General features: G+C 41.9%; 13 protein-coding genes and 1 non-coding gene across 18 annotated transcripts; 7 read left to right on the forward strand and 7 right to left on the reverse strand.

Moving 5' to 3' along the window:
- Positions 1-1,396: 1,396 nt before the first annotated feature.
- On the reverse strand, positions 1,397-4,901 carry LOC114426536 (gastrin-releasing peptide receptor-like). Its single transcript, XM_028394015.1, has 3 exons — positions 4,486-4,901; positions 3,061-3,412; positions 1,397-1,711 (listed from the first exon to the last, which is right to left on the reverse strand). The coding sequence occupies exons 1-3, from the start codon at positions 4,899-4,901 to the stop codon at positions 1,397-1,399; spliced, it is 1,083 nt and encodes a 360-aa protein (XP_028249816.1).
- A 4,729-nt stretch (positions 4,902-9,630) lies between these two features.
- Positions 9,631-13,159, forward strand: LOC114426606 (lanC-like protein 3). Its single transcript, XM_028394115.1, has 5 exons — positions 9,631-10,179; positions 10,776-10,899; positions 12,354-12,551; positions 12,634-12,841; positions 13,000-13,159. The coding sequence occupies exons 1-5, from the start codon at positions 9,640-9,642 to the stop codon at positions 13,157-13,159; spliced, it is 1,230 nt and encodes a 409-aa protein (XP_028249916.1). The 5' UTR covers positions 9,631-9,639.
- Positions 13,160-29,633: 16,474 nt separating this feature from the next.
- xk (X-linked Kx blood group (McLeod syndrome)) lies at positions 29,634-36,095 on the forward strand. Its single transcript, XM_028393607.1, has 3 exons — positions 29,634-30,027; positions 33,893-34,155; positions 34,721-36,095. The coding sequence occupies exons 1-3, from the start codon at positions 29,783-29,785 to the stop codon at positions 35,647-35,649; spliced, it is 1,437 nt and encodes a 478-aa protein (XP_028249408.1). The 5' UTR covers positions 29,634-29,782; the 3' UTR covers positions 35,650-36,095.
- Positions 36,096-36,786: 691 nt separating this feature from the next.
- dynlt3 (dynein light chain Tctex-type 3) lies at positions 36,787-38,673 on the reverse strand. Its single transcript, XM_028393662.1, has 5 exons — positions 38,545-38,673; positions 38,024-38,065; positions 37,812-37,935; positions 37,642-37,719; positions 36,787-37,563 (listed from the first exon to the last, which is right to left on the reverse strand). Exons 1-5 carry the CDS (start codon positions 38,566-38,568, stop codon positions 37,487-37,489), a joined length of 345 nt encoding a protein of 114 aa, XP_028249463.1. The 5' UTR covers positions 38,569-38,673; the 3' UTR covers positions 36,787-37,486.
- A 958-nt stretch (positions 38,674-39,631) lies between these two features.
- sytl5 (synaptotagmin-like 5) lies at positions 39,632-70,941 on the forward strand. The gene is made up of 18 exons (XM_028394143.1): positions 39,632-39,756; positions 55,707-56,003; positions 56,082-56,297; positions 57,514-57,626; positions 57,749-57,866; positions 58,591-58,734; positions 58,810-58,918; positions 59,021-59,150; positions 61,709-61,809; positions 62,359-62,454; positions 64,999-65,064; positions 66,280-66,458; positions 66,788-66,890; positions 66,964-67,125; positions 67,199-67,307; positions 67,890-68,028; positions 68,307-68,515; positions 68,908-70,941. Exons 2-18 carry the CDS (start codon positions 55,867-55,869, stop codon positions 69,048-69,050), a joined length of 2,274 nt encoding a protein of 757 aa, XP_028249944.1. The 5' UTR covers positions 39,632-39,756; positions 55,707-55,866; the 3' UTR covers positions 69,051-70,941.
- Positions 70,942-71,591: 650 nt separating this feature from the next.
- srpx (sushi-repeat containing protein X-linked) lies at positions 71,592-83,154 on the reverse strand. The gene is made up of 10 exons (XM_028433647.1): positions 82,890-83,154; positions 77,716-77,772; positions 75,732-75,920; positions 75,158-75,334; positions 74,441-74,567; positions 74,195-74,316; positions 73,635-73,814; positions 73,123-73,256; positions 72,264-72,385; positions 71,592-72,194 (listed from the first exon to the last, which is right to left on the reverse strand). The coding sequence occupies exons 1-10, from the start codon at positions 83,152-83,154 to the stop codon at positions 72,011-72,013; spliced, it is 1,557 nt and encodes a 518-aa protein (XP_028289448.1). The 3' UTR covers positions 71,592-72,010.
- Positions 83,155-84,631: 1,477 nt separating this feature from the next.
- Positions 84,632-93,115, reverse strand: rpgra (retinitis pigmentosa GTPase regulator a). Its single transcript, XM_028433648.1, has 14 exons — positions 93,085-93,115; positions 92,716-92,841; positions 92,528-92,620; positions 92,306-92,368; positions 92,049-92,207; positions 91,813-91,962; positions 91,571-91,729; positions 91,326-91,481; positions 90,988-91,112; positions 90,801-90,866; positions 86,741-87,580; positions 86,593-86,664; positions 85,681-86,425; positions 84,632-85,572 (listed from the first exon to the last, which is right to left on the reverse strand). Exons 1-14 carry the CDS (start codon positions 93,113-93,115, stop codon positions 84,632-84,634), a joined length of 3,726 nt encoding a protein of 1,241 aa, XP_028289449.1.
- Positions 93,116-93,938: 823 nt separating this feature from the next.
- On the forward strand, positions 93,939-96,402 carry otc (ornithine transcarbamylase). The gene is made up of 10 exons (XM_028393675.1): positions 93,939-94,052; positions 94,149-94,281; positions 94,388-94,469; positions 94,762-94,849; positions 95,068-95,221; positions 95,310-95,432; positions 95,508-95,561; positions 95,652-95,801; positions 95,970-96,107; positions 96,188-96,402. Exons 1-10 carry the CDS (start codon positions 93,970-93,972, stop codon positions 96,245-96,247), a joined length of 1,065 nt encoding a protein of 354 aa, XP_028249476.1. The 5' UTR covers positions 93,939-93,969; the 3' UTR covers positions 96,248-96,402.
- Positions 96,403-97,278: 876 nt separating this feature from the next.
- Positions 97,279-103,914, forward strand: gpr161b (G protein-coupled receptor 161b). Of its 2 annotated transcripts, none has more exons than XM_028393150.1 (6): positions 97,279-97,726; positions 98,714-99,104; positions 100,471-101,189; positions 101,307-101,414; positions 102,288-102,413; positions 102,539-103,914. In XM_028393150.1, the coding sequence occupies exons 2-6, from the start codon at positions 98,761-98,763 to the stop codon at positions 102,808-102,810; spliced, it is 1,569 nt and encodes a 522-aa protein (XP_028248951.1). In that variant the 5' UTR covers positions 97,279-97,726; positions 98,714-98,760; the 3' UTR covers positions 102,811-103,914. The 2 variants fall into 2 exon arrangements, with proteins under 2 accessions (XP_028248951.1, XP_028248952.1); XM_028393151.1 differs by having other exon boundaries at positions 98,717-99,104.
- Positions 103,915-104,359: 445 nt separating this feature from the next.
- Positions 104,360-121,575, reverse strand: dcaf6 (ddb1 and cul4 associated factor 6). Of its 4 annotated transcripts, XM_028393145.1 has the most exons (21): positions 121,162-121,575; positions 118,550-118,611; positions 116,924-117,016; positions 116,092-116,277; positions 115,880-115,993; positions 115,069-115,204; positions 114,548-114,759; positions 112,998-113,091; positions 112,559-112,678; positions 111,943-112,287; positions 111,495-111,698; positions 110,566-110,625; positions 109,487-109,691; positions 109,191-109,285; positions 108,758-109,085; positions 108,605-108,646; positions 106,405-106,543; positions 105,697-105,853; positions 105,527-105,615; positions 105,255-105,360; positions 104,360-105,177 (listed from the first exon to the last, which is right to left on the reverse strand). In XM_028393145.1, the coding sequence occupies exons 1-21, from the start codon at positions 121,256-121,258 to the stop codon at positions 105,119-105,121; spliced, it is 2,943 nt and encodes a 980-aa protein (XP_028248946.1). In that variant the 5' UTR covers positions 121,259-121,575; the 3' UTR covers positions 104,360-105,118. The 4 variants fall into 4 exon arrangements, with proteins under 4 accessions (XP_028248946.1, XP_028248949.1, XP_028248948.1 ...); XM_028393148.1 differs by lacking the exon at positions 111,495-111,698; XM_028393147.1 differs by lacking the exon at positions 108,605-108,646.
- Positions 121,576-122,867: 1,292 nt separating this feature from the next.
- On the forward strand, positions 122,868-126,261 carry mpc2b (mitochondrial pyruvate carrier 2b). Its single transcript, XM_028393228.1, has 5 exons — positions 122,868-123,238; positions 124,211-124,251; positions 124,659-124,743; positions 125,062-125,173; positions 125,290-126,261. The coding sequence occupies exons 1-5, from the start codon at positions 123,145-123,147 to the stop codon at positions 125,336-125,338; spliced, it is 381 nt and encodes a 126-aa protein (XP_028249029.1). The 5' UTR covers positions 122,868-123,144; the 3' UTR covers positions 125,339-126,261.
- Positions 126,262-126,819: 558 nt separating this feature from the next.
- On the reverse strand, positions 126,820-129,646 carry rpl24 (ribosomal protein L24). Its single transcript, XM_028393226.1, has 6 exons — positions 129,592-129,646; positions 129,390-129,465; positions 128,747-128,857; positions 127,299-127,435; positions 127,068-127,131; positions 126,820-126,952 (listed from the first exon to the last, which is right to left on the reverse strand). Exons 1-6 carry the CDS (start codon positions 129,594-129,596, stop codon positions 126,872-126,874), a joined length of 474 nt encoding a protein of 157 aa, XP_028249027.1. The 5' UTR covers positions 129,597-129,646; the 3' UTR covers positions 126,820-126,871.
- On the reverse strand, positions 127,974-128,154 carry LOC114426927 (small nucleolar RNA SNORA23). The gene has a single exon (XR_003669405.1). It is a non-coding gene; the product is annotated as a small nucleolar RNA SNORA23 (small nucleolar RNA).
- Positions 129,647-130,148: 502 nt separating the features above from the next.
- cep97 (centrosomal protein 97) lies at positions 130,149-134,453 on the forward strand. Its single transcript, XM_028393225.1, has 11 exons — positions 130,149-130,255; positions 130,738-130,880; positions 130,972-131,130; positions 131,238-131,339; positions 131,430-131,543; positions 131,635-131,801; positions 131,894-132,058; positions 132,348-132,526; positions 132,625-133,255; positions 133,337-133,412; positions 133,497-134,453. Exons 1-11 carry the CDS (start codon positions 130,219-130,221, stop codon positions 133,974-133,976), a joined length of 2,253 nt encoding a protein of 750 aa, XP_028249026.1. The 5' UTR covers positions 130,149-130,218; the 3' UTR covers positions 133,977-134,453.
- Positions 134,454-139,801: the final 5,348 nt, after the last annotated feature.

The raw sequence follows: 139,801 nt of genomic DNA on the forward strand, positions 1-139,801 counted from the left end.
GCCAACCTGAAAGGTCACCTCTGCAGAGACCTGAAAGATCTCGCTTGAGCAGAGTGATCTTGACGTTTCCTTTACCTAAAGAGCAAAAGCCTTCAGCAAAAGTTCTGGGAGAGGTATATGCTATGATTTTGTGTGTTTGTTTTGACTGTGTTCCTCCCTAAATTCAGTGGTTACATGCTGTGAGAGAGCCATTCATAGCAAAATGTGGTTCACTGACTTCAAAGTGATTGTGAAGGTGCCGTGCACAGATGAAGACATTTATTCTTTCTGGAGCTACATTTTCTCACACCGAGAAACCAGGTTACAAAGAGAAAGTCTGATCATTCTGTGAAACAGAAATATTTCATTGAAATCTCAGCTCTGAGCTCCATTCAGTCAGGTTTCTCTAGGAAAAGGTCAGATAAGCAGCACAAAGACTGACTTTCCTCTGTGGTACCGATCAATCAACTGAAGGTTTTACATGGTTTTTCATCCTGTGGCTTAATATTAATATTAAAAAAATAGAAGAGGTAATCACATCGAACAAGTTTAATGTTACAGAAATATTGTACTACTTATGAAACAAATTTTGTTGAAACAAAGTTTACAACATCATGACATGTCTGTACAAAATCTCATAGTTACTGAATAATAATGATGTTTATAGTAACTGCAATCCAAATATTTGGAGATATATTCATATGTAACTGAATTAAAATAGCCACCAGATGAACCAGTAATGTTGTTGCATGCACACGTGAATCTGAAACAAAACATTAAGTCATTTTTTTAACACTTATTTTTATACATATATATGAGACAGAAAAGCTAACCAGTGCCTCCTTATCTAGCTCAGTAAGAAAACAATATCACATGTTATTTTAATAAGATAGCATTTGTCAAATATACAACCGATAAAAGCTTTCACGGTAATTTCACAATATTTCACAGCCCCTGAACTTTCAAATGTCAGCGGAAACTTCAGCTCCACTCTCAATAACAGCACAGTGTGGATAAAAACATACCACACAACAAAGCCAACGTCTTGCCGTTTCATGCATGATTTACATCACAAATGGCAGTGAGTCTAAATTTCAAATGACACACAATAATACTCAGTCAGCCTTGGTTTTTTTTTATGTTGCACAGATTTAGAAAACACCCACTACTTCATTTGTCTGCTACATTTAGTTGCAAGAAACAAACACAAAAAGAGATTCATCCCAAGTAAACCCAAAAAGCAGCTTTGTATCTGTAAAGATTGTCATTTCACCAACATTTCACATCAAAGCAGCATCACGGTTGTTTTTCCTATTGTGACTGACTGTTTTACAACAAAGATGTGCTGTATATGAAGATATATTGATTGAAATGTCAGTGGAGTCCTGCTGAGCACAGGTGATAGTTAATGATTCCTTCAGACGGTGGTTATATTTGTGCTCCCACTGTTCTGGCTGTAAAGCTGCCTTGGAGAGCTGCAGCACAGCAGCTGCTTGTTGAAGTGTTTGCGAAAGCTTTTGCTCATCAGGTACAGAGCAAACGGGTTCACACAGGAGTTGGTAAAGGCCAAAATGCGAGCACACACACTGGCGATGAAGTGCGCCATTGAAGTGTCCACCTGGTCGTAGTGGTAGGACCGGTACAGGTAGATCACGTGACTGGGCAGCCAGCAGACAGCAAACAGGCCCACAAACACCAGCACAGTTTTTGCCAGCCGCTTCCTCGACTTAATCTGACGGGAGAGGTTAGAGAAGAGAGATTCATTTCCAAATCCTCTGTGATCATGTCAACATTTCATCACTTGTGACCATTTGGGACTGTATCCAATGACGTTCCCATCCGCCCCTGCAGGACACACACTGTCACTGCTAATGAGACCTTGGTACGCTAAGCACACCTGTGTTAACATGTAAGCATTTTAAATGGAAATGCAATATTAACCTATGCAGTGATTATTGTGATACACCACATTCAATCACATTCTAATCAGCTCAATGTTAAATGCTAATAAGCAAATGAGAAACACCATCTTTATCAACGTAGCCTTGTGCCTTCCTGTTCTCATGTTAGACCATATAAAGATGAGAGTAGTAGTAGTAGATGGTAAACGGTTAATGGTGTGTATGGCAGCTTCTCTACTTACTAATACTTCATATTTACTCTGCCACATGCTCGTTCACTTGTAGTTTTAAAGGACACAATGGCATGCAGCCGTGGAGCAAACCTCTAACCTCACAGAGTTACAACCACAAAAACAAGACAATAAAAGTGATGTAAGACATGAACCTCAGTCTCCTGTGTAAGGTCTGAACTCCTTTCCTTTTGTGAATTTGTCTGAGTTTATTCCTAAAGGTTTAATTTATGAGATTTTGTAAAGTCTGCCTTATAGCAGCTTTTTTTATCATTAATCAACACATCCAGGTTTAATTTACAGAACCAGGGGTGTAATCAAACAACCAGCAGCACACTGAGGAACAGAGATGCTGTAAGGCTTAGGAAATAAGAAAGTTGAGAAGTATTCTCACAATGCAACCAGCAATTATTATTATTTTAATCAACAACATTTCACAGCAATCTTCTTTAATAGGCTATTGATTGTTTTGTGAATACCTTTTGTGGAAAGCTCCATCCCCTGGTGTGTAATCTAACATGTTTAACATGAACCAGCTGTTTTTGTCTCATCCAGAAGTCCCAAGACTCCACATGGAAGCAGAGATGATCTATCCGTTTATCAACACATCAGATATATATTGTTACTAGAAATGGACCAATAGTGAAAGTTCACACCCACACATCTCCTGAGCCGAGGACCAGGGAACAACAGCATTGCACAACCAGTTTGTCCCACAAGGTGGAACCATGTAAAGTGTGGTGTTACCAGGCATCACTTCCCTACCAGGTGGCATAGCTAACTACTTTTTTAGTGGTTCTACTTGACCAAAAATTGACAACAGCCCAAGATCAGAGCTGGTGCTGTTATGGTGTTAGCAGCACTTAGCACACTCATCAGCCTTAAAGGTAATGGTTTGCTCATGTTACCATGTCTTTGGACCTGAGATGAATAGGGGAGCCCTGTCAGACCTGTTTCTGGTGGTGCAGGTGTCCCTCGGCCGGGATGTCCACCGAGCTCCTGATCAGACTTCGAGCGATGAAGCAGTAGTAGACAGATATGATGAAGAGTGGGATGATGTAGAAGATGAGGAAGGAGGCAGTGGAGTGGATCTTTGGATGCAGCTCCCCTGCATGGGGGTAAGGCGCGCAGGTTACAAACGTCTCATTTGTGTGGCTGGTGGTGAAGGTGTGCAGGTCGGAGAAGACGGCTTCAGGGATGGCCAGAGTCACAGAGAGCAGCCAGATCACACCTGCACACAGACTGATGCTGACTGTCGCACTGGACCTGTGGATGTCCAGCGGCCTGACAATCGCCCTGTACCTGCAGAGAGATAAAGATGAGTTTAGATGACTTCATTAAAGTGCCTTTATTTTGTGATCTTATCTCTACACACAGAAGAAAATGAAATGAAACAATCCTGCAGCTGAGACAGGAAACCTCTGTGTCAAACATGAAGAATAGGCAGGTCACTTCCAAGAGAAGAAATAAATGTGAATGTTTACTGCTGAGTTAAACATAAAACCTGTACAGAGGGTGATTCTGTTGTTAATCATATAAATATTAAAACAGGCTTAAAGTTATGCATATTTAAGTGTGCACACACTCACAGTGAGAGACAGGCCAGAGTCATAGCAGGTCACAAGCTGTCTTCCTGCTCAGAATGCACATTTTAGTTTGTTTTGTTTGTTTGTTTGTGACCTGATCTTTTGATCCCTTTTGAGGGCCCCAGGTGGGGAATATTTTTCTCCATTAGCTGGGTCTCACTCACAAAAACTCTACACGTTCATAGGTTTAGGCAGAAAACAAGCAGCGGGTCTGAGTGAGGACCTTTAGTTCAGGTTCTTCTCGTTAATTGCCTGATGTCTGAATGTCTCAGAATCAATACTGGTTTAGCTGAAAGCTCCAGAGTTACTAAGTGGAGCTGAAGTTGTTTGGTGCGTGGGCCTTGGGGCATACTTACAATAGTGTGTGGTTGGATGTGCTAATTCTAAATAAATTTTGTTTCTAACCACAAAGATATATAAATGAATAAATAATGATGAGTCAGGACCAATAAAGAGTGTTGTAAAGAGGTAGACAGTGCATGTCTGCACACAGCACTGCATCATTGTAGCTTTATTAGAAAATGATACTGCTGCTTAATCCCTATTAATCCCAGTATGTTTTAAAATGGTTCAATGACCACTAATATTCACCATGAATATAATGATACTAAATAAAAATAATGATAAGAATGAGTCATTTGTTAAATTATGCTTAAGTAAAATTGTCAGAAAACACGGACAGAAAATAATCGGATTAATTTTTCCCTGTATTCTGTGTCTTTCATGTTCCAGATTTAAGAACAAACTCGCTGCTCAGACTGCAGCAGGCTCAGACTGTGTGACAGGTACCGGTCAGCGGAGAGAGCGGTCAGAGTGAATACGGAGACTCCCACCGAGGTGAGCTGGATGAACGGGATCAGTTTGCATCCGACGCGCCCGAAGAGCCACTCGTCCACCATGTAGCGGCTGGCGTCCACCGGGGCGCAGGTAACCAGCAGCAGCAGGTCCCCCAGAGCCAGACTGGACAGGAACAAGTTAGGCACCGTGCGCATGGACTTCACCAGCAGACACGTCTTCATCAAAGTCACGTTTCCCACCAGTCCCACAATGATGATGATCCCGTAGACGGCAGCGATCCCGATGCCCGGGAGCCAGATGCTGTACTGGTGCTGCCCTCCTGCTGAGTCCCCAAACACCCTGGAAACATTCAGGAGCAAGACGCTGCTGTCCGCTGGGAGTGAAAGGAGCTGATCCTCCAGAGACATAGCAGCCCGCTGCCAGAGGACCCGGGTCTTCGGTCTTGTGTCTCTTGGTGCGTTTGCTGCCTGCTTTATAAACTAGATGCCCTCCTGCTGCTGCGTGCGTCACTTCACGGACCTCAGGCTAAAGATGGAACATACAGATTCTGTACACACAGAGAGGCTCCTCATGTACATTACAGACAAGATTATACAGAACAAATGTGGTTTAAGACCCAAATAAGTTCTTTAAATTCTGGTCTGAAGAAGCCTTTTGATAGAAAACAGGTATCAAATGTGCTAAAGAATATTTTCCTCACTTGAACGTCTAAACTGCCTGACCGGGCCATGAGTCTGAACACACACATCAGAACACCAGAGAAAAACCTGAATATTCAGTTCTTGGGTTGAACTGTCACTTACATCCATATGGTAGTATTATGATCCTATTAAAGCTCTTCTGCTCGGAAAAACTGATCAGTGCTATCTTAAATAATAAGGTTAATATGCTTCAAAGAAAACAATAAACCAAACAAAGTAAGGTTTTATCCACACAGGGATGTAAGTTCCATATACTAGAACAACTATCATTTCAGTTCTACTAAGATCAAAGTAAAGACTTGTTTTCTTTGCTCAAAAATAGTCCTTTTAATTAACGCTTCTATCTGTGATTTTTATTTCACTTCTGATGGGTTAAAATAGGACATCAGGCACCAAAGGGTCTTTATAAAGTGTTGAGTTTTTTTGTGCATTGATATAGTTTATGAACTTTATTTAAAAAACGATTGGTTGCACAGCACGTGTTCCCCAAATCCAGATTATGTAGAGGTTACACAAAGTTTCATCACTATGTGTGCAGCATAGTTCATAGTATTCCACCTCATACTGTATTTCTACGATGTTTGTGCTGTTTGCATAAGACAGACAGGGTGCCACAAAAAAAAATGAAGAAAATAAGTGTTTTTTACTTAAAGCTTTTTATCTGAGCTCACAAACAGGAGCCCGCTCCACAGACTCGGGTTCACTCTGCTGTTTTCTTGTCCTTGGCAGACAGATGGAGGATGTTTTCCAGCACTACAAGTACAGCAGCATGCTCCTCAGCTCCCTCCCAGCCGGCTCTCTCTTGCCTTTATTGCTTTTATGTCATTTTAATGTAAGTTATGGTGGAACAAACTCCCTGGACAGCGTTCTGTTTCTGAGCTGCAGTGGAAAATTGAAATGACATTTTTTATTAAAGAGATTGTGGCTCGGGCTGATACCCAGATTTTCAAAGTCACTCTGCTGGAGTCTCATATTTGCTGCAGAGTACAGGACAAAGGCTTCAACAGTAAACACAACACACTCCTGTGTGTGCTGTTCTTCATAGCAGGCCATTCATGTGCTGCTACCTTTTAAACTCAGACTCATGCTTTAAAAAAAGGTTCAAATGTTGATGTTTATTTTGTGCTGTTGAAATTAAATCAATACTTTGTTGAGGCGTGACAGATGAATCAGCTGCTTCATGGTCAACAGCTCTGTGAAGGAGGACAGACGCTTTTATCAACCAGCTGAGGAGTTCTTTCTGTCTCTGTCTTGATATTTCTTCCCCTTCTTCTTCTGTTTTTCTTGTTTTTGTGTCATCCCAATTCTTCTTACTTTTCGTCACCCTCCTCATTCTTCTACTCCAAATTCCATCTTCTTTGTTTTCACCCTCTTCTCCTCTTATTTTATTCTCCTCCTCCTCCTACTCTCCCTCCTTCTTTTTCTTTGTTTTTCTCTTTGTCCTATTTCTTCTCTTTCTCCTCCTCATTCTTTGTAGTTTGCTTCCTCTCCGCCTTCTTCTATCTCCGCTACACCTCTCTCGTCCTTCCCTGCTTCTGTTCGTCCTTCTCCTTTTCTTCTTCTACTTTTTCTCATTTCTCCACCTTCTTCTTCTTCTTCTACTTCTACCTGCTTGCACCTTTCACTTCTTCGTCTTGTTCTTCCTCTTTCCTTTCTTACTCACTCTGCCTCTTTGTCTTCTTTCCTCTCCTCGTGCTCCCTCCTCCTTTTCTTTCTTTGTGGGAGTGAAGGTCAGAGCTTTCAAACTTTTAGTCTCCACTCCACACTGTGGGAGGTTCCTGTATCTCACATTAGGCACATATGGAGGCATTATTTTCTGGGGCATCAGATGGGGCAAACTGAGCCCTAAATTATTTTCCAATATAAATGCAAATGAAGTTTTGCTTGTATCAATGCGGCAGATAAGACAGATGAAAAAACGTTTCTTTGAGCATGGCTAGAACTGTTTTAATTTTCCAGACTCTTCTGTTGTCCATTTCTCAGAATTTTACTCAAATTGCCTAATTCATTTTCAAAGAACAAATTGGCTGGCGCTCTGGTAATTCTCGTGAGTTTTTCCCTCCTTCATGTGCATAATTTGTTCTCTGCAATGCATATAAGACTGAGGGGGAAATGGCCATCAAAGAAAAATGGCTACTTGCACTTGAACTCAACAGCTGGCTCCAGAAGCTGACTGACTGACTCCATTACCTGCTTTTTATAATAACCAGAAACTGCACTCTCTGCGTTCAAACGATCTCTCACTCATTTTTAAGATAAGCACAAAGAGAAGCTTCGTGCCATTGGCATTTCTTTTGTTTCATTTTAAGGTTTCTTTAGAGACAAAAAAGCTGAATTTCAAAAAAATTAATTAGTTTTATATTCATGAGCTGACCTTTGCTTCTACATTTATATCTCGGTGGCATTTATCCTCTTATTTATCTCTGCCTCCAAAAGGGGTGAAAAAAAATCTGGTTTCAAATTAAAATGTTCAAAGCTTGTTTCGCAATCACAATCTCAACTTAGATAAGCACTCGAATCATCTTGGAAATGGCACAGAGTGAGATACAGCTGTAATGAGGGCAGCCTGGTACCTGACACCTTTAATAATGCTGAATATCTGATGTGTTTGTTCATTCTTATGTATTTTAGTAATAAATTTTCCACATGTAGTCATAGATCGTTCTGTAGTACTCACTCTTAAAAATGCACATTGCACTAAAACATATAACCCTTAAGGGATTTAACTTTGAATCAATCAGCTCAAATATCTGCACCTGATCAGCAACTCTCTGATAGAGAAGCATTAGAATGAGCTAATTTAAATAATTAAAAGCACAGCTGAATAATGAGTCAAGTCTCTTTTTCCACCTTCGTCTACTGAACAAACAGCACATATGTTCACGCTGTAAGCAGTTTGTCATCGTTCTAACAGAAACTTATAACATGCAGTAATGCGTTGAACATTTTATTCATTTAATGTTATTCTGCAGATTGAATAACATGAACTGTGAAGCTGTGTGTTTTATCATGTTCACACATAAACTGCTTCTTATTAAATAATATTTTAATCAGTTCAAATCACATCATGTTTGTCTTCAGGTGCAGCACTGAAGTTATTACAGTTGTTATTTTGTCACATATTGTGCTGTTGCCATAGTGTAATCTGTCCTATTTTATTGTCAGAAGACATTTGTTTAAAGTGTTAAGGAATTATAAAGTTTTCCATTTGTGTATCAATGATCATGTTTTGATCAGGATCTACCACACACATATAGGACACCCCACAGTTGTAGTATTTGTATTTGTGCTCAATTCAATTGTTCATCTTCTCATGTTGCATGTTTTTGCTGTTTGATGTCGTTTCTGATTTTTTGTGTGTCTTTTTGTATTGTTTTTACATGTTTTGTGCCCGTATAACTTTGCATGTTTTTGGTCTGTTTGGTTTCAGAAACTGGTATCCTGTCGTGAGAAAGAAAGACATGGTACCAAACATCAAACACCGCCAAACAGACAGGGACAAGAACCTGTCCCTGTCTGTCTGACGGTCTCAGAGAACAGAAGCTGTTTCTTCAGCACCATGGACAGCAGCAGAATGAGCCTGAGGGCTTTTGTCGCCCCCCAGTGGTGAAAAGGGATGATCTGATGATCTGATCTGATCGGATGATTATTTTTTTTTATATTATTAAATAAAATAAAACACGGAAAGAAAATGTAGTAGAACACACATTAATAAGGATATAATTAGTCACATTAGCAGTCGATAATATAAACGTTGTTGCAGAGCTTGTGTTCTGTGGTTGTATTTTTCTGTTTTTGTTACTGTGTCTGTCCTTTTGAATCAGTTTTGTGTCTTTGTGTTGTTACTAAGCTCAGAAGAGGTTTTTAAAACCTTGCTTCATTTACATCTTTATTGCTTTGTTCCTCATAAAATACTTTATTGAAATATGATTTTATTTTTCCTTCATTAATACATCCATTGCCTCACAGGCATTTTACTGCACTAAACTACATGTAAGTCATTTGACACATAGAGTTCTTTTTTTTTTTAAGTGCCCCAATTAAAACCGCTTTTCTTGCAGAGTAATAACATGCAGCCATGTGGTCAACATAGTATGGAGCTGCATTGCACATTTTTACATATGTGCAGTTGCCAGATATATCACACACAGAATAACATAAAGGATGTGAACTGAGGGGATGGAGGAGTTTGCATAATTGTTGGTAATTTGCTCTGTTCTGAATGCTTCCACCTCCACCTGTTTATTCCAGACATTAAACGCTTCAGGCTCCTCAGCCAATATGAGGCTGAGCCATCACCGCTGACGTCCAATCAGCGCAGAGCTGAGAGGATTAGATCAGCAATCAAAGTGTGTCCTCTGTCCTCCCTGGATACCTCTGAGCATCTCTGTAACTCTGCGTGGGTCTGCACGTTGTGCCGCTCTCTGTCCTCTCTTCGTCGGTGATGGAAAACACTTCAACACGCTGCTTTGCCAACCGCTTCTCTGACTACAAAGGTGCGCTGCTCCCGGGCCAGGGCGCGGAGGCCGTGGTGCCCGCGGTCGTAGCCACCGTCGACCGGATTCTCAGAAAGGTTCCCACCGACATCAGCGACTGTGACGGAGGGCTGTACGATGGGCCGGCCGGGGTGGCTTACATGCTGTATCACGTCAGCGAGTGCCCGCTGTTCTCCCAGCAACGGGAGGTCTACCTGAAGACGGCCAAGCAGATCATCGACGTGTCGGTCAGATATGTGGATGCGGAGCCGGACACAAACATGCGAGCCGCCTTCCTGCTCGGAGGGGCGGGCATCTACGCCGTGGCCGCTATGATATACAAGTCCCTGGGCTTGGCTGATTTCGTTAAGCCGTTGACCAAATTTCGTAACCTGTGGGAGGTGTGTGCGCCCATCAATTTCCTGGAGTGCGGCTCGGACGAGCTGTTCGTGGGCCGGGCTGGGTACCTGTGCGCCGCCCTGGTCCTCAAACAGAAGCTGGGCATAGAGGTGAGCTGTGACAGGAGGATGGCGCACTTTGAAATGACTGAAACATAACAGAATAAACTTAGAAATAGTGTCTCTCTCCAGTTTATGTTTTCTGAAGCTTACATCTTTGTATGTAAACGGTCTGTTTAACATGACGTCACATGATCTTTTGTTATTTATAGTCAAAAACACTGATTTATCAGTTATTTATTTCACTTCTTAAATGTAAGAAACCCTGACTCGTGACACAATTTGCTGCATGTAATAAAGATAAATCTACAATCAATATATAGATGTGGATCCTCACAGCCGTTTGTGTTTGTGACTGAAACAGGATTTTTTTAACCCATTTTGCTGTAAAATCAGGTCACATTTTCTCTTTCTTTAGACTTTACACCTCAGGCTGTTCATAGTTGTTGTGCTACTGGCCTATTTGTGGCTCCAGTGGGAGCTACGTGCCTCAAGTCATGTCTTCAGCTGTCTGCTGCAGAGAAGTTAAAAACCTATGTTGTTGTGCACAGAAATGAAAGGGTTGAAATGAAACTTTATTTATTACTGATGATTTCTGTTGATAATTCTGTTGTAACATTACCTACAGTGTGTGTTTTTTTCTGCAGATTCTGAGCAAAGATCAAATCAAATCTATTTGTCAGGCCATCATTGAGTCTGGAAAACAGTACGCCAGGAGGAAGAGGAAGCCGTTCCCTCTCATGTACTCCTACTATGGAACAGAGTACCTGGGTAAGAACCACTCTGTAAGTCTTTAATGTCTGTCCTTGTTATCAAGGTGTCAGAGCTGCAGGCCTGGCGTGTTGCCCTGTGTGAAGCTAACTGTCCTTTCCTTGGCTGCATCAGATGAAGAGACCCGTCAGGGTTGGAGACCCTCAGTAACTTTCAGATCAACACAGAGTTCATAGTAAGCACGGCGCCGCTGGCCATTTCTGCATGGATACAACAGTTTGCCTGACCTGACAGATTTTACTCACTGAGGAGTTTTTCACTGGATTTGCTTGAGTTCACTGATCTTCAGATCCAAAAGGAATTCACAGACGATGGCTGACCTGCTTCAGAGAGCCGGGGTTTACCTGCATGTCTTTATGTAGGAAGACTCAGCCCAGGATTGCAATGAGCCACATCCACATTTGATGATTCTGTACTTTACGATTCACATCCAATGCCAATGTAGAGAGAAGTACATAAGCAATGTGGTGGTCTGTTTACCTGATAATTTTAATTCCAGGGAGCAGTGACCTTTGACACATCATTGGTTTTTAGTTAATAAAAATAAACATAACATAAACATTTTTCTGGATTTACTGATAAATGGTGTAGTTAAAGAGAGTTAAAGAGTTAAAAACTGTCCTTATTTTTGTCTCTACCACCTCCTGAGGGAAATATAGTTGCTAAAAGCTAATGGTGTCTTGCCTGTTTTCACTAAATAAAGCTGCTCACTAACCTGGGGCAGCAGGCATGCACAAACATTTGTTTTTTTTTTAGCAGAGTAACAAGATGCTTCATGTTGTAACTCATCACACTTTCTCACATGTTCAGTGCTGAGGGTCATGTGATCGTAGGATATAAATAAAATGAAGACCCTTTGAAGTTTGCAGTAATTCTTAATTGTTTGAAGCTGTGTGTAGTTACCGTTTGTGGAAGTTGTGTCATTTTTAAAACATTGGCATTGGATGTGTCTTCTCGTGTGGAGACGAGGCCACAGAGAGTGATTCTAATCTCTCATAGACTTGTTATGTTCAGAGGAAGCATGCAACTATACTTAGGATTTGATCAATATCTTTAAATGCTCTGTTTATGCAGGGTTACTGCACTGAATCATGACCCCAGACACTCTACCTTTTGTGGACTGCTATTATTTTAATGAATTATTAAACAGCATAGTTCAGCATGTATATATTTTGGTCCCCTCTGGTCTTTAGCTGGACAGCTCCTGATGTACTTGACAGACATTTAGTGGTTGTGGTAATCACCCAGTTTCCCTCTGTGGGAGAACAAAGGATGTGATGCCAAAGAAAACTGTCAAGTATGTACAGTGAGCTACATATTAGAAGAAAACAATCATCTGGTGCCTCTCTGTGAATGTTTGTGCTTGTACCTGTATGTGTGCCTGGCATGGTGCTCCCCTGCATGCTTGGTTTTGGAGTTTGCACACGTAATGTCCTCGCTCTTCCTCCCGTCAGGTGCTGCCCACGGACTCTCATCCGTGCTGCAGATGCTGCTGAGCTACCAGGACATGCTCAGCGGGGCAGAGAAGGACCTGGTGTGGCAGAGCGTCGACTTCCTCATGAACCAGGAGCAGAACTGCAACTGGCCCGCAGAGCTGGGAGCCATCATTGAGAGAGAGAATGAGCTGGTGCACTGGTGCCATGGAGCCCCAGGTACACACACATGCGTGCTGTCATGTTCAGGTGGGTTAAACCATGTCCCCTGTCATATGAATGCATCCATCTTCTTATTCAGGTGTGGCGTATCTTTTTGCAAAAGCCTATCTGATCAATAAGAAGCCTCAGTATCTGGACACGTGTATCTGCAGTGGAGAGCTCGTGTGGCAGAAAGGGCTCCTGAAGAAAGGACCTGGGATTTGTCATGGAGTGGCAGGCAGCGCTTATGTCTTCCTCCTGCTTTATCGGCTCACAGGAAACTCAAAATACATCTATCGTGCTCAAAGGCAAGGAACACATCCTGCTGTTTCCCACAGGGATGCAGACTGTTAAACCTAGGTTTTATTAGCATCTAAAACCTAATTTGGTTGCTGCATGATGGTTTGAATGCTGCATCAGAGCTTCCCCTGATTGTGTCCAACCTTCATGTTCTTTTCTCCCACAGGTTTGCAGAGTTTCTCTTCACAGAGGAGTTTAAGACCGGCTCCCGCTCAGTGACCAGTGTCTACAGCCTGTTTGAAGGCCTGTCAGGGACGGTTTGTTTCATGGTCGACCTCCTGCAGCCTGACCAGTCAGAGTTCCCTCTATTTAGTGTCTTTGTGTGAGTGACCGTGGTTCACTGCTGTTCACTGACCTAAACAGACATCACTCCTCCCCTCTGAAATCCCTCCAGGAGGTAGAAGCTGTGGGACCACCAGGACTGATTCTGTTAGCAGAGCGGATGATGAGGGGTGGAGGGGGTTTGTTTGGGCTTTAGAAAATCACATTTGAGGTCAGTTGCAGTAGAAAAAATGGTTGTGTTTTGTGTGGATGTTAAGCTTCCAGGCATCATCAGAGTCATGGCACTTACTGTGACATTGCCCATTTCAATATACAATGTGGTCAGGTGCACTGAAAAAAATATCTCCAAAACATTTAAAAGAATCAGTATCAAAGTAAAGCAGTGCCAGTTTTCAGTGTGTCCACAACTAGGGCCTGTTCTTCATGTTCCATATGAAAGATCCAGAATCAACTGGCTGATCAATGATGCTAATCTGCTTTATTCAGTTCTTCAACACCTCGAAGAGAATTGAAAGAATGGTATATTGGCAGTGGCAATGGTCTTTGTGATGGCCCTTGATAAGGTAACAACAGTAGCATGAGATAATAAAAAAGACATAGACATAAAAAATACTATTAAAAAAATAAATGTAGAACTAAAGTACTACAATGAAAACATATTATTTACAATGCAACATGGTCTCTACTTTAAATGCTCTTAATCATTTTCTCGGGGCGGCACAGGGTCAGCTGTGGTTCGTTGAACCAAGTTTGAATGTACAGATATGTTACTTTGACAACCAATCCAATCCAGCTGTTCTGCAGAACCAAAAACTCCAGGATCAAACCAAACTGTCCATAACTGAATCCAGCTAAACTAGAGAATGAGACCAAGAACTGAAGTTGTAGGCACAACTAACTCAGGTGTTGTTTCTCAAAATCAAGGGTGCTTCACAGGTTGGATGATTCCTTGTTAGCCAGATCTTTCAGAGGCCAGACAAGACTCCTTCAGGGAAGACTTAATGGAACATTCACTGTGGTATGTCTGAAAAGGTCCTGACTTGAGGACCAGAACAGTCCTTCACTGAGGTGAGGTAGCATCCTAAACATGCAACCCAGAAAGGTTCCTTTCCTGACTTTGAGAAACACCCACTGGCACTTCATTAATATTATGCTGCACTTCCTGTTTACATCCCTCAAAGCCCTAACGGTTGCTGTAGTACCCAATAGTGTCTGAAGGGGGCAGACACTGTCCAAACCTGCACTAAAGTATTAGGAGTTTGAAAAGTAATACTGCTGGTAGCATCAGGTTTTGTAATAAAATACACTTGCAAGTACACAGTTAACAGCTAAAAGTAAATGGCAATCATGCTCAAGTCACACACAAAAAAACTGAAAAGAGAAACATAAGTGTCACACAATGCCTTTAAAATTTTCTATTACTACACCAGCTGAGTGTCACATATCGCAGACCATTGAGTTTGATCTATGAAAATACTGTTCAATGATAACAATAAGTCAGAGGGATTTTGATACTGTGTAAAGTGGCACACAGAGAAATATGTGTTACCATTCTAATACTGATCTCACTTTGTGCAATATTTTGACTCACCCATTTGAACTGAGGTGTAGCCCTGTGACAACTGTTTGTATGTGTTAGTGTTTATACTGTGTTAGGTACTGTTTGGGGTTCAGTAACATGCTGTGATCTGAGTATATAGACTGTAACTATGTGTTGGAGACAGAACAAAATACACAAAACGTGCTATCAGTGTGAGAATGTTTCTTCCAGTTCAGTCTGTTCACACGTTTTTGCAGCTCAGTTTGTGAAATCAGTCAGCGGTGGGTTTCTTTATCTAAATGTGATGGTGAGGCCTTAAAAATAAAAAATTCTAACATTTAGATATGATCACATCTCTCAGAGTCAAAAAAAAGAGGACGACATTGAAAACTTTATATGCAGTGTTTACATGACACTGTGTGTGACACATGTGGCTTACCTTGGTTTAAAAAAGACCTGTGAAAACAGCTAACCAAAGCAAAGGTTCCCAATGCTAACCGTGTCTGTTGTGTAACGTTTATATGCTGTACTGTATGTATGTGTGTGTGGGTGTGTGTTGTTTTTGCATTTGCAGTCCAAGCTGTAAAACACAGAAAGAAATTATTGTTAATAATACAGACTAAATAAAAACATGTGTGCATTTTATTTTGAAAAGCCAGGCTTATATATGGAAACATGGTTTTATAATTAATACCTGTGATCAAAGTACATCTGATGGAACTGGCAACCTGATCACTTCGCTCTATGAGAATCAGGCTCTCAGGTACCACATTATTTTAAGATGATGATTACATAAGAGACCAGCGATGATGTCTGCACAAAAACTCTAAAAGTGTCTATTTTGGATCGTACATCTTGGCCACATGAAATCATCAAGGTCTATTAAAACAGGTTTATCTAAGGACAGAAGGAAAATAAATAAATCATCATCAGAGGTTTACTTACATCTACAGAGGAGGCATAGACCCAGTGCTAATTATGTTGAGACCAAAGGCCTCATTGAGAATATATTACATTTAATTTGTTTCCTGTGTCATATCATGCAATTTTATATAGTGTTGTTGGGTGAATCGAATGTTTTCTTGTTCAAATTCATTTAAATAATAGAAGAAAATGCAGGTTTGATTGCTGCAGCTGAAGCAGTTACAGACAGATGAGTGCAGTCCCTGGATCCTGAGCTCTTGGATGAGCCTCATAGGCACTATGGTGATGAATGCTGAGCTGTAGTTGACACACAGCATTCTCACATGTCCTTTGGCTCCAGGTGGAAGAGGGCGGTGTGCAGTGTCAGGGCGATGTCATCGTCCGTAGACCTGTTTGTCCTGTAAGCAAACTGGAAAGAGTCCAGGGAGTCAGGAAGAGGGGAGCAGATGTGTGTCCTGACTAGGTGCTCAAAGTGCTTTATGATGGTGGAGGTTAGTGCAACAGGGTGGTAGTCATTCAATATCACAGATAAATGTCCTCTCATACATCATAGGCGTATAGTTAATGGGTGGATTACATCAATTATTGGATCAATATGAAACACTAAACAGAAACACGATGTTGCTTTTGTACTTGTAAGAAATAAAATGATCTGTGTTCGACTGCTCCTGGTGGTTTAATACAATTAAGTCTAACACAAATTATTTACAGAACCGCTTCTGGTTTAATAGAAGGAAATCGCACTATGCTGCCCCCACAGTTACAGTCAGTAGGAGCAGAGCACTACCGAGGCCGTTACACCAACACTTTTGTTACAGATTAAAGGTGAAGATCTAAATTACCATTACATCTAGGAGCAGGCATGGGTCGACCTGTAAGCGTTTCGTGCCGTTTTAGGATTCTATGGACCCTGCCTTTATAGGCTATTAGTGTTAAAGCACCTATCCACTATATACTCTTTGTCAGTTTGACGACGTGACTAAGCAAACAACAACTAACAATAATCACAGGAGAGAGAATGTTCATGTCTGCAAAGTTTAGTAGAACACAAAGTCTTACAGAGACACTTTAAATGCAATCTGTTAATCCAGGGGCAGCAGAGCCTGTCCCATGTGGTTCTAAATCTGGCTGTGCCATTACAAAAGGTTTTCCCAAACATCACAGACCAGTAATGACAACATAACACACACACCCTCGTGTAGACTTCAAAGTTCAGTGACTAAACTAATGATCAGTCATCTTCATGTTTCAGAAACAATCAAGACTAAACAAGGAACTGACACTATTAACCATGAAGTTATACATTCACAAAATATGATTAAAATAAGACTCAGTGTGCAGTAAGTACAACTAATAAATGAAATGATATGTACAGTAGGAATATTTGAAATAAAGCAGATGAATAAAAAAGATGGAATGTAAAATAGACTAAATAAATTGAATGTGTGGTGTCAGCTGTAGCAGCACAAACATGCAAGTGAGGGCAAAAAACCCAATGTCAGCTTGTTCTGGGAAAATTCCCTCACGACCCCCTTAGATGGGCGATCACGGTGTTCCGCTTGCAGTGAACAAAAAAAGCAATAAAATAAAAGGAAAAACTAAACAAAAACAAACTTTACCAGCATGAAGTTAAAGAGAAGTAAAATGTGGGGAAACCACTACATCTAATCTACACGTAGGCATCGCTCCAACGAGGATCTGACGGTGGTGAGACAAGCCTTCAGCTTGCACGTCACGTCACGGGATCCCTGGTGCTCCTTCAAATAGTCAGACCCTCCTCTTAGCTTCTTTTATGAACGGGGCAGCATTCGGCATACACCCCAAGCGATTCCTTTTATTCTGGTCAGCCAGCAGTCAGTGTTGACCTCTGGGTCAGATCCATGGTCCTCAGCCACAGCACGCAATCTTCATGAGAATGGAAGCTGTCAGGCCCGACCCTCTGAGCAGCCATCCTGGAGGTCATCATGGACCTGAGGACAGAAAACAAACAGCCAGCAAAGATCCCAGAATAATCACATAATCACACACAATGACTCCTTTAAGCACCTGCATCAAAGAAAGCAGTTAGCAACACACCTGGAGAAGTAAAAAGGTTAGAGTCAACAGCTTCCTCTACCCTTTGTTAGAGTTGGTACAGGAGGTAATATCTGCTCCCTCACAGGCAACAACTGTGTGTGGGGGGGGGGGGGGGTCACTTTGTCCAGAATTTCTGGACTAGCCTCCTTTCAGTCCTGGAGACTCTTATGGATGACACAGCTGTTAACACTTCCGTCAACAGGTAGTTTTTATTATATATAAAATAAAACTCTTTGAACATACACTCAACAAAAATATAAACGCAACACTTTTGTTTTTGCTCCCATGTTTCATGAGATGGACTTGAAGATCTAAACTTCATTCCAGATACACAATATTACCATTCCTCTCAAACATTGTTCACAAATCTGTCTAAATGTGTGATAGTGAGCACTTCTGCTTTGCTGAGATAATCCATCCCACCTCACAGGTGTGCCACATCAAGATGCTGATCTGACATCATGATTAGTGCACAGGTGTACCTCAAACTGCCCACAATAAAAGGCCACCCTGAAATGTGCATTTTGTTTCTGCTTTATTGGCGGTCTGGGGACTCAGAACCAGTCAGTATCTGGTGTGACCACCATTTGCCTCATGCAGTGCAACACATCTTCTTCGCATAGAGTTTATCAGATTGTCTATTGTGGCCTGTGGAATGTTGGTCCACTCCTCTTCAATGGCTGTGCGAAGTTGCTGGATATTAGTGGGAACTGGTGCACGCTGTCGTATACGCCGGTCAAGCACATCCCAAACATGTTCAATGGGTGACATGTCCGGTGAGTATGCTGGCCATGCAAGAACTGGGGCATTTTCAGATTCCAAGAATTGTGTACAGATCCTTGCAACATGGGGCCGTGCATTATCTTGCTGAAACATGAGGTGATGTTCATGGATGTATGGCACAACAATGGGCCTCAGGATCTCATCACGGTATCTCTGTGCATTCAAAATGCCATCAATAAAATGCACCTGTGTTCTTCGTCCATAACAGATGCCTGCCCATACCATGACCCCACCACCACCACGGGCCACTCGATCCACAACATTGACATCAGCAAAGCGCTCACCCACACAACGCCACACACGCTGTCTGCCATCTGCCCTGAACAATGTAAACCGAGATTCATCCGTGAAGAGAACACCTCTCCAACGTGCTAGACGCCATCGAATGTGAGCATTTGCCCACTCAAGTCTGTTACGGCGACGATCTGGAGTCAGGTTAAGACCACGATGAGGACGACGAGCATGCAGTTGAGCTTCCCTGAGACGGTTTCTGACAGTTTGTGCAGAAATTGTTTGGTTATGCAAACCAATTGTTTCAGCAGCTGTCTGAGTGGCTGGTCTCAGACGATCTCGGAGGTGAACCTGCTGGATGTGGAGGTCCTGGGCTGGTGTGGTTACTCGTGGTCTGCGGTTGTGAGGCCGGTTGGATGTACTGCCATATTCTCTGAAACGCCTTTGGAGACGGCTTATGGTGGAGAAATGAACATTCAATGCACGAGCAACAGATCTGGTTGACATTCCTGCTGTCAGCATGCCAATTGCACGCTCCCTCAATGCTTGTGGCATCTGTGGCATTTTGCTGTGAGACAAAACTGCACATTTCAGGGTGGCCTTTTATTGTGGGCAGTTTGAGGTACACCTGTGCACTAATCATGATGTCAGATCAGCATCTTGATGTGGCACACCTGTGAGGTGGGATGGATTATCTCAGCAAAGCAGAAGTGCTCACTATCACACATTTAGACAGATTTGTGAACAATGTTTGAGAGGAATGGTAATATTGTGTATCTGGAATGAAGTTTAGATCTTCAAGTCCATCTCATGAAACATGGGAGCAAAAACAAAAGTGTTGCGTTTATATTTTTGTTGAGTGTATATTGAGGAGATATTGAGGTCAAAAGTCAACATCCACCCAATTCATTCCAGTACTCGAGTAGAGTTTGACCAGCTTGATTTTCAGTGTTACACTGACATTCCTCGACTCTGAAGGTGATGCACACAGCCAAACCTTGGTTTCAAACCTTTCAAGACACAAGTTAAGGAGGCAGACCTGATAAAATAAAGACTGAATATTAAGAAAACGAACACAGAGCACACTTAATGAAGCCCTCAACAGGACTTTGACAGCCCACAGGGACAGAGCAGGCAGAAGAAAGACAGTTTAGAATACAATATACTTATTAATCCCTTTGGGAAGGTCCCTCAGGGAAATTTGGGGACCAGCAGCAATACAACACCGACAGTCAGAGCAAGAGTTAAATAGAATAAAATAGAACAAGCAGAACTAATACATCTTTATCAAGGCATTAGCAATCACAGACATAATAAGGAGCCATCAGCCACAGCATGACAAGGGAAGCTCCACTGGCATCAACTTTAAGAATCCCGGGCCTCCGGTGGATTGGTCCGAATAGCAGAGCTGAGCCAATCACTGCACTTCATGCACTGAGCCTGTGAGCGAGAAGAGAAGAGCGAAAGGGAGAGAGACAAAAGGGGATAAAAATGGACCCCAACGGCCATGGGCCATAACATTAATCTTAATTTCGTCAGAATCCACACAGAGCAGGCCTTCCAGATCTAGCACTGTGGTTTGTGGATCTTCTGGAAATGCACCAAGCATGAGTATTACGTTTCCATTTTTCCAATGAAAAAAGGCACCTCTTTCACAAAGAGCCCATGGATTCTTGCAACATCTGAATGGCTAAAAATTTCCTGACAGCTTGAACTTTTTCCAGCAGAAAGATCCAAGCTGCTGTTAACTGCAGCTCTCCTTAGCACATGATTAGCACAACTGGGGGGTGAAATGGCTCCAAATGGTGTACAATCATTCTGTACTCCTCTCACGCCAATCTCCTATTGGCCAATGCAGAAAGCAAAGAAAACGGTGTCCTGTTCCTCCACCTTCACCTGGTGAAACAGCCTGTATTTCATCCACAAAAGCTGCTGGCTGGTTCGAATAAGGACTCCTCAAAAACAAAACATTTGCATTAACTGCATCCTCAAATCCAGGACTTTGAAATCCAAGTTTGGTTCTTTAAGCATGCAAACCTTTAGATATCTGAACACATCAGCTGTATTTTTTTCCTGCCAACGTGTTGCCATTAAGAAGAGCTTGAGGTCTCTGATGACAGAGATCCTTGTTAAGGTATTTCAGAACAGATGTACCATCTGTCCATGTCCATTTCAGCTCCATCTTGAACAAATCAGATTCCACAAAACCCTCTGACAGTCTTCATCCACATCCAGTGGAAATGTTTGCACCACAGCAGGATCCATTCCTGCACTGTGAAGCCACCTCTTTCACAAACAGCACATGGATCTTGTAACATCTGAACCGCCTGTTCTGATCTCACTCATCCACATAAAAAAAGCAATCAACTCCAGTTCCCCTTCGTGCAAAATTAACACAACTGGGGATGATGCAGTACCTGAAAATAAGAACCTTTGACAGATGAGGCCAAAAAAAGCCAAAAAAAAAAAAAAAATCTCTGAAACCCTTGTTGCTGACCTTAAATGAGAGCCCACTGTGATTCCAATAAAGCCTTAGTTGTGAGATTGCGATTGCATTAGTCTTCAACATCTGATGACTGAGCTCCATCAAAAATGTTTTTAGGCTTAGAAAACCAGCAGCAGACACCTCAAGTCTCCTCTAACCTAAAAGAAATCGATGACGTCAGAGAAACATCCCTTTTCACCTCCAGGTCACTTCCATGTGCTCTGCATCCTCACCAAATAGGTTTTCTGGCCAATGCTTCCAAGCCATCAAAAGTAAATCCAGGACTTTGAATCCAACTTTGTTTCTTCAAAAACTGTCAATATCACTTCATGTCCTTTGTTTGACACAGAAATAAAGGTCCCTCTGTGTCCACATGTGAGGGACAGTGGATGTTTTAACACTGGAAATGCTGTCATCATGAACACCCTCATTTTCAAAAACTTTCATTGTCAAAAACCACCTCTTAGTATTTTCAGTTCACCATTAACCATCACTTTTGCTTTGAACCGTATTTCACCAACTTCTATACTAATCATTTGAACCATATTTCATGATATTATCTTGGCAAAAAAAAATCAAAATCATACAAATACCCGATTTCAGGAACACTCAGTGAACCCATCGTGACCCGTTTGTACCTCTGAACATTTACATTAAATCTTGTTTTCCTTGAATGAGCAGTCTTTTAAGTTCATCTTTCAACCATTCTGCACCTTGTTCAAATTTTCAACAAGCACCTGTGCAGTGTTCCACCACACATTTATTCACCTGTGTGTCAGACCATCATGCTCACAGCAGTTGTATGATGGACAACATCAGAATTGACTTTTCACATTAGGTGGCAGGTACAACCTCCTGCACCAATAACCATCCTTTTGGTTTTCAACACCCTGATTTCAGACACACTTTCATTTGTTATAACCACTTAATGGTATTTCCAGCAGAACCTTAATAGTGTTTATATAATTTAATATACAATTCCCTTTGGTATCATACAGACACCATTTCACACTTCAGTGAACCTTTTTGTACCTTTGAACATTTACCATCTTGCATTACATGTGTATATTGTGTAAATGTTTCTTGAATTACCAGCCTGCAACCTGTTCAAAGTTTCAACACCTTTGCAGAGTTTCATTTGTGTCACCTTAATGATGTTCCAGCATCACACGCAGACACCTTCATTTTCATACACACCCTTTGATTTCAATAACCACTTATTTGTATTTTAAATTCATCATTAAACATTTTTGCTTTGAACCATGTTTTATGCTTCTCTTTGGTTCGTCTTGTGGCAACAAACCCAACATAGAATCACCTGATATCATTATGCAATTCAGTGAACCCATCCACACCCGTTTGTACATCTGACCATGCAGAGGTTTTCTTGAATTAGTATACATTATTTTTTAAATTCACTCTTCAACCATTCTGCAACCTGTTCAAAGTTTCAACAAGCAGTTTCACTACGTTTGTTCACTCGAGTGTTACCGTTACTCACCGTCTGACATCAAGCAGCCATCAATCACACCAGTCACAGTGTCCTTGTTCGTCTCTTCCACGACAGTCAGTCTGCAACAAATTCTATGAAACACTACATCAATGGATTGTTACTATCATGTGTGCATACAAACCCTGCTCTACAGGAGCAGGATGATCACTGTCCAACATCAAAGCAAGAAGCTCCTCCGTTTTATTTAGTAAATATTAAAAATGTATTTAAATGTAATTATTAATTAAATGTATTTTTGGTACTTTCTGATTGTTTGAGTTTTAATAGAACACACCAGGAGTCAGACCAAGAAGCAGAAACCCCACAAACACTTGAACAGACAGGATATCAAATTTAACTTTAAGACACCAGTGCTTTAAGAGGTTACCTCCTTACCTCCACAGGAGCAGGATGATCACCGTCTGACATCAACAACAAGAAGCTCCTCCTACTTTTTTATTTTGTAAATATATTATTAAAATACAACCTTATGTTTTTAAATGTATATTTGGTATTTTTCCTAAGTGCTTGAGGTTTTAACAGAACACACCAGGAGTCAGACCAAGAAGCAAAAACCCCCTCAAACACTTTAACAGACAGGATATCAAATTTAACTTTAAGACACCGGTGCTTTAAGAGGTCTGATGATACTGGAGCAGCAGGATAAAAACATGCACGTTTTGCACCTAACAGAAGAAACACAGGGTGACCATGAGACAGTTCGAATGAACACAGAGATGGAAGCATGCAACCATAAAGCCCTTTGAGTGTTACCATTACTTACTGGTCTGATGTCAACAGCTTCATTCAGTCACAGCGTCCTCGTTTGTCTCTTCCATGATGGTCAGTCTGAAATCAATCCTTTCAAATGCTACAGTTCAGTTGATCAATGCATTGTTATTGTGTCGTGTGCGTACAAACCTTGATGGTCATCTGAAGCTGGTCACTCTACTCACTTCCACAGGATGACCATGGTCACTGTCTGACATCCACAACAAGAAGCTCCACCTAGTTTGGGGTTGGGGTTTCGGTTTCGTTAACCCTGTATAAAAACTACCTCCTTTTACAATAAAGACTACCCGTTAGATTTCTTCCTGCAGGAGTTAGACCCAGACTTGTGTTTTAGTCATTACCTTGTACAAGACTACTGCATGATTGTGTTGCATGTTACAGAAACATTAAAATTTACATTTCAGCTCTTGTCACACTTACATTTAGCAAACGCTTGATGACAACATTACATACATTTAAAAGTAGTTTAAACATCAAACAGTTTAACCTCTAATTACAAATCTAGCAGCAACTTTGAAGTAGATGACTCCTCCAGTCAGCATCCATGTTGTTGTTGGTTGGAGAACCAGCTCATCTGTAATAAAGAATGACAAAGAAGCTCTTTAGTTAAAGCACAGACAAACCCAAACTGCATGCGCTGTCCTCTGAAGGTCAACTCTGAACTTTTTACTATATTCAACAACAAACCACACTGTTAAGCTCCTTGTTCAGTTTTGTATTAATAAATTATTGTTCTGTACACCGTTTCTCCAGACCTCCCACAGTGCATACAGTCAGTGCCTTCATAGGTCTGTGACAATAGTCAGGGACACCGTCACCAACTGTAAATATTACAGTGCACTTTACAATGACCAAGCTAACCAAAGTGCTACAACCTTAAAAACTAAAATTAAAACACATATAACACTAATACAGTTAAACAAGTTCATTTTAAGAAGCGATTTAAAAACCAGTACATGAGGCCTCTTTAATGTCCAGTGAAGAAATTCACTGCTTATTTCAAGCAACTGATCAAAATAGCACTAAACTTACTCTTAAGTCACTGCAGCAGACTGAGCAGGTGCCCAATGTTGGAGATGAATGTGACTGAAAAACAAAGAAAAGGATCAAGAACATACAAACATCAGGTTTAACTGGTGAGCTTGTACATCGAGTAATTCATCTTAGATTACTCACCAGTTCTTTATCCCCGTCTGAAGGAACGGCTCCAGGAGATCCAGACATCATGGCCTCATCTCAGACACAAGATGCACATGTTGAATGTTGTTAGGTACTTTGAACTGAATACATTGAAGTTGCAAGTTTCACATAATTTACAAGCCTTTTTGGATCTTGAAAGCCATCTTCTCTTCTTCATGCCTTCCCCGCCAGACAAATTCGTTAAATGTTTAAAATGAAATGTCGCTTCAAATTTGTCCAGTCAAATTCGTCAAAGACTAAATATAGGAATTACTCTTTAATACAGATCAGTTGCATCACTTCAAGGGAGGGACTGACACGGCAGTCATAGAAAAACCAGCAAAAAAAATAAACTTGGGTCTTACCTTTCGGAGATTTACCTACGAGGAATGCATGCCATCATGTTAGACAATTTGGATGTGAGAGTGTGTGCGGGGTTTGTAGAAGAGAGAGAGGCTTCTTGTGTAGCTATCAATGACGACCAATTTGGGTAGTTTAGTTTTCACAGATTTAAACTACACAACATGGTGCTCTCAAAGATAACTTTACAAGGTTTGTGTGAGTTTGTGAGCAGGAAAAGCAAGGAAAAAAGGCAGAAAGAGGCACAGAGGCCATGACAGAGGACAGCAAGAGATCAGAGCCCATTTCATGAAGGAGGCCCCCAGTAACACATCAACATGACAGTGACACATTAATGAACATTTGTTTAGAGCTCCTAACCTTTAAGAACTCTGAGTCTGCTAGGAGAGCAGACAGTACGAGTGCATGTGTGAGCGCGCATGACAAAGAAATGTGTAAATGTGAACATGGGTGATGGGAGTTTTTTTTGAACAGTTGACAGTCACGGCGGGGGTAGCCATTTGACCCCCCACCACTAAACTAATAAACATAAAAAAAAATAAATCGGACGGACTAACGACCTATCATAATGGGAGCGAGATGGAGATAGAAAAAGGGATAGAGGCGAGTGGCACACGGGCCGAAAGCTTAGGAGTGGCGCAGCGGCCAAACATCCCCCCCACGCCCGGTTACTTACTGGTTGAAGATCTTCAGGCAGATAAATGTACACCTACACTTGACCTAGTCGACGCAATAACGTACACAAGTGGTGGTGACCACACTGGACTGATGGATGCAGGCAGGATGGCTCTCAAAATGGCGGTCATCTTCTGTAGGTCACCAAAATAATCTTCCACTTGAATGACGCAAAGGATTAAAAATCTAATATTTAAATTGCTACTACAAGTTAACATATTCAGAGAATTGACACATTTTTAGAAGATTTTATTTACATTTTAGACACTCAAGATCATAAATGAGAAAATTAGAGAAAAGTTGTTGAAAAGAAAAGTTTTGGCGTGGCAGCCAAGAAAAACCAAGAGTTAGATTATATAGAACACCCGTCTTACTGGTTGTTGATTTGCTTGCTTGTAGATCAGCCTAAAAAAAACAAAACAAAAAAAACTTTTAATATCTACAGAAATATGAAGCACCACAGAAAAGCAGATGATTACTAAACCTCCTGATGCAGAGCAATAATATTTAAAGTGTAAGAAAAGCCACTTTAAGTTTGGTTTAATTTAGTAAATATAGCCCTGGTTTTTAAAATCAGTGTGTGACACACAGCTGCTCCCTTTTACTGTCAGCTCTGCATGTTTGTGTAAACCAAACACAAGAGTGCAAGCCTGAAGCAATAATGCATTTCTAAAAAAAACCTCACAAATTACTCGTATCCATACCTAAATTAAAACACTTGGGGCTTTCTTCTAACCAGAGCAGCTGCTGCAGCGATCTCATTGTAGAAGTCTGACAATACGCTAACCTGCATTAGGCAGCTGCTCTGAAGAAACAGATAAATGCATATGCTTATTCATTGAAAGCCTAAATTATTTGTCTAAAATCGTTTTCCCTAAGGCAGCATGAAGCTGATTAACTTAATAGAAACATGCTTTGTGAGTCTTCCCAGCATCATCCAACAGCTCATTAATAGAACATTGAACTGACTGAACATTAGGCCATTGTACTATAAAAGATTAATTCAAAATCTGACACTTCAAAAATCACAACACAGACGTATTGTTTGTACAGTTGTACAACAGTTTGTCATCACCCATTGTTAAGATCATGTTTCACAAATGTGATTTTAACTAAAAGCAGGGGCAGGGCCGATTACACTTGTGTGACAGGTTAATTTAGCCTTACTCTTTAACATTAAACTTCAAACATTCCATGGAAAGCACACTTTTTATGGGGCTAAAATGGTGAAGAGGAAACTGATACCAAAAATCAGCATAGCATTGGAACAAGCATTAGCACTGAAAAGCCATTTAAAAATAAGACACTTGCATTTAAAAAAAAAAAACTTATCTTAGGATCTATTTTACATTACATCTCTTAGTGGGACAGGAGAGACACTACAATGCAGGTCGATGTATTAAATGTATGCAGATTATGTACGTGGGGCTCCCTGAAGCCCCGCCCCTCTGCACTAAAACAGTGACTGAAAGAGGTCACAGCCTAAAGCTTGTTCCATACTCCACAAGAACAAAAAACTCTTCTCACTCCACGGGTGGTATGAGCAAAAAAAAAGTTAGTTTCGGCACGGAGTATTCAGAAGCGTGAAGTGCAGAGCTTCCCATACGGCCCTCCCACTGCAGTGCACGTCACACACAAAAGGTTGACAATGCAATTGTATTGCAATTTGTGTGCACAGTTGTGCTTACCTGGCCTGGGCTGATAATGCTCAGGGAAGAGTGCATAAGCATGACGATAGATAGATTAGTATAGCTGACTGTAGCAGACCTCTGGTCTGTGTGAATTTAGATCTGTGAACGTGTGGATGACTGTCTGCAATAATATATCCCGTCTCCTGGTGTTTAAATGTGCGCGTCGAGCCAATGTAATGCCGTGATCAATACTGGGATTAATATTTAAATCGCCACCTTTTGAACAGACACTGTCCTCTGTGCACCGTGCCAGCTGCTCATCTAAACTGTCCATTGTCGTTGTACTTCCTCCTTCTGTCTGTGTGTGTGTGTTCTGCGCACCTAAAGAAGCTTGTGCGCCCATGACGACCAATCACACAATTGTTCTCTCACACCATGGAGAGAAAAACAGGCGCTCCGAGAACAAAATGGCGTACTTTTGTGGTCGGAGCGCCGGCAGCGAGGACAGAGTTCTGATGCCTATTGTGAACTGATCACCACCTAACTGCAAACGTGTAGTCAACAGCCAATACAGAGAGGGTGAGAAGATGACGGGAAGTAGCAGGAATATCAAAAGCCACAATCGACTCCTCCACTACTTGATCCAAACTTTTTCTACCTGATGTTTTCTTCTTCTGAGAGTTTGTTGGCAGCTACCAAACAGCACACTGACACATTACCACCACCAGCTGGTGTGTTTGTAAACTGTCAGCAGTTTGCTGTTGGACAAATCCTGTAGTCTGCAATCCCTCATCAGGAGGAGTTCTTAAATCAGTGACCCTCATCATAAAAATAATTGATGCCAGTCCTAGTCTTTTCAAAACCTGTTAAGACTGGGAGAGTCATGTAATGTGTCCCCATGCTGCCAGCTCCACTATGAATAGCCACTGACATGCAAACAGTGTGCACAATTAAACACCTTGAAATGAGACTTACGCCCCAACAGAGCAGCCAGCTCCTGTGAGAAACTACCCTATGGGATTAATAATTGGGCCGGTGGGCTTCATGAACCTGTTTAATGCATGTTAAACTTTCCAACGTAAGCATGGCTTTATATCACGGTATAAAAGCCAGGAACAGGCCAACATCCATGGCACATGGTTAGAATTAGCCTAACAAGCTAACACACCTGACAACAATTAAGCAGCTGATTAGCATTGGCGGCTAACATAGCTAACAATTCAAGGCATCAACTGAGGTGTCTGTGAGGTTCAGCTCCTCTTTGGAGTTAACCACAAACCTGGAATATTAAGTGAATATGAACCAACTGTGAACCAGGATAACACCCTGATTATTTAACTTTAGTTTGCCAACTTAATTAAAACGCTGCAGTATATATAAACATCAGGAACAGGCCAACACCCGGTTAAATTAGCATAACAAGCTAATACACCTGCCAACAATCAAGCCGCGCTGAGCGGCTAACGTAGCTCGCAGTGTCACCACTAACCTTTAAGCGAGTTCCAGCTTCCAGAGTTTGGACCGAGTCATTAAAACTGTGTCCAAACGGTTCTCATGTCCCCACCTGTGGTAGAGAAACCCGGCAGAGATGTGTGAAGCTCCTGGAAACCAAACGTCTTCGTCCCAGGTAAATGTCAAACGTCAGAGAGACTCACCGTGAACATCAGAGACCGCTGCCAGCTCCACTTTGAAAAGCCGCGAACCGACTGTGAGCACGTTTAAAGGCCTGAACTGGAACGCCCGCGCTTGCGCGCATCGCATCGACTCTGCGACTTCCGGGACTGAAATGAAGTAGCTACGGGGAAATCAAATAAGGGTTTTTGATGTTTTTTCTTCTTATTTATTAACAGAACAATATAAGAACAATGACGAACACCAATAAAACAGACTGATTTTACATTTTGATAAGTTTTGATAAGGAATTGTACAACATTTGTGTCATTTCACAGAATTCATGATTTAATTACAAAAATCTTTTAGTCCAGCTTTTATCCAAGATTTACTTTGATTTAGGTTTAGGAAATAGGTTTGCTCTGGTGCTGTCTCTGCACCGTTTATATGGGTTGTTAATGGTGAAAAGACCGGCCCTCTCCCCCGAACAGCTGGTAAAACACACCCACCACTCAGAAACGGGCCAAAAAATGTTTAACTTGTGATAACATTATGACCCTGCAGTTCTGTCAACGCCTGTTTTGACTGCACAGTAACTACATCACTGTCTGCACTGTCTGCAGGCCGTCATCTTCCATTGGCTGCGGCTACAGTGCGCACTGTGGCGCGCCGCCTCCTGCGCCCCCCGCAGGCCCTCCGCAGGACGACACCTTCCAGTGTAGACGTCCTGCCTGCCTCAAATCGCGGATGAGCTGCTCCTGCAGCGGCGGCGTGCCTCTGTTGAACGCCGTCCCGTCCAAGCGGGCGCCCGGTGACTGACGGCTCGGTGGTTTCGTTATGGACGTGGGGACACCGGAGCGCGTTCCCCACATGGCGGAGTGAGTGAGGATGCGACTCCCCAGTTCCATCTTTGTGTCTGTGTCTCTGTTCACGGCCGAGACCACGGCAGCTCTCTACCTCAGCTCCACGTACCGATCCGCCGGAGACCAGATCTGGCAGGGGCTCACACTCCTCTTCACGCTGGTGCCGTCCGTGCTGGTGCAGCTGACCCTCACCTTCATCCACCGGGACCTGAGCAGAGACAGACCGCTCATCCTGCTGCTGCACATCCTGCAGCTCGGCCCCATCGTCAGGTCAGTGCTGGCATGTTTACGATTGTCCGCGCACAGAAGCCCTGGATACCATTGTGCTCTCTATCTCCACCGTACCCACGTCTATTGTTTTACAGGTGTGCTGTTTTCACGAGTGGGTTTTCCCCTGAAACACCCGGCCTCCCGACTGGTGTGGTGACTGTTATTGCGCACATGCTGTTGTTTTTGTTTTCTCTGGCCTTGTGTGTGTGTGTGCGGTTGGCTGCTGCAGTGGATGTGTGTGTGCCATTGTATGTAGGTTGTATGTAAAAGGCTAATCAATACCCTCATCGATATGTTCCATATATGCGCACAGCTGTTCCAACTGCGCAGTACTCGGTGAGATCTTTGATCTCCTTCAGCCTCACGGGCCCAGCTGTGTTTGATTTATTCATGACTGCTCCGCCACTCCGCCTTAAATCACCACAATGAGCCCGTCCGGAGCTCATGAAGAAGCAGATCTCCACCGGTGGAGGAGCCGGACCCTGTGTAAGCCTAGTGCTGGTCTGTTTTTGGACCATCTGCCCAAGCTCAGCTGCAGGAATGTGAGCCTAATCCTTCCCAAACAGATCCTCCTGCTGTACACACAGACATGACACTGTTGTCAGAGAGCAGAGAGATGGCTCCGCAGACCCATTAAACCCACTCATCTCCTGGAATACAGGCTGCAGCTGATCTGCAGATCCCTTGATTGATTCAGTTTAAACAGAGATATAGCTGAGATAATCCTTTAATCACCAGCACCTTAAAGGCAGTTTGTCCTCTAGAGTGCATTATAGAATAAACAGAATGCTCTGAGTTTTGGACAGTTAAAAAATGTAAAAAAATAATCAGTGTGAGTGAGAGAATCCTGTCTGCATTTCATTTTACTCATAAAGATCACATTCAGTTGATTCTGCTTTCTGCTGGTTGAGAGCTTCAGCCCTGCTTTATTCAGTGTTTCATTCCTTCATTACAAAGAGGTTCAAATTGCAGATTATATCAAATTAAAAAGGGCTCAGGCCCTGATTTTTCTCCTCTTTGACTCACTGTCCCATCCTGTGGCATTATATGATAGTATGCCTCATGGGTAGCTGGTTAGCGTGCTAACTTCTATTTCTGTAACAGCATAAAAACATCCTTGAGATGACAGTGTGTTTTATGACTGAGCATTGAGCCTTCTCCTTTAGATTAGCTGTTTGATCATTCAAGATAGCTGTCTGAGTGACTGTTGTTTGCAAACAAACACACACACATGGCAATTATGCCCTTTTCTGTTTCAGCTTGTGAATATAGTCACTGTTTGCTCATCCTTTGACAGCATCAGTATTTGTTTAAAGTCCACATTTGAGTTTTTCTGTCTTAAAGGCCCCTACACTGGCCTCTGTGTTTGACCTGCACGGCCTGCCTCCCTTGCCGTCTGCGTTTGAATGATAAATGCTCCGCTTTGCCTAAGTGAGGAGCAGATCTATGAATAGCACATCTCGCCCTTGGCTCCTTATCTCTGACAACAGAAGTAGAGAGGGAAATGTCTGTCTCGTCTGTCTCTGCTGTCTCGGTCAGCGCAGGAGCAGCAGCACTTCCTCCTTTCATCCGCCCAGAAAAACACTTCTGATGTCTTAAACAAACTCTTTAACATGTGGTGTGATGGCAGGGAGGGGGTTAAAAACAGTTGTCTGCTTGTTTGTATTCTTCTAATTGCAGGATCATCTCTAATTAGCAGCCCTGTTTTAGTTCCTCAAAGCCTACACAGGGGATGAACGGATCAATCCTTCTTATGCTGCTACAGGGCCACAGAATAGTAAAGACCTCAGTTTAAGTTCCACCTGCAACATCTGAGTGCAGGTTTAAACTGTTTAAATTCCATCAGTGTGGAAGATGGTCATAGTCAGGAGGGAGAAGGAGGAGATAGAATTTGCCACAAATGGACTTCTATTGTCATCAATCTAATGTTAAAACTGAGGCATGAAGTGTCCCTGTTGTTTACGGTGTTTTTCTACTGCCTTCATAATGCAGGTATGACTGTTAACATCACACTAATGCAGGGTAGGGCCTTCAGTTTTTCATAGCATGTTCGAGCAGGACTGTGTCAGCTTTGTTCCACCTCGATCACAAATCAATAATCTTTATTGTCATTGTCCAAGGCACAGCTGAATCCTGTTCAGCAGCTCCTGGCACACAGTGAGACACACAGCGTGAAGTGATGATCATGGTTTCTGTCAGCTTGAGGCAGTCTGAACATTCTCTCTGACTCTTATTAGCTCTGAAACCGGCTCTGTTCTAAGTTTGTTCTAACTTTGAATACATCACTGATGATATCTCCAGGAGATAAGTAGTTTCAATGATACTCAAACTGGCCCATGTGCTGCTACCTGTCATGACATAGGTCGTGTTTTCCTTCATTCTGATCTTTGATGTGATCTCCTGGACTTGTTTGATTATGTTTGATAATATCTTAAATCCCTCAACAAATCTGTAGGACTGATTTTAATCTCTTCACCCTTGAATGAGCTTTGTTTATTTATTTCCAGAGTCACTGTGCCTGTCACTGTGTACACTTCACGCTGATGAGCGGTCTGTTTCTCAGCACCCCTGTGATTTTTAATCCCCCTGCCTTGCTGTTTTATTGGCTGTGGATAAGCACTGCCTCAACCTCTGGCCCTGTGCCCTCGTTCAGCACTTCAGTGGTTTTAGTATCACACTGGCAAATAACTGACTGTGACTTTCAATGTCACTGACAGAGAGCTAAATGCTGGTTGTCATAATGTTGATAAAAAAAAATGACAGGCTCAGAGCCTCTTGCAGCAATTTATTTTCAGTTTGAGGCATGTAATTATTATTTTCAGAGGATCCTGTCAAATTCAGTGATGTTGTATGCTCTTCTTTTTGGGAAATGTCTTAGTATTTAACAGATTATCATGAAATTTGGTGCAGAACACTAACATTATTATCACTCAGTGGCAAACACAATTAATTTAAATGCATTGACATATTAGCTTTGTGACTGTGGACATGTTGACATTTTAATGTTTACCACTATGTAGCAATTGCAACACAAAAGCCCGATTATAAAGGATGACCGGGTATATCTACAACACATGATCAAATTAGCATGTATGCTAACCTACTAAAGTGAAATACTGAAAACAAATGGCCATATATGCGAAATATCAGCATGTTAGCTATGTCACTGTCATCATGTTGGCCATGCTAGCAGCATGTCTTGTAGTCAGGTGGTTAACATGTTTATCAGGATGGTTAGTATATATTATTTTAGTTATATAATATATATAATATATAGTTTCTCAATATACTGTATATTTGCACATTAAATTCCACTGTACATTGCACATACCTCTTACCTTCTTGTAGTGTATTTTATTATATATTGCATATTGCCTCATATTTTTGCACATCTGATGCTGGAACCCAGCATCCAACGGCAGCATTTTCCCCACCTATGCACCTGTTTGATTTTTATTTTAGTACCATATGTTTATACCCTTATGCAGGATATGCTGTCTGTTCCAATGTTGCTCCTGAATTTCCCCTCAGGGATCAATAAAGTATCTGTCTATCATTATTTAGTATATACTGTTTAGAATATATAGTCACATGTTAGCAAAAACACACTAAAGTCCAGTGGTAAATACCTACAACCTTATATCTGCAAACATAGCTATGTCAAGCAGTCATGCTCCAAGCAGGTGTTTTTTCAGTTGTGTTTGAATGTGTGTGAGGATAAACTCTATTTACTTACTAGCTAATAGCGATTCCAATAACAGGCAGTAAAAAATAAAAGACTAAATAATCCATATTAAAGCTCTCTGCCTCTAAAAGACAGTAACGGATGCAGCTTTTCATGATCTCTGCATTCCTACTGTTTTAGGTGTCTGGAGGCGTTCTGTATCTATGGCAGTGTGGGCCGTGTGGAGGAGCCTTACGTCAGCATCACCAGAAAGAAGCAGATGCCCCGTGGGGGTCAGTCTGAGGAGGTGGAGCGGCAGGTGGGGCAGGCGGAGGGGAAACTGTTTACACACAGAGCAGCCTTCGCCCGCACCTCTGTCATTCAGGCCTTCCTGGGCTCAGCCCCCCAGCTCACCCTGCAGCTCTACATCTGCGTCCTACAGCAAGGGGTGTCCATCGGAAGAGGTGAGAGAGCGTGTGTGTGTGTGTGTGTGCGACTCCACTGAGAGCCGGTCTGTCGCCAGTCCACTACAATGTGGGCTGATCAGCTAAGTGCCATATTGGAAATGAGAGGATGGTGTTTTCATGAGTCAAAGTGGTGTTATGTAAGTGCCTCTGATATTGACGATGGAAAATGGTGATTCTCTCTGCCAATTGGTGCAGATCTGGGGTCAAGCTGTGACTGTGTCTGTGTGTGTGTGGGAATCAGTACATCTTTTCCTGAGAGGGAATCAGCAAAGGGGTTCACACAAAGTCCAATTAGGACATCTGCTTTTTTTTAAAACAGGGCAAAATACAAAATGTTCGGTCTTATTTTCTCCGCTGCTGTTAGTCATGATGCTTCTAATTAAACTGCCAGAATGTGACAAACACCATCCAAAAATCTGTTCAGCCTGTGCTGCCAGTGTATCTTATCTTTGGCAGTGTGCATTAGCCATTTAGTGGTGTTATCATGCTAACTTAATAAAAAAAACTGTGAATTTGCCCTTTATTTAATGTATCTTTACCTTTTCCTCTTGTTTGTGTTTAGGCACGCTGATGGTGATCTCCCTCCTGTCCATTGTATACGGAGCACTGCGCTGCAACATCCTGGCTATTAAGATCAAGTATGACGACTATGAAGTGGACGTCCGGCCCATGGCATATGTGTGCATTTTTCTATGGAGAAGCTTTGAGATCGCTACTCGTGTGGTGGTTCTGGTTCTGTTCAGCTCCGTGCTACAACTCTGGGTCCTGCCTGTGGTTCTGCTGAACTTCTTGGTTTTCTTCCTCTACCCCTGGATCCTGTTCTGGCAGAGCCACTCACCTTTCCCTGAGAATATAGAGAAGACTCTGACAAGGGTGGGAACCACGATCGTGCTTTGCCTGCTCACCTTCCTCTATGCTGGCATCAACATGTTCTGCTGGTCAGCCGTGCAGGTGAAGCTCAACGACCCTGACCTCATCAACAAGTCCCAGAACTGGTATCGCATGGCCGTTTACTACATGCTGCGTTTCGTGGAGAACGCCTCGCTGCTTCTTCTGTGGTACATCTACAAGACAGACTTCTATCAGTTCATCTGTGCCCCTCTGCTGGTGCTGCAGCTGCTGGTAGCCTACGCCATCGCCATCTTCTTCATGCTGGTCTTCTACCAGTTCTGTCATCCATGTCGGAGGCTCTTCTCATCCAGCATGACCCAGGGCCTTTGGAACTGCTCCTCTCTTCTCTGCCTGATGTGCGACTCTGCCTCACCTCAGGACAGGCCGGTGAGAGAGGCCATCCTGGAGCCACCGTCCGCACATAAAGAGCCCAATAACCAGATCCACGACACGGCCAGCGACTCCACAGATGACATGCCTAATGACACGACATATGACATGCTCAATGACACAATCTATGACATTCCCAATGAGGCAGAGAACAATATGGGTGGCAGTGTCAATGGTGACATTAACCACAGTGTCTTCTGCAGTGCTTAAAGCACCTCAGTTTGTTGATGTGCCATCCAGAGACAGTTATCATTAACCTTTAAAGTGCCACATGGATCCCAATGTTGAGTTGAGTTGTTGAGTTTACATATATCCACCTCAACTACATGAAGACAACGTGTCCTTACCCGGAGGTTTTTCCAGGCTGTGAACACACCGAGGTGGTTTCTCACCCGATTCTAACCTTTCATCCAGCAGCCTTGACACATATAATACAAATATAAAAACACACCATGACTAGTTTGGGGACTGTGTCCACTTATATGCTGCATTACTGAACAGAAGGAGCCATGCATTGAAGTGATTGTATTTAGTGTCTGTTTTTGGCATGAAGGCATGCATGTGTGATTAGGGGGGAGGGGGTGAGTTCACATTTTTGTTTTGGCTCACCCCCCCCTCTTCACTACTTTTCCGGCTGCAAGCAATCTGCTTTTTTTAACCCCTTAATAGCTTTATGACAATATGTGCTGCTTTGTGATGTACTTGTGCTGTTCAATCACCAAACACATTACTGTAAAGCACAGACATTTTACACACATGGTGTTTTTTGCACGTTTACAAAAAAAAGAAAAACCATAAAGGATTTAAGTGACTTTAGTTTTACCGATGAGCAGCAGCTGCTGTGGTGATGTGAAATACTTTACATGTCTGTTGTGTCTATCAGATCTGTGTCTGTATGTCTAAAAATATCCAGAGTGCACAGGAAAAAAAAGGTTTTTGCTTATTTCTAACCTTTAATGTATATTTGTGTGTGTGCGTGAGACAGAGAATGTTTGTTTTTGCACTAACTCCTTTTTGCAATGTATCTACAGAGGTCTGGTGGCCTCTCGAGTCACATGAATGCTCCTGTTTAAAACCTTTAAAGCCAAAATAAATATGAAAATACATATTATACACATCAGCTATTCTCATAAAGCATTTAAAAGATTAAGTCCTAACAATAAATTTATATTTATATGTGAGAACTGTCTGGACTGTCTTTAACGGATCATCCCATACTGTCCTGTGCTGACCCCTAGTGGACAATAACCCAAACTGTAACTTGCTTAATAAATCCCAAACTTATTTTTTTGGTTTGTGAAGATCAATAATCAAACTCAAAACATACATATGAATGATTATACTAGATAGGTTTTAAATAATACATTTATTAAACTTTCCTGTTGACCTTTAAAACAGCAAGAACAATTTGTTTTAGAAACATTAACAAAAACTTGACACGAGCAGACAGCTGACTACTGATACAAGACATTTTTAAATTACTAACACAACAACAATTCAGTCAGTTTGTTTTGGAATGTATAAAAGGGAATACAGTAACAGCCCTGCTAGCAGCACAGGGCTAGCACTAGTATGATTAGAATGAGCTAATTAGCAAAGTACAACTGAGGCTGATGGGAATGACATTAGTGATAGGGTTTAATCAATCAAAATAATAAACAAGTTTCTAAGTATTACTGTCTCAACAATACAGCTAATAAACCTTTTTACACAAAACCACAAACATTTACCTCCTGCTCTCAGGTATTACATAATGAAAATGTTGTAATGAGTAATTTGTAAAGACATTTCTCTACACCTTATACTTCTTGACCACAGAATATGTGTGTGTAATGTGTGTTTATAAATTATTCATTCAGGCTTGTTTCCTGCCTGTGTATGCTGAGTCCCACAGCGATTTTTCCTGCCTGCGGGGAGAAATAAATTACCGGCACACCAGCATCTCCTGCAGGGTATCATCACAGAGGATCTTCAGGGCCTCTTGGCCCAGTTGTCATTTTAAGCATGCCTCCAGACATGATGGTGTTCAGATGGTTTTGTGCTGCCATCACAGTGCCACGGCAACAGCAAACACACTGACCACACAGTACATAGTACGGTTCTCCCACCTGACGGTGCAGCTTCCTGAAACACACAGGTAGAGAAGTCAAAACAAAGAAAACTCATACATTAATCAACAGGTTGTTGTTAGTGATCACTCACCGTCAGTGGAGGTGTCCCAGTAGCAGGAGTTGGCTGTGTGGAGTCCAGCGCCGCTCTTCTGCATGATGGTACAGTTCACTGCAACACATCAGAGCCCAGTCTTACACATGTTCACAGCACACACTCAATGCACACCCAACAGAACGTGCTGACGGGCTTAAACAGCTCACCTATGTATTTGTACGGCCGTCCTTGTTTCACCAGGTGTGTGAGTGAATGCTCCACTATACTGGCCGTCCACTGGTTCACTTTACTCTGGTTGTAGTCCGTTCCACCAATGACACCTTCAATACACTGAGACAAAGCAACAAAGATGAAGTCATGTACACTCATTCCACTGAGATGCAATTCATTATTAATGTTTCCAGGGATGAAATCGTACCTCTTTCACTGAGGTGCTGGTGTCGTCAGCATTGAAGAGAACCTGCAGGATCATTTTTAATTAGAAAAATAAATGGATTCATTCACCCTGATGATGACATATAGCTGAATAACTTTATTTAGGCGATAAGTGGACAGCTGCAATCACAACAATCGTAATACACGAGTATACCTTACGTTAGCACATCGTACGATCTTTTGAAGAAGTAATGCACTACTATTAGTACAGTTTTATCATAATAGATACACGAGTGACTTGTCAATTCATTCACTGACCCAGTCCATCCACTGAATGCTGCCTAGCACAACAACAGAGCATTTATCCAACTGTTAATAAAATAAATTGTGGTTTAACCAGATTGCTGACCACACCCTGGAGGAAAAACCGCTAGTCAGCTAACGGACAGAGCTAACAGCGTTAGCTTGTTAAGCTAGCGGGTAGCAGATTTAACTACATGACGCAGCTTTAAAGTGCTGATTTCAGACTCTTTGGTGCATGTAACGTAATTAAAATAACTTTACATCGTCTCCAGAGTACTCCTCCATCCTCACTGTCGCAGACAGCACCGCCTGTCGTCTTTGTGATCAGCAGCCGTTTGTTGTTATTTTTTACTTCCTGTTCGGAGGCGAAGAGCTCAGCAAAGACAGGCCTTCGCCTCCAGGATCGGCTGAGTGTTTTTTTATTATATCGCCTCCCTGTGGTCTGACTCGCACACTGCAAAACCACGACACGGTCTGCAGTGAGGGGAGTCCCTCACTGATAAATCCAATATAACCCGGGACATGACATTATCATATGGTTTGTGCACAGAGGGTTTGTGGTGCAGGCTTCTTTTAGAATATTTTACAGTTGCTTTAGGATCATTTTGAGTGTTTTGTCATCAGTTTCTGATCATTTTCTGTAGTAGCTTGGAGCCTGTTCTCCTTTTCGGTTGCTTTAGTTTTTATTTATGTTGTTGTGCTCGACTAAAAGTGGCATTTTGGCAAAGACCAAACAGCCGGGGCTAAGAGTCTTGTCCAAGCAGGCCTGTAGGTCTGAAGTAGTCCACAGGTGTTGACATAGATTCTGTTTTGGTGTAGTAACTTGTACCTTGTACAAATAGTTAAATGTGACATACACATGCAGGTAAATAAGAACAATATATCAAGTAAGTGTTTGTACTAAATAAACATTTTAAATACAGGCTAAATAACTGTGACATAATACATTTATATATTTTTAATAGGCAATGTTTTAGGTGTGGGGTTGACCGGCCCAGTTTTACCTCCAGACTATTAAACAAACAGTCACTCAACAGCTGGCAGCTCCTGCAGCCATTAGACTCCCTGAGGATGTGAGTGGGGAAATCCATAATACATAATGTACTATCAGTGGCTATAGGGAGTTTCCCTGGACCTGTGCGGAGCTCAGCACTGCGGTGTGGTCTGCTCCAATGGACGGAAGGCTCCTCTAATCGGCTCATTAAGTTTATTTCATACCAACAATAAGCACCAAACAACTGTCGCATTGTCAAAATAAGCCTATTTGTGAGGGTTGCGTGCCTCCCTCTCTCTCACACACACACGCACACGCCACGCCCCCTCCTGTCGGGAACACCCTGGCTGTGGATCTCAGCCTTCAGACGGTGCTGAGCTGCACCGACACCCTTACGCTCGGTTCATGATCCCCGGGCTGACTCCGCCGCCTCCTCCCGCTCACGGTGCCGGTGCCTCCCCGCTGTTTGCAGCCGCCAGGTAAGCCACCGTTCCGCGGGTCAGCCGGCAGCACTCCGGGACACCACACATCACTGCGTTACCTCTGGCATATGGCACATATGGTCAGACGCCGCCGCTTGTTTGCAGTTCCTGATGTTTTTGAGTGGTTTGTTTTGTTTGGAGGCAGAGGTGGCTGCCTGCCCACCATCACGACCACGACCTCGGAGGACCGAGCGGCTCCTCAGTGGGACCAGACAGCCCACTTCTCATGTAAAGTTAGGCGCGTATGTGCAGGTGCAATGCAGCAAAAAGCCCCCTTTCTGGTCCCTTGGTGCCTCCGCTGGTTTCGACGTTGCATCCACCTGCACGTGAATTCAATGATCTGCTGAGAGCGTGTTGCACTGATGAACTTGTCTGATAGAAACTTGGATGTAGGCAGGTTAGATGAAATGATCAGCTGTGTCTGGTGAGACATCTGAGCTGCAGGGAGCACTTTGTGCCTAAAACAGGTGTAAGCCTCTCAGCTTATAATGACCTTGTCTGTGGAGTCACCAGGATATCCCAGAAGCCCTTCAGGGACGTTAACTGAAGGAGGTGACAGGCGGACAGCCAGTGGTCTTATAGGATGCTGCTGACTGTCTGCAGGCTCCTCTGGTTATCTGACACAGTCTTCAGATAACCAGTACACTGGTGAGGAAACAGGCTGACCTCATTCCTGTTCAGAGGAGGCTTTTTCTTCACATTATACATTATTTCAGAGTTGGATGCCTGGTTAGTGTTTTTTTTTTACATCCACTTGTGGCATGAGCTAGGGAATATAAGTCATTAATAATGACTTAAAGGAATATATATATATTTTTTATTTGATCTATTAAATGTCAGAAAGTATCAAGTGGATGTCTCCATGTTGTTTGTTTTTTCCTGCCCAAGAGCTCAGAACTGGATTATTTACAGCTTAATGTTTAATTAACAACTTCGTTTATGAATCTTAAGAAATTATTGCATTTTCTGGGGATAAATAAGGTATCAGCAAATGAATTACTTATGTACCTCATATACCTCCTGCATCCTGCCATAGGCTGATATCACTGATCTACGTTCTCTGCAGTCTGTGGGTTGTTTGCTGGCAGATGTTTCCACCAGTCACCTGCCAAACATTTTTTATTGCCTTTTCAAAAACTCTTTTCAATGAAGACTTCCCAGATTGTCCTGGTAACCGATGTAGCTCCCGTTCATTCATATTGTACGAAGTGTAAATAAATCTTTGGGCAGCAGCCACAAACGTCAGATAAACACGGACCAGTTGTTTCCCCTCTACATCAAAAAGTGTGAAAAATGATTCACAGAATACATTCAGAAAAAGAGGAAAAAACAGAAACATTAGTACAATTGCTTGAGCTGGCATAGACTTGGCAGCCAGTGTGAAAATGGGATGGTCGATCCGAGTTTCCTGTGAGCGGCTGTTAGACCTGTCAGAGCACCTGGCTGATGGCTAAAATGGCTACTTTGACAAAATCTGGCCATTGTTTTTGTCCTTCAAGCAGTTATAGGGAATTTAAACTGTAAATTAAAACAAAATCATTCAGATAATGAATAAAAGTATAGTTATTAAGCTAATATATTAGACTAGTTTGATTGTGAAGCTTTGTGCTGTAAGTGGAGGTCCAAACAGAAATATTTTTATACCCCAGACAAATGTTACACTGCTGTTATTTTCCATGCAGAACAAGTATTGCTGTGTCAGATACCCTGCCTTATTGTAATTTTTCATAGTGACGCTTCTCTAAATTGGTTCATTTGGTTCCTATAAGCAATAGATGCGGTATCTGCTGAAGCTGTTTCATCACTGTCACAGGGAGAGTGCCTCCCTAATAATACCCAAGCCTTTATACAGCACACGTACACTGGAGGCTGGAGGGGGAGCAAATGGGGGAACGAGGCAGGAGAGAAGCCAGCAAATGCAGGGATTCCCTGCTTTCTGTACACACAGGCAGCAGAGCTCCTCCAGCAGAGCAGAAAGAATCCCTGGGGAGTGCAGTCACACAGCATTAGAGGTCTGCGTCTCCAAGATCTGGCAAGGCTGTGCGCTTCTGTGTGTGCGTGCGTGTGCACATACATTCATCACTGTAGGCTGCAGCCCAGGCTGAGGTCCCACAGAATCTTAAAAAATTGACTTTTTGGTATCAACCAGAAAAAACATTATTGTATAGAATTCCATAAGGGGGCATGTTAACCATAAAACTGAGCTGAAGAGGGAACAACAGCAGAAAAGGCAAAGTAGACATCTTAAAGTAGGTGGTGCTGCTGTTACTATTGTGCCACTCAGCTTCGATGAGAGACATCAGATCCAGTTATGGTTAAAGATGAAAGAGGTGGAGCTTCTGAAGAAGAAGAAGAAATCTTACCCTCTGTGGGATTTAAAGCCTCTAATGATGAAGAGGTTTGTATACAAGACACATATAGAATGTGTGAAGAGAGGAAGGAGACCTAAGAGTCACTTCCTGTATTAATGTGGCATACCATGAGTCTGTTGATTCCCATTCAGCCCTTTTATCTAAGTGTTGGGAGTATTCTCACATTATTTCATGGCAATTAGCCACCGTGCTAATGCTCCAGCACAGATTAACATCTGTATTAGCTTATTCTGCATTTTATTTTGAGCAAAATAATTGGCCTAAAAATACATACACAATACATGTGTGTCTGCTGTGTACGGGGCTCTCTGCCTATAGCTTTAACCCTCTATGTATCTCTGTTCTTTGATATAGAGCACTGTAGTTAGCCTCTTTGTCTCTCATGAGCTACATTCAGTATTACCTTGTTAACACGTGATTATATACAGATTAACTCTGCTGATGGCTGTGCATGCTGCTCTACTGTATTACCCCTGAGCCCTGTATTGTGGTGTTGAATGGGGTTTCCCTCACTCACCACCGCTCCCCTCATCCATAGCTTTCCAGCTCGTGCTTAGTGTCCGTTTGGTATGCAGCCTATATAGCCCCATGTGGCCTCAGAGATACATCGTCTCCCTATTCAATCACGGTAGCAGTGAGGGAATTAGGAAACCTATTCACACAACAAGCCTGCAGATGTGAGGAGGGAGAAAAAAATATCTCAAAAGCAGAAATGTAATTTAGAGGCAGTGCCTGAAAGAAATGCTCCAGTTGAGTTATAGATTGATAGTCAGGGAGTGAGGCTTCGCTGTCGCCCTCCCTGAGCCTCCAGTGTGTGTGTGTGTGTGTGTGGACACATTCCTCTGTGGGTTGAACTGAACCGCTGCGGGCTGCAGTGGGATGATGGGACACTTCAGGCTAAACATAGTTTGGATGCACACACACGTTCAAATTATTCAAAATGACATCATCTTTGCTGTAGGATTATTTCGAACATGGTGACCAGGATGTGCTGTGTGGAAAAGTCAACACACCACAGTGCACGTCAAACACAGATTTTAACTGGATTTATTGTTAAGTCGTACATGTAGAAATGTAATAATGACATTAATGAGTTTGTAATTAATTAAATTGTTATCAGTTTCACTTGTTATATATTTTTTGATTGTATCTTTTTGGCTAAGCTCAGGTAATGTGTTTACCATTCCCCCAGTCTAAACGCACCTGCCAGCTGTTTTAGCTTTTTTTAATGCGATGCAATCAAACCTCTTACCTATTACTCCACCATCTACAAGTAACCAGTGTATTTTCCATAAAATTCTAGGAATGCATATTGTCTGCTACTGAACTCATGGTTGTTATCGAGGTATAGACGAGGTTTTGTTCTTAATCAAGTCGAACCAGGAACTGTTATCAATCGAGGTCACTGACTTTATGATGTCAGTACAGACAGAGACTGCTGGATTGGAATGTGTACATTTTCTTGCACATTAATCACCAGTTTAAGCTGAAGCCTCACCTCTATTTGCTATAAAGGACAAAGTCCATATTTGCTGTTTGGTTACAGTGAACGCTGAGATCTTTTTTTTTCCTGCTAAGACATATACTTTATTAGTTTTCCTTCTCTGGTGTCTTGCAGTCATCCTGTATTCTGCACAGCACACATAGGCCATGTCCTTACACTTATTTTATTGGCTTAATGGGACCTCATCATAAAACTAGCTATCTAATTATATAAGATTCATTAATAACAAATAGAACTCTGATAGCATTGTCTTGTATGTTTTGTTATGATGTTGGATTAATTAGAATCCTTGAAAAATGATACCAAAGTAATAAGTATGCATTTTTGAGAGACTGAATAATGACAGTAAGTGTCAGGTATTTATATTAGAAAATAAATGTACTTGTTGCCTTTCTGTGACACCATGTGAAAGAATGTTTAACAACATAGCTCATGTTCATTTTTCTGTAAAGCACAATTAGGTGCCATGAACTTGTTTGTGGTTTAAAAAAAATTCTGCTAATTGTAAGCTGTTGAAGCATCCGTGAACTTTCTGGAGACCTCTTCTGTTTGAGAATTTGGTAATTGCCTCTGGTTGGGTTGAAGCAGATCTGGATGCCCTTTCTGTCAGAGGGTTGTGCTCTAAAATATTTTGCTGCATGCTGATTAGTTTACAGATTAATTCCCCAGATATCTGGAATGCTGAATGTGTTTTTGTTTCGTTTCAGATTAATGATTGTCATAGAATTTACTTGCCAAAACATAACCCCCAGCAAACTGACATGTGAGAAGAGAAACAAAGGATGAGAAAACCCTGAAATCTAGCTCAAAACCTGGAGGTTTCAAGGCCCTCCTGTCTGTCTGAAACAGTGGTTTGTCTTTGCTGAAAGATCTTTATTCATCGATCTGTCCTGGAGGCTCAGCCAGCGCTGAGTTTCACTGTGCGTCTGTCTCCAGGATGTACCGGCCACAGTAATAAAGGAACATACACTGTAATAAAACAGAAATGGAACAGGGCTAATCCATTAGCATTTGCTAAATTACACATGCTGTTGAGTTGTTACACTGATTAATGCTACCTCTGCTCTCAAAACACATTCAGAGGTTTCTCTCCATTAGTCTGTAGTGTCTTGAAAAGTACAGTGCAGAGTGCTGTGTGTTATGAAATATTCAGCCATGTTAGTGAAAGTGGAAGGAGCTGTTTTAACCCAGACATCTCTCTCTCTTTCCCTCCCCCCCTCTCTCCCCCTCTGTGAAGAAGCAGCAGCCACATCTGAAACTGGGTTAATAAAATCCCACCTCAATCTAAAGAGCTCTCATCTCTTGTTTTTTAAATGCTCATACAGTGCAGCACGCAACACGCTGACAAAAAGAAAATGTGATTTCACTCTGAGGGTTTCATGAAAGGTGCTTGTTATAAAGCACCTAATGTTTTTTGATCTTATTTTACATGAGGTTATTTTGTGTTATGTTTAGCCAGCAAACAGGTTTCCTGAATCTAACAGTTTCTCTCATGAGTCTAAACATCATAGCCGTGGAACAGAAAGCAGACTGGCTTCAAATCTGGACTCTGGAATAAATTTAGCCCGTTTCACCCTGCAGACATGAGATGGGCTGATTATGCTGAAGACTGAAGGAGCAAAGGTCACCGCTTGTCTTCGGGGTCTCCCATTGGCTGCACCGAAGCACCTATTGTCTGTGTGATTAATCAAATTAAGATCCAAATAAGCTGGCAGGTAATGTAGATGAAGTGGATCTGTGGTTTGATTTGTGTCAAAGGTCTGGGGTATTTTAAAGGGTCTTTACAAAATTATCTTCCTTTGTTAGCATCACTGGGTTCATGCAGAGGTTGTGGCGCTGCAGGGTCTTTAGATGTGGTTTGTTAATACAGTTCAGACTACCAAGGCTGAAGCCTGTGCACTGGTGATGCTTTTCAGCAAAACTAGCATATGGTGGTGGATCATACCCTTTGATCCAAATGAAATAACTTGATATCTTATTTATAGATGACAGCACGGTCTGGTTTTAGTGCTCATTTTCTCCACAGGCAGGGTCAGAGTGAGGTCAGGATTATAGTCCTGATGGATATCACAGAGATTGTGATTATACTGTTCTCAAGTCCAAAACGAGGACGATTCCCCACACATGCAAAGTAGACTTGCACCTGCAGGAACATACGTGTATTCTACATGTGTCTGTCTGGAATTTTCCAGCACCTCTGGATATTTTTCTTTCTTTTTAAAGACAAGTTGTACCAGCAAAGGTAGTGGCAGACCTCCACAAATTACATGGCAGTTTTGGCACCTTATCCATTGCCTCTGTTCCCTCTAGAGCCACATTTTTCATTTCTTATTTTTTGTGTGGATCAATACCTTAACAGTTGACATTTGTTACTATAAGTGTCTGAGGGACACATGGACATCGATACTTTCACCTGTGTGTCATCTGTGTCACCAACCACAGAAACTGTCTGTGAGACGATGCTGCTGCTGCAATTCAATGTAATCCCACATGGAACAAATCAGACATCTGAATTAGGAGCACACTCTGAAGTGAGTCAAATGCTCTACAATAAGATGGGAACATGAAGATGTAATACCTGTAAAATCAGCATGATCTGGTATCAGGTGTTTTTTGTTTGTTTTGATGTCTTGTTGTTATTTTTGCATTATTATGAAAGGATAGATCCTGTTTGGGCTTCACACTCAGCTCAGAAACATGTCCTTTTGCTTTTTAATTTCAGTGATGTTGCTGCATTTTGGGTTATTTTTAACATGCGGTTCTGTAATGCAGCATTAAATAATAAGCCTATTTTCATTTACAGCCGCCATTAACATTTAGAACGTATTAAGGAAAACATTATCCTTATTCGTCCGTGTTAACATTACTGTAGAGACAAAGAAATGTCTTCTTTTTTGGCCTATTTTGTATTCCTTTCACAAGTTATACTCTGACTTTCAAGGTCAGAGAAATTAACATGTGCAGAGTATTGGCTGAGCATCTGGTGTTACTGTTTTATAGCTGAGATTTTACTGTTTTATTTCATCAGTCACACTCAATGGTGCAACACACAGTCATCCAGTTTCTGTCTCCAGCTCTGCACTTTAGTTTGTTTGGAGCAGTAGCAGCCGTTTTCCTGAGCCCACGCTGCCCTTTCCTCTTAATTAGCGGGAGAAATGACACAAACAACCCATCAATGCAAGGACAACAAGCAGCACTGAGATAAGAATGATGCCCGCCAGTTCACAGTGAAGGTGAACAAGGTGGATGGATGAGTGTGGGGAGTAAAAGCGAGGATAGCTGAGGGGTGGGGGTAAAGGGGGGGTGTCCAGATAAGGTTTTAGGAGTCTCTGACTATGCGGGTTTGTTTTTCCTATTTTCTGCTCCATTGAGGACGGCAGGGAACTGCAGGGGCCTGCAGGCTTGATAGGTCATTACTGAGGACGGCTCCACTGGGAGTTGTAATGTTACAGTGGCTGTGACATGTGTGCTCCATGGCTGTAAGCAGCATTTTAAATGTTAGTCACGGCTCGGGAGGAATTGCCTGAAAAAATAGAAGCCTGTATCCTGAGAAAACATCTCTGAGACGCAGTAATTAAGGACAATAGGCGCTACCTAAGAAGGAGAAAACTTAAAAAGTGCGCAGGGACTGGAGAAAAAGAACTACTGAATACAGAAAATGTGTGCGATAAAAAGGTAGAGCGAAGCAACAAAGTGAAACAAAATGTAAATCTACATGTAAGGCACGTAGACTCCAGAAGGCCTGGAGTATTCAGTTTGATTTAAACAAGGTGCTTTTAAGAACATAGAAAGCAGCATGTAAAACCTTTCATCAGTCAGAATTAGCAGGCCTCAGCTACATGAATGCTCTGATGTTTGAAACAAACAACAAATTGATATTGGACCCTGTCTGAAGGCCAAGGTGTTTATAGGGAAGATATAATAGTCAATCAAATGGAAGTGACAGGGCACATTTTCAAAGGAGCCTTTAAGACATTTATCTGGAGTGACTGCAAGGTTAGCTGTGGAGGAAACCAGTTGGAATAATGAAGTTGGCATATATCAGTGTCTGTAGCTCTTCCCACTGTGGTCACATTCAGAGGCTGCTACGCTTAATATTCAGACATTTTTGGAGACGTTCGTTAAGGCCCAAACAAACCCAATGGACATCACAGAACTAGAGCAATGTGGACTGTGGCTCACATCACATGTATTAGGTCAATAAATTTTCTTTTGAATGTACTGCACCACTGACTCGCTCTGTTGACGATTCAACATGCTCCATCGGCTGAAACGCAGTAGAAGACATGTCCAATTCACACCACTGCTGTAGGACACACTGACAGCCCAACGTCAGTTCTGATATCACACCCAGTACACAGGAAATTGCACAGAGTGAGAACAGGGAAATGTTTACATCCTGCTGTTTTTTGGCTTCCACACACGTGGCCAGTCATGAAGGATTTTTTTTGGAGACAGCTGAGCTTACTGTCCTGACTCTGGAAGGTTACTGGATGGAGGGTTTAGACAAGAAGCACCTTATTTGAAACATACTGGCTTTTTTGCAACAGCTTTCTAAAACAATCAGACTCCAACTATCATGGTCTCTTCACATAGTGATTGACAAGCAGCGGACAGACAGACAGTAAACCTCAGTCTCTGGGTTTAAACTTCAGTCTCTTTTTAGCCTCGCACAGCTGCTTCTGTCAAAGTTTATTCATACAAATCAGTACAAAGTCTCGAATGCCTTTGAGGAGACACTGTCAGAATGTGAGTGATGTTTTTCTCTCACCATGACGGTAGGCTCTCAGTGTGGCTGACTGTGAACTCTGTCGCTTCAAATACACTTTACGAAGTCGTCATTCTTTTCCTGCGCTCACACTCATCCTCAGCCCAAGCATAACAATGTGTAGCTGGCCAATTATGAAATTTGATCTCAGGGGTTGGCTGCTCTTCTGCTTTCTTTCTTTCTGCTGCAATCTGGCATCTCTTTCCTCCCAGTGGGCTCATAATCAGAGACAAAAGGCCAAATCTGCCGAGGAGAGGGTGCTAGTCACTGCTAGGCAAAGTGTCAGGATTGACAGAGGAGAGTTATTCATATCTCTGTCTAATGCCGCTTCATTACCTTTGAGCCAACCAAGTAATTAAGGTTTGAAATTGGATTCTGATTGACAAACGCTGATGGGCTGTGTTTCATCACTTATTGACATGCAGAGGGTTCAGAGTGACGGCATCTCACGGTGACAGCCGCGCCTCGCTGATTGGCAGTGACATGAACCGTATGACTGACAGGTCTCCAGGCTGAGACAGAGGGTCATTAGTGCACTGCAGTGGTGCAGACATGTTATCTGCCCTGAGCTGTGTGTGAGATGCAGTCGGAGAAGTTAAATGGAAGGCAGGGATACTTTCCACTCTTTCCACAAACACGTCATGTATCATCGAATGTGTGATTTTTTTTCCCTCTATCCAAACACAGAATCCACTCCAGTGTCTGCAGAGACGATGACTACCTATTGATTCCAGCATGCTGTGAACACAGGTCCACATCCGATCGCAGGAAGTGGATTACATGCAGGCAGATGCACAGCTGAGATAGCAGGACAAATCTTATTTGCTTCATTTCCTTTAGATAAGCTGGGCGAGCTGGAAACCATTCTGAACATGTATTCAGCTCTTTGTCAAGGGAAGGACTCCAACTGTTAACTCTATTATAAAGTGCATTATAAATTAGACTGGCCTGACTCTGGTCTGTATCTGCAGAAGTCTATCAGAGCTTTGTACTTCTCACCCTGAAAGATAACGGGATGTTATTGTCGACTCGAAGCTTTAGTGGTTTTGATGTTTTTGCCAGGTTTTACTGCTTGTGTTCGAGTTGGGGTTAGGAGTTTTTCAGCATCCAAACTGTATTTCCATCATTAACTCACAATAGATTGCAGCACGTCTGTATCACCTGCACTAGCACTAGGAAACTTTGGGGTTCGTGTAGGAACTGGTACCTAAAAAGAGGAGTGAGTAGATATGAATGTGTGCACATGGGGTATAAGATTAACTGAGTGAGGGAGTGATGTCGATGTGTGTGGATGAACAGTGCAGTGTGCCTGTGTGTATGTATGAGGCAGGTGCCGTGTCTGTCCCTGTGCATGCAGTGACTGGACTGTTATAAGCTTAATTGTTGTGCTGTGTTAGTGAGTTATTCAAGTTATGGAGCAGTTTGTTTGTGGATACTGCTGTTTCCAAGATACACCAGTTCATTTCTCATCAGTGTGTAGGAGAGAACAAGAGCAATGTTTTCAATTAACTGCATTTTTAAAAGAAAATATTACCAATAAGTAAATAAATGATTATCAAGCTAAACATTCCATATTAAATCTGGGCTAACTGAATAGAAACACAACCAATAGAAAAGTTTCAACCATCTGCTTCAGTTGTTAAAAAAAGATTAAGAGGTGGTTATAAATCTTTGATAGGCCATTTCTCCTTGTTGGAGCCATTCCTTGGTGGATTTGCTTGCCGGGTTCAGATCATTATTTTGTTGAAAGGTCTGTGAATGCTTCAGATGGTCAGACTTTTTTTTCAAGCTTTTTTTATATGATGCAGTTTTTATTGTTAAATCATTCGCTGCAAGCTGCCCAGTCCCTGAGGCAGCAAAGCACTCTTAAACATGTCCACCACTATGCTTCACAGCTTCTTCTTCTTTGGTGTGTGCCAATTATGTCAACTGTTATTGAGGCCAAACTATTCTGTCTTTGATTTATCTATCCACACACATCATTCCAAAACTGGGTTAACTTCTGTTAACGGCAGATCCTGTGATCTGTGTTTAGGGTTCTTGGAGACTTTTAATCAAAGTGTCTGATCTTGGGCTGACTTTGCTCCAGTGGCAGTCATATATGACATCTATAACCGTTTGTAAGGGTCTTCGAAATCTCTGCAGAGCAGATGATGTATTGCCATACCACTAGATGTGCCATTCTGGCCATCCAGTGTAAATGTAGCCATGTGTGCTTATTATTTATTTCTTGATTACATGTGTTGAAAAAGTCAACATTTTCTATGGGATATTATTTTCCCCACATGACCACATTTCTCTCAGTAGCTGCTGATGGTGTGTTCATGTTTGCAGTTGAAAATTCAACATTAATGAATCGCTGGTCAGTAAGTTTGGTAACAAGGAGGACAAACAGACAGTTTATTGACTTGTATCACTATATAAATTATTTATGAGTGTGATTACCTTGAAGGAGACCTTCTCTTATGCAAGACTTATTGTTGTTGACTGGTGCAATATAATAGGGCCTCCCTATTGTCATTGTGATTTAGATGTTAGCATATGCAGTGCAAATAAGCCATAAATATAACTCTATGTCATATGTGCCAAGTGTGTGTGGTAGTGATTAAACATGTGTGAAGAACAGGTATGGTGTCTCTGTTAACTACAGAGAGGTTATAGAGATACTATGGCAAATGCCTCTGTACGTCAGTGTGAGCAGCTGTGAGGTATGCTATTATAATAATTAATTATAAATAATTAATGTTTCCTACACTTAAAGGGAGTATGCTATTGTGTGTGTGTGCGCAGCATATAAACCCCTGTGGTGTCTGGGTGCAGCAGGCAGAAAGAGGTCTGTGGCTGAGCAGAGGGAACCTGCTGTTTAATGGTCATCCGAGATGTTCTCCGCCATTCGTCATTACTGCCCACTGATGTCAATGTGACATTATATGATTCAGTTTCCTGTGAATTACCACAGGTGGGGGTAGGTGGGGGGGGGGGCATACACATTAAAACACAGCTAATGATGGTTAACTAATGCAGCTGTTGTCTAATAAACGGAACAGTATAAATTATTAATAATTCCTCATACACACATCTGATAACATTGTATTTTAAATTCTTTTGAACTCAGACCCCGGGGAAGTTATCTAGAATAACAGCAGGCTGCCAGGAGGAGCAGAATATGCTGATGCAAAGTGAAGGTGCTGCTTTCTATCTTTAAGACAAACCTGATCTCAGGGCCAAAGAGCTGAGCTGCTGAAGTTGAAGTTGAAGCTGAAGGCGGAGTTTTTAGTTATTTCAAAGCATGAAAAAACTCACCACATATCACATAGTGTTCCCTCGACCTCGGTCAGCCCACTTTAGCCACAGAGGTGTGTGATAGGTGCTTTTGAATGGAGGAGATTCTGCTTCGTGGCTGCAGAGGAACTGTGTGAACTGTGTGAGGATCTGTGCAGGAAGCTGAAAAATAAGGCCAAGCTGGGGAGGATAAATGAATCTCTGTCAGGAGGTGGTAGAATTCCTTACTGACAGTCAGCGGTCAGAAAACTAAAATCACAAGCATGGAAAGAAACCAAACTCCTGAACTTAAAGCAGAAAAACAGCAGGGTAGGCTAAACATCATGTGATCAGGGCCATGGATAAAATTAGTTTTCCTACATCAGTTTGACTGCTTCATATGTAATCGTGTGAACTTTTGCTTTATTGTGATACAACAATTTTTTGGTCACAACCAATCAGTTATTTAGCATGAAAGGAAACGGCCACCCCTCGCTGTGTTTTGTGAATTGGTCTTGATGTGGAGGTGCATACTCTCATATATTGTATTATTTAAGTCTTACGGCATATTATAGAAGGCTAGTTCAAACACTTTTGCAGCAAACACCTGGAGAGAACAGATGTTTGTTGTTTTAATCCCAGCAGCACAAACAATGTGGCCAGTGGGGAAAAAAACAAAGATTATAAAAAAAATAATGATGAGTGGCGTGTCTGCAACGTTTTAGACTTCCCCTGGAGATCTCTCAAAACAGTTCCAGTTGCTTAAAGGATAAATATCACACTCCATGTGTGCTGCTTATTTAAAAAAACATAACATGCTGTTACAAAAATGGAGGATTGTTTACATAAACTTTTATGTACAGTGTTGATCAAAATAATATCACACAGTGACTCATTGAGATGTTTTAAATCAAAAACACTGGTGCTCGCCGACACAGGAACACTTTTACGACTCAGAGGATTAGTCTGTTATTGGTTTTGGTCTTTAGGGGCATTTGGTGACAACAAAGAAAAAATCTAAAGCTAAGCATTGCCAGGTGTGTGAAGCACACACATGGACCCTGTGGAAATATCTGAAGGTAAGATACAATAACATAATTCTTCTTGTGCTGACGTTCCCTTAAAACTGTATATAACTGAGTGTTTTCCTTGAGGAGGGAACTTATTGACATAAAGTTTCCTCCTACACTTTTCTTTTAGTTTGAGAGGTGAGCTTTGAGTGTTGTGTTGTGTTGTGGCAGCAGCATCTCACAGGTTGTAGCTTTGAATGGTGTTTTTTATGGAAGGTTTTAAGAAAATCTCTCACATTTGCAATGAACACGATCACTGTCTGAACTGTTAGTGTACTCTATATTATATCCTATGTTAAACCATTGTCTTATCTGTCTGTGGATGCTCTCCTTCATCCAGGTCATAGTCATGTCCAATAGTTTAAATTGAGACAACTGAAGAAGCCACTTGGAGGAGTGGCGAAACGTCTTAAAAAAAAAACACCTCGAGTTCAGATGCCTCGATTTAAACTCTTGGACATTATCTTATAAATCACCCCTCAGAAATAACGTCTGTTCAGAACTGACATGAAAGTATTCAAAGACTGAGACTGTTCTGACTTGACAGTTGTGTTTCTCCTGTTCAGCCACTGATTGATGAGTCCATGTTTATTCCATGTTCATTCATCCCCCATGTCTATTTTGCTTTTCTGCCAAATGGAGCCCAGCGGCTCACAGCTCTCTAGTCTTTAACTGGCAGATTGATTGTGCTGTCTATAATCCTGACCACCTGCAGAAAACACCAGGCTGATGTCTGGTAAAATGTCACAAAACACCCCGAAGACCACAGTGTGGCTTTTTGCAGCCAGATGTCCCTGAGAAAGCATAGACTTGTTGTCGGAAATGTGAATGGTAAAAAACGATGAAAAGCCCCAGTGTGGCTTGAGAAAGCAGTGAGTCACTGTGCTTTCCTCCGTGCGATGTTATTAGTGCAGAGCCGAGTGGTGACTGTGTTTCCTCCATCAGATGCCAAAGTTTTACTGCCTCCATGCTCATATTTACTCAAGGCAGAGTGAGCGGGAGTGGGTATGTGTGATGTGTGTACTCAGGGAGGGCTGCGTCAGGACACCACACCTACAGCAACACACACAGACACTCACAGTGCTGCACACAGTCCAGCTGTAACATGAGAGAAGCTTGGATAAATATTAGTTTCACTTCAGAGATGTTGACCGACAGTCAGGTGTACAGTTTGCCTTTTTTCTCTCAAACAGGTTAGTTTTGTTTCATGAGGAAAATTAAGAAGTGATTGGCTGAGAGTATGTATCATCATCATAAATTGTTAAAATTAAAGGTACTTCCTGTGTTAAAGCCCCCCCCCCCCTCATGTCCTACAGGTGAAGGGAACTCTCCTTATGGGCTATGGTGCAGTTGGAGCTCAGCTAAAGATGCTGTAATAACTGATGTCACGATGTGCCTTTGGCTGCAAATGAAGCTGCAGTGATGTCTGCCGGTTCATTAGTGCTAATTCATGTAAAGTGAAGGGAAGAGACGAGAGAAGAAAGGCGGAGGATGAAAGCAGCTGTAATGAATAAGGACTGAAGAAGGCTGGTGCCGTCTTATGCAGATTTCTCCACTGCATTCAATTTTTATTTCCCAACTTCATTTGCACAAACGCTCGCAGAATTCTGTCCTTTCGCTGTGCGCCTCACGTCACCCTGCACAGAGTTTCTGATCTTCATGCTTGGTTTTATTGACAGTGTGGGAGGAGGATGATTTTGGTGCAAATGATTCTCAGCAGTTTTTTTGATAGACAGAGAATATTGTCTACCAGTGTGTTCATTAACAGCAAGTCATTTCTATGATGTCTTTGCAGACACATTATAAGAAATCACAGCCACTTAGCATTTCCACAGACAGGACGAAGTGGCATTTTCACTGCTCCCTGTGGATCATTTATCATAGTCAGGACTGCTGTAGTTCAGGTGGTACAGCCATCAGTCACAGGGTTAGTGGTTCCATTCACAGCTCCACCTATTCTGTGTCCCCAAATTGCTACTAATGGCATGGCTGTGTGTCTGTGTATAAAAATCAAATCTATAAAAATGCCATTGAGGTTGTCAGACTTTAGGCTTCAGCACAACCACAACATTTCCCATAAAAAACATGATTACACATATTCAGATGCACCAGGATATTTATTCAAAGGATGTGTAACAATCAAACAACTGAAACCAGATCAGTCTTTGGCATGATGTCCTGGCAAACATCCACACTTAAAATGAAAATAGAAGGACACCAGGCATCCTCTCTCTGATCCTTACAGTTCCACCTGTGTGTAATAAAAACATTAAACAAGTAATAGCAGATTATCACTGTCCTTTAGAGAGTCAAAAACACATCCATTACACACACATTTGCTTCTTAGCAGGTTCAAAATAATTGGATAAACTTTGAAAACTATGCTTATTTAACAGGAAATGGCTCATCCGTGTTGTTTGCCTAATGTCTAAATTAATGACAGTCCATCCAAGATAAATGCTCTAAAAAGCATGGCGGCACTGTGTGGAAAGAGTATGAGCACCAAATTTCATGGCGGTTCATCTGCAGTCACATCTCTAGTTATTAAAAGTCAGTGTCTTTCTACCTAAGCACCTGTCAAATGAGTGTTGTGTAGCTGTGTGAACGGGTAATGCAGGTGTGCAGATAATTAGCACACATCTTGTCATGAATTTGAGGGAAAGGCAGAGCTTAGCTAATGGAAGCTGAGAAACATGGCTGCTGCGCTCTGAATGTCAGGGTCTGAGCCTAATTGGGAGGATGTTAAACTGCAGCAGAGCTGTCAAATGTCGACCAATTATGTGCCCTTCCCCTTGTAGAGCTGAATATCATTGTCTCATTTTAATTAATGCATTTTAAACCGGCCGAAAGACAAGCACATTAACTGGGATTAAGCAGGATTTATACCTGCAATCCATGAATGTTTTTTCTGAGATTGTTATATCAGTTGCGTGTTACTGACTTTCTTTTGTTTCTCTTTGACCTTTGTCCAGATTTCCTGAGAGTGGTCTTGCCTAAAGAAAGAGAAGACGAGAAGAGGAAACACTGAACAGACACCAGGCTGAAAAAGCCCAGAACATTAAAGGAACATGGTTCAGCGTAATGGTGACTCTGTCCATGCAACATATTTTCTTGGCTGATCTGACTGGCTGAATGCAGACTGAGGGACCAATGGAGCAGGTGGAGGAGGACCTGAACCTGTCCTTTCTGCTGGACCATGAGAGAGATATGATCCTGAAGGTGCTGCAGAAAGATGAGAAGCTGAGGAAACGAGAGGAGAAGAGGATACGGTGAGGGCTTCAGCATAGTTTGAATTCTTGTTAATCCCAGTCACTTTTCCTAATCCCCTGTGGTGTTCTCTCTTGTAGAAAGCTGAAGAATGAGCTGCTGGAGATTAAACGAAAAGGTTCCCGACGGCCCCAGGAACTGGGGGAGCGACAGTGTGCTCGCTGCCTCAAGGCCCTGGGTCTGATCTTTGACCGCGGAGATCTGTGCGAGGCGTGTCAGCTACGCGTCTGCAGCGAGTGCCGTGTTACGGCTCCCAATTCACGCCAGTGGAGGTGTAATGTTTGTGCCAAGATCTCGTAAGTGTGATGCCTGCAGGGACCAGAGCAGTGTTTGGAGGAGGAATGGAGTCCAGATGGTGTTTTGTAAGAGGATTAATGGCAGCACATCTGTCTATATTTGTCTGTGAGGGCCTCAGGTGCTTCTTCCACACAGTTTAAAGGGAAAATCCCCCCACTTCTTAGTCAGTACTCTTTACTGAAAACAATAGCACCGCACAGGAAGCCTCCTGTGTATAAATATGTTAAGAATTAGGATAAATATGTAATATTAACACACACAGCATCTCCATTAGTCCCTGAGGGTTGTTTTGTACACATATATCTCTTGAACTTTTGAGGCAGCTGGCTTTTCCTCTCTATGAATCCATTTCGGTGTAAAGTCTTATTTGTCTTCTCATGGTTGTGTTAGACTGCTGTGATTCCTCTGAGCTCTGCTCACAAGGATACATCTTACACTGTCTGCCCTGACAGCCTCTGTCTGGCTGTTGTTCATCTGAACAGTGTGATAAAGCTATGATGACAACCAATAACTGCTGCTTGAGCTTGAGCTGCTGTCACTGCTGTGACCTGTTGTGAAATAGCATTTTATTTATATGATTCATTTAGATCGGTTTAAAAACAAGTGCAGTTAATATAAATGCCAGCTCTGGTTTGTGTGTGATGCACTCAGTTTATTAGCTGAGACTAATACCTAGAATGGCTTCCTGTTATTTTGTCAGCCCTGTTTAGACACATAGAAACACCTCTTTGTGCAGCCTTCAAGCAATAATTAAACGTTAAGCCTTCATTTATTGTTACCCCAGTGTCAGACATTAGTTTTAGTGTGTATGCTATTGAAATGCTTTCATTTAATTCCTTCGCCTCATATGTGAGTCTGGACGGACAGAGATGTACGCTTGACACAAGAATACAGCCGCAAGGATCCTATCTCACTCTCAAATGACTTCTCATTCACTTGCCGGGTGCTTCTGGTAGACAAGGACGAGCAGTGTTTGGAGGAACACACCTGTTTGGATTTCTTTTCTGTTTGCACATGCTGTGCTTAACATAATTGATCCCATAAATAAATTAAGATTGAATGTTTTCCTGCAGTTATCCTGAGGCCTCAAGGATTCTGTATATGTGGAGCAAAACTTTACTTCTGCCCACACTTACAACCCACAGCCGGAGTTTTCTAACATTGTGTGAGGCGACCTTGATTTGTTGAGTTCTCAGTAATTTGTTTGTGCAACAGGGAGCTGAAGGTGGTGAGTGGAGAGTGGTTCCTGGAGGAGCGATCCAAGCGCTTCGAGCAGGGAGTGCTGAGCAGTGATGTGATCAAACAGACAATCATGAGCAGCCCGACAAGTGAGTCTGACTGCTGATGTTCTTCAGACTGTCAGGCTGTCAGTCAAACCATTAATGACATCTGTTGAAATGATGTGCAGGAACGGTGCTGATTTTATCGATCAATTATTTTTGTTCATAAGCGACAGACAAAAAGTCTACAGAGAACCTTCCAGCAGCTTCCGAACCAGAAAAACCTGACACACCAAGATCCAGCAGAAGTGCAGTGCTCAACATTATGGATGCCGCCAGGAAGAAAGGGTAGGGACGGAACGCAAAACACAACATGACCGTACAAAATACTCACTAACGTGGACAGGATACAAATAATCTCACACTTCAGTAGAAAGGCAGTAGGAAAAAGGCTGCTTATGTAATTTTTCAAAGACCCTGAGTGCATTTTAAATTACAAATTGGATTGTGCCACTCTTCTGCTTGGCTACACTTTAATGGTTCCTGAAGGCATCACACAATGTAATCCAGACAAAAAGCAGAGCAGCTTGGGATGTGAGGACTGCTCTGATAGCTAAATCACAAAGCTGCTTCAGTTTTAACATCACAGAGAGCTGCAGTTATTTTACACAGCAGTGTCTGTTGAACAATTCATCAGACAGAGCTGGAGCAGTTAAGCAGAGTGAACTCCTTCAGCCATTGTCTGCTGAGTCTGGGGCCAACAACCAATCTGTCAGGTTTCTCAACATGGCCGGCAGATTTTCAAAATACTAAAAAAAACAACCAACAACTAGTCACATGTAAACTGAAATCTGTACAGAACCCCTGCTGAAGATAAACTACTCAGCGGAAATAATCTATTATAATAATTACAATTTTATACACCAGGGTTGTTCATCTCTAATTACAGCCAATTTCCTCTGCAGGATGCAAAATGAATGAATGACTCTTGATAAACCAAAGAAACCAGTAATGGGTCCACAATAATGTACATGAGTGTAAACACAGTAGATAACAGACTGTGTGTGTGTAGGAGGATGAAGATGGATAAGAAAGGCAGCCGGTCCCCTCTGAAGCCAGAGAACGGAGTGGACAGCGACAGTGTCAGATCGGTTTCAGATGGAGATGCTCAGAGCATGCGAAGTGGCCGCTCTGCTCCAAGTCCGCTCTCCAACAGGTGTCCATCACTTACTGTGCCAACTATGAACTGCACATTGTTACACACAATCATAACGTTCTTTCTGGTTTTCAGGGGTGGTCCGGTGGCTTTGGAGTCCTCAGGGATACCGACGGTACCCAACAACCTGCGTTCCCAAACTCCAGACAAATCCTCCACTTGCAGCGACAACCGGAGGGTCAGGGTCAGCGACTAATACACTGAAACAGCCAAACACCAGCGGAGAAAATCCATATTTATTTTTTAATTTAACAGCTTAGCTGTGTGTGTTTGTTTTTGAATGCAGCCTGATGGAGCAGAGAGTGTTGCCAGTTTACACTCCAGCGACGGAGCTTCAGAGAAGAAGGCCGGCGGCCATCACAGAACAGACTCTGGCACTCCAACCATTTCTGTGTCCAGGGCCTCTGTCTCCTCAGGTATTGTCTCTACAACCCATAACCTTCTGTATCAACTTGAGACGACATGAGTCCTCCTGTCGTCTCACAGCTTCACAGACACACACACACACAAACATTTCGATAACTGAGTCACAGTTTCAGGATGTGTCAGAGGCAGCATATCACATCAGAGGTGATGGTAGACAGCCTAACATCACCTCTGCGGGCTGATGCAAAAACACTCAGGCTGTTAAGTGTCTCAGATAAAATTACTTCTTCTGCTGGCGGGAGATGTCACTTCGCACAAATTACACTATTAACTTACACTCATCACTGTCTGCTGCTCCTCTTCATGTGCTGAACCCTCATTTTTAAGTATAATCTCCTGCACTTTGTCTCTCTCAGTATCAGACCGTTTATCTCCTCTATGAAGACGTCTGTCAAGATTTTAAAACGGCTGTGATTAGTATGGTTACTTTATAAAGAACTGCTGAGTTAAAGCGCTGCACTTACTGCCAAACATATCTTTTAGTGTACAGCTGAAGATGCTCTGTATTTACAGGATGAAGGATAGCACCACTATATATACTGTTGATGAAGATTCTCAGTCATCCAGGTCATCATACGTAGAGAAGGTTGAAGCAAGGCGTCTGGACTTGTAGAGTTTTCTAGAAGACGTTTCGCTGCTCATCCAAGCAGCTTCATCAGTTCTAACTGTTTGGTGGGGAAACATGGTTTATATGTGGTTACAGACCTCAGTGGGTGGGTCTGGGTAAAACTTAAAAAACTTAAAAAACAATAGCACTAAATGTTTCATACTTACCTGTGATGTTCTGGCTGACTGGGCCAGGTGAGTCTAACGACTGGCTAACGACTATGAAACTGCCGGAGGGGGACTGGTTGACAGCCCTTTGTTCTTACTGTGATTATGTGCAAACTTCCTGGGAATGGATGGAATCACTGCATTGTATGTGGTGGAAAGATGATGTCTGAGGCCACCACCTCTGTTAAGGGAAGGTTTTTCCAGCTTAACATAGATGGCTTCCTTGACTCCTCTTTCATACCACCTTTCCTCTCTGTCTAAAATGTGAACGTTGTTGTCCTCAAAGGAGTGTCCTTTGTCTTTAAGGTGGAGGTGAACAGCTGAGTCTTGTCCTGAGGAGGTGGCTCTCCTGTGCTGAGCCATTCTTCTGTGGAGTGGTTGTTTAGTTTCTCCAATGTACAGATCAGAACATTCCTCACTGCACTGGACTGCATATATCACATTACTGTGTTTCTCCCTGGGAATCTTATCCTTCGGGTGAACCAGTCTCTGTCTCAGTGTTGTCATAGGTTTGAAATGGACCGGGATGTCATGGTTGTTGAAGATCCTGCGGAGTTTCTCTGATACTCCTGACACATATGGAATGGAGATGTTCTTTCTCCGCCTGGTGTTGTCCTTCTTCTTGTTGTTGGGGGGTCTTGTTTTTGTGGCTTTGATGAGTGCCCACTTCGGGTAGCCACATGTTTGCAGGGCCTTCCTGATGTGGTGTTGCTCCTTCTTCTTCCCCTCTGAGCTGGTGGGTACAGTTTGTGCTCTGTGCTGCAAGGTCCTGATGACTCCCAGTTTGTGTTCCAGTGGGTGGTGTGAATCAAACAACAGATACTGGTCCGTGTGTGTGGGTTTCCTGTACACTTCCACATTGAGGCTCCTGTCCTCCTCAATGTGTACTGTGCAGTCCAAGAAGGCCAGATTGTTGTCCTTAGTGTCCTCGCGAGTGAACTTGATGTTGTTATCCACTGCGTTGATGTGTTCTGTGAACCGTTCCACTTCGTTGGTCTTGATTTTAACCCAGGTGTCATCCACATATCTAAACCAGTGGGTGGGGGTGGTTCCAGGATAGGAACTCAGGGCTCTTCTCTCCACTTCTTCCATGTAGAGGTTGGCCACAATGTTTTTTAAGTTTTTTAAGTTTTACCCAGACCCACCCACTGAGGTCTGTAACCACATATAAACCATGTTTCCCCACCAAACAGTTAGAACTGATGAAGCTGCTTGGATGAGCAGCGAAACGTCTTCTAGAAAACTCTACAAGTCCAGACGCCTTGCTTCAACCTTCTCTACACTATATATACTATACACTCAGTTATACTATATAACAGTTCATTTGTACCAAATGTTAGTACTTAGTGTGGGAATGAAAACAAGATTTGGAGCAATAACAAATGCTGGAACTGCACATGTGCCAACCCTGTACCACTAATGTTACAGGGTCAGTGTGGCCCAGTCTTCAGACATACCATGACCTCAATGAATGAATCTTCAACTTGTCATTTCAGTTTGTCCATCACAATCATCAGACCTAACATCTTTAAAATCTGATGGAACAGCCTGAAACATCTCAGATCATGAAAGGACAAATCAAGCATAGGAATGTGCCCACAAACAGAATTTACAGGCTGTGATATCAGAAACAAGAACATAAAGTCTCTCAGTATACAGTCAGACTTTGACTTTTATAGTTTCACCCTGTCTGTTTCTGTTTCTCTTCTCAAATTGTACCTTTTGAAACTGTTGCCTTTTTCTCCCCCTTTCCTCTCCTCCCTCAATGTCCCAGATCACAGTCGCTCAGAGATGGACCTGTCAGTTCCTGGTTCTGAACCCAGCGATGATGCTCTCAGTCTCAGAAGCCGCTCGGTCCCTGGGATCAACGAAACGGTAAGCGACATGCCTCATCCTCACAAATCTGATTTTCTGCAACATATTCAGTACAGATTCAGATTTCTCACTCACGCGCTTCTTTTTTAAATATCCATACATATTGAAGTGTGTAACCACATCAAGCTGTGGATCTGTGAGCCAATGCGTCAGATGTGTGGCCTGAATGTTAATTTCACATCAGAGCTCACTTCAAAGAGCTCAACAAGCATCCAAACGGCTGTATGCTGAGAACAGGTGGAGGATGTGTGCGGCCACTATAGGGCCGCTTTGTCTGCTAAACATGCATTTATATTCAAAGCAATTCACGGAAACACTGAGACACACATTTTCTTTTCTTAACTTACTCATCCATTCATGCTTACAAGTTTGCTGTAAGCCAGCTAGCGTTGTGCTTTTGCACATGAAAATTGAATTACCACACTTTGCTGGGGACTTGTCTGATTGAATTTACTGCGTCCACCCACACAGCTGCTGCACACAGTACAAAGACGCTCTGGCCAGCCTCCCAGATGTCATCTCTCTTTTGATTAAATGTGTCATCTGCAGGAGTTTTCTGATGAGGATGCAGAGGAAGACATTGATGCCCTGATGTCGGCCCACAGCAAGACTGCAGGCCGCCGCCTCAGCAACGCAGTTTCAACGGTAACACCCACCTTAAAGCTAAAACAAACAGAAAATATCAAAAACAGATACTAGGAAGTCCTGTGTGCTCTGTACACAGCAGCGCCTGATGTGTGAGTCAGGTGTGTGTGTTCTAGAGTTGACTGTGTAAACATGGTGTGAACTGTAGGGTGAGAGCTTGTGTCACGAACACCCTCCACGCTTTGGAAGCCCTGCTGCATCTACATAAACTAACTTCATCAGTAGTAGTATGATAATGTGAAAGGCTCCTGCTTTGTGTTTGAGAATAATGAAGTGTCCTGTGCTCATAGGCAGCAGTTGATTCAGATGGAGGTGTTTATCTAAAGGACAGTGTGGATTTCATCTGCACATGGTTTCAATTATCTGTCTCTTTCTTCCCTTAAAAAAGTGGAGATCAGTATGAATATGCTGCATTTGTCTATAAGTAATAATCAATACTAACAATGGACCAACTGACCATATAAATCGTACAGCTTCAACAGCAGTCGCTGTATTGCTTTGAAACAATAGGTGTGCGCCCTCCTCTGGTCAAGTGTATAAATCAAGGTGACAGCTTTGACTTGAGGGCAGTTTTGTCACCATAGTAACCAAGAAAATGATAAAGAAGCTTGTTGCAGATGGGAGGAGTTTGAGAGGTGAGAGGTTTGTTTTGGCAAAAGATTGGTTCAGATTGTACCCAACATGGAGAAGAAAACAGTTTTGTTTTTCCATGTTTGTAGTAATTGGTCCCTGGACTACCAGTTTGAAGGAGTCCTGAAACAGTGGCTGTGTGGACGTGATGAAAACATTTACATCACATCTTTAGAGTCTGACCCAAATAACAGAGCTTAAAGGAGGATGAATGTTGTGTGTTTCTATGACTTCATTTTGTCCGTGTTGTGTTTGCAGCCTGCTGGGCTGCCAGCAGAACAGTTTTAAATGCTGCTGTGTTTATTTGCTCAGGATGTATTATTGATCATTATGTTTAGATAGGTATTTAGACACTGCACAGTATCAGACCAGCTGCAGCTCAACAATAAAAGGACCCTGACGGTCCGTCAGTGCCTCTGGTGCTCTGGGTTCCAATCAGAACCACTGACAATGTGTTCTGTTAAAGCAGAACAATAACAGAGAAACGTTTAGGAAAGATACACTGCTGCTGCTGTTAAACTCTTTCTTCATCATAATTTACCTAAATTGCTACGTATTAAATTGCTATCGGTGGCACCGGGCTGGAGGCTCAGGTAATGGGTACTTCATAACATGGCTGAATAAAACCAAAGCTATTTCATGAAGTAATTTAATATTATCCTACAAATTACACTGGAGGCCATTTTAATTTGACTGGATTTCCCATAATTGCGCTAGACTTGGTCACATGCTAATTTGATGTATGTAATGAGGGAATCCCTCACAGACAGAACGTACAACAGTTTGGCAGAAAATCCAGTTACTCAAATGACATGAGCTGTTCATGACTCAAACCAGCTCATTGTTCGGCTTGTGTGTCTGTGTGTGTGTGTGAGCCGGTGAGTAATTTAACAATTATAAAGGTAAACAGATGAGAGACGCCCTGCCTTTCTAACAAGGCAATGGAGCTGCTGTGAATGGAAGAGGAAGCAGGTGATGAGGGACTTTATGCAGATAGCCCGTCACTGAGTCACTGAGCTGTAATGTATGCTGCCCACTGTTACATGACTCACTGCATGAAGGGCTTTTATAGATAATGGCTTCATGAATTAGGTTGTATTATTGCATTTGTTTACTGGTGTCATCTCTGGGATGTGTTACACTTTTTTCAAACTTCATTTTAATTTCCTGAAAACTGGTTATTTTGAACAAGCGTGTGCAGCCATGTTGAGTCAATGCTTTGAAACATAATTACCCCAACGTGTCTATATAGCTAGAGATAATAATTTCTCTTCAGAAACTTAAACTTCATAGGCTGACAGTTGGTATAATAATGAAGAAAGTGTTTGTCTCTCTTGTTTCCAGTATTTCCGATAAAGCTGTAAAAACCCATCCCTCTTCCAGAAAGAGCATGTGGGCAGAAGCAGCTCATTTGTAGACAGATATTGGACTCACAGAGCTTAAAAAGGGCATAAACAGAAATCTGTGGATTGTTTTGAGCTAAAATTTGAAAAATACATATGCATCTTAAGTTAATGAGTTAGACATCAGTATAAGACCTTTATAGGTTTAATGATACAGCAGAGTCTGAATTTATTACACAAGAGCCACCAAATTCAAAGTAAGCCAGTAAGTTCCATCAAATATAGTGCAGAATATTTGTAAAAATAATAATCAGTTCTTTCTGTTTGTGTGTTCTGTGCATCCATGCTGATTTCACAGCAGATTCCAGATGAGTTGTAATCTCTGTGGTTTCATCCGATAATCACCATGGTAACCGTGTGTAATGGGGTTTCCTGGGTGTGCTGCTGGAGTCGGGGTCTTGCTGAGGGTCTACCTCTATCACTAACACATCAAAAAGCTCAGTTCTTCCTCTTCATCTTCTTCTTCTTCTTCTTCTCCACTCTGTTATTGTCTCTGTCTAACTGAATCTAGTCTTCCACTCCCGGCTCAGAAAGGAGGTGGGGATACCTCAATGTCCCTGACTCGGATGCTGAGACTGTAAGTCTCCTCCTTTGACGCTTGTGCATGCATTTATATTCACCTCCGCTTTAGAGAACAATGATGGAATGCACCAGGACCTAAATATTATATACGTCAATACTATATTTCCCTGGATACCCCTGCATGTTCAGTGTGTGTTTGTGCATTTTTTTCTTATTTCCTCACACTGGCTTCCTGCAGGAAGCAAACCAGGCAGTAAAAGAACAGAGTGGCTGAATCCTAGCTGTTTGGCTTCTGCATTCCCTGGACGGCGATATTGTTATCAGGGGATTATGTCAGTGTTATCCTGTCCAGAGCTGCAGCAGTCATGTTTGTCCGCTTCCCAAGAAATCCTGCAGGCATAATTACCTGCTGTGGTCTGCAGTCTTTATCGTTATGAAATAGAGTTTTTTTAGATTACAAAATGTAAAGTACAGATTTTAATTTGAAGGGCAACCTGTGACACTCAATTTTTACTCTTCTTGTTCTGTTAATTAAACACAGTTATGTTCCATGTTCCTTTTATTTAATCTGCCTTTTATTTGACAGAGCAGTCTCCATTTTTTATGGATTGGAAATAATTGCCTGGAGTAGGCGATTCATTGAGTTCTCCCCCAGCAGCAACTCATTTTCACGCTTGTTTGTGATGTTTTACTGCTTCTAAGCACCTTTTCTCAGGTTTTCTCAGTATTTTCTGACACTCCAAGGACTGAATGATCAAATGACTGTCAGGTCGATTGATAGATAGTCCTATATAACCAACATATCAACCATACTAATGAGCTGTAATTCCACTTTCCTCTAACGTTCAGTTTAAAAAAGCAACTTTATACTGAGAGAATAGTAATGAGAGCCTAAATCCTGCACAGAGATCAGTCTTACTTACCTCATTCAGTCACTTTATGCTTCGTTTCACTGAGAAAAGAAAGAATAATCAAGTGCGTCACACGCATAAGGGAATTCTACTTGCACATTCTCTGGCATGTGATAACTCCACTACCACTACTACTAATGATTTTTATGTTTCAGGCTTCAAAAAAGCTGCATGCTACATTTTATTAACTTCCAGTAGTCGTTTATTGTTTGTTTTATGATGCTCTCTACCCATTCATGTTCATAAAAGGCTGCAGCCGTTTTATTTCCTCTGTATGTCAGCAGCCTCTGTGCCTCTCCTTCTCCCTTAACCCCCTTTCTGTCTCTCTCTTTCTCTCTCTTTCTCTCGTGTCCTAACAGAGCAGCATAAACAGTATGATGAGCATGTACAGCGAGACTGGTGACTATGGCAACGCCAGGGTGAGCGGCGAGATCCTGCTGAACATCAGCTACAGCTACAAAACCGGTGCTCTCAATGTCCTGGTGAAAGAGTGTCACAACCTTGCAACGGGAGACGAGAGGAGGCAACGCACAGACGCGTAGGATTGTGCACACACATAACACAAACGTGATAAAATACTGTGGAACTCTAAGATTTGTTTATGGCAGACACAATTTATTCTGTTTCTTAGAGGCATATGTCGATTCTTGAAGTTACAAGAGAAGATTGACAAATGAGTTTCAATGTTGCATCTAAACTGGTGACTTCACAAACCCTAATATACCCTACGAACAGTCAGTGGCACACATGCTGCTTTCTTCTGTTTATGACCCCGTCACCACTTTGATGAACACCAGACAAAAAGATAGAGAAAGACAAACACTCTCTGCTAGCAGTGGAAAAGGATGTTATATCTCTCTCTGACAGGTATGTAAAGACTTACCTGCTACCAGATACATCACGGCAGAGCAAGAGGAAGACGAGCATCAAGGCCAACACCATCAACCCTGTTTTCAATGAGAATCTGAGGGTTCGTGCTCGAAACACTGTAATCTGTCATCATTAAGAAACATGAGGCTGATGTGTGTATGTATTTTTCACAGTATGTGATCAGCCACTCCCAGCTGGAGACACGAACCCTGCAGGTGTCTGTGTGGCACCACGACCGCTTCGGACACAACAGCTTCCTGGGAGAGGTGGAGCTGACCTTCGACTCCTGGGAGTTTGACTCTCAGATGGAGGAGTGGTACTCCCTGCAGCCGAAGGTATGAGTCTGGATCTTTACATCCACCTCGCACAGAGAAAAGTCTTTGACAGGGTTAATGTGTTTGTGTTTAGGTGGAGAGCAGCATAGACTCCACCATGCAGTATAAAGGTGAACTGACAGTCGTGTTGAAGTACATACCTGCGGAGAAGAACCTCATGCTGCCTCTGGACCAAGTACAAGGTACCTTCACCGCTGTGGCCATCGTCACACTGTGATCATGTGTCCGTGTGCTGGTAGCTGGTGATTTCAGTGAAAGTTTGTTCATCATTAAAATAAAGTTGTGAGATTTTGAATGTTTGGCTGCACAGCTGGAGCTTGTAATAATGACTGACTGTTGCTGGCCTCCTGCTTGTTAGCAAACTTCTATTAATGCAGTGTCGTGCATTTGTGATTATTTTACACATTAACAAATCTACTTATTTATAGTGGGGCCACAGTATAAACCACAGGATCAGGAGAAAGGCAGTAGAAAAATGAATGCTATCAGCCACACCCCTGAAACAGCTGGGTTCACCATACCATATATATGAAAAGCTTGTTTAGTCATTACTGTCATTTCGAAAGCATCAGCATATCTGCGCTCATTTATGAGGGTTTGCTTACTGTGCACCTTCCCCCTCCCACTGAGAGACCTAAACACTTCACTAGCTCATATATATTCCTCTTACTTTTTCTGGCTATTTTAATCAGTGGTTTAGTCCACATGTGAATGAGTGTACACAGCTGTCCCTGTACAGTGAGGATTGTCCATTGTGTCCACAGTGAAGAAAAGTTTCCTGAAAGGCAAGAAGACAAGTAGCTTCACTCTGCCTAAAGGGGGCATGGTTGAGCTGCTGGTCAAAGGAGCCAAAAATCTAACTGCTGTGAAGTCTGGCGGCACCTCAGATCCGTTTGTGAAAGGGTGAGACGCTCTTGTCACCTTTTTGTATGCATGGAGTGTTTGTACTTATTCAGCCTCACTTCGCAGTGGTTTTGTGTCTCTTTGCAGTTATTGTTGTCATTTTAGTGTCTTAAGCCTGTTTAGTCACTCTTTGTAACCTAATGTAACATTTTGTGTTTGAACTTTTTGTTTCTACTTTTAATTTATTCGACTGCCTTTCCTGGAAGAACTGTTTACTGACACTCCACCTGCTCAGTAATCCTCTTCCTGAGCCTGATCTTTACATTCTTTCCCCCCAGATATCTCCTTCCTGATAACAACAAATCAACCAAGCACAAGACAGCAGCGGAGCGTCGCACTGTGAACCCACAGTGGAACCACACCTTCACCTACTGCGGCCTGCAGCCCGGAGACCTCAACAATGTCTGCCTGGAGCTCACCGTGTGGGACAAAGAGGCTCTAGCCAGCAATGTCTTCCTGGGAGGAGTCCGGCTGGGAGCTGGCACAGGTAGGACTGTCTGCTAGGGAAAAAAAAACCTGTTAGACAGTGGTAAGCATGTGAGGAAGACATTTCTGTGTCTCCTCATAAGGTCGAAGTCATGCACAGAATTTTAAACATGGTGGTAAAACCTCTGAAATGCTGCACTGTTCTCGGTGGGCTCAGGAGCTGCACACAGACGGTGAGGAGGCTGATGTGCTGTATGGAATAATGTAATCAGAGTCTGAAGATCAGCTGAAAACATCCTGTTAAAACACAGAAATACATTACAACACTTTGTATATTAAATATGTCATGAATGCACACAATACAGCTCTGCCTGAATAATAAATAATCATCTTGTTAAATATCTGACATGATGTCTCTCTGGTCACTCTAACCACAAATCATTTGTCCTTCAGGCAATAGCTATGGGAAAGAGGTGGACTGGATGGACTCGTACGGGGAGGAACAGCAGGTCTGGCAACGTATGATTGAAAACCCAGAAGTTCCTCAGGAGTGCACTTTGATGCTCAGATCCAGCATGCGCAAACACAACACATGAGCCGGACGGAGGCGAAGGCAGAGAGGATAAAAGAGAATAACAGGGAGAGAGAGAGAGAGAGGTCTGAGTGGTCAAGAAAAAAAAGGAGATCAGTGAAGGATCCATAAAGGAAACAAGAGGCCGCCCCTCTCACTACTTCTTTCCCGTTCAGATCCCGTCTCTGTTCCACTACAGCCAGTCATGCCTTACATACTCATCCACATGTGCCCCTCCGCTCGTCCTGACCAAGCACTGCTGTTAACTGCTGTTTGTAGAAAACACAATGTTGTATGTAAGCACACGGTGACTCCTGATGTCTCGTGATGTCCTCCTCTCTGTGAGTCATTACTGCATGTAGCTACAGCTGATGGAGGCCATTGTGAGGCAGTAGACGAGGCACTGATCAACAGAGGCGTAGACATTCCCTTTAGACCCAACTGAGCTGCATCCTGGTCTGAAGCACATGGTGAGATTCATCTTCCTGTTTACAGTCTGTTCAGAGGTGGAAAGTGACTGTACTACTGTACTACTGAAGAACTTATCTTTACAAATAACACTACAAGTTGGGAGTATTTCATGTTTTATGGTCAGTAAATAACATTTCTATCTCTTAATCTTCCCTAAAGATTAATTCTTTGATGAGCACAACAAAATTCTGCTGAAAACAGATTTTTAAATCACATTTTATGAAGAATTTACAATAAAACAAAACAGCACAAGTATAAAAATCCTCATGTTTGAGAAGTTTTAGCAAAGTTAATGGCTCTGAATTATCTTCACATATTCTTGACTTTATCTTTACCTGCACAAATTTGTTTTCTTTAACCTGAAATATTAAATATTTACTGAATAAATTAGCTACTTAATTATAATAGAGGTGATCTGATTGGTCTTTGAAAATTGTGCACTTTGCACAGCATAAAACATTTGCTTTTAACTGCACTGCGTGCTTAGTGCTAACGAACAAATGCATATGCTAACACGTTAAAGTCTTTTGCAAGGGAATTTGCCTCTCTATACCTGATTTGCATGATTAGCATGCTAACATTAGGGTGATAGTACAACTGTGTCAGGGTCAAACTGCGCAGTATGTTGATAAGATGGTCAAGAATGCACCACTTTATGTTTTTAATCTTGGCTCTGTGGTTTTGTCTTTATGTGTATGTATGTAATTTCAACACAGTCAACCTCACTTATTTAATTATGTTGTACGATAATTAAGATGTTTGATTTTTTTTAATTGACTGATCAGTATAGACAGTACTCGTTACTTTCCACCACTGGTTGTCAATAAAAGTAAAACTCAATCTTAGGCACAGAGCTTAGAGCGATTACACTCCTTAGACTAGCTTTGCTGTAAATTTACATAACACTGTATCAGTGTGATGGATAATAGAAACTGCATGGTGTTAGAGAGAACAGAAGAACAAAAGGTAACCTGAAGCACTGATACTGACATCACTTTGCACCTGGGAGACAAAGTGTGATATGAAGTGCGTTTCCAGTAACTCGACAGAGTGAGTCAGCACTGAGATGAGCTGCCTTCATCTTTAAAGGAGGAAGAAGAGAGGGAGGGGGCTAATCATGAGCCAGTGACAGTCAGACAGTGACCTTGTCCCAGTCGCCTGGGGCTCCACAGTCCTCCACCCTGTGATGAATCACACAGTCTACAAAAAAAACATTCTCAAGTTAAATAACCATTCTTCATGTGGAATGCCAATTTTGTCTGCTTGTCCTTGGCAAACCATCTGGTTTCCCCGAGCACACACAGTTTAGTTAGAGTAATAATACTTGAGAAGCTCGTGCAATACCTGATTACTGAAGACGTACAGCATGTACTCTCTGTCGTGTCTCCAAACATCAAACTCACTGTATTCAAGCCTATTTTGTCCCAAATGTGTTACAAGAATATTTTGAAATAAACACATCTTTCCATAGACTGGTTGTTGTTTGTTCTTATTTTTAGAGAACATCTGCATTATTGATTGCTGCTGTCACTGTGACTACATCTACACATACAAAAGCACTCTTTTTGTTGTGCTGTGTAACATCTGTGAGCATTTTTAAGGAAGCTTTTTTTAAAATCTCCAATCAGGACACACACCTTTACATTAACATAGTCCACTAAAGCTCAGAGTGCTCATGTAGGAAGAGAACAGGAGTTAGTATCCTGCTTGTATATATACACACACACACATATATATTTGTGTGTGTGTATATATATATATATATATATATATATATATATATATATATATATATATATATATATATATATATATATGTGTGTGTGTGTGTGTGTGTGTGTGTGTGTGTGTGTGTGTGTGTGTGTGTATATATATATATATATATATAGCTAAATGCTAATCCTGAATGCATCGTACATTAAGTGGCATTTTTACCATTAACCTTTTCCCTTAACTTGTTACATTGAGCATTAAGGGAATAAAAATAAAATGAACACATTATAAGATAAAATATTAAGACATTAAAGAACTTGTATTAGTATTTAGTGCATGCTGAATCTTTTCCTCTTTTACTCTTTGTTGTCAGATGATGTTGCTCACACAGATACAACTCTTTCACTCCATACATATTTAATCAGTGTTTTTCAGTTCAGGTGTAGATGCACTGTATATAACCCACACACACACACACACAGGGTACATCATAATTAAAGAAGCGTGGCATAAATATCAGATTTGTGGAGTTTTCCAGTTCATACAGTAAAAAGACTTTTTGTACAAAATAGTTTCTGCTTTTAAAATATTATTAATACAAGAGAGGGAGGACACAGAAATCAATATGATTGTAAGGTACTGTGTGATCCATTCTATTTCAGATCAGCCCTTCACACACACGCATACACACACACATACATACACACACTGGTTACAAGAGGAGTTCAGGTAGGAGTGTGTGACAGAAACAGAAGGAAACAGGATCAAAGATGAAGTCCATGAAGTGTGCTGAAAGGTGTTTTATGACTGACAGGACTGATCTGCCTGCTGCTGGAGCACCATCTCATCCTTGCGGAGGGGGAAGGTGTCGATGGTGGTGAATAATTCAGCAGCTGTGATCGGGAACGGGTACCGCTGCTTGTCCATGCCCTGCTTGTCTACCAGCACCATGTGGAAAGACCTCTGAGGAATCTGGAGCTGTAACCTAGGAAACACACACACATGTTCAGAGTCAAACCTTTACAAATCTGTGTGTGTGTGTGTGTGTGTGTACCTGAGCTGCAGGGCCAGTCCTGGAGGAAGCAGCCTGTGTCGAATTCGGCCAACTTGTGCTGGGTAAGTCCCAACCAGCTCGATTACTGTGACGTGTCTCAGGTCTAGTCCACATTGAGCGTGCTGTTCTCACAACAGAGACACACAGATACAGATCCATAGTTAATTTATTGACACTGATGTATCTTCATGTTCAGTACCTCCAGCTGTGAGTCAGTGCTTCCTGACAGAGTTTTCAGAGCCCGAAGTGGAAATCTGTATGTGCCAACCATCACAACAAACCTCATTTCAGCCTAAAGTGTTGTGTGTAACAGAGCCTCAAAACATTTTAAATGTTTTTGTAAAGCTACTCCAGCATGATTATTTCATCTATCAGGCTCTGGAGGAAACACAGGTAGCAGCAGAGCCCTTCATCGCTTCTTTTCTAAAACTGTCTAAAGCAACTTCCAACACAAATTTTGACCTACAGTCCTAAACTTTTAAGATGCCTTGAAAAATGATTCTTATGCCCGATTTACCTGTCAGACTGTAGGATGGATGGTTTGGCTCGTTCACAAACTGACTAGTGTTTTGTCTTTCCTTCGTCAGCTGATCGCTCTGAAAGGTCAGCCGTTTGAAGACAGCTCTGACTTAAAGGTTTCTGACGAGCTGGGAATACATCCAGCCTTATCAGCGCCAGTGTCAGTATCATTTATTTGCCACTGTGACATTTTCTGCTCATCACAACGACACACTTTCTCCTATTTATTTGTCTCGGCCGCTTTTGTCCCACTTGAGCAGCGAGGTGAGAGAAAGTGATCCGTTGATCGTCCCTCCATCCCAGCCAACCCACAGCCAGCTCCCTGTGAGTCGTGCCTCACCTGTAAGTTAGTCATCTGGAAGCGGTAATTGTGATTGGCAGCCGTTGGTGCAGAGATAATAAGGAGACGTCGCTTCTCATAGAACTGATCCAGCAGCGCGGCAGCAGTACGAACTCCCACATTAATGTTCATGGCTGTGATGACAATGAATGTACAATTAAGTGAAATGACAGAGCACCAAAGAGGAACACATTAATGCTGTGAGATGTCACATCATGTGATGAAATCAACTGAACATGTGACACTGAGCATTAACAGCAGACTTCTTCCTGCCTCACAGATTCAGACATTGGACGGAGACGGGTGTGCAGTATTGACTTTTCTAATCGATGACAGCAGAGGCGGCCATTTTCTCCTTCACTGAGCTTCTCATATAAAACCAGAAACAGTGTTGCCAGAATTGACTGACAACAAGCCATTAATCAATACAACAAAAGTTTGACTGCTCACAGTTAGAGAAGCTCTGCTTCATGTTCTATAGGATGGTGTGTTTGTGTGCATGCAGTACATACCAGCACATGTGGTGTCTGTGCCAGACCAGGTCAGTCCGTACTGACAGACTCTGGCAGCGCTGCCCTGCAGCTCGTAGCCACCGGTGCAGGTGAAGTCGCATTGGGCTCCGTAATTGTCCGCATCACTGTCGCACTTCATGTAACCATTGTCAGGAGGAAACAGCGGGCTGCAGCGACGCACTACACACAGAGAGAGGAGGAGACGCAACAATTATAATTCACACCCTGCACACTTTAACATAACATTCATATTTTCTCACAGTGTTTATAATTAATATCAGTTCTTCTCCTCAGATGATACCTTGTTGATGTTTTCTTTTGCATTTATTCTCTTGGATTATTGTGGTAACTAATCTGTGTCATGTATCTAACCAACAACTTGCATAGTCTCAATTAGCTCCTTGCTGGCAGTGGCTCAGGAAACCTTTAGAAATCACTAGTGAGGCATACAGACATCCACCGTGCCACATTGTGACATGAAAATCCCCGGAGCTCTTGTTAACCACAGACCTTATTCCAGGTATCCAATAAAACCACAGACCCTGTTCTTAAAGGCTCACCTCGCACTCTGATGGTGAAGCGACAGGAGCCTTTGTTCCCGGCCCGGTCAAACACAGTGTAAGACATCTTGTGGAGCCCCTCTGGGAAGTCTGATTTTGAAGGTTTTCCTTTCAGGATAACACTTCAAGAAGAAGAAAGAAAACTCATCCTTTAACTCTCACTGTGATCATGAAAAGCACCTAGACTACGAGAAATGAGGCAAAACAGAAGAAAAGCTTAAAAAAGGTGGTTGACATGAGACCGACTCTGTGAGGATGCCGTCTGCAGTGTCGACACCCTCCGGCGTGTCCCAGGTCACCCTCGCTGTCAGCTTTCCCGGCTCTGCCCACTTATCCTTCACTGTAGGACACTTTATTTTTGGAGGATCAATATCTGCAGATGTAGAAAAAAACAAACTTTACTAAATGAAGAAAAATAAAAACACAAGTCTCTCACTTAAACTATCATTTTATTCAAACATGCCTGACTCTGACATGCCTTAAGTATTGGAAACAAAGACAAAATCATCTTTTTAACGCCATACAAAAAGCAAGGTGACTCATTAGTCTGAGGAAACATGATGAATTTTTAATGTGTCCTCAGTGCAGGTGAGGACGTGCTGACTGTGGTGCAGCAACAACAGAATGAATCTGCACACAACCCCGGTATTGTCTGCTGGCAGTAAGATTGCTCTGCCATTACATATGTGCAGGTTGCTTGGCTCTGCTTTTCAGAAAGAGCTGTTATTTTCAGCTCAGACTCGGCTAAGAAGTGAAAGACGCGTATCATTTCACGTCTGCTTCTGTGTGTGTATAATGTACGTACGTGCCCTGAGCCCTGTTATTCTTACAAACATCAATCACAGACCCTTGTATTATGAGGAATAATCTTTGTCGTAGACTTTTATCCCAATAGCTGGAGCTGATATTGTACCTTGAGCAAGTAATTACTTGTTAGCAGCCTGCAGACACACACACTCTTACCAACACAGGTGGGAACCCCGGCACTCCACGTCTTGCTGTGCTGGCAGGTTGCCATCTTCTGGCCTTTCAGACTGAATCCAGGGGAGCAGAAGAACTCGCAGCGAGAGCTGAAGTAGGAGCCATCCGAGCACTTGTATCCACCATTAATAGGCATGTCCAGCTTGGGACACTGGACCTCTGTGAGCAGAGAGTGCTCGGTGTTAATGCAGTGCTGTGAGACGAGGAGCGTTTCACTCTGTCCAGATTCATGCTATGAATCCAGGCTGCTTTCATTAATGATACAAACAAAATGATGAGCGGGATGCAACATTTTTTCCACACCAAGTATTGACTTCAGGGAGACATAAAGGGTCCTTAACTGTTTGGATGTGTGATTTAATTATCATAAAATATTGATTTATATCCCCTGATGTTATCAAATAATAGCTTCATAGAGACCTTGATGTTAAGACAGAAACAACAGCATCCACCACTGAAGACGCTTTTAAACCTGCTGTAGTAAAACCTGTATGTAAACACCATCATGAATATAAGTAGAGAGACATGTGTGCTGTGGCGGACGCTGCTTACTCACCTCTGCAGGCGTAGTTAGAGGACCAGTGTTTGTTTGCCATGCACACCACCTCTGGGCTCTGGACTTCGTACCCCTGCTTGCACCGGATTTTACAGCGCGTCCCCATCACGTTTCGGTAGTGTTCCCCCCTGGGTGTGCGACAGCTCACATCACCATGTTTCACCTTAATGGGTGCACACCATGGGGTTCCTAAAAACATGGAGGAAAGAAAGTGTTGCTGACCTTTTCTTCACAGCAGCAAAGCAATTACCCGGGTTTTTTTTACACAGTTGGAGAAACTATATAATGAGCACTTACCTGCTGATTATAAAAGCCCAGACTTCCTTTATTAGTGTGAACATTTAAAAACCCACCCATCACCCCGAGTGCAGGCAGATATGGTGGATTTCTCATTACCTTATCTGTGAAGATCCCATCTCCTGAGGAGGACTGATAGCACAGGGAGCACTGAAGTTTCCCTACAAAGTCACTTCATTGGTGAAAGTCTGTGTGGTAAGTGCTGCTACTTATTGATACTTATCACACTGGATTCTAGTTTTTGTCCTCTGACTCAACTTTTGTTCTCAACCAGCCCATTCAAAAGGTGAGGCTACAACAATGAAACCCTAATTAAAGATTAGAAAGATTCAAAAGTAGCTCACAGAAACAAAATCTGGATGTCATAGGGTTATCTTGCAGCCAACTGCTGACCTATTGGACTTTGCATAGATAGAAGATTGAAGAAGATTCTCAGTCATCCAGGTCGTTTATCATTCAAGAGCTTCAAGTCTACTTGAGCTAAGCTAATTTAGCCAGCTGCTTGGTCACATGCAGAAACTTCTCTTCAAAGTCTTGATAGGAAAGCAGAAATTGTATGTTCAGAACTGATGAGTGCCATTGTCAGTGTCTCTACAATGGTTGTGTAAAAATTCCTCCTTTGATGCCAAGTTTGAGGGGCCGCAGGGTTCTTCTTCCAATACAAGGAAATCGAAATCTGCACTTTATTTCCTGCTGGCTCAGGACAAATACTCAGAGGACCAAGACACACACACACATGCACACACTTGGAAAGGAGAATATACACCAGCTTAGGCTAATTTCCAGCTGGAATAAAAATGAGTATTCATTACACAGCATGCCTCTCTGTGTGTGTGTATACGTGTGTGTGTGTGTTGGCAAAGTTTCCACAGCCACCGAATAAGAGAAAAATAAGTTGAGCTTTTACACAAGAGGAGAGTTTGGTTTGGCTTGGGGGATAATGTTCCATGTCTAACTGACCCCGAAATTACGGCTGGAAGCTACTTTGATAAAACTGTGTCAGTTTACGAAACTGGCTGAACTAACCGCTCTTCAATGATTCCTCTTTAGAGACACAGTCTATATAAAAACACATCTTTCTATCCTATGTCTCTATGTTTAATGTCACTGTTGGGGTCCACAAAAGTGTCACTTATTGCATTAATTCAGTTTAATCTTCAGCTAGTGGACTCTGTAATGGAGAAATACCGCTCTGCTTATTAAAGTGAACCATCAGAGAGGAAGAAAATTATTCCTCTTTATTTGAACTGAGCCATGAACTACACACATATCAGCATACAGAGGATTATACAGATAATATTTCTGAGTATATGAAATGTCTTTGTCCTTCTATTTAGCATTGAAAATGCAGTCGAATGTAATGTAGGGGATCCAGCTTCTGAATAACAGCTAGCAGAGCACTGTGAGGTGTGTGTTTGGATTTCAGCCTGAAAACAGGTTGTTTTGTTTCTGTTGTCTGGGGACGTCTTATTAGAAGCATTTTACAGGACGTTGTTTTAAAGGTTGATTAGCCACAATCCCTTTTAACCAATTCTATCAAATTATATAAGCCTACATCAGTCGTGTCGAACTGAGTAACTTTTAGTTAACACTGTAAAACACTTTTTCAACTGAAATGTGAGTTACAATGTACAATGCTGTGTGTACGCTGTATGTGTTTTGGCAGTAACAGACCAAGTGTAGTCACCTTTGTATCTACGTGTGTACGAGTCCTCATCGTCTCCATAGGGGTACTGTCCTGATCCTGGAGGTAAAAGAAAACAAGCAAAAAGAATCTAATACAGAAACAGCTACAGTATGTTAGGCAATATCTGAAAGCATTGTCCTGGTCTGACTTTTTTTTGTTTTTGCAAAGTAGCACCAAGAACAGGCTTAAAAATATTGCATAACGTTTCATCTTTTTTCCAGCTGCTGTGGAAACATGAATCTGTTTGAGATTCACTCTGTGGACCCCTGTGAGTGGAACAAATGGAAGAGGCAATTTAAAATCCTTTTGTTCCAGAACAGCAGGAGATTTACCTACCAGAGAAAGTCATCCATTCAACTTTAACAGTGAAAAACATGACAGGGTGAAAGATACTACGGAGCTGCAATGTTTGTGAGAGCTGGGTGCAGAGCTGGTGGAGGACACAGCTGAGTGGCACTGGAAAAAGATGATTGCGAGAGGAATAGTGATGAGCGAGGAAGATTATTTTAGGGAAAGGAAGAAGGATCAGGCCCGGAGGTGATAAAGCTGAGAGGAAATTGGTACATAAGGGGTTAAAGTAGAGGGAGGGTGTTTAACCTAGGCCCTGGGATGTTAGGAAACCCTGGTGTGAATGTGTCCTCTGTTCAGGATCCACAAGGGTGGAGCATTCAAAACAAATCTGGCTTCATATTTTAGATACATGTTGGTAAATGAGTCCGATACTGTCCTGCACTGTTCCCCATTCCTTTTTCATCAGATTAATAAAAGCTTTAATAAAAGCCTGGACCACTGCTGCACACACACACACAGTGTGAGGTTTCAGCAGTCAGATCACACAGCATGGATTGTATGGAGCAAACCCACAGACTGAGTGAGTCAGATTTAGCTGTCTAATGGGAAAACTTGACTGTCTGCTTCTTAATGAGGCGAGGGAGGAAGGCAGAGGAAGGTATGGAAAACTAATCACAGGTAAGTGTGTGACAAAGTCACCATCACTTAGAGCGCTGCATCAGCTCTGCATGTATTTACAGGATAACAGTTTACGTCAGCTTCAGGCCCGGAGAGCTCAGACATTCCCACTCACAGACTCTGCTGACTTCCTGCTGACTCCCATGCAGCGGATGAAATAAAATAATCACACAACTCTTCTAGACTTTACAATTATTATCGTACCAAATACATACATGAAGCTGTGATAACAAAAAGGATTGTTTCACTGCATCCATCATTTCATAGCTGTTTCTTTCTGATTTCTGGGAAAAGGCTTCTGAAGGCCTTTTTATTACAGCCACACAGCCTGCTGTTTGTTCCTCTGGGCTTGGGCTCATGAGCTAAAGATGATCCAGCTTCTATGTTTTCTTCCCTGCATGTTATGGTGGACATATGTTACTTTTAATGGTAAGCGACAAACATAAGTTTTTAATGACATAAGGTGCAGTGGTGGTCATCCAGAAGAGGCGGGACTTCACTTATCAATTATTAATTTGTGTGTTCCTGCTCACCCTATACAGAGAAGTATGAAATGTCCATTTACAGAGAAAGGGGATGTGTTTTGTTGCAATACCACACATGACCTCTAAGAAAAAAAAACAGTCAAACCAGCCTGCTTGGAAATCACGACACTGACCCTAAAAACTCATTTAACAGGAAAGCTGCTCTAGACATACCAGCTTGGAAACAAAACAAACACAGGCAGCCTTCTCCTACAAAACAGTAGAAGCTGCAGCATTTTGTGCAGTAGCGCCACCTGCAGGCAACTGCTGTAGCGAGATGTAAATGCCCAATATGCAGTTCACATTGTTCAATGGGAGCTGTGCTCTGTTCCAATAGATAAATTATTCACTGGTGCATATTAAAGTAGCAAAATATGAAGAGGGGGAATTATTACAGATATAAAATGCATGAAAAATGATAAGTGATATACATAATTCTCCCAGAATAGAAAAAGGCCCCAAAACTCAATTTTACTTTTACTTCACTTTACAAATCTGTTTATTAATAATTAAAACATTGTTTTACACAAACCAAAATTAATTTTTGATGGTTCCATCAATGATTTTTTAAGGCATGTGTAACTTTTTCAGGCACAGTCTGCAGACACAGTCAGTAAACATTTGTAACTACGGCTAAAATAAACTTCAAGAAACTTTTTTCTTTTCTATTGATTTTTCTGACATATTTACTGAAGACTGGTTTATTTTTCCTCCAGACAAACAAACAGCAGTGGAGGACAGAGGACACACAAGGATACTAGAAGCAGAGTGACACCTCCAACGTCTCCCTCTGCAGCTCAGTGCTGGCACAGTAGCTCTGCTGTTGGCTTAAAATGACCTGGTCTGTGTTTTGTTGATAAAAAGCATTCCATATTCAAAGGAACCAAAGAATATTCAAACTGAGACTCATCTTCACTGACATCTAATAAATCTGTCAACACGATGAAGAGGAGCGGCTCAGCAGCCAGCATCGTCTTCCTGCACGTCTCTCCTACTTCAAAGCAGCTCGTATATGTGTTAATCATGCATGAGCTGCAGAATCTTGTCTTTCTGACAAACCTCTGGGAGAGGACATGCTTTAAATTACTGAGCCTGATATTGCAATTAGCTGTTCTCTGCGGGCCTATAACAAAAACTGTCATTACACAGAAGCTCATTCGCTGCTGACGACCACAGGCTAACAGAGCAGACGATAAAACGAAGATGTCATTTCTTTATCGTCCTATTAAACATGCTGTGATTAGTCCTGCATAATTCCTTTGTATGCACTAATGGTTTCTGTCTCATTTGTTCTGTATACTAACACGCCTGCTGCTACCTTCTGACACCTGCTGCTACTTTAATGCACCTTTTGTGTGAAACACAAGGCCGAATCAGCTGCTGTGTGGCTGAACAACCTTTGTGTGAAAGTGGCTTTAATCACATCAACACTTTCTGACCCTGAAGAGCAAACAGCGTGTGTTTTATTGTGAGTAACACTTGTTTTCCACGCTGGGAGTGATGTAACTCCCCAGCGAGATATTTCTCATGAAAACTACACTTCCAGATCGTTTTGTTTTTTCCAGAAAACATTTAACAGTGATGTGATTTAGTGTTCACTGTGTCCAAAAGTAGCGTCTTGTCAATTAAGCAAGATGATGCACATAGAGGCACAATGAGTAATGAGCCAAGTAAATGATTCATTTAGCATACACACACATTTAGAAACCAATCCTTTAACACTGTCATTAACTAGCATCTATCTCTGTTCTTAGAGCTGAGCAGTTTTCTCTGTTAACATCAGATTTTACATTGTACAGTTCCTGTGTAGACAACTATCAGCTGCTAATCCTCAGCTATAGTTTTGGTTTTCTGTCCTAAAGACCCAAAAAAACAGATGTCCCTAAATCTACCGTGCAGACGTTTGCAACACAGAGCTGAAGTCGTCCTATCAGTACTGGCTCCTCTTTAAGCCACTCCACTGGCACAAACCATGTTTTTCCCCTCACAGAATCCATCAGTTTATTACTGAAGATAGATAGATACTTTTTTGCCATTCAGGTACACATAAGGAAACAGTGCAGCTACTCATTAATTCCTCCCCTTCTTTTCCTTAGGCACTGTGTCATAAGCTGCCAGGTTCCGCTGATCATAAAGGTTTTCTTTCCTTTTATAGAGCTAGAGTTCTTCATTGATGATGCTTGCTGGCATTTCCCCAAGTTTCTCCTGCGTGAGGAGGATCTTCCTGCCCAGCACAAGAATCATCATGGAAACTATGACCATGCTTTTACAAAATACTTGCTCTGAGTGGGTTTAGCAGTAAGAGGAGATGTAGAAGACGGGCCAAACTCAAAAAAACTATACTGTCATCTTAAATAGAAGAGCCCAAAAATTCCATATCTCAGTCTTTCATTCTAGCGGACTGTAAACCAATACTAGGCAAACACGCTCAACTAATAAATGGGCTAATTGAGCAGCAGAACAAACACAAACATACCCCTGTAAAATAAACCCCTCGTAAAGGCACACACACACACACACACACAAGTACAGACTGGAGCCCTGACTTTCAGCTTGACAAGCAGTTTTTAGTCTGTCAGTGTAAATCTGCTTCTGTTCATGTTTCAGCCTGTATGATCATACAACAGTGGTGAGCCACTCTCAAACCATACAGGCACATAGCCACTGTGACTGCACACACACACACACACACACAGCTCAGCTTTGAAGTCCTTCTAGCTTCTGACTGCAGGCTACAATCTTAGCATTGTCTCCCTCTACTAATGGGTTTTCACACTTTTAGATAGAAAACTTGATAAAAGCAACTTTAGAGATGCTGAAACCAGAAAACATTTGGAATTTTGGAGGGGAAATGACAACATTTTATCAAAGTCCTTGCCAATTAATGGTAAGGAAATCCACTGATTAAGCATTTATGTGTCCACGTGTGTGTGTGTGTGTGTGTGTGTGTGTGTGTGTGTGTTTAGTGCAGGCATTATTAGATAAGGTTAGAGTAGGGCTGCAGTAAACAGCTGTGGAGTGGTGGGTACCAATATCTGTTTACATTATGTGGATATGTCTTCATTTGTTAAAGTCATCATAATCTAAACCATTAAATTTTATGGTGTGTCTGTAGGGTATAGGAGTGTATGTCAGAGGGAAGGTTAGGAAGGGTTAGTGTGTGTGTGTGAGAGAGAGAGAGACTGGGTCAACAGCAGGACAGCGCCTCATTAATAAAGCTCTGTAAATCCTTACAGTGTGCGCTCTTTGCTGCAGCTCAAAGCTCTGATGAGCAGCAGAGTGCAGGAGCAGCAGTAAAAGTGAACATTACACGGACAGCGTACAGAAGCTGCAGGACTTTCATTAGCGCCACAGACTGCGCCCTGTGCAGGGAAACGTCCCCCAGATGCACACTGCACTCCCCCCGCTGTCCACCCCCTCCACGTAAACACAGCCGTGGTTCACCGTGCGGCGGCGGCGAGAAGGAGAAAGCTCAAACACAGCGCAACAAAAAGTCCTCTCCACACACAAAGCGTCCTCTGACTCCATCTCATACCCACACACAGCCCACACTGCACCTCCTCCGGACAGTCTGAAGAAAAGAAGCCTCATTGTTGGAGCCTTGCTCCTCTCAGCAGAGTTAATAATAATGATAGAGTGTTAATAATAGGCCCGGTGATGGACGGACAGGTCGGTCTTTACCTTCGTACCCGGAGCAGAAGCAGAGCTGCACAATCAGGATCACCAGCGGCCACATGTCCACGCAGAGCGGACGCTGTTCAACGTGTGAAGGAGAAGAGAAAGCTTCCAGTGCATTCCTGCTTTCCAAAGGCCCGCCTCTCACTCCAGAAACAAGGGAGGATTCTCCTCCTGCAGGCTGCAGGCCGCCGGCAGGAGCGTCAGGGAGCGCAGCGTGCGCCAGCGCCTGCGGGCAAACTGTGCCATGTACTCTGTTATCAGCACACATGGAAGGAAAGGAACCACAAGGCACACTTCCGCTTTTACTGAGGAAAAACATGCCAATGATGTTTTGTTGTTTCCACCTGTAGAAAATTCATTCTGCAGCATTTACAACCCAGATATTAAACATATGATTATAATAAACCACCAAGCAGAAGGCGGTTCATGTAACCCAGTCAATGTCAGGTCAGTGTGTGCAAAATTAATTGAATTTTGGTTTATGGGGAGAAGTGTAAATATGCAAGGTGGTGTTGATTTCTGGGAATCATTCTAAAACATGGTTGCAGCCACTTCCTGGTTGGTGTGTCTTCTTGTTCAGAAAAGGAGCAGGATGCTGATGATGTGAGGCGGCAGCCACCTGTCACTCAAAGTGGTCACCTCAATAATTTTTTTATCAGTTGATTGTGTGTCAATATAAAACGTTTTTGAGTAGGTCTATTCGGTTTGACCCTTCGCTGAACTTTCACATACATCTCCATTGAAAAGCCACAGCAACAGTGCTGCTACACCATGGAGACATAAGGCACACATTTACTCTCAGCTTTCTAATGACGTGAAGATTTTTATAGGAGGTCAAGTTAGATCCAAGTTGTTTCCTAGCAACAGAATTCTGATGAGATGTTCTATACTATATAGATATAACTAAATATAATCATCATCAAGTTTTTGCATCCGATGCAGAGAAGTCAGTTTGCTACTCCTTAGCAGTGTAAAGCAATATTTGACATTGACAAGTCTTTTACAGCTGATATCATACACACACACACACACCAGAGAAGATAAGTGAAAGCACGGAGCGGCTGAAAGACTAATCACTCTTTAATTTTCTGTCTCTACATGCATGAGGTTTGGCTACAGAGCCCGTGTAGTGTTTGAAGGGGGCGAGTTCACACATGAAGGTGTTGAAGTGTTCCTTGTCCTGATGGGAAACAGGAAGGGGAGGCTTGTGGTGAAGTAAAGGCAAGAGCATCTCTGCGAGAGAAGCTGTAATTACACATGGGTCCAGCCCACCGCTACGCCTGCTCCGCTGCCTTAGGTCAAGTGAGGAAACGGTTAACTGGCTTCCTCTCTGCTCTGGCGGTGTGACAGAATGGGGCAATGACTTAAGATCATCTCTGGTTTTCGTGTTGTTGTTTACACACACTTAGTTGTTGTTGTAGTCATTGAGTATAATTTGAGTTTTTGAGCATTTAATTGTCTTTGTCCCCAGACCAAGCACAGAGTCACAGAGTACGTCATTACTGCAGGAATTAAGGCTGTGAATTGCACATTAGTGAAATAGCTTCTGGTGCACAATGGAACATTTAAAGCGTAAAGTCACCATAATCACAGGCTGTCATGTATCATTAAATAAAAACAAAATGAGTTCTAAGTGTTCAGATTGAAAGAGAACAGTGTTGCCTCTCTGCTGCTGTAGTCCACAAAGTGACATGTGTTACCGTGCATCTGAAAACTGTCCCTGACAAATGCACTTTGCTCACTGCTCATTGCAAGTCCAGGTACTGAGGCAGGACGTTGTTCCAGAACTGCTGGGAGCCATCTTGTGTCTTCTCCCCTGCTGCCCTCTGCTTCGTCCTGGGTGCTGGTTTGGGTGCTTCTCTCTGCTGTTTATCTGCAGGAGGCAACTGTTTGTCCTTTTTTTTAGTGCTGGGCAATTTGACCGTTTCTTCCTCCTCCTCTTCTTCACCTTCCTCCTCATCCCCCTCTTCTTCCTTCTCTTCCTCCTCCTCATTCTCATTTTCTTCTTCCTCTTCCTCATCTTCTTCTTCCTCTTCCTTTCTTTCTTCTGCCTCTTCATCACCCTTTTCTTCTTCCTCCTCACCTTCTTCCTCACTTCCCTTTTCCTTACTGCCTTCTGTCTCTTCATCGCCTTCTTCCTCCTCCTCCTCCTCTTCTCCCTCACTTTCCTTTGATTCATCTTTACTTTCTTCCTCCTCCTCACCTTCTTCATCACTTCCCTTTGTCTCTTCATCGTCTTCTTCCTCCTCCTCCTCCTCCTCTTCTCCCTCACTTTCCTTTGATTCATCTTTACTTTCTTCCTCCTCCTCACCTTCTTCATCACTTCCCTTTGTCTCTTCATCATCTTCTTCCTCCTCCTCCTCTTCTCCCTCACTTTCCTTTGATTCATCTTTACTTTCTTCCTCCTCCTCACCTTCATCACTTCTTTTTGTCTCCTCATCCTCTTCTTCCTCCTCCTCTCCTCCCTCACTTTCATTTGATTCTCCTTTACTTTCTTCCTCCTCTTCACCCTCTTCCTCACTTCCCTTTTCCTTACTTCCCTCTGTCTCTTCATCATCTTCTTCCTCCTCCTCTTCTCCCTCACTTTCATTTGATTCTTCTTTACTTTCTTCCTCCTCTTCTTCAGTAGACTCTTCCTCACCATCTTCACCCTCATCATCTTCTTCCTCCTCTTTTATGTTTTTTTCTTTTTTCCGATTGGTTAGTCTCATTTCTGTTTTCTGTGTGACCTTTATATCTTCATCTTCCTCCTCTTCTTTCTCATCATCTTCATCATCTTCTACATCATCTTCACTTTCTTCTTCCTCCTTGTCAGTGCTTTCATCCGTCTCTTGACCTTCTGTGGTCTCAGCTTCAGCTTCTTCTTCATCTTCCTCCCCCTCCTCTTCTTGATCCTCATCCTCTGTAGTTTCTTTCTCAGCTTCTTCATCGTCTGTGGACACTTCATTACCTGCTTCCTCCTCCTCTTCATCGTCATGAGACTCACTATCTTTTTCTTCCTCCTCATCACTATCTTCCTCTCCTTCACTCTTTGCTGTCTCTTCATCTAATGTTTCCTCGTCCTCACTATCAGTTGACTCTTCATCCTCTTGGTCCTCAGTTTCACCCTCCTCCTCTTCATCTTCATCCTCACTTTTTGTAGAAACTGAAGTGTCACTTTCCTCTTTGTCCTCCTCTGACTCATTGCTCTTGCTGTCAGTGCTCTCTGACTCATCACTACTTTTCTCCTCCTCATCCTCCTTGACGTCACTAGACTCTTCACTTTCACCTTCCTCTTCCTCTGCTGTCTCACTTCCCTCATCAGAGCCACTGCTCCCTTCACTTGTTTCCTTTCCACTTTCTTCTTCCTCTTGACTTCTATTGCTTTCTGATTCTTCTTCCTCCTCACTGCTGGAGCTTGTTTTCTCCTCATCCCCTTCTGTCTCAGATCCCTCCTCTTCCTCAGAACCACTCTCCTTATTAGCTGTTTTGTCACTGCCGTTTTCACTCCCCTCCTTCTCGTCTTTTGTATCACTTCCACTTTCCCCCTCTTTTTCCTCCTGTTCCTCATCCTCAGCATCTGTTTCCTCTTCAGAAGTCATTTTTGTTTCATCTCCATCCTCTCCTCCATGTTCTTGTAGGGACATCTCCGTGTCTTCATGCCTGCTCTGCTCAGACAGGACACTTTTCACGGCCTCTTGTTCTGATGGATCATGAATGGTGTTACTTTCTCCTTCTCTGGCAGCTTTTCTACTGACATGATCATCTTTCTTTGCTTCTTCGATTTGATGTGATTCTTCTGTCGAAGAAAGATGAGACATTGTGGAAGAGAAAGACGGCTGTGTAATTGCACTCTGTTTTGTGAATTGTTTCACTTTGATAGGTGTTGTAGTTGGTGAGGACGTAGCTTTTTCACTGTCAGACTGGAAGGCCTGCACAGCCTCACTAAGGACCTCAATAGCTGCACCTGCCATTCCGACAGCAGGAAGAAGAGACGCTGCACTACTGAGAATTTCCCCCCACCCGGGCTTTTCTGCAGTCAGGCCCTGAGCATCCTCTCTGTCTTTTTCAGGAACAGGCAAATCTGTAGCAGCAGGTTCAGAGCTTTGCAGGGATTTGGCAGCGCTGACAGGAACCACCTCTGTTCTTTTAGGGCTTTGTGGGGAAATTGGGTTACCTCTGACTTCAGTGGGTGTATCCTGCTGTGATGACATCAGCTTGGAAGCTTCAATATTCTTACTTCTCTGCTTGTCTTTAGAATCACCTTCACCTTTCACTTTGATTTTCTCTGCTTGTCCTACTTGTTTAATGTTTGACTTCAGTTCACTTTCAGAATCTTTCGTCTTCCCTTTGTCCTTCCCTTTAGTCTGCTTTTCTACATTTTGGCCTTTTGTTTTTTGAGGTGTGATCTTAGCAGCCTCATCTTTCTCACCTTTCTCTTTGCCTTTTCTTTTTTCGGCGGTATTGTCTGCTATTTTACTTTGATCTTTGACTGGTGTGGATTTGAGCCCTTGTGATTTGCCTTTAACTTTCACAGGTATAGATTTCACACTTTGAGATTTCTTGGTTTCAGGGTGGAAATGTGCAGTGACAGGTGTGGTTCCTTTTTTGGCTGGTGGTGATTTAACGTCCACTACTCTACCTTCATCTTTGTCCAGTCCAGATTTGACCTTGAGTGCATCTCTTGCTGAGATTTGTTTGACTCGCTGTATCTCCTGTTGCACCTCCATTTCAACAGGTTTGACATCAGTTATTGCTGCATCTTCCTTTGCAGCACTTTCTATTGATAATGAACTGTTATCTATTTGACATCCTTCAGTAACCTTAGTAATAGGAGATGTTTTGTCTGAAGCTGGTGACATTGTTTCCCTTTTTGGGGTCCTTATGAAGTCTTTGTGAAAAGGACTGTCTTTCACATCTTTGTGGGTTATAACAGTTTCTTTCAAATGTCTACTTTTAGCTTCAGTCAGTTTCTGCTGTGCTTCTTTCAGTGTCCTCTTGACAGGTTTGTGAATTTTGGGGCTATGTTGTAATAGTTTGCTCTTATCACGTTTGGATGATTTTGAATTGGAGAGCGTTTTTTGTCTGTCCTCTGAAGGTTTGAGTTGATCTGACTCATTGGTCGTGTTCTCTTTGCCTTTAGAGGTGACTTTGTGGTATTTCTTTGAACTCCTCAGTGGAGATGCTTCTTTCTTTATGGAAAAGGGACCTTTTAGAAACTCTGTGGGTAAGGCCTTATGAGAGTTTTTGGCTGTCTTCCCATGGGACTGGAGATCCTCTGTAAACACTTCTGCCTCTTTTGCAGTTCGTCTCACATCTCTAGCCTTTTTTCTTTCCTGTAATAAATCACATGTAAGAAGAAAGAAGAAAGTAAGAAGAAAAATGTCATATGTGTTAAAATGAAGCGTGAAAGCTAACCTGCACACTGTATGTAACTGCAGTTATTAGGGTTGTTTTTTTTATAAAACTTCCTATTTGTTATGTTTTAGTAGGTCTCAAGGATATTTAAGGAACAATTTATAAGATTGTCAAACTGTTGTTGAGCTAATCACTGTTTAGTTTGCCTCAGTCCAACAAGGGAAGTCAGTGTAACGTGTCTGATATAGAAAGCCTGTAATTACATGTGGGTCCAGAAGACCCATGGTTCATGCAGCAATCTATTCTTTTGCTGTTGCCTGGTTATATGTAATCACCTAGTCACAATTGTTTTTGGGTACATTTTTGTTCAGTGTTCTATAAAAACACATATAGGCCTATATGTGAATATAAGATGTGTAGCTTTTCATGGTAATACTTTAAATATCCTAGGACATATGGCATGGTGGGCCAACATAACAAATCAGTCATCAACACATCTATAATCAGGTTAAAGTACAGATGTGGGTGGGAGGTAAAAAAAAACACACTGATGACAGAGAACACGTGAAAAATCTTTTTTTTCCTGTCTCTTCTGGGGACAAACAGACGGTGGTTAATTGGGGGTCAGTGAGGTGTTAGTCAGTCATGGAGCAGCCATTCTGGCACAATACGGTTTTCAAATAGAAGTTCAGTAACTCATAAACATTCTTTTCAGTGTGCCAGATTGACTATTTTGTACTAACCCTCAGGATTTGAAACTCCCTAGTGCAATACAGAGAACACTTTTCTGTCACACTCAAGCCCACACATCACTGCACATACATTTAACACGACAGCTAAGACAGGACCGGGTTACTGAGCACCATGTGTCACAGTAACCCGTTGCAGACAACACAGCGGGAGACTGTTTCACAGCTTGCTTCATCACTGGCTGTGGAAACACTGATGAGATGTGGCAAGATTTCTGCCAACTTTTTTAGTGCTTTGTATGTGTGCATAGATCTGTGTGTGTTTCTAAAAACACATCTGTGTATTGGCAAAAGCAGTCTACATATCCGACTGCCAAGAGGAGATTTCTGACAAAGAGAACTTAATGTAGAAAACTTAGAGACAAGACACCAAAGTCTATTTGCGTTTTTGTGTTTTTTTCCCCACTTTTGTTACAATAAGTGGAAAATTTCTACAAACTCACACACATATGTGCTTGCAGGAACTCACACACACACATACAGTATGTATGCTGAGGTATGCACATTTCCTGGAAAAGTCGGTGAGTGTTCAACATTGCTGCTTCCTGCCCTGGAGTGCCCATAATCTAGACCAGAGAGCAGCCTGAGGAGGAAAATAACATTCAGCTGGCTGTGTTAAGGACCCTGTGGACGATGTGCTCTGTTTATGTGCTCTATCAAAGTGAAACCATTGCATAATGAGACATTAACATCACTTTGCTCACCGTTGATGGTAAAATGCCAGAGTCGACTTCTTTCTCTTCCACCTCTCCATGTCTCTTGACTGCTTCTCCCTCTGAAATAATAGACAACACTTAAACTTAAACTGCTGTCTGCTGCAGTTTCTACGGTATCTCTATATGTTCATAGGCCAGACACTGCAGATTGTTGTTCAATTTATAAATATAATTTGCTAAAAAAATATAGCATACCTGTCTGTGGTGAGGCTGGATGCTCTTCACTGAGACTTTTATTGAAAGCATGAGTGGGGGGTCTGGCTGGGCTGCAGAGCTCTTTAGGAGGCGCAGGAGATGATGACAGTTTGTCATGTAAGGCCTTTTTGGCAGTTGCTGCTTTGGGTTTATGTTTAGTTATAGACTTAGGTGACAATAGAGGAGAAGGCAACTCTTTGGATTTAGATTTAGAGGAAGCAGGAGAGGAGGATTTATCTCTATGTGTGTATAAGGACTGAGAATATGGACTGTGAAGGGATAATGACTTAGATCTGGGAGAAACAACTGGGTTTGGGGTAGTAATGTCCTTTGAAAGTGTTTTAGGCGGTAGGATATTTCTGTGTGTTTGCCAAGAGGTGTTGAGAAAGCCGGTATGAAGACGTGGGAGGTTCTGAAACATCTCCCCAAACAGCTCCACAGAATTCTCCTGCAACATAAGAGAACAGAGCACTGAGTCAAAGCTTTCAAATGCAGCTTTGGAGCACCCTCAAGCAGTTACTTAGTGGCATTACAACGGAGCTGCATTTAGTGTAGCACTACCCCCTACTGGGGTTAGACAGTGATTACAATTAAGTCCATGCAACATTCATACTGCACACACTTCATCTCAAGAACATGATCAAGATCTCAAAACTGTCCAACATCTAACACTAACTTTTTAAATATCTGGGAATCCGTGGATACCCTGTTTTCTGATGTTGGATTTTGCATAGTATATAATGGTTAAAATGATTATTTAGTAAAGTTAGTAATAAGGTTCTGACCTTTTCTCTGTGGCGAGCTCGGGCAGAGAGTGCTGAGAGCGGAACTAATTGAGTTGGATCGATAAAAGTGTCTTCTAAAAGGATTTCTGTATAATTTGACTCCGGGAAGCAGTCTGTGGCCTTGTCTGGCACCTGTTCTTGGTTCTCTGGTGGTCTGGGTGCAGCCAGGAGGAGCATGTGATGACCACCACAAGACACCTCATCAAAAGACACAAGAACAAACCTTTACTCTTAATTACTTTCAGACAAAATACAGCGTTTCAGAGGAAACTGCTAATACCACTGAGGCCCTGCTTTTCATCTGAGCACCTTCACTTACTGATTCAACATTATAATGGAGGAAACGTGTGCAGAGTGTTGGGCTGAAGTGGTTGATGAAGTTCTCTTCCCCAAACCCTAATTTTCCATGACGTCCATCTCCAAATGTGTAAAGCAGCCCCTTGTCTGTGGAAGATTCATGACATTATGTTGAGGTTATTCAATCACGGTAAAACTCTCTGAGAAATGCAGCCCTTAGGCCAATATACAGTTTAGTATTATCATAACTGTATAAAGATTTCTACTTTTTATCTTGAGAGGGGGCATTATTTGTTATTATTATAGTTGCATTATTATTATTTAAAACATGCACTGTTGTGATCGTCAAAGAGGGCTCACCAGTGATCACAGCGGTGTGGTTCTCTCCACAGGCAATATGTCTGATACCGGTGTTACAAAAGTGCTCCAGTGGTGTTGGCAAATGAACTTCAAACTGAAATGTTCCATGACCCAGCTGACCATACTGACCCCGACCAAATGTGTACACTTCTTCCCCTAGGATGGTGAAATAGACAGAGTGAAATGTGGACTAAATATAAACAACTGTATTTTTCTTTTATCATTCATTTTATGCTGTAACGTACCTGTGACTGCCACAGTGTGCTCCCCTCCACAGCACACCTGGGTGACATGACCCATAATGCCTTGTACCCGTTGAGGAACTCTGTGATTGACCAGCTGCTCCACAGGCAGACCTAGCCTTCCATTTGCACCCTCACCAAATGTGTAGAGATCGCCATTCACTGGGATAAAGCCAACACAATAAATGGCAGATAAATAAACACTTGCATTGGGTAAATGTATTTTGTGCTGCTCTGCCTTATACCTGTGACGAAAGCTGAGTGGTGGTATCCACATGAGACCCAAATCACTGCATCTTCAACATTTAACTTTCTGGGTTGTGCTGCAAAGCCCTCATCCCCTAAACCAATCTGACCCACAGAGTTGTCTCCCCACATGTACAGCCTCCCATCCTCTGCCAACACACACAGAGAAGCAGACAATAACCTCATGTACATGCTGTTTTGACTTTGACTAGCAGAGGAAGATATCATTTTAAACCTGTTAAGGCAGCTGAGGTGTTGCATCCTGCAGACAGCATTTTGATTGGTGCCCAGTCACAGAAGGGATGCAGCAGGTGGAAGGACACAGTGTTATTGCAGTGGCCCAACCCGAGCTGCCCCTGCTGGTTACTACCAGCACCATACACACTGCCATGACCTAAAAAATGGATAGACAGACAAGAACAACTACTTTCAGGATGTACTGTGCTGTGATCACAGAAGGTGTCACATAATCTGATATTATGACTGTCTTACGTGTGCAGATAATTGTGTGATCTCTCCCACATGCTGCAAGCTTCACCTTCTCGGACTTCAAGGCTATAAAGGAATACTTTGGTCATTACAGATATCAAGAATGACCAAAATCACCTAAATGCAAAATGACCTTAAACAATAACTGACAACCATCATTCAAAAACATCGAAAAACATCTTAAATGCATCTGAATGATATTCCTAATGGTGCACAATCATTTACCTTTCACAGAAGCCGGTTTACCAGCAGCAGGTTTAGATCCCATCCCCAGCTGGCCACAGGTATTACCACCAAACATAAGCAGCCTCCCATTCTCTGCACAAGTATTTAAAAGTTTGCAGCAGATCACACTCAGTTTATTTGTGACAAAGTAAGAATCATTAATAGATATACATAGTGTGACTGTGCACCTGTAATGACAGCAGTGTGCTCTCCGCCACAACATATCTGCGCTGGATGGTCATTCTTCACCCAGAATCTGCTAGACGCATTGTCAGCAAAACCACTTTTTCCAAATGTGAAGATGGCACCTGTTTCTGTGGTGAAACGTGTGAGAATGAGACAACACTATACACTATAGAGCATTGACTTACAGCAATTATCTCACTGAACACCGGCTAAATCCCGGCACAGCCTGCTGTCAGGTCTAAGCAGCAGCAGGCTGACAGAAATAGCAACAGATTTACCTCACCATACCACATATGTTAGCTGAGAAGAGAGGAATATTTGGAAACTCAAAAAACTAAAGGAAGTAGCAGGTGATGTAGAAGTATTCTCACCGGGTATGTCCACTTCAGTCTGACCCGTCATCTCTGCTGATATCAGCTTCAGTCACTCCGCCTCAGCCTGCAGCTCCGTGCTGACTGGCTGACAGATCAAGGTGAAGTCACAGACAATCTGACGCTAAGCTAAACTAGCTTGCTAATTACCCAAGGGAGTAACGTTAGCTAGCTAGTTTTGATAGGTGGCTAATACTGTCTGGCACAACAGAATATTTGTTGATACAGCAACATATTGGTGGCATAATTACTTTAGAAAAACCTAACATGGTCGATGGAAGAGGAATTTGATATTTCAAATATGCATATATATATATATATATATATATATATATATATATATATATATATATATATATATATATATATATATATATATGCAATATATATATATGCAATATATTTGTTAGTTCATTTGCAACAAATCCTACTGCTCTGCTCTGTGATTAGATAAGTTAGAACAGTATTGTTAACCTTAATTTTAAAAACATTAATGTAAAGTTCCTCCGGTTTCTTTGCTGATGGAGCGTTATCTGGTGGGATCAGGAAAAAACAGTACAGCAGGGAGCGCTTGACACGGGTTGCCTGGCAACCACATTTTTACATGATATGTATTATGTATAAAATAAATTTCTATTTAGTGCACACATGATATAAAATATAAATCAGACTTACCGTAAATCAATGAAATTTATATTTCCTTAAAAAACACTTTATAAAAGTTTTAAAAGAAGCCCCGCCTTACGTCCTCGTGGGGGGTGTCACGCAGCCACGCGGCTGATTGGCTTGTAGCTCGGGCTGCAGGAGTTCATGAATGAAAGCTGCTCCTCTCTGATGAAATAGTCCTACAACCTTACGCCTCTACTGGACTTACACTGAGCTACAATGTCTTTGAGACTGTTGTCTATAAACAGTCCGCTTTTAAAATGTTTTCAATCCCCCCATTACCGTTTGGCACGAGGGTTTAGGTAAGAAAACTCCAGATAAATTTGTTTAGCAACGAAGTCAGCAGTGCAAGTGTAAAGAAAATGCCTGTATCATCCCTTCATCTGTCACTTTATCAGCACTGTAGATGCTTCGCTGCTGAGCTTGAAAGGTCGCAGTTGTCTTACGCTTAAAGATTTCAGCTCAGATGAAATCAAAAGGATCCTGTGGGTGTCAGGGGACCTCAAACGTCGAATTAAGCATGAAAAACAGGTATCAGGCTTTGCAAACAAATCATAACGCCACTGTCCATTTGTTAAATGTAGAGGGATTTAGCTTGGGGTCATTTAAGGAAGCTAAACTTTCGTTTCTATTTCAGTATCTGCCTCTTCTACAAGGAAAGTCTATAGCTATGATATTTGAGAAGAGGAGCACCAGAACAAGAATGTCCACAGAAACAGGTGCTTGTTTTGCATATGTACATGTGGCTTTAAAGTATTTAAAGTGTTAAGATTGCACAGATGCTGAGCCTGAATGCTTCTATCATCATTAGCTGGGCTGATCTGTGTCATCACAGACACTATGGACACAAAAGAACTGCTGAAATGTGACTTTCAGTGCAAGCCTTTAACAAAACATGCTGAGCAGAGCTTCACTGCCCCCCCTCCCTCCCTGTACTCCTCCCCTCTGTCTGCTCATTAAGCAGTTATTATTTTTAGGGGAATTAAAACCTGCTTTGTATTGTGATTATAGGTTTTGCTTTGTTGGGTGGAAACCCCTGCTTCCTCACCTCGCAGGACATCCACCTGGGAGTGAATGAGAGCAGCACAGACACAGCTAGGTAAGCAATGCATTTTACATTAGGTGCCTTATGAGACAAACATATGGCAAAGGAGCCTGCAAACTGCAGCTGGTGTTGTTACCATAAGCCCCATGGCCCACTGTCTAAACTTTTTAAAAACATTTTACTGCCTTCAAGTTCAAAATGTGGGGACATTTTTTAAAAAAAAAAACAGTTTCTTAGTTTCAGTCCCTGAAATCTGTAAACCTTCACTCCAGGGTCCTCTCAGGACTCTGCGATATTGTCCTGGCTCGAGTGTACAGCCACTCGACATTGGAGGAGCTGGATAAGGAGGCTACTATCCCCATCATTAATGGTCTGTCTGACCTCTATCATCCAATCCAGATCCTGGCTGACTTTCTCACCTTACAGGTGCTCCTACCCTGCAGTATACCACATATTGTCATCCAGTATATAAGAATGAAATACATCATATTTAATTGCTATTATTCTCTTGAAGGAACATTACGGATCCCTCAGTGGACTAACCCTGAGTTGGATTGGAGATGGGAACAATGTCCTCCACTCTTTCATGATGAGTGCACCCAAACTGGGAGTTCATCTCAAGATTGCCACACCAAAGGTTTGTCTCATCACCTACATTTAGCTTCTCTTTCACTGCACTCATTGTCTTGGTCTAACTTCTTCTTCTTTACAGGGGTATGAGCCAGAAAAGAGTCTCATTCAAGAGGCACAAAGTCTTTCCAAACAGGTGAGCTTCTCTTTAGGGCTTGTTAACATCAACACTTAGAATTTCTCACAGTTTTCTGTCATTTATACATCATACTGTATTCTGACCCAGTATGGAACCCAGCTTGTTCTGACCTCTGACCCAATGGAGGCTGCATATGGCAGCAACGTTTTGGTGACTGACACCTGGGTCAGCATGGGACAAGAGGACGAGAAGAAAAAGAGGCTGAAAGACTTTGAAGGTTACCAGATTACTATGCAGGTATCTTATGTTATCCAGAGGGAAATTCACACATCTTTAGCTGTTTTATCCCCAGATATGGGTGCAGAAAAGCAAACAACCAGATTTTTTACAATTTCAGCACCAGTGTGTCACCACACTTTGTTGAAACAAGTTTTAACTCTGTGTTTTGGTGCCGGTCCATGACAGACTGGAAGTGTGGCCAAACCGGACTGGACCTTCCTGCACTGTCTCCCTCGTAAAATGGAGGAAGTGGATGACCAGGTGTTCTACTCATCCCGCTCGCTCGTCTTCCCTGAAGCAGAGAACAGAAAATGGACTATCATGGTGGGTTATCTGCTGAACTTCTCTTATGTAATGTTCAATTATACATTATAATTATATTATATACTTGTTGTCTCTTTCAGGGTCTGATGGTTTGTCTTCTGACTGACTACACTCCACAGATCCCCATGCTCAGGTTTTAACTTCAGGTCACTCAAGTACGAAAGGAATTCTATTATGTTCCAAAGTAACTGTTTACATGGTTTAATTCACATTCTGAGTGAAAGATGGCTCAAGTTGTCTCATTGTTCAGTATTACAATATGACATTCTGTCATTTTGTTTACATATTTGTTTACTAGTGCGAATGGAGGCAAGGAGTCAAAATATCTCTGCCAGATGTGCCAACGTATACCTGGGTGTAGGAACTCTTTGGTTGTCTACTAATTATCTCAGGTGTGATGCACTGTAAGGCCTTTTGTTTTCTGATGGCAAGGCCAGCTGAAGTTTCAGTTTTAAAAATAAATTGGTGGAAGAATATTTAACTTTAAGTTTGACATCATGACAATTGTTTATTGACTTTTGTTTTTATCACAGATGTGTTTAGAGGAGCAGTCTCATCAATAGATAATGTATTACCTGCAGGAGATGGTTGTCTCTTTATGTCAACTCTCATGATATCCCATAGTGTGGTCTTTGTCTCTTTTGATTTGTTTGTTTTGACACTACCTCTGTCACTGATGCTGGCTAAACAAAGTACATTGCTCGTATTTATAACGTGTGCTGTTGTAGCCCAATAAATAAACACAAGGTGTGATGTTACCTACGACGGCGTATCGTATTTTACATTTGTTAAACAGATTATTATTCTCCCCGGACCGCGCAATGCATGACGGTACATAACGCTTGGACACAACTTTCCATTATGCATTGTGGGATTCACTGAGGGCACTATACATTCTTACTACACACTCGGACAGCACTAAAATATCGAAGGCACTATAGAGCCATATATAGAGCCATGATTTCAGACACAGCCTAAAATGTTTACTTCCGCTACAGAAAGGATGAAGCTGGTGACGTCTCTGGTCTGTCATTGGATAAGAGGAGATGACGTATTTGTGCGGGAGCTACGGTCTACGTGGGTGGTCCAGCCGGGATAAAACGATGCTGCGCACTCCATTCATAAACAAGCAAAACTGTCATTAAAGAAATTCACATGGCTTTGTAAACACACAACCAAACGGCTACTGTAAGTGCTGCACCTGGAATTGTGTAAAAGATTTTTAGGGCGTACGCGGCGTCGTAATGATTTTATTAACAGTTATTAACACCACAATAATTACGCATTGTTTAGGTAGAAATAACGTTAGTTACTTCCATGGCGACATGAAAACTGGGCAGATTTCCTCGGCGAGGCGACCACCCACACACTGAGAGGCTGCTTTGAGAGGGAGTTAAAGCTGAGGTGGGAGGAGGAGGACGCCATTGCCGCAGCTGGCCGTTTGTGATTCGACCGAGGAGGGACAAACGTTACCAAACTTAACAATGTCGACTGGTTTTCAGAGATTTTTTAGTCTCGACTCTCTTCTCGGGGTTGTATGGTGAACGTGGACAAGTAATATGGACGTTTTCCCACCACAGAAGGGGGGAATGTGGAGCCACAGCACCGAGCCAAAGCAGGTAAAGAGATTCAGGGGACAATGGGCAAAGTTTTCGGCAAACTTTAGCTAACTAACGGTAAGAGTTTAGCTAACATTAGCGTTACTGCTAGCGAGCTGGTGTTCACAGTGCTGCACTGTTCCACCAATGTGTATGTATGTAGCTGTTCAAAAGGCTAAAAATCGCTTAATATGGTGGTTTAAAATGAACTTATACTGGCTACTTTGCACCAAAAAGGTAAGAACCGGTGACAGAAACGGAACCAAATCATTTTTGATGCAAAATAGAGTAATCAATCCAAGTTTTCCACTGCTATACAGTTTTAACTGAGGACACATGATGTTTTGATGAGGATATTTGCCCCCCAGACTTTTTTGTTAGTGTGACGGTTGTAAATAAAAATCACATGTTCTATTTTGTTCAGTTTACAAGTTCCTTTGAATTCATGTAAAACTAACTATATACTCAGTTAAAACATGCCATTTTCAGTATGTGTGCAAAAGCGTAAGAAGTTAGGTTGTTGAAGCCTTTTGCTGTATATATATTGCTGCTATTGCATAGACATGTAAAACATATGTTATTGTTGTAGCTGGTTAAGGTAATTTTATGTATAAACTAAACTGAAATGAATTTACAAAGTAATACTGCTTGCATATAAACATATAAAAACCCTTGTTTCAGATTTATATTCAGAATATCTGACCACTTGAATTATAACACACAGTAATGTAGTTGTAAATAAAAATACTCTGTTTGCAGCCATAAGTGGATTGCACTTAAAAAGATAATTAAAGCTAAAGCTTTTTTTGCTCCAAGACCAAGTGCCACACACTCTTGTGACCTATAATAGATTTTTTTGAATTGCACAGGTTGAATCCAGATTCATAGTTACATACACTTAGACCGATAATAATAATAATAATAATAATAATAATAATAATAACTTTATTTATATAGCACTGATGGTCTCAAATGAATGATTTCTTTCTAATCATGACCTCCTCACAGCAGTCTCAAACCATTGCATCACCTGTGCGGTGGCCCGGTCTCTCACCATGAACAACAGCCGGAACTGCACCACAGTGGGGAACGCCGAGGGCCTGGTGGCCTTTGAGTCTATCTCCATTGTGACCATTACACTCCTCGCATGCCTGGGCAACCTGCTGATCGTGGCAACCCTTTATCGCAGGCCTTACCTGCTCACACCCAGCAACAAGTTTGTGTTCAGCTTGACTCTGTCCAACCTGCTGCTGTCTGTGCTGGTGCTGCCATTTGTAGCTGTGAGCTCAGCGAAGAGAGAATGGGTGTTTGGGGTGGTGTGGTGCAACTTCACTGCCCTGCTCTACCTGCTCATCAGCTCTGCCAGCATGCTCACTCTTGGAGCTATTGCTATTGACAGGTTAGTGCCAGATGTTGATTGCTTACTGCATATTTACATCTTCAGATATATAAAAACTTTTAAGCATATATTAACTGATTCACTTATTTTTGATCACAATGACATGTTACTACAGTGTAAAGTTACACCAGTTGATTTCTGTCTAAGTGGTGAAATTTTAGCTCTGTTTAGGTCTCCAGCAGCTCCCTGGAATAGTACATGTCTCTTAACCTTGTTAAAACATGTTTCAGTTCAATACCTATAATCTTTCCATTCTGTTTACATTTTGGTCCTGGGCAGGAAGTATAAGTGTTGAATTACTGTTTGAAGCTGGACTGAACCCAAATAGTAAAAGTTAGGTACTCCAAAACCAAAACAATAAACTGAAACATGTAAAAAAAAAAAAAATTACCCTGTCAAAGCAGGTGTTTATGTGAGGCGAAGTTATACGTCTTAGACGAGGGAAATCCACATAATAAATTTGTTTTATGTAAAGATTAAACTTTATCATGGCCAATGAGAGATTTTTATTCCATTACAAACAGATGTCCAGTATTTATTAAGACAGTTTTCGATCTTTTTGTGCTCTAAAAGTAGAGGGAGTGCAATCACCAGCTCTGTAAAGGAAAAAGTCTTAACTTAAATAAAAAGGTAGAATTGAAGACAGATGTTAATGTTCACTAACTTCACCAAAAGAATGCAGTTTTTGGTGCTTCTCCCTGTAAGGTCAGAGTGTAGCCTTTTAAATGAGATCGGTTAACCACACACTTAGCTCGTGGTATTTTTCTGGAGATTTTCCCGGCTCAAGTGACAAGCATTAGACAGGCTTACACACAAAGTAAATACCTGCAGACATGAATGCACCATTCATCTGCAGAGCTCAGATTAGCTCCTTGTTCCTATTTTTAGAAAAAAGAAATAGATGAACCCCTCCTGATTTAAATAATGATTGTATTGCATCAAGGATTGTGTATGTTTTGTCGAACGTGAGGCAAGTGTTCTTGACAAATGTTTAAAACTAAAGAAATAGTCTGTCATTATGACAATTAAATCAACACTGGAGACCAAACATGTGAGCTAAATTATGTGTTACTCCTGGTGACAAAGAGACCCTCTGTAAATGTTCTGTTGTATACAGTCCTTGTTGTCTGTGCCATCCTAATTACCCACAGCCACTTTGGGAATTTCTGATTACATGTTGCATGTTTTTTGTTTTTCTGTCAAGCCCCCTCTGTTTCGGTTCTATTTTTGTCTTTTAGGAAAACACATTAAAGTGTTGTGTGTGTGTGCAGATTTTAGCTTCTGTATCTCTCTCTAGTCTGAGTGGCCTCTGAATTATTTGTATCAGAGGGCTCCCAGTCAATCATCTCTCTCTTTCCTACATCAGGTACTACGCGGTGCTCTACCCGATGATCTACCCAGTGAAAATCACAGGGAACAGGGCGGTTGTCGTCATCACATATGTGTGGTTGCATTCGTTGGTGGGCTGCCTGCCTCCTCTGTTTGGCTGGTCCTCGTTTGAGTTCGACTGCTTCAAGTGGACATGCGTTGCATCTTGGCACAGGGAGCCGAGCTACACAGCCTTCTGGGTCACATGGTGCATCCTTCCTCCCTTCTTCATCATGCTTGCCTGTTACGGTGTCATCTTTCGTGTTGCTCGTATGAAAGCCCGCAAAGTGCACTGTGGGACAGTTGTGGCTCAGGATGACTCCACAGGAGCTCAAAGGAATGGACGCAAGAACTCAAGCACCTCAACTTCCTCTAACGGAAGCCGTCGGAGCCTTGTATATGCAGGGAGTCAATGCAAGGCCTTTGTCACCATCTTGGTGGTGATAGGCACCTTCCTCGTGACCTGGGGGCCATATGTTGGGGTGGTGTGTACAGAAGCGCTGTGGGGGCAGGGCAGTGTGTCTCAGGGGCTGGAGACTCTGGTGGCATGGTTGTCTTTCTGCAGCGCTGTGTGTCACCCGCTCATCTATGGCCTGTGGAATAAAACTGTAAGGAAGGAGCTGCTGGGAATATGCTTTGGAGATCGCTACTACAGGGAGTCGTTCGCTACCCGGCAAAGGACGTCACGCCTCTTCAGCATCTCCAATAGAATCACAGGTGGGACAATGTCCATGTAACAACATTTAATCTAAATCTGAATATAATGGTATACAATGAATTGTTAATTGATAGTGAAATTGAAAGTAACTTGTATACAAACCTTTGTTTGTTCAGACTTGGGCATGTCTCCACATCTGACTGCTATGCTGGCTGGTGGAGGACATCTGCTGGCCCCAGGAAGCAGCACAGGAGATACTGGCTTCAGTTTCACTCAGGACTCGTGTAAGTGTGGCACACAGGAACACAAAGTTTTTATACATATGCCCACTGTCCTCATTACTCTTAAGTTAGTCGCCTGGTTCACAACATGTATGCTAGAGATGCTGAAATGGGTGCGAGGCTCTAAATTAGATTTTTATTTCAGTTTATTATAATATGTCAATAGCATTTGTTGGATTTTATGAATGAGCCCTCCATATCTGTCAGGGAAGCAGCTCTTTCACCACGTTGGACAGCTTTTTCTACAACAGCCCAGAAAGGAAAAGCCACTTTTTCTATTGTTGCCATTGGAATCTTTGATAAAGTCCCCCTTCACTTGAAAAGGAGGGGTTGTTAAGTAGGGTGTGATCTCCCTCACTCGTAAATACCATTAATTCTGAACACATTTCCTGTATTAAGTTAGCCAGAGCAGCTTCTCCATTACCTCTGTTCACTGCATTGCAGGAGAATAATATTCAGGAACCAGGGTTTTAATGCTACTTTACCGGATTATTATCTGTGTATTTTACAGTATAAACAAAATATGCTAAGATTTTACCAGAACTTCTTTTTTAATGCATTTAAATTCTGCCTTTCTGTTTAAAATCTAGACTGAGCTAGACCTTAAAAATAAAAAGCAGATGAAGTTGCAGATGCGGTTTGAAAGGCTGGCAGATGGCCTTACTAACCCTGTTGCATCACACTCACGCAGCATTCCTGTTTCACAGCCCATGTTCACAGCAAGGATTGTGTAGGTTGGGCAAGTAAAGTCATGTGGAACGCACAACAATGTCTCATCATTCAGCTCCTTTGTCTACCTCAGTGCCATGAGGATGACTTTTCTTCAATGTGTAAAACTCTATTTGGAGCTGACCCTGCTTTTTGTTTTCCACACAGGCACAGATGTGATGTTGCTGGATAACTTCTCCACAGACGGCTCCTCCCTCCTGCAGCACCACGGGAATCCGTCCGGAAAGAGGAGGAGCTCAGTCACCTTTGAAGACCAGGTGGAGCATTCCAAAGGTACCTGTCATTAATGACCTAGCTCCACAGATTATAGAGCAGAGAGAACACTTTTTAAAGAATAGGACTGTAGTGACAAACAGTATGTCAAACATAAGCTTAACTATTTCAATTTATTTCCTCAGCTGATAACACATCTTCAGTCCAGGTCCACGCAGAGGTTCACAAGTCTCTCGACATGTTTGCCTCCTGCTTGGCAAAGGCCATAGAGAGTGATGCAAAGCTCACCCTGTTCGGGGACAGTCTGGATCTGCCAGGGGGACTCTTTGTGACAAGAGCAGCGCCAAGACCAAGATACCTGGATGGTCAGAGACTGAGGCTAGAGAGCATCGATGAAGGGATTGTTAAAGACGACAGAGATGAAGATGACCAGGAAGTGGAGGACAAACCTTCTTGAACACAGGTCCAGTTCATAGAATTCACTCAGTTTGTAAGGGTTTCACTACCTTCACACACATGGGTACCCCATACTTGAAATATTTAGCGATCAAGGCACATTATTAATTCCACAACACCAGTATCTGTGCCTGTGTCTGTATGTAATCAAATAGGAAGTCTTAACTACTGTAACCTTCATGATCTGATTATTGTATTCATTTGTTTACTACTATGTTACTATTCTGGGCAGTTACAACAACATGTGCCTCACTGGGGCTGAGCAGTATACCCAATAATTACTGTAGTTTCTGACTCACAATATTGTTTTCTGCTGCCTTTAATGTTGGTTCTAACTGACATTACATGGGGATAATTACTTTCAGTTACAGAGTTTCTTAGTCTCACATCCAAGTTGGGCCATAACTACAGCTTTACATAATATCATGCAGGAAAGGTGTAAACACTTGTGCAGGACCTTTTAATGTTTTAAAGAAACTTTAAAAAGGAGCAGAGACCAGTGTCTTTTAGAGTAAAAAATACTTTGGAACCAGCAGGACTTTATGCACCTGATTTCTTAAGGTGAACACACCTTTAAAACTGATGGCTGTCACATTACACAGCAGGGTAAAAATAATGACAGCAGAGTTCATTTAGCTGCTTCTGTCGCAGCTACACTTGAATAGACCAAAGTCAATATTAATATCATTTGTAACGGTGAAGCAGGAATGGATGGGTATATCCCAACACAATCCTGTGGATTGTATTAATGTACTGCTCAGCCCTGAGGTTTTACCATATGAACAATTTGTAGTGTTAAAGGTACTTACAGTTGCAGGTGGATTAAGAATGAAAGACAGTCCTCACATTTCCTGTAATCTGTAACTGTGGTCACAAACAATTGCACTTGAATCTATCAGGTGTGATCTGTACATCAGAGAAGCCAATTTTTCATTTTCATCATGAATGAATAGTGTTATGTTGTGGTACATGTGGTTTACCTCAGTTTATACACTCCAGCCTTTACTTATAGAAAAGGAAAAATCAGTAGAGCCCAGTGATGGTGCTTATGTCTTACCTCGTATTATGTTTGAACAGGTACTACTTTTGTAAGAAAAGTTATACACCCGAGAAATGATGTAACCGTTGATTTTCAGTAAGCATTAATACAGATATTTGCATTAAGTTTTGCATTAAGATTTCTCTATTAAAGTGTGTTTTTTTAATAAGTGTGTTGTGTCTGCTGCGAGTCAGAAGTGAGGCTCAACAGATCCACCTGCCACCAGCTCGTGTTAACCTGTTATTGTTAGATTTCTTTCCTTCTTTAAAAACAGCTTGTTTTCAGTAATGTCAAAGACACTAGATGCTCTAATGGAAAAAATCTGTTTACAGCAGGGGCTACTTTTTAATCCAGATGCAGTCAATTTTATTAGTTCACCAAAGGCTACTGACTATTAAAAATCCCTTTTCAATGGCTCTTCTACTTAACATGATAATTCCTTCTGAATGAAAAAATATAAGGTTTGTATATTGCTTACATTATTTCCTGAAAATTGCCATGGAAGCAGGCATGAATGCAGGTTCTTTTAATGTTGTAATTTTAACTTTCTTACACAACCATGAGGGGACATCTTTAAGATGCCATTTAGCTTTATTTTTTCATTAAATTCTGTAAAGCTTTTGAACTTTTTTTTCGAGGGGAAAGGGGGGGATTAGGGCCACTAAAAAAATAATTAGCTTTAATCTCAGAATTCTGAGCAAAAAGTCAAATTTCTAAGGTTAAAGTCAGTTTTTTTTTCAGTTGCCCCAATCCTCTTCCGAAGAGAAGAACCACCTTTTTACTTCAACAAAAAATTAAAGCCTTTGTGTTTCCGCTTAAAGTCTGTATTCACATGCGTAACTGCCGCAGCAGCACATCAACACTTCTTAGCATTGTGCTACAAATTCAAACATGTCAAACGTTAACACTGATTAACAAAGCTCACCTTCTCCTAACAAAATAATATTGCACTTAACATCCTTTCACACCAGCCGCAATTATTCTCACACTTATAATATATATATATTTATACACACACACCCACACACATATATATGTGTGTGGGTGTGTGCATACTGACGCCCTTGCCGTCTGCACTCACACAGTGTAGTTTATCCTCATACAGAAACATCAGTAAGAAAGTCGTCTTAAAAAAACACAGGGGGCTAGAAATTACACTAATTTTCAAAAGGAACTATTCTATAGTATACTTGTACAAATCTCTGATATTTTCAAGTGCTATACAGCAAGAAGAAAAAAGCATTTTCTTTCAAAATAAAATGCCAGCTGGCTACTGCTCATCCTCGTTTTCCTGGCCTGAACCTTCGGAGCGATCGCCTTCTAGTCGATCTACGAGAAGGAAAGGTGGATTTTATAGGAAGGTAGAGACAGAGGAAACATCTGTGTGGTTGCACATGTTTGTTTACCTGATCTGATGTGATTAAGAGAGGCCAACATGCGGAGCATGAAAGAGGCCGGTACTGTGATTGTGTTTCTTGTTTCTTCTAACATCAGCTCGTTCCGAGTAATCACCTTGGGAGAGAAGATAAAGGGAAAGTGAAGGTGGATTGACTGATTGATTGATTGAGTGTAAATCAGTCTTTTTTAACTATGTGTATGTCGAGCTGGTTAACTTGATCATTGCTGCCCTCTTTTGTCTCAGTGCCTGATACAAAAACTATACACTGATTTTACTCACCTCATCAGCGAGGACTCTGTTGAAAGACGGTGATTGCTCTAGAGGTGACCAAATCTTAATGTCGTAGTCAATCCCTGAAGAAGCCAGAACTGAAACGCCACAGTAAAAAGCACCAGTTAACAGACTGTATGAGCTGAGGACAGATTGCATGATCACTGTGGCTAACTCACTGGGGTCATAGGGGTGCGGCTGCAGGCAGTTCACCACGTGGTTGTCAGCCTCGAGCAGCATGAGGTGCTCAGCCGTGTGCCTGTCCCAGATGAAGATGTGTCCACAGTCAGAGCCGCTCATCACAAAGTTGTTGCCCCAGAAACATGACTCCTTAATCTATCGATGCAATAAGGTACATTTTTACATTTTAACAGTGAGGAGGAGATCATGAGCTCGGATTAGTATACAGACTGTAAACAGGTTTGATACTGCTCACCTGGCTCTGTGCAGAAGAAAACAAATCTACCTGCCAGCAATCCCAAACTACAAACTGACTTTGTCCCCCAGTTTCCAGTCCGTATGCTAAGCTAGGCTAACATCACTGAAGTAAGTTTTACTTAAGAATATTATCAGCAGGAAACAGAAGATGTAAAATCCAGCTGTAGACCAGCAACACCTCTGAGGTAAAATAACATTTTTTTCCAAATGAGTAGCTTTGACGAGTATAGAAATCAAAATCTAAAAAGTTTTAATTCATTGGTTGGTTTCTGTGCTTGCACTTCTGTCTGCTTCTCCAAACTGGTGGTCTGCTGACCCTTATCTACTATCTAACACAATGACTGCAGATATAATAAGAAAGAGAGTCTGAAAGAACTCCTACTCCTAAAAAAACTCACATACAAAAAAAAACACTTTCTAACTACATAATAAAATGGCCAGAGGTTTACCATTGTCCTGGAGTTACGGTGTCCTTTGTAGACCATTTTGACCGAAGGTCTCCTGATATTCTGCGTCTCACTCTCCTCCATCTCCCTTCTTTCTTTCCTCCTGCGAAACAGTTCCTGGATACGAGCTGCTGCTGAACGCCTGTGGGGGGGAAAAAAACAACAAATGTACACAATGCACCTAAACACACATACAGTGGGGAAAAAAAGTATTTAGTCAGCCACCAATTGTGCAAGTTCTCCTATTTAAAAAGATGAGAGAGCCCTGTAATTTTCATCACAGGTATACCTCAACTATGAGAGACAAAATGAGAAACAAAAATCCAGAAAATCACATTGTAGGATTTTTAAAGAATTTATTTGCAAATTATGGTGGAAAATAAGTATTTGGTCAATAACAAAATGTCATCTCAATACTTTGTTATATACCCTTTGTTGGCAATGACAGAGGTCAAACGTTTTCTGTAAGTCTTCACAAGGTTTTCACACACTTTTGCTGGTATTTTGGCCCATTCCTCCATGCAGATCTCCTCTAGAGCAGTAATGTTTTGGGGCTGACGCTGGGTAACACGGACTTTCAACTCCCTCCAAAGATTTTCTATGGGGTTGAGATCTGGAGACTGGCTAGGCCACTCCAGGACCTTGAAATGCTTCTTATGAAGCCACTCCTTTGTTGCCCGGGCGGTGTGTTTGGGATCATTGTCATGTTGAAAGACCCAGCCACGTTTCATCTTCAATGCCCTTGCTGATAGAAGGAGGTTTTCACTCAAAATCTCACGATACATGGCCCCATTCATTCTTTCATTTACACGGATCAGTCGTCCAGGTCCCTTTGCAGAAAAACAGCCCCAAAGCATGATGTTTCCACCCCCATGCTTCACAGTAGGTATGGTGTTCTTCGGATGCAACTCAGCATTCTTTCTCCTCCAAACACGACAAGTTGAGTTTTTACCAAAAAGTTCTATTTTGGTTTCATCTGACCATATGACATTCTCCCAATCCTCTTCTGGATCATCCAAATGCTCTCTAGCAAACTTCAAACGGGCCTGGATATATACTGGTTTAAGCAGGGGGACACGTCTGGCACTGCAGGATTTGAGTCCCTGGCGGCGCAGTGTGTTACTGATGGTAGCTTTTGTTACTTTGGTCCCAGCTCTCCGGAGGTCATTCACTAGGTCCCCCCGTGTGGTTCTGGGATTTTTGCTCACAGTTCTGGTGATCATTTTGACCCCACGGGGTGAGATCTTGCGTGGAGCCCCAGATCGAGGGAGATTATCAGTGGTCTTGTATGTCTTCCATTTTCTAATAATTGCTCCCACAGTTGATTTCTTCACACCAAGCTGCTTACCTATTGCAGATTCAGTCTTCCCAGCCTGGTGCAGGTCTACAATTTTGTTTCTGGTGTCCTTTGACAGCTCTTTGGTCTAGGCCATAGTGGAGTTTGGAGTGTGACTGTTTGAGGTTGTGGACAGGTGTCTTTTATATTGATAACGAATCCAAACAGATGCCATTAATACAGGTAACGAGTGGAGGACAGAGGAGCCTCTTAAAGAAAAAGTTACAGGTCTGTGAGAGCCAGAAATCTTGCTTGTTTGTAGGTGACCAAATACTTCTTTTACTGAGGAATTTACCAATTAATTCATTAAAAATCCTACAATGTGATTTTCTACATTTTCTTTTCTTATTTTGTCTCTCATAGTTCAGGTATACATATGATGAAAATTACAGGCCTCTCTCATCTTTTTAAGTGGGAGAACTTGCACAATTGGTGGCTAAATACTTTTTTTCCCCACTGTACTCACCCAAAACCCATGCTTTAAATATATGCTGGACTGAATGACTTTCAAACATCAAGCTAGAAAGCAGCCACTTTCAGAGCCAAAACACCTGCTTCGTCCATCATCACAGACTCATGTCAATAGTATTCTGTGGTCTTCAAACTATGTGAGTTTAATAAATGAGATAAACGCTGTGGTAGCAGCTAATATTTGTCCATTTCATCAGGGTGTGTTTGTTCATTCTCTGTCTCGCTGCTGTGTTCTACTCACACTGTTGTGGGGTCAGTATTCGCATGCACAGCACTCTGCAGTCAACTGTGTGTATTGCTGTATGTTAGTTATTTGTGAGAAACCAAATCATCAGTGAGTTTTTAATGCTCTGCAGCGTGTCACGCGCCTGATACGTTACGGTGCAAACAGTTTACCTGATCATCCTATCTCCTACTGCAGATCCTCTGGAATTAAATCTATATTTGTATAAAACAGTCAGTGGCAGAGCATCACATCAGGTGAAACTAGGAGATAAAACTAGAATTCAAACATGAGTAGACACAACATCATCGCCCCCTTTAACACACCTCTGTCCCTGTCCCCTGAACCTCGTCGATGGGATGAGAATTGGGTCATCATCGCTGTCGTCAGAGTCCTGGTTACCCTGTGGCGGCTGACTCTGTCCCTCATCTCCCTCCTGTGCCTCTTCTGCAGCGGGCTCCGCTCTCCTGCATGATGTGTCCTGCGTTACCTCTGGCTGACTTCTCTCCTGCTGTGAAGACGACATGCTGCACACCTCAGAGGTGCCCTCTGCTGGACCCTGAGCTGCTGACTTTGCAGGTGTGGTGGAGCAGGAGGCCTCACACGGCGGCTCTGTGGAGGCGGCCGCCTGCTGCTCCGAGGATACAGAGGGAGCTGGAAAATACCAAGTAGTATGTTCATATACAAACTGTGTTTCTTTACCATATTGGACTGGTAATTTAAAGAGTCACATTCATGAGGTTGAAGGGGACAACTCACCCGGGTCTGACACAGAGCTCTCTCTGCTTTGTAAAGCCACAGCCGCCAATGTTTTGGGGCCTCCGCTGCCCATTGAGCTGGATGTGCTAGTGCTCCTGTGGAGAAATAAAGGTCGACTCTGAGTGAAGACAGAAGGCAGCACGTCCCTCTTCCTGGTTTTAGTACATGGTGTTTCACAATATTTCATATTTAATGTAATGCATATTTATTTGGTGTATAAATATGCTGTAGGTGAGACAGTCTAAAATGATTATACACCTATTATCAACCCATGTATGTGAATGTGTCTCTCTCACCACTCGTCAGTGAAATCCAGCTTGATAGTGCTGGTGGTGGTTCCCTCTGAGCTGTAGTGCAGGCTGAGGACTGGCTCTGCGGCACTGGGTCGACTGGTGGATGTAGTGGTGGAGGTGGAGATGGAGGTGGAGGAGGCGATAGGACTGCTGCTGGCTGGTGCAGAAACAGATTCACCCGGAGATAAACCTGCAGCTTCTGCTGCTCCTGAATGGAAAACAGAAAACAGGCAAAGTCAGCGAACCGAGCTTTATTCTAAAAACACCAGCGAATCTTCTGTTTGAAGCAAGCGATCGGTTGTCTAGAAGCACACTGGAATTATGAGACCTGCTGTTTGCATCCCTTTTCTCTGATTACCAACATTTAAACAAATTTGGAACATGCAGCAGACAAAGGACACACGGTTACAGACTGTCAACAGCAGCAGGACAGAAACACACAAAAAGCAACAAGTCAAAGCTCCTGAAGGATCAATACACCCCCTCAGCTGCTTATTAGCCTATTAAACTAGATCCTTGGTGCAAAAGAGTTCCCGGTGAAGACTGCTGACAGCAGCATTTGTGATTTACATGAGTGTGAGAGGAGAAGCAGAAACAGGGCTAGATTAATCAATACATTTTCTATTGATTGAGCAACAGAACATTTATCTGCAGCTACTTAGATGATTGATTGAAGTTCAAGTAGTAAACTGAAAACTTTTCTCATGTCAGACAGCTCTTCCTTTCCGTACTCTTGCCCCTGTATGTATGTGTCTGTCTATAAAAATTGTAACTAAAGCTGAGGTAAATATGCTTAAGTCAAACAAACTGTTTTTGTTTTTTGTAATTTGAGTGAGCTAACTTGTACTACCTTTTACTACAGATAAGATAGGCTGAACTAATTCAGAGTGCATCATTCAAAGCTTTAATACTTTACGACATCCTTCAGTCAGATAGACAGGCACAGTCTATCTGCAGGCGCTTCGGGGCAGCTGGTCTATAATGCAGTGGATACAGAGTAAGTAGCATGAACAGTGGCAGACAGACTGTGGAGAGGGAGGAAAATGAGGTGGGTGGGGGGGTTGGGGGAGCAGAAGACGCACCCTGCTGTTCATCAAGAGTCATGGATCCCAGCTGTTTGTTTACCACAGACGAGGGGGAATCTGGAACATAAATGAGACCGACTAAACATCAAACAGAGGTCAAACCTGAAGGCTCACACAGTCAAAGCGCACAAGGGTTAAAAACTTTCAAGTCGAGTTAAATATATTCCATGGCCAAGCAAAAAGAGCTTCAAATCAGCCAAAAAGAAAAGAAGCTTCGTCTGATAACAGGGATCAGTTCACATAGCTTCAGCTTTTTTTTAATGGAAAATGAATGTCAGAGATTAGTAAGTCTGAACAGAAACAAGAAAATGATGTTCACACATGCTCACTACAGATAAATCCCACAGAGAAGTGCCGCTTCATAAATGCTGTGAGACAAAACAACAGTAAAAATCATGTTTGTTTGTCTGCTTTATATACAACAAATGTGTTTTTTAACCGATACCGAACTAATATTAACAACAAATCTGGCTACCAAATAAAAGCCAAACATTTCTGCTCTTCATCTTTTAGCAGCTTAAAGCTCTTCACTCAACAAATGAGTTACTGGTGTCAGACACACAATCAGTGATCCGTGTGCATCTTCAAATATGGATGAACAACCACATGAGGATGCCAAAGCAGAGCTTCATACCGGCTGGTGCCACTCCAAAAGGACAATTTGCAGGTCAAAACTCAAGCAACAAGTGAAAAGATGGACTGAGAGCATTAGTGAGTGAGGGGCTGAGCAAACAGTGGAGAGGCTGTGGAGGTTAACGGGTACAAGGTGGATCACTGTGCAGGGTTAGTGGTCAGTTCTGGCAAGACCAGAAGTTTCCTAGAGCATAACTGGGGGGAGGTTAGATGGCAGGAGAGGGACTCAGGTGAACAGCCCATATGAAAGGGAGGGTGCTGCAGGGGTGGGGAGCTTCAGAGGGGTGGGTAACCTGTATGAGGTTGCGTCTCAGCAGCAGCAGAGGTAGCAGCTCTTTGTGACTGTCTCTCAGGGGCTGCAGAGGAAGAGGAGGAGGAGGAAGAAGAAGAAGAAGAAGCAGCTGCTCGCTGACCCTGTCCTGGGGGGTCGGCCAGCCGGAGCAACCTCTGCAAACGCCTACACACTAAGCTTATGGGCAGCCGATGAGGACCGTACTCTGACAAAGAGGCAGAGGGAGAGAGGGAGAGTGAATGCATGATTAGAAGACAGAAGGAGGAGGATGTGAGGAGGCAGGCAACAAAAAAATGAGGATGAGGATAACAGAATGCTGGAGAAAAAGATAGTGAAGTGAGCCTGCTGCTTGAGTGGAGTGGCCCCAACAAACACACACACAAATTTACACTCACATACAGACAGAAGAGATACCTACTTGCTGGAGTGTTGCTGGATAGCTTTCCTACCTGAGAGTGCGGGTTCTGAGGTCGGCGTGGCGGTTGGAGTAGGAGTTCCGGTTGTGTCAGCCTGACTCCTATGCTCTGAGTCGGGAGAGGATGTGAGAGGGGAGGAGGAAGGGGCCGAACTTTCCACCGAAGAGGAGCTGGAAGGAGGAGGTGCTGTGACTGCTGATGATGACCCTGAGGAGGAAGAGGATGTGGATTTAGGCATCTGGGCAGCAGCTGACGGACTGGCAGGTACCTCTGGGGAGTCTGTCCCCACAGGCCTCTCGGCAGCGCTGGACTCTTGAGTGGAGTCTCCTGTTGTAGCAACAGGAGTGCTTGACGCCCCTTCTGGACGGACAGCTGTTCCTGGAATAAAGAACATGTACAGATAATTACAACATTTTAAGAAATGCAACATATATAAAAAAAAAAACAAGAAAAATAAATGTGGATATTATTAATACAGAGTTACAAATAACTTTAGCAAGGAAACCCCATATCTACTTGCTTCATGTGGATGAACATGTTTCCCCATATTACCAGTTATTGTCACATTTCACAGCTCAGGAATTCTTTGAATACGGCCTTCTGCTTTATCTACAAAACAATGACGGCCTCCCTTTTAATCCACACAAACCTCTGGGTCGTGTCTGAGGTCGGGGTCCTCTGCTGCCTTGAGCTTCACTGGCCTCCTCAAACCAGCGGGACAACATGTCTGACATCCTCTGCATCAGAGACACATTTGGACTTTGTTCCCCTACATAAGGAAGAAAAAACATCTCTTAATACTTCCTCAAGCTGACATTTGTTTTCCCATTTCATTGTGAGATGACCCGCATTCATATAATAATGAAAAAGGGGAATATTATAGTTGCCAGATCTTTATTTGTCATAGGGCTACCATAAGATGAGGGTATTGCTCATTCAGACGTTCTCAAAATAAAAAAAAAAGTGGAAAAATTGTTTTATTGAAATTTCCAAAAACTAATTTGTGGAGCTTTTTGTGTTGCATCAGGTCTGATCTGTAATGTGAGACTCCTGCTTTAAACAAGCAGGAGCACACACTGTGATCTTACCGTCTCTTTCCCTCTCACTCTCAGGACGAGCTCGGGGTCCAGTGTCAGACCAGTCACCTCTCAGACGGAGGCGCTTCACTGGAGGCTGCCTCAGCTGTGGAAACACACACACACAAAGATTAGCAGTTTGTCAGTCAAAGCATGGTCAAAAATAGTTCCGCTGCCAAAGCAAAACACTGCTTGTCTCTGTCAGTGTCCTCTTTAAAGTGCCACCCTCCTCCTTTCTGGCTGCACGACTGAGGTTGCCTCCACTTTCCAGTCCCCTGGCTCGCTCTGCAGGGCAACAGGCCGACAGCCAGAAATAGAAAAAGAGGGTCTTAGTGGAGGGACTATCAACTGCTTTACTCAGGAAATGTCATCAGGTCTCGACAGGTGGTGAAAAGAAGCAGAGGCTAGAGGAGATAGTGGGATAAATCTGAGAGAAAAAGAACAGACCTAAATGAGGTCACAGGTAGAATAGACAGAGAGGAAGAAAGGGGGGCCATCCAATCCACCTCCAGCCACCACCACCACCAGCCCACCTCAGCCTGCACTATTTTGGTGGATGGAGGAATGTCGCGTGCATCAGTCGCTGTATTTGGAAAGGAATGTGTGTGGTGGTTGCATCTCGACGCAGCTGAACTCACCATGAAGCACTGGCACCATGATCTAGCACATTCAAGACACACGTGAGGCCCAGTCTGAACTGTGCCCACACTTCTCCCTATTTATCTCTTTTACAAACTAACCTACAAAATAGAGGCAGGAAGAGTATATATGATGTTTTTCCTGCATTTCTTTCCCTCCTCTACAACATGTGCCTTGGGATTTCAGACTCATTTGCTCCCCTCACTGCACTGCACCAGGGCAGGAACAGTCCACTCACAACAACAACAACAACCATTTCATCCCCCCCCAAACAGCCTCAGCTTCGCCACACACGATCAATACTTTTATGATGTAAATAGATCAATGCAGGCAATGCATCCCTCCAGACAAATGGAGGAGAAATGTGAGTAGTAGTTGATGGTAAACATTCTAGTGGGGCCAATATTAGCTGTCATACTACTACTCAACATATTTTTATCCAACTGCATTCAGTCTTCTGCTTCTTTTTTTTTTTCTTGACCTCAAATTAATCAAACAAGAATTACAGCAGCACCAGTCTCCACTTGGCTTACATGTTTCCCATGATATACAATGACAATGAGCAGTGCTGCAGTCTTTCATTATTCCACACATTCTTCTACTTTGTAAAGACCTGGTGCCTACATTGCCCACAATGCACCACTACTAGCAACAGCTCTGTCAGGGTTTTTTGTGGTTATGTCACAAAGTTAAAGAAGATCCCTTGGTGGCTGTGTTTCTAGGATGACTCTCTGCTGACAGACCTTTACAGGGTCCATTAAGGAAGGGGTCTCTGAAATATACAATGTTTTGCTTATGCACTTAAAAAAAGTGAATTTATCATTTCAAGAATTAAAAAAAAATAATCAGAAAAACAAATGATATAAAAAGACCTAAAAACACTTCCCATCAGGATTCATGTGATGTACAGTATGTCATCTCACCTCCTCCCTCCTCTCCTCTGACGGGCCCTTGAGCTCTCGGGCCTGGTCGTCTTTGGGATCAAAAAGGTAGATGTAATCAGAGGAGTAGCTGACCAGCACTTCCTGACCATCCTCGCTGTAGCAGAGCGACGTCACTCTGCACGACTTGTTGGACAGGTGAGCGGGAACGAACCGAACACACATGCCCGTCGTCCCCCGGCCCATGTAATTACCTGAGAATGAGAAAGACAAACATGTCCCTCGTTATTGGGCCTTACACACTATCATCTGTTGTTCACTACCTACAGTTTATAATGCAATGCAGTGGCATAAGGATCAAGTCAAATATTCATGAAAGCGTCTAACAATAGACAGCTCCCAGAGGAGAGCAGACACAGCACAGCAGGAATAAATCTCTCAGGTCTGCTTCATCACCTCCACCTGCCACCTTCACTTACTAATATCTGCTGATAAGGCCAAAGGTAAACTGGGGAGAGAATATGAATATCAAGCAGTGTGAATATTGTAGAGGTGATGGTTACCTGTCGCTCTGGTGCCCAGCATGCGTCTGTCGTAGATTCGCACTGAACTGTCAGAGCAGCCAACAGCCAGATAGTACGGCACCAGAGGAGAAATTGAAATGGAAGTTGCTGCTCGTCGACAGTTTATCAGGATGTCCTGAAATCAAAGCAAAGACGATACGGTGATGTTTCCGGTGTGAAAATATGAAGTTACCACTCTACAGTAGAAATTACAGATAATCCTAACAAGGTGGCTGATTAGAAGGTGGAAGGTTTAAATCTTTGATATAGATATAAATGATACAGAAGCTGACCTGTGATACTAACAGGTTATAGGATTAAGAGGCGGGGTGCTGACACCGTCTGGTAAAACTGTTCTGACAGTTTTAAGGTCACAGGTTTTGATCTGGAGCATGAAATATGAGAAGATGCAACACAATCTAGCAGGGCACATTTTCCCTCTCACACACACACATCCATCATCTGAAGCAGACTGGCCTGAAGCCAACAGAACTGCTTTCTGAATTAGTCTAGAGACAGAGCGGTTTGTAAAGAGAGCATAGCTCATAAAAGCAGGAGGGCAGCACAGTACATCTGCCATTAATACCACTTTCAACAGACAGTAATAAAGAAAAGATATATCAACACAATTACATTTTAAATGCTGTAAATTTGGGCTTATTGAAAACAGTCCTTTTTATGCCACTTTTTCCACAACAAAAACCCCTGCATTACTCAAGAGACATAAGTGAGCTTGACACCTCCACTGTCAGTGTAGCTACATGATGAATCACTGACTAAAAGGACAACACCATCACAGCTGTCACCGTACATCTTTGCAGTCTTCTTTTGTGCAGCTAGTTTTCATGCGCAGGTCGAACCATCGCACAGTGCCGTCCTCCCCACATGACAGAAATGTGTAGGGGTCGTTTGGTACAGTCATAATCTGACAAAACAAAACACAGAAAAGTGTAGATTAACATTCTGACATGTTATTTTTTACAGTGGAGCCATTAAGAGGGGTTTCCTGATGCTGCTGTGTACCTCATAAGCAGTTCCATAATGGCAGGTGAACTGACACTGTCTGTTGTACTCAGGGCTCTTCTCAGTGTGGGTGTAGTAGATGATGCCATCACCAGAGCAGGAGATGATTTCCTGATCGTTGGTGTGAGGCATGAACTTTGCACTGAAGATGTTTGCTCGGTGACCTGAGCGTATAGACTTCTTGACCTGAAGAGGATACGAAAAAAATACATGATGAAGAGCAAACCATGAATCAAACAGGACAGGTTTAGTCAGTGTCCCCTCATTTCCAGCTTTTATTGAGCTGATCTAACTGTATTATTCTCAGAAACGAGAAGAAGCAAATAGCTAAGCCTCATACTTAACACGTCTATGCATCCTGATCCTAATTTAGCCCGCATCACAGTTTCGAAACAGTGTCGTGAGAGGGGATTGATAAGAATGTGGCCTTAGGTAGGAGAGGAGTTACATACATGTTAACATCAGCTCAAACAGTTATTATCCACAAAGTTGTAAGTCAGAAACTTTTGTGGTATTTTTGTTTTGAGTAATTGAAGGCTACACAGCAGCAGGGTTAACCATCATGCAACACATCCAACATGAGATAAAAGACTCATCCCAACTATGAAAAACATCCAGAGTCTCTCAATCCCTCTTTGAATTTTTATCATTAGATTATTTGTCAAATTAGGCCTTTTTTTTTTTTACATTTCACAATTGATTGCTACTACTCTGATTCATACAAGGTACTGGTTGTTGCAGTGTTCTGTATCCATTTTTTGGTGTTTGTCCAGAAGTTGTGACAGACATATTACAAATGAAGAGCTGCATATAACTGATGCCGACAGCCTACCTTCTTGTTGTATGGGTTGGTGATGACCAAAAAGGTGTCGTCTGATCCTGACAGGATATATTCACCTGTGTCGTTCCAGGATATAGTGTTGACCTGAGGAGAGACAGAGGTGATCAGAAATGATCAGCTGAATAATCAGACCAGCAGGGTTTGATTGAGGAAGTCATTGATCCAACTTCTCAAATGAAAACTGAAAATTCTGGGTTTGTTATCCAGTTTAAATTGTTTTTATCATCTCTGGGTTGCCACACAATCCTTCTAAAACAGAGCGGAGCATCTGTTAGCTGTCACTCTGTAGATCAATATTTCATTAACACCTGCAGCCTTGTTTCATCATCACACTCCGCTGCAATCAGTGAGATTACACTGGAGTCCAATCCCACGTGTGACTGTTCATTTACTACATTCTGCCAACTGAACTCATGCCTCAGCCGTATCTGTTGAAGTGTTAACAGGTTATTGATTTCTAACAGACTGAGCGTCATCTGAAGTATAACTATCAGACACCGGTGGAGTGCAAGCGACTCTGATCGTCTCATTGGACGAAAGATTAACAGACAGCTTAAGATGAAGCAGGAGATGATGTGAATTATTTATTTATTAGGATGACATCTTTTAAGCACAGGTCTGAGTATGTTGTGTAACACAGTACAATGTAGAGGCACGACAGGCCTCTTACATAATGCATCTACTCTCTGTCTACTTCTTTCTTACTCTCCAGTAAAGCTCGTCCTCATCTCTCTCTAATCAAACAGCAGCAGGTCTCTTCAATAATCAGCCTGGACGCACTTAAAGGATGCAACTGGCCTGAGAGAGAGGCTGCAGTAAACAATATGTTTAACTATGGGAGTGTTAGTATTTGTATAGGACGTAATTTCAAATGTGCACATGGGGTTCAAAAACAGACGGCAGTAAAGCCCCCTTAGGTTTAGAGTCGGTCAGATATCCACTGAGCAAAACCTGCAGCTTCCTCTGGTGTAGTGAGGTTCAGTCTGCTGATAAAACTGGCAGCTTATTGATGAACCTGTTGATTATTTCTTCAATTAATAGTGTATAAATGAAATCAGATGATTTGGATTGTGTTTCAGGTCTCGCTTGAAGAGGAGATTTCAATCTCACTGAGACTATGTGATTAAAAAGTTTAGGATGAGGAAGGAGTAGAGAAAGCCACACAAACCCCGAACATCAACAAGCCTGGTTCATAAGTTTCAATGTATTTGATAATAACAACCAGGATGAATGTTGGAAAACCTTCTGTATTCAGGTCTCTTCTCATTTCTCAATAGTATTTTAATGGTAAAAGAATTACTTGCAGATACAGACGATTTGTTTTGTGTTAATTTCGCAGCCTGCTGGTACATTAATTAGTGTGATGGTAATATTCATAAAATCGGTAATAACTTAAGTTCTCTGGGCCTCGCTGCCTGTCTGCTGTGATGGTTGTGTTGTTTTGGACAGAGTGCCGTCCTGGCTGATAGTGTGACAGGACGTGTGACTGTTTCTCAGCTTCAGGTTTCTCAGAGGCATTAACAATCTGACCTGAAGTCAAAGATCTGTCTACCAGCCCAACGAGGGGAAAACCAACCTGATGTGTGTTTTCTTGCAAGAGGACAAAGAAACACTTACACAGCCATCGTGTACATTCAGTGTTGCTTCGAGTTTAAGCCTCTGGACAAACTCTCTTCTACCTGTGAACAGAAAAAATGCACATTTTTAAAAGCCATGTTCTTTCCCATCTACTTCACTTTAGTCAGGTGCAGCAGGAGTGTAGGACAACATGTCACATTAAACATGCGTATTGCACAGTATGTACAGAAGAAAGAAACTCAAATGCTGAACAGTGACACAGCAGGCTTGGTACTAGTTATCAGTCACAAACACACACTGCTAAGACCTGCTACATATTGTGTAATGTCTCATTTATTGTGAAACTTCCAGCTTCAGGGCTATAATCAAATTTAATGAAGACTTTAAATTGACCTTTTGTGATAATAAAAAGATCAGTTGGCTGAAATGAAAGGATCCATGTTAAACACATGTTAAACAGTATTAGAAACCTGTAGAAAATGTGACAGGCTACTGCACAGAAGCAAATATCAGAATCTGTGTCTAACCAAGCAACAACATGATATTTACTACAAGTTAGTGTAGTTATGTGCCCAAAGCAGCAATAGATCCCAAACAGTCTGCAGTCTATGCTCATGTGCACCCACTCTCACTGACCAGTGAAAACATCCCAAATAAAGCATGATAAATAAAGAACTACTCTTTACAATTTTCTGGTGGAACAACTGTTGACATGAACAAAGAAAAAACTTCAATGAGGTGGCAGTCCCGATTAAAAACAACAAAACTGATTTAATTGAAACATGTTTTTGGAGGATTATCAAGGACATAGCATAGCATATTGTTTTTGTAAACAAATGATGAAGCATCCTTCAAATGCTGTTTTTCCATTGTGTGCCACAATGATATTGTGAAAGCTTGCTGCTGTGTTAACGAGAGCTTCAACTTGTAGTAGCAGGTTTTTATCAGTGCTGCAGAAGTCTGTGAGTGATTCATGTAAATAACTTTCATAGCTTCTGCCAGATATCCCTAACCACAAGGAGTGTCTTGTCACAAATTAAAGCCTAATAAAATGAGATTAATGTGCTACAGTCATAATTTCACTGCTTATACAAAGGTGGATTTTCTATGGAAATGCTCTCTCTCATTTAATATTCAGGGAAAACCCTACAACACAGAGGGAAATCTCCTTGAACCCTCACTGACTGCACATTTCTTCAGTTTCAACAGAACGCTAAAACTTATTACCTCCAACCCCTCTTCTTCAAGCTAAATATATCCCACTGGAGCTGTGACACACATCACTGCATGTATCCTCTCCCCGTACACAATAACAGCTCCGACTATATCTCGGTCCTTCTAAATACAGCACTGACTAAACCTCTGAGGCACCTACCCCTCCACCCCTCCACCTCACCACCTCTCCAAATCTTCATTCAACCACTATGTGGTTGTTGCTGGTTGTTTGACAGAACACCAACTCAGTGTTACAACCCTCTCTGTCTTACAGCGAGTTCTGTTCAGGGTGTGTTCACTTTTGTTTTTGAAAAATGACTCAGACTGTTCACTTTATATCCAGGTCAACTAAACAAATTCTAAAGACAATAAGAAAAAAATTGTATTACTGTTAAACACCTTACTCATACACCACAGTGTACAATAAATTATTTATTTAGTTTTTGATGCACTATGTACAGTTTTCTTATAAACCACTTCTACCTCCACTCACCTGTGCAATAACTGTTAATATGTTTTTTGATTCTATTCTATATTTTTGATTCTATTTTATAATGTATATATCTTTTCTTAATTTATCCCTTGCTGTCTGTATCTGCCATTGCAAAAATGCAATTTCCCCATTGTGGGAGTAATAAAGGTTTCTTAATCTTAATTAATCTTAATCTTAAAAGCAGCAGGTTTATCTGTACAGTAGTTTTTAACAAGAGGTGCAAGAGAATAAAACTGAATACAAGATAAAATAAACACATGTTGAATCAATGAGGAACTCCTACAGCACAATGTAATTTATAAATATTTCATAAATGCATCCTCTTTGTGTTAGGTTCTCTATGAGTTTGTGTGCAGCCCAAAAACTAAATGTTGTTGTTTAGTCTGTGGACTTATGTACTTATGTACATGCTGGTAGCAGAAGTGGAAATGGTTGTAAAGCTTACAGCCAAACTAAAAGCACCTCTTAATGCTTTTATAAATGCATTACGTGACCGATGCCTGCTTTGATTGCATTATTTCTGCAACTTCAGTGGTATACATCAGTCCACTTCCACAAGGTGGTGTAGCCTGCAGATGTAGGATATGCTGCAGAATCCTGTGATTGCACTAAAACTGCATCTTTGATCTCAATAGGTTATGCATATAAATATAAACTAGAGGCCACATAGAGCTGCCTCTCATGACAATTATTACAGACCCCTTAATCCCACCTGTACTGTGATTAGCTCCTCTTTTGCATAACACACAGGCTGGTTACTCTGAAACTGCAGCTCTGTTGTTATTAACCATGTAATCTAATGGCCCCGGGCACAGTGGAGCCTCCAGCTCATCTGATTCAGCAGCGCAGACACTTTAAGGTCTGTGACACACAATGTTAAATTACTACATGTTTTGCTCACACATGTCAGCGTTAGCAATAAACAGGGTACTTTGGTTCTTACCTAAATAGTTGGTCCTGATGGTGTTCGGCTGGCTGTATCCAATCAAGCGTTTATTTACATCCCAAACCAGGTTTCCAGAGCAGGACATCGTGACCATATGTGGGTTTTAATTGACAATAACATTGAAACTAAGCTAACACTCCTCCTTGATTCTGTCGCCTTTTATCTGTCGTCGCCTCTTGTTTTCCATCCACATCCTTCCCTGTCCGTGGGGACGACGCTTCTGTTAGGTAGCTGCTCCACTTCGCATTGCTGGAAGTGAAAGATTCGCTGCTGTTGGGTCTCCGCTGTCCTTCTAAGTTTACCCTGACTGAGTCTCTGCTCCCCGGGCTGCTAACTATCTGACCTGCTAGCCGAGCCTGGTTTATTTCTTTCTACCAGACAGCGGTCAGTCAGCTGTGTCCAAACAACGCGAGAAACGGCGTGTTTTCACGTAAGGGCTAGGGTGCGCTTGTTTTGATGTGAGCGGAAACTGTCGGTGCAGGTACCAGCAAAATATTTGGATTGTTTTCCAAACGATCACTGTTATTCAGTTATCCTTTTTTTTTAAAAAAAAAAAAACAAGGTATTTCTGTTTTGTTTTTTTTGTTTTTTCTTTTTTCCAACCGTCTTTGGAAAAAAAATAAAAAAAGAGGAAGTTGCTAAAAAGATTTAATTTAGTTTCAGTTAAAAAATGTGAAAACCTGAGATTTTTTTCAGTCTGGTCAGGGGCAACATGTGGATAAATGTGTTATTTTTATTTTAGATACTTAAATAATCCCAGAGGGAAATTGTTTAAGGCTGCTGCCAAGCAGTGTCATACAATGACCAGGTGGCGCGCCACACCAGTGAGTACACTGGAGGCAGTGCGGGTAAAGTGTCTTGCCCAAGGACACACAACAATGACTTAGGGAGGAGTTGGGATTGAACCACCAACCTTCCGGTTATTGGACAACCCTGCCACTGAACCACTGCTGCCCATCACATGTAGAGTGGACTGCAGATGTGTAATTTTACACCCACGAGCTGCGGCTGAAGCATTGCTTTGAATGCTGATGTGAAGGATTGAATTGCTGGAGAATCAGAGCAATTCAGAGCTTTGTATGCCTCTGTGTGTCAGCCTGTCACCATGGTAACAGCAGAGGAGACCTCAAAAACCACTCCACCACTCGCGGAAACGATTCTGAATTAGAAAATTCTGAATATGTTTGATAGAGCAGCATCTAATGAGTGTTTTAAGACTAAAATTTGAAATTTGAAATTTGTAGGAGGAGATACATTTGGCAGATAACCCTCGTTGAAGGGCTCTCTCATAGACTCCCATGTTAAAAATGACACCGAAATTGCTTAATATTTGAAAAATTTGATTTTTTTTGGAAAAAAACTTGGAGTTGACCTGGAATGTCCTCTGTGAGATGAACATTGATAGCTGAATGGCTGAAATCGGTCAATGTATGTTGAAGATACGCTGCGCAAAAAAACATACGGAAGAATAAGAAAGAAGAAAGTAGAACAATACTTTGATTGCCTAGCAACGGCAATCAAACTAATGAAGAACAATAATTCGATATTCACTTCAGTCTCCACCCTGTTAGGACGCGAAGGCATATAAAGTAAAACACTCCTCCTATTAACCAATCAGTTAATAGGTCTGATCAGGCGAACGAATCAAAATAGTGGAAATATCTAGCCCCGCCTCTCACGCGGTAGGTTGCATCGCCCAGAAAGTCACCTCGGCTTGTCGGTCAGAGAGAAGCTACTGACAGCTAGCAGGTCTTGCTAGCATGTTAACAGCGCGGCTGGTAGAAGGTCGACAGTAGGACAAGAGCATCCTCTCATTGTTTTTATCTTAGCAGCTACTTATTACCATCCTACAAAGGGACGAAAGGGATTTCATTTCTGCGGATTTTAAAGAAAGAAGGAAGTACCCAGCGAGCTAACCGTTCAGTTAGCTAGCTTCAGGTTTCCATTCAGGTCTTCTTTCCTACCTAAACATCTACAATCATGGCTGCGCTCAGGGCTTCCTATCACAGGATTTTGGACAAGATCGAGCACATCCTGCCTGCAAAGCTGAGACCTCTGTACAACCACCCGGCAGGTGAGACAGAGATGAGCTTCTTTGTGAGCAGGCTTGGCTTTTGTTTGTGATGGTTGTCGAGGGAGACCGCGCCGGGTTCTGTCCAGCAAAGATACGTGGTAGAAATGATGTGGAAGCTCTAACTGCATCCTCCAGGGAAGAAAACAGCAGCTACTGTTTATGTTTGGTGTCTGAACGTGATTGTTTTAATGTGTCGGTATTGCTGCAGGAGCTCTTAATCTGAGGGGATAACGCAAGCTAAGCAGCTAAGTCTGTGAAGAAGCATTTGTTTCTGTCTGGCTGTTCTAAAGCCAAAATGAGTTTTACTGTGGTGAAGAGTTATTTGGATATTATAGTAGTTTTAAAGTATTTATTAATACATATAATGTGCATTAAATTGTGTAAATTGACTTCAACCTTTTGATAGGATTTTTACTGTATCTAATTTGACCAAGAGTTAGATTATATGTTAGAATACTGAACATGTCTCTTAGTTATAGACTCACCTCCATTAAATCCCTTTGAATTGTCAAGGACAACTTTCTGACCAGGTATGAAGGGGTGGCAACAACAGCCACCTCCCTCATGGATGATTTGCAGTGACAGACAGCCCACTTTCTGTTCAGCCCACTGCGCTGGATTATGATTTTATCTGCTGGTAGAAGGTGAAATGTCTCAGGGACATAAACTCAGTGGATTTAATAGTATATCATTTTTTCATGGCACTATTTAAGTAACACAGACCCAATTAAATGTGTGCTCCCATTTGAGAAAGTCTGTTACTTAATTAAAGACATCACCAGAGACATCACCAGAGAAGGATGCAGTTTCCTGCTGTGCCCCAACAAAAACATGGATGTCTGATTCCTGAGCCAATGGAGACCCAGATAATAAAAAAAATGAAGCACAAAGAAATAACTGCAACATTGAAAGACAGTGTTCAAACATTGTGTCTAAATATCATGCTTCTTTTTGCTTTTTTTCTTACTCCAGGTCCAAAAACGGTTTTCTTCTGGGCCCCGATGTTTAAATGGGTAAATCCACACATATCCTCATCTCACCTGTCTTCACTAAATAACCCTTAGCAGATGATTGCCAGTTATAACTGACAAATGTAGATAGAATATGAGGAAAACAGACCAAGACAGAAGTAGGAATGCATGTATGGTTCAACTTCTTGGTTTTTTCCTCATTATCACGTTTTAGTTTAAAACATCTATATAGATAAATATAGAAATTATTAACAAAAATATTCTGTATTCATAAAAACTAAATTCAGAGTCCATTTCTTCAGTCACCCTCAGATTTACTTGATGTACAACATATTAACAGGGTCTTCCCTCTTCTCAAATAAACATCAGGCTTGTTGTGTGATGATTGTTGTTTTGGATCAAATCATTTCTTTTAGAGGAATATTGACAGCTCAGTCTCTTCTCTGCAGGGTCTGGTATTTGCTGGTTTGGCAGACATGACTCGACCAGCAGAGAAACTCAGTACCTCCCAGTCAGGAGTGCTGACCGCCACAGGTGAGGCAGGATTGTAATTTAGGCGTTGTTTGGAGCTACTACATGCTTCTCTGAAATTGGAAGGGGAAAAAAAGGATTACGTGGACTGCTAAAGTTCTGCCCTAAGTTACTGACTGACAAACATACTGTATCTGTTCAATGTCTGAATTTGGCCAATGTGTGTCAAAGGTCGCCTGCTACAACAACTTTTGCAACACTTATGTTTTCTGAAACAAAGGTTATCTGTTACTCTTTTGCATAAACATAGACTCTGGTCTCATGAGCAGTGCTGGTCACCACTGTGCATAACCTTCACTCCTTCTGTCCCTCCTCCTGTAGGGCTGATCTGGTCCAGATATTCACTGGTGATCATCCCGAAGAACTGGAACCTGTTCGCCGTCAACTTCTTTGTCGGTGGTGCAGGAGCCTCACAGCTGTACAGGATCTGGAGGTGTGTGAATTTACAATAAAGAGTGATCACAAGATGCTTTCTAAGGGAGCTGTAGCTGCAGTCCATGTATTGTATCTAGTTGTGTCATATGTGCTTCTGTCTTCTTTTCTAAATAGGTATCAGCAAGATAAGAAGGCACAGGCTAAAGAGGCAGCAGAGTCCTGAAGGCTGTCCTGCTGCTGGTGCTCCACTGCAGGGACTGAAAGGGAGAGTTCTCATCGTCTCTACTTCTTCCCATGTTGTCTCCATAACATCCATGCCATAACAACCATTGTTAAATCACGTCAAGCCTGTCAACCCTGATGGAAATGTTCACTTTTCCTTAACGTTCAGGTTTCCTCAGGGTGTAAAAATAAATAAAAAAAAGAACGGTAGCGTTTTTTTTTTATTGTAGTCTACACAAATTTTAAGAATGGTGGTCATCAACGCACAAGTACTACTTGTTCAGCAAGTTCTATGATTGTACAGTGTTTAATTTAACGTCATGCTTTATATATCATGCACTAGCTGGGAAGTTTTTCAGTTGTAACAGTACCTCAAGCAGACATTTCCCAAAAAACAAATGTATCTCGTAGATTTGTGTTGAGCGAAGGTTTGAGGAATGTTTCCAAATCAAATCAAGAAAGATCAGTCATCTGTACCTCATCTTATTAAATCATTATGGATTACCATGTAATGATTCCTTCCATTTTAGTGACTTTAAACCATTTAATTAGTGTGAATCCTAATTTATGAAACATTTCAATGAATGTTTCTCTTCTAGGAAAATCCTTATAGAAGTACTGTTATCTTCTCGTTGTATTGCAGGAATTCATTGAACAAATGCCACATATTTAACTGCAGTTTTGTTATTATAGCAAACACTGGTACTGATGTGCTAACATCTATGTATCATCAAAAGCCTTGTTATTACTGAGGAAGATGTTTATATTCTTTCTGTGTTCCCACTGTACAACTCTGACTAGAGTAGCAATAATCTGTATTATCACCTAATCTATTGACTGTTTGAACAAATGGCACTTTGAGGGTTGATTATTATGGTTCTGTAATGGCTGTGTAATGCTAATAAATGCTGTTTAACACCTATAGATGGATATTTCAGAGGTTAAGGTTTAATCAGAAATGAAGCTACAGCTTAATCAGCTGTTGAGGGAGCTAAAATATATGGTAATTTATTGACAAAGTTGCCAAATATGTTGTTACAATTGTCAATATTTTGTTTTTAATGATGGTAAGAGAATCCGTTTGGGACCATTAGCTGCATATAAAACTGTTATGACAATTATATTTATTTAAATAGACTATATATGACTACTTGCAATACTACCTGTGCATTAGGTGCATGGTGTAACAGCTGATTCAAGACAGGAGGATTTGTATAGCTCTGTTTAAGTTTCAAACTATCCACACCTGACAGCAGGTTTCTAGCATAAACAAAACTTTTCCATTCACGTGGGCAGCAGTCCTGGTCAGAAGACAAGCCATCACTGTATCACCCCCTACTGTTTAAATCATGAACTACAAACTGATCAGTTGTATTGACGGATAGAGGTCGTTAATGTTTCTTAGTGTAGGTGTATTTAACCAAAAACAAGGCCAGCTTGCTTAACTTTATTGACAAGGGAAATAAAACCAAATCACACAAATGATGGTTAACCACTTTTTTTATTATTCACAACCATAAACAATGAGTCAGGTTTAGCGTTTTCCACCAACGCGGGGTGCGCTGACCTTCATGGGCTTGGCGATCTTGGGTTTCTGTGCAGCCTTAGCAGAGGCCTACAAAAGAAGAGGGATGTTTATCAAAGAATTATACTATTAAAAATACAGAATATAGAATGAATAGACATCATCTATGTACAACCCAGATTTAATTACAAACAGTAACGCCTACCTTTGCACCAGTGGCAGTTGGCTTCTTGGCAGCCTGCTTTGCCTTCTTAGCCTCCTTGGCAGCTCTGAGGAAATAAAAAGACCAGATATCAACATAATGAAAAAGTGTAACTTGATTTAAAGTTGATATTTTTATGAATAAAAGAAGACAATAAAGACAAAAGCACAATTTCATCACCCATCAGCTGAAAACCAACGAGCTGCCCAGATGAAGCTAGACATCACATCTCACCTGATGGCCTGCTCCCTTTGGGCCTTTCGGACTTCTGGCTTCTGATTCCTCTTGGCCATGATCTCAGCCAGGGAGGCTCCAGTGATGGCCCTCTGAAATTTGACTGCGCGGCGGGTACGCTTCTTTGTTACCTCTTCCTGTTAAAGACATAGGAAAAGACCAGATGTTTGAATTTGGTATAAATGTCTAGTTCAGCTTAACAACCACCACCTAACAGGTTAACAACAGAAACAGTTACAAACTTATTAACAGCTGTGACCCTTCAGATTTCAGGATTTGTCAATGTAGCAAGTTGCAAATAAATCAGTTTTATTAAACTCTGGTCTGTTGGGGGTGAAGAAAAAAAAAGGGAAAGCCAACTGCACAGGGTCATCTGCAAGCCCAAGTATCCAGTTTTTTTAGTATTTAATAACAATTAAAACTGGAGTTTCTTTTCTTCTCTAGTTGTGTATAAAACAGCAGACTGAATCTGGTTTGCCATTAAAACAATGCAGTTCAGATACAAATGTCCAGCAATGATGTTGCACATTCAACCAGGCTGTGCCTTTTCCGCCATAAACAAATGTCCACACACATTCAGAAGAGGGTCTAACACTAAATATGACATTTGGGATTGAACACATTTCCGCAAAGGGATTAACATAAAAAATGAAATAATGTTTTATAAAAGAGTTAGTGTGTTGGAGAGTTTGGAGGCTGGCCAATGGTGGGTTGTCAGTATCGACGTCAAGGACCAGTACTATGATCTCCAGTTGTTCTATGGCTGCAGGTTTGGAGTGAGCCCTGCTGCTAAGGCTGCAAAACACAGTCCAACAACAAAGCATAACACAGACTGACACTGTGCACACCATTCACCTGCAGCCAATCTTGTGTAATGAGTTTAAAATGTGGTTTCAATTTTCATGTTCTAAATGGTACAGATTTATTGTATAATAGCATTGCTTTTACACATTTTATATAAGATTATTAAGAGCTTAAACTAGGTTAACAGCTGGGAAGAGCGAACTAAAAGCACATCTCAAAAATCAACTAAATGTCAAGAGTTGGACCAACAAATCTGCTGCATCTGTGTCTGTCAGATACTTCAATTTGTGGCTGTACAAACAGTAATCTATACGTTTTATATCGTGTGTGAATTTAAAGCGCAGTATTTTACATACAACAGGGTATTCGGCACTCACTAACATGGCAGTGATAGTAAGAGAAGAAAGTAATTATGCCACAAATCATACACATGGTCTCTACCAGACAAATGTGACAGCAGTGCATAGTGGAAAAAATAACATTGTGATTAAACATAACATGTTTCCTCCAACAGTTCAGTTCCTATTTATCAAGTTTGAAAAAATACTTGGTGGTCCCACTACTTTCTCTACAAGGCCAAATGTCCACTGTTACAAATTCCTAATCATAAAGAATACATCACACACTCAAATGTTGTTACTTACAGACTGGCCTTTCTTGTGCTTGCGTCTGTACAGCACAGTCCAGTTGATCTGTCTGGGGTTCCTCTTGGCCAGGAAAGCAGACTCACACTTGGCGTTCAAGAACTGGAACACCTAGCACAGATGCAAATTAATCAGATGTGTTAGTGGTGTATACAGAACCTCACATGTTAACAACGGACACTTCATTTTATATTCTAGGAGACCTAAAATTATGCTGTTTTTACAGATACAACGGTAAATCGTATAATAGTCACACCAATTAGGACCAAAAAAATATTAATATTCACAGTCTGCGGATATAACGAATTTTTTTCCCTGATGTTAGGCAAAACCAGAAGACAAACTCTAGGCACGTAGGACAAATCTACCTTTAATGGCATCTGATGGTCAACTGTGCTAGGACCATCATACACTGCCGTGTAAAAGATGACAAATGGTATCACTATAACTGACGCTAGCATGTTACGCTACTAGCTAACGTTAGCAAGTTACACAGCCGGCAGGGCCTCATTCCAGTATCGTAAGTGTATTTTTTGCAGCAGAAGCAGTCAAAGTTAGGAGACAGTATTAACCCGTTATGTTACTTCACACTATATCTGCAATACGAGTGAGAAATGACCGGTGTCTGACTTTGTGTGGTTACCTTTCCGTCTATCCTGGCGTATCGGCGGCCATGGCCGGGGTATATTTTATACCCGCTGAAACTGCACAACTCGACCCTGTAAACAACAAATATAAAACATCACTAAAAGAAACGAGTTCATTTCCTATTTTAATGTAGTTAGTGCCTTCAAAATGTTTATTTAAGCATAAAGATGGCATTTGATTGTATTCAGTTAACTCACTTCATGACGGCTACAAGAGGGCACAAAACCGGAAAGAAAGATGACGGAAGCGGAAACTGAACTCGGTGACTACAACTCTATATTTATTAACACAATAAAACATAGTTTAGCATTCAGTTGCGATTTAATAATGTAATATTATCAATGTAATATACACGAACAAAAATATTTTTACTGTTTTGTAAAAATGTAACTTATACCAATCATCACAACGCCAACGTCACAATCTGACGATTGCACGTTCCCTAGCAAGCCAATCAGCAATTTACCACCTAGCTACTTCCTGGCTCAAAAATACGATTACTAAATTGGTCAATACAACTAAAGGTATGAAATTAAACAAATGGCTGACATCACTCCCAGGATGTTTCTGCAAGTTTTGGTAGCTACCTTTTGTTTTCTTTGAGTATTAAAAACCTGGCGCGTTTCCGCATATTTTGCGCGCTGTAGTCTTTTCAAAACCTAAAGACACCAGACTTGTATGGGCGAGACGGCCTTTGTGAACTACATTTCCCAAAAACCTTGGGTCGGCAGTTTGACAAACCACTGACGCTTCTCGTCTTTCCAACTACAGTCTACAGCTAATAGAGTAGATAGCTAACGTTGGGTGCTGTCTGGGCCGACAGGATGGGTGTATCAGACTTACAGTTTGACACAAATGCAGGTGAGTGCTTGTTTGTTTGATTCAAACAGCAACGCTTGTTAAAAGTAATGTTGCGATGATGTTTATTACCGGCTGACGTTAACTGCACCCCTCAGAGCACTGCAGTTAGCTAGTTACATGCAGATCAAAACATCCGTTTGTGTTCCATTCATTTTTATAGAGACTAATAAAAGTACCAAACAAATCTTTTTATCTCCAGAGCAAAAATACTGTAAAGGTTAGGGAGTTCATTCATGTCTTTGTGTCCACGTTTTCGTGTCTTTGGGTTTCTGTAGCAACCGTCTAAATACAACAATTATCCTACAGCAGTAAAACACAACGCAACACAGACTACAGCCAACAAGAGGCCTTTCATCGTTACATCAAATCTATTCCGATATGATTATCTAGAATTAACCTCAGTAGTTTGGGGTAAGTTGAGCTGAGGGTGAAAAAGGTTGATGATGTTCTAGTCTTTATAATCTCTTTCTGTATCTTGCCAGGGCCTGTGGTGGACCTTTCAGCTCAGAATATGCAGAAGCTGGATCCCAGTTTCACCTGCTCTGAGGACACTCACACTCTAATTCTGGATCGTAACAACATCATGAAGCTGGACCACCTGGAAAGGAGCCCAAGCCTTCAGCAAGTAAGTTTTCACCTTCTTTTACACAATAATGTGCCTACTGCCTGTTCACTTGACACCTGAATGCGAAAACTCCAAGTCTATTTCTCTTTAGCTGTCTGTAGCCAGTAACCGTCTGGTGAGAATGATGGGCGTGTGTCGGCTGACAGAGCTGAGAGTCCTTAACCTTCCCAATAACAGTATAGGTTACATTGAGGGGCTCAGAGATCTGCCTCATCTAAAATGGCTCAACCTGTCTGGAAATAATATTAAGGTAAAATTATACATTCTAACAATTTTAACTGTATTTTGTCATTTATTTACAAACTATCAGTCTACATATAGTGCCACATGTTTCAGAAAATCTACACTCTTTCACAGGTTATTGAACAACTTAACAACTGTGTGTCCCTTCAACACCTGGATCTGTCTGACAATAACATATCAAGCATTGGCGATGTGACTAAACTGGTGGCATTAAAGGTGTGTAATGATTAATTGAAAAATGTCCACATTATAATGACGTCAGTTTTCTTTGATGTACCTTTGAATAATTTTCCGTCAACTTTGCAGACACTTCTGCTTCATGGGAACAGCATTACAACACTCCGTACTGTGCCAGCTCACCTTCCTGCTCATGTATCCATCCTCTCCCTGGCAGAAAATGAGATAAGGGATCTTAATGAAGTAATTATCTTTTCTCTTTTTTTATACAGCAGCAATTATCTCAATTTAAATAAGTAATTTGGAACCAAATTTAATTGCGCTTACTCCATAGATGTCATACCTGGCACCTCTTCATGAATTGGAGCAGCTGTCTATTATGAGCAACCCTTGCGTCATGGCAACCCCCTCATTGCCAGAGTTTGATTATCGGCCTTACATCATGAGCTGGTGCCTGAACCTTAAGGTCCTGGATGGCTACGTAGTGTCACAGAAAGAAGGGTGTGTATGTTCTTCTGCTGTTGCAGTTTTCAAGAGAATTATCCAAATGTTTGAAGGTTGTTTTTCATTTTGTATACCTGTCACATTTACAGCCTGAAAGCAGAGTGGCTCTACAGTCAAGGTAAAGGTCGTTCATTTCGACCAGGACAGCATGTTCAGCTGGTTCAGTACTTGGCCACTGTTTGCCCTGTTACCACATCACCAGCCCTGGAGACAGCTGAAGATGCCAAACTTGAGAAAATTCTCAATAAGCAGAGGTATAACACAGAACTTTGAATTAGTTCTACACCGGTAACCTTCAAAATAACTGTTTTGTTACTGATTACATCTCTTTATAATCTTGCAAGTCAGCCTGTTCCACGTTGTGAGGCATTTGTGTACTACATAGGTAAATACATATTAGGAAATAATCAGTCAATACATTGATGTTGCTATTCCCCAAATTTTGCCTAAAAATCCAGTGTCTGCTGGGCTCTATCAATGATTCATCTGATTCACTTCCTTGCCTTGCTAACATATGTCTTGTTCTTAAACCTTTTGTTTCAGGTTTCATCAGAGGCAGCTGTTGGAAGAAACCAGGGGAGGGTGTCCCAGCCCTCCTCGGCCTACTCAGCTGAATGTGGAGAAGCACAGTCCCTCACATGCAGCTTCCCCGGGGGAAGCCAGAGAGCTGAGGAAAATCCTTGCACCTGGACTAGCCACTGCTGTGACAGCCCAGGAAACCGGTAAGATGTGTTTCCTCTTTGTCCCTCTGTGGTACAGTTTCGTAAGCTTTGATGTAGAACATTCAGTTTGCTAATCTGAACTGTTTATATTTGTGCAGAGCCAGTGGTGCAGATTAACACCTGGGTGAGCTGCGATTCTTCTCATCAATCACTGCCAGTAGTTCGCAGCCAACGACTTGTGGAGGAACACATATATTTGGAGGACGTGCAGACAGATGAAGACAAACTCAATAGCAGCATGCTTTCCTCAGAGTCCACCTTTCTCCCTTTCACATCTGATTTGGAGGCACAAACAAACCACTCTGACAGTGAGGACGAGACAGAGACATTTGAACCTGATTCTTTGGCTCCAAAGCAACCAACACAGCCCAAAAAGCACAACACAAACAAGATGCATCATTTACCCACAGTGGAGAAGCATGAGAGGAAGAGTCTTGATGAAGAAGTTACTTCTGGTGCTGCCATTGGATCACCGGAGGTCAGAGTTGGCACACCGCAAAATGTTCTCGAGGTAGCCTCTGAATTTGCTAAAGCAGAGATGAAAGAAGCCAATAGGCAGGATAGTAAATCAAGCCTGATAGAAGCAGACAGGGCAGCAATTAAAATACAGTCCTGGTGGAGGGGACAGTACACACGATGTTGTCACCCCATGGCCAGAGAGGTGCGCAGTGAGATCCGCCTACGCAGGATGCAGGAACACATTGTCTTCTTGTCTGACAAGTTGGACAGGTAAGTAATTAACCATCAGCATGTGATAGTAGTTCTGTTCTGTTTTATATACTGTATAAGAAACATCTGGTGTGTTTGCAGTGTGCAGAAGCTGTATGAGGAAGAGAGGTTACAAAGGCTGGTTCAGGAGGAGGCTGTAAAGTTTCTGTGGAAAGAGGTCATTACCATGCATTCACTATCAGTGTTCTACTCTGCAGTATAATTACCAGATATTTCACACTTGTCCTTTGTTCTTGTATAGCTCCAGTCTATGCAGCAGTGGAAGCACTCTGTGCAGCAGCAGCTAGGAGCCATTTCTCAGGTCATCACCACAGCTCAGATGCCATCTCCTGGACTTTGTAACCCAAACCTCCCTGCTGCTTCTAGTGTCACACACCCATCCAGCACAGACGTCTCATTTCCGGACTCTGGCTTCCCATCAACCAGCGATCACCAGCTTGCACAGGAAGACAGCCTCCTAAGCAGTGGGACTGCAGACTCTCTGAAGACAGTGCGAGCCTTGAGCCCTGTTCATGGTGGCTTTTGCGCTGTTCCAGACAGTGCAGACTGCAGTCTGCTGGAGCAGTACCTCTCCTCTGTACAGCAGAGGGAGGAGGCTGAGGACGGACTTAGTGACAGAACAGAAACACTACAGCCCTCCACACCGGGGTCACCCAGCAAGACAGCACCGACAAGCTCCCCCACTCAAAAGTCAGTAGAAACGGCTCCTGAATCTGTCTAAGACTTATAATAGACACCTGTACAGTGTGTAGAACATGTCCGTAGAAGTGTACTCATGCTGATTTCTGACCCAGATATCATATAACACTGCTCCTAGCTTCTGCTAGAAGCCAGAACAGCTTAAAAACATCTTACTGTGAATGTAAAAATGTTTTTATACTTCGCTACATAGTCCTGTTGTAAACAGACACATCCTCTCTGTAAAGACACTGATTGTGATGTAGCTTCAGAAGGTATCAGTAATGTGAAAGCAGTTGTTTCACCTGTGATGGGTTACTACCTCTATTGATAAAACAGGCCTGCTATAACTGCTCCTTTTATTAAATTTTACTGCATCAAGTAGTTGTGATAGACTGCAATAATTCACATTAGATTTTGATGTGTTAAACACAATGCACATGTGAGCACATTTATGCTATGTTGTACACTGTTTAGGTCAACAATGCCTGATACACAGAAGAAGGATGTGGCACCTTAACCTGAGAAAAGTGAAATTAAAATGCAAATTTTAATTTCATTTTTTTAGTTTCATTGTATTACAAATGTAAAAAAAAAAACAATAAATGTAAAACTATAACATTTACTACACGTTTCATGGCAAGCATTTTGTCATAGCTGCAGGAACAGGTGAGTCAAAGATGGACGAAGAACCTGATAAATAAGAACAATACTTGCCTCAATATCAGAAGTAAAAGAATACTAAGGATACTATGAGTAGTGCAAGTTAAAAAAATCCTAGTTTTATTTAATGTTCGCCCTATTTAGTTTATAAAATGCAAATGACAGCAAAAAAAATCTCTTTCTTTGGCAAATGACATGAGTGGGATTATGCCCTATCAGGAATTAATGGGGAACATTTAATGGAGTCTATTCAATCCTGATAATGGATGCCTGTCAGGGTTTCCTGTTTTATAACTCAGAAAGATCTATTCTGTTTTTTCTAGTAACTATTCTGATTTTTTTTCTTCGGCCAGTCTTGCAATTAGCTAAAATAGATTATTAGTTTGACTGCTGGTAGGCAATCAAACTCTTGTTCTTCTCTTCTTTTTTCTTCCGTACGTTTTTTGGCGCAGCGTATCTTCAGCATACATTCACCGATTTCAGCCATTCAACTATCAAAACATTCATCTCATAGAGGACGTTCTGGGGCAACTTCAGGTATTTTTCAAAAAATTATAATTTTTCAAATATTAAGCAATTTCTGCATCATTTTTAACTTGGGAGTCTATGGAGGAGCCTTCAAAACCACCTTCAACTTTGACATGTAACTAGTTCCACATGCTTTCAGCTACAGAAACCGTTCAGACATCATTCTGTTCAGCTCTTCAAGGGCCATTAAACTTGTATTCAGATTTGTTCAAATATGTTTTGTTTTCAAAATAATAAAATTTCAAAAGCCATTTAACATTGAAGTCTATGAGAGAGCCCTTCAACGAGTGTCATCTGCCAAATGTATCTCCTCCTACAAATTTCAAGCTCAAGGTTTTTGAGGTCTCCTCTGAGTTAACATTATTGCGCGGAATGCTGGGAGAGTGGATGATGTCATCACTCAGAGTGGAGAGAGGCTGAGGAGATGCCTAAAAAAATCTCTCAAACCTGCGCTCAGGCCTGCACCTTCCATCTAAGAAAACTTTTTATATCGGTTCGAAGGAACACTCGTTAGAACTGAACTGAACACCAAACCGTTTTTCCCGTACAGCCAGCTGTTCGGGGAGAGTGCCGGTCATTCTTCCATTAAGACATAATGTAAAACTAATTTGTTTGAACAAACGAATTAGTTTGTATTTTCTTGTATTTTCTTCAGGAAATGCCCTTATATATTATTAGTTTGGTTGCCCAGCAACCAAACTCTTGTTCTTCTATTTTATCTATTTTTTGGCTCAGCATATCTTCAGAATGCATGGGCCGATTCAAACCATTCAAACATCAAAAGATTCAGCTCATTCAGGACATTCCTGGTTGCAAATATGATAATATTAAAGATATTAAACATTTTCCATGTCTTCGGTTGGCTCAGCATATCTTCAGAATGCATGAGCCGATTCAAACCATTCAAACATCAAAAGATTCAGCTCATTCAGGACATTTGTGGAAACCGTCAATAATAATTGCAAATATTATAATATTAAAGATATTAAACATTTTCCATGTCTTCTGCAAAATGATACTCCTCCTACAAATTACAAGATAGAGAAACCATTCGAAGCTTAAAATACTTCCAACATCTTGGTCTTCAAAACTTGCATACAGAATTTGGAAATTCAGCCCCATCTTCAAATGGCCGGAGACTTTTGAGGTCTCCTCTGCTGTTACCATGGTGACAGCAGAGTTTGTTTTTTGGTAAAAACAAACTTGCTGTGGCAACCAAACTTGCATTTTCTTCAGGAAATGCAAGTAATTAGTTTGATTGCCATGGCAATCAAACTCTTGTTCTTCTACGTCTTTATTATTATTAGTTTGATTGCCATGGCAATCAAACTCTTGTTCTTCTACGTCTTTATTATTCTTATTATTCTTCCGTACGTTTTTTGGCTCAGCATATCTTCAGAATGCATGGGCCGATTCAAACCATTCAAACATCAAAAGATTCAGCTCATTCAGGACATTCCCGGAAACCTTCAATAATAATTACAAATATTATAATATTAAAAATATTAAACATTTTCCACCCTCAAATTAACATTGGAGTCAATGGGAGAGCCCTTCAAACCATGCATTTTGCAAAATGCTACTGCTCCTACAAATATTAAGTTAGAGAAACCATTCGAGGCTTAAAATACTTCCAACGTCTTGGTCTTCAAAAGTTGTATTCAGAATTTGGAAGTTCAGCTCCGTCTTCAAATGATAGGGGATTAAAGATGAAGTGGTTTTTGAGGTCTCTTCTGAGTTTAACATTAGTGTGTATTGCGTGGAATGTTGGGAGCTAGAGTGGGTGAGTCATCGCTCAGAGTGCGGGAGGGAAAAAAATTAAACCAGTTTCTGCGTTTCTATCCTGCTGTCACGTCTGCACCTTTTGTCTGACAGGGATAATTTGGCCACCAGTTCGAAGGAAAAATGGTCTGGGTTCTGTTGGTGTCGGTCTTAAAACTCAACACCAAACAGTTTTGCCTGTAGATCGAGCTGTTCGGGGAGAGTGCCGGTCATTCCTCCATTAAGACATAATGTAAAACCAAAAACAGAGAAGCAGAGCTGCCATATTTTCTAACTCGCCGCCATCTCCACATCTTCGACATCCCAGACATAAAAATCGTACCAGTTGTAGAGCAACTTCTTGGGATTCTGACGGTGTTCTTATTTTTCGTCTAAAGTCTTCGGTTTGGAGAATATGAGACGTTGTTCGGAGGGTGGTTTTACATAGGAAATGCATTAGGAGGGGGAAAGAGAGCTGCAGTTAGGGGCAGCTGATAAACATTCCGGTTGCCATGGATGCAGGCAGGCAGGCAGGCAGGCAGGGCTGTTACCATGGTGACATGCTGACACACTAGAAGCATACAAAGCGGCCATATTTGTAGTCTTTATCAGACTTTAAGCATTATATCTGTCATATTGATCATCCTTCAGCTGTATACTACTTTTCCACATTCAAATCACACAGCCTGAGCTTCTTATAGTCTTATGGTATTATTCCACCCTCAGACCTTTCATATGGTATATTCACAGGCTATTCTTTAAGGTTGTGACTTCATACTGTTCTTGTCTTCAGCTGTTTCTCTTTCATATCTTCATAATATTAAAACATTTTCTACTTTTCCAGATAAGAGCTTCATCTTTCTAAATTCTTAACTGTGTTTCAGCAAATTAAGTTCAGATTGCAGATTCTCCAGCAATTCAGAGCAATCGTTCACATCAGCGTTCAAAGCAATGCTTCAGCTGCGGCAATCAAACTTGCATTTTCTTCAGGAAATGCTTTTCTAGTTATTATTATTATTCTTCCGTACGTTTTTTGGCTCAGCATATCTTCAGAATGCATGGGCCGATTCAAACCATTCAAACATCAAAAGATTCAGCTCATGCAGGACATTCCCGGAAACCTTCAATAATAATTACAAATATTATAATATTAAAAATATTAAACATTTTCCACCCTCAAATTAACATTGGAGTCAATGGGAGAGCCCTTCAAACCATGCATTTTGCTAAATGCTACTGCTCCTACAAATATTAAGTTAGAGAAACCATTCGAGGCTTAAAATACTTCCAATGTCTTGGTCTTCAAAAGTTGTATTCAGAATTTGGAAGTTCAGCTCCGTCTTCAAATGATAGGGGATTAAAGATGAAGTGGTTTTTGAGGTCTCTTCTGAGTTTAACATTAGTGTGTATTGCGTGGAATGTTGGGAGCTAGAGTGGGTGAGTCATCGCTCAGAGTGCGGGAGGGAAAAAAATTAAACCAGTTTCTGCGTTTCTATCCTGCTGTCACGTCTGCACCTTTTATCTGACAGGGATAATTTGGCCACCAGTTCGAAGGAAAAATGGTCTGGGTTCTGTTGGTGTCGGTCTTAAAACTCAACACCAAACAGTTTTGCCTGTAGATCGAGCTGTTCGGGGAGAGTGCCGGTCATTCCTCCATTAAGACATAATGTAAAACCAAAAACAGAGAAGCAGAGCTGCCATATTTTCTAACTCGCCGCCATCTCCACATCTTCGACATCCCAGACATAAAAATCGTACCAGGTGTAGAGCAACTTCTTGGGATTCTGACGGTGTTCTTATTTTTCGTCTAAAGTCTTCGGTTTGGAGAATATGAGACGTTGTTCGGAGGGTGGTTTTACATAGGAAATGCATTAGGAGGGGGAAAGAGAGCTGCAGTTAGGGGCAGCTGATAAACATTCCGGTTGCCATGGATGCAGGCAGGCAGGCAGGCAGGCAGGGCCGTTACCATGGTGACAGACTGACTCACTAGAAGCATACAAAGCAGCCATATTTGTAGTCTTTATCAGACTTTAAGCATTATATCTGTCATATTGATCATCCTTCAGCTGTATACTACTTTTCCACATTCAAATCACACAGCCTGAGCTTCTTATAGTCTTATGGTATTATTCCACCCTCAGACCTTTCATATGGTATATTCACAGGCTATTCTTTAAGGTTGTGACTTCATACTGTTCTTGTCTTCAGCTGTTTCTCTTTCATATCTTCATAATATTAAAACATTTTCTACTTTTCCAGATAAGAGCTTCATCTTTCTAAATTCTTAACTGTGTTTCAGCAAATTAAGTTCAGATTGCAGATTCTCCAGCAATTCAGAGCAATCGTTCACATCAGCGTTCAAAGCAATGCTTCAGCTGCGGCAATCAAACTTGCATTTTCTTCAGGAAATGCTTTTCTAGTTCTTTATGCATTTGACCAGGTTGGTTTACAGTCTGCAATCTCACCACTAGTTATTATTATTATTATTCTGTTCGTTTTTTGGCTCAGCATATTTTTTTATTAATATTTTGAAAACAAAACATATTTGAACAAATCTATAATCTATTAAACAGGTTTAATAGCCCTTGAAGAGCTGAACAGAATGATGTTTGAACGGTTTCTGTAGCTGAAAGCATGTGGAACTAGCCTTGAGCTTGAAATTTGTAGGAGGAGATACATTTGGCAGATGACACTCGTTGAAGGGCTCTCTCATAGACTTCAATGTTAAATGGCTTTTGAAATTTTATTATTTTGAAAACGAAACATATTTGAACAAATCTGAATACAAGTTTAATGGCCCTTGAAGAGCTGAACAGAATGATGTCTGAACGGTTTCTGTAGCTGAAAGCATGTGGAACTAGTTACATGTCAAAGTTGAAGGTGGGTTTGAAGGCTCCTTCATAGACTCCCATGTTA

Source organism: Parambassis ranga, chromosome 21 (assembly GCF_900634625.1).
Source record: "Parambassis ranga chromosome 21, fParRan2.1, whole genome shotgun sequence".
NCBI classification, from domain to species: domain Eukaryota; kingdom Metazoa; phylum Chordata; class Actinopteri; family Ambassidae; genus Parambassis; species Parambassis ranga.

Excerpts from the sequence above, each read along its gene's own strand:
- cep97 (XM_028393225.1), top strand. The coding sequence starts at position 130,219 with ATGGGTGTATCAGACTTACAGTTTGACACAAATGCAG. Across the intron at positions 130,256-130,737 it reads ACAGTTTGACACAAATGCAG|GGCCTGTGGTGGACCTTTCA; the intron begins GTGAGTGCTTGT and ends GTATCTTGCCAG. Across the intron at positions 132,527-132,624 it reads TGTGACAGCCCAGGAAACCG|AGCCAGTGGTGCAGATTAAC; the intron begins GTAAGATGTGTT and ends ATATTTGTGCAG.
- sytl5 (XM_028394143.1), top strand. The coding sequence starts at position 55,867 with ATGCAGACTGAGGGACCAATGGAGCAGGTGGAGGAGGACCTGAACCTG. Across the intron at positions 57,867-58,590 it reads GATGCCGCCAGGAAGAAAGG|GAGGATGAAGATGGATAAGA; the intron begins GTAGGGACGGAA and ends GTGTGTGTGTAG. Across the intron at positions 66,891-66,963 it reads TTTTCAATGAGAATCTGAGG|TATGTGATCAGCCACTCCCA; the intron begins GTTCGTGCTCGA and ends TATTTTTCACAG.
- srpx (XM_028433647.1), bottom strand. The coding sequence starts at position 83,154 with ATGTGTGCTGATAACAGAGTACATGGCACAGTTTGCCCGCAGGCGCTG. Across the intron at positions 74,568-75,157 it reads CGGGGTTCCCACCTGTGTTG|ATATTGATCCTCCAAAAATA; the intron begins GTAAGAGTGTGT and ends CTACATCTGCAG. Across the intron at positions 74,317-74,440 it reads GCAGACGGCATCCTCACAGA|TGTTATCCTGAAAGGAAAAC; the intron begins GTCGGTCTCATG and ends TTCTTCTTGAAG.
- LOC114426536 (XM_028394015.1), bottom strand. The coding sequence starts at position 4,901 with ATGTCTCTGGAGGATCAGCTCCTTTCACTCCCAGCGGACAGCAGCGTC. Across the intron at positions 3,413-4,485 it reads ACCGCTCTCTCCGCTGACCG|GTACAGGGCGATTGTCAGGC; the intron begins GTACCTGTCACA and ends ATCTCTCTGCAG. Across the intron at positions 1,712-3,060 it reads ACCTGCACCACCAGAAACAG|ATTAAGTCGAGGAAGCGGCT; the intron begins GTCTGACAGGGC and ends CTCTCCCGTCAG.
- gpr161b (XM_028393150.1), top strand. The coding sequence starts at position 98,761 with ATGAACAACAGCCGGAACTGCACCACAGTGGGGAACGCCGAGGGCCTG. Across the intron at positions 99,105-100,470 it reads GGAGCTATTGCTATTGACAG|GTACTACGCGGTGCTCTACC; the intron begins GTTAGTGCCAGA and ends TTCCTACATCAG. Across the intron at positions 102,414-102,538 it reads CCAGGTGGAGCATTCCAAAG|CTGATAACACATCTTCAGTC; the intron begins GTACCTGTCATT and ends TTATTTCCTCAG.
- dcaf6 (XM_028393145.1), bottom strand. The coding sequence starts at position 121,258 with ATGGTCACGATGTCCTGCTCTGGAAACCTGGTTTGGGATGTAAATAAA. Across the intron at positions 113,092-114,547 it reads CAGAGGAGAGGAGGGAGGAG|CTGAGGCAGCCTCCAGTGAA; the intron begins GTGAGATGACAT and ends GTGTTTCCACAG. Across the intron at positions 105,361-105,526 it reads ACAGAGTCCTCGCTGATGAG|GTGATTACTCGGAACGAGCT; the intron begins GTGAGTAAAATC and ends TTCTCTCCCAAG.
- xk (XM_028393607.1), top strand. The coding sequence starts at position 29,783 with ATGCGACTCCCCAGTTCCATCTTTGTGTCTGTGTCTCTGTTCACGGCC. Across the intron at positions 30,028-33,892 it reads CAGCTCGGCCCCATCGTCAG|GTGTCTGGAGGCGTTCTGTA; the intron begins GTCAGTGCTGGC and ends CTACTGTTTTAG. Across the intron at positions 34,156-34,720 it reads AGGGGTGTCCATCGGAAGAG|GCACGCTGATGGTGATCTCC; the intron begins GTGAGAGAGCGT and ends GTTTGTGTTTAG.
- LOC114426606 (XM_028394115.1), top strand. The coding sequence starts at position 9,640 with ATGGAAAACACTTCAACACGCTGCTTTGCCAACCGCTTCTCTGACTAC. Across the intron at positions 10,180-10,775 it reads AACAGAAGCTGGGCATAGAG|ATTCTGAGCAAAGATCAAAT; the intron begins GTGAGCTGTGAC and ends TTTTTTCTGCAG. Across the intron at positions 10,900-12,353 it reads CTATGGAACAGAGTACCTGG|GTGCTGCCCACGGACTCTCA; the intron begins GTAAGAACCACT and ends TCCTCCCGTCAG.
- rpgra (XM_028433648.1), bottom strand. The coding sequence starts at position 93,115 with ATGACGGGTCAGACTGAAGTGGACATACCCG. Across the intron at positions 91,113-91,325 it reads CCACACCGCTGTGATCACTG|ACAAGGGGCTGCTTTACACA; the intron begins GTGAGCCCTCTT and ends AATCTTCCACAG. Across the intron at positions 85,573-85,680 it reads TGACAAGGAGGAAGAAGAAA|AAAAAAACATAAAAGAGGAG; the intron begins GTGAAGATGATG and ends ATCGGAAAAAAG.
- otc (XM_028393675.1), top strand. The coding sequence starts at position 93,970 with ATGTCTTTGAGACTGTTGTCTATAAACAGTCCGCTTTTAAAATGTTTT. Across the intron at positions 94,053-94,148 it reads CGTTTGGCACGAGGGTTTAG|CACTGTAGATGCTTCGCTGC; the intron begins GTAAGAAAACTC and ends TCACTTTATCAG. Across the intron at positions 95,433-95,507 it reads TCAAGATTGCCACACCAAAG|GGGTATGAGCCAGAAAAGAG; the intron begins GTTTGTCTCATC and ends TCTTCTTTACAG.
- rpl24 (XM_028393226.1), bottom strand. Across the intron at positions 128,858-129,389 it reads ACGCCAGGATAGACGGAAAG|GTGTTCCAGTTCTTGAACGC; the intron begins GTAACCACACAA and ends CATCTGTGCTAG. Across the intron at positions 127,436-128,746 it reads AGCACAAGAAAGGCCAGTCT|GAAGAGGTAACAAAGAAGCG; the intron begins GTAAGTAACAAC and ends TGTCTTTAACAG.
- dynlt3 (XM_028393662.1), bottom strand. The coding sequence starts at position 38,568 with ATGGAGGAGTACTCTGGAGACGAT. Across the intron at positions 37,936-38,023 it reads CCAGCACCTCAGTGAAAGAG|TGTATTGAAGGTGTCATTGG; the intron begins GTACGATTTCAT and ends GCTTTGTCTCAG. Across the intron at positions 37,720-37,811 it reads ACGGCCGTACAAATACATAG|TGAACTGTACCATCATGCAG; the intron begins GTGAGCTGTTTA and ends GATGTGTTGCAG.
- mpc2b (XM_028393228.1), top strand. The coding sequence starts at position 123,145 with ATGGCTGCGCTCAGGGCTTCCTATCACAGGATTTTGGACAAGATCGAG. Across the intron at positions 123,239-124,210 it reads TCTGTACAACCACCCGGCAG|GTCCAAAAACGGTTTTCTTC; the intron begins GTGAGACAGAGA and ends TTCTTACTCCAG. Across the intron at positions 125,174-125,289 it reads CAGCTGTACAGGATCTGGAG|GTATCAGCAAGATAAGAAGG; the intron begins GTGTGTGAATTT and ends TTTTCTAAATAG.